Source organism: Oncorhynchus nerka, linkage group LG4 (genome assembly GCF_034236695.1).
Source record: "Oncorhynchus nerka isolate Pitt River linkage group LG4, Oner_Uvic_2.0, whole genome shotgun sequence".
Classification (NCBI taxonomy): Eukaryota; Metazoa; Chordata; class Actinopteri; order Salmoniformes; family Salmonidae; genus Oncorhynchus; species Oncorhynchus nerka.
Window position 1 is genome coordinate 40,604,262 of NC_088399.1, and position 135,889 is coordinate 40,740,150.

A 135,889-nucleotide genomic window follows, 5' to 3' on the forward strand; every position below is an offset into this window, starting at 1 on the left:
AATTGCAAATGGCCACCACTATAGTAAAACAAAAAACATTCTTATGAGAAATAACTCATAAGCATATCATGAAAATAAAACATCTTATCTATGTTACCCAACTAATTCTGATTAATCCCTAACACTACAAACAAGCAAGATTTCTGGCTCTCACAGACCTGTGACTTCTTATTTAAGAGGCTCCTCTGTCCTCCACTCGTTATCTGTATTAATGACACCTGTTTGAACTTGTTATCAGTATAAAAGACACCTGTCCACATCCTCAAACAGTCACACTCCACTATGGCCAAGACCAAAGAGCTGTCAAATGACACCAGAAACAAAATTGTAGACCTGCACCAGGCTGGGAAGACTGAATCTGCAATAGGTAAGCAGCTTGGTTTGAAGAAATCAACTGTGGGAGCAATTATTAGGAAATGGAAGATGTACAAGACCACTGATAATCTCCCTTGATCTGGGGCTCCACGCAAGATCTCACCCGTGGGGTCAAAATGATCACAAGAACAGTGAGAAAAAATCCCAGAACCACACGGGGGGACCTAGTGAATGACCTGCAGAGAGCTGGGACCAAAGTAACAAAGCCTACCATCACTACGCAACACACTACGCCGCCAGGGACTCAAATCCTGCAGTGCCAGACATGTCCCCCTGCTTAAGCCAGTACATGTCCAGGCCTGTCTAAAATCTGCTACAGAGCATTTGGATGATCCAGAAGAAGATTGAGAGAATGTCATATGGTCAGCTGAAACCAAAATATAACTTTTTGGTAAAAACTCAACTCGTCGTGTTTGGAGGACAAAGAATGCTGAGTTTCATCCAAAGAACACCATACCTACTGTGAAGCATGGGGGTGGAAACATCATGCTTTTGAGGCTGTTTGTCTGCAAAGGAACCAGGACGACTGATCCATGCAAAGGAAAGAATGAATGGGGCCATGTATCATGAGATTTTGAGTGAAAATCTCCTTACATCAGCAAGGGCATTGAATATGAAACGTGGCTGGGTCTTTCAGCATGACAATGATCCCAAACACACCGCCCGGGCAACGAAGGAGTGGCTTCGTAAGAAGCATTTCAAGGTCCTGGAATGGCCTAGCCAGTCTCCAGATCTCAACCCCATAGAAAATCTTTGGAGGGAGTTGAAAGTCTGTGTTGCCCAGCAACAGCCCCAAAACATCACTGCTCTAGAGGAGATCTGCATGGAGGAATGGGCCAAAATACCAGCAACAGTGTGTGAAAACCTTGTGAAGACTTACAGAAAACATTTGACCTCTGTCATTGCCAACAAAGGGTATATAACAAAGTATTGAGATAAACTTTTGTTATTGACCAAATACTTATTTTCCACCATAATTTGCAAATAAATTCATTAAAATTCCTACAATGTGATTTCTGGATTCTTTTTCTCATTTTGTCAGTCATGGTTGAAATGTACCTATGATGAAAATTACAGGCCTCTCATATTTTTAAGTGTGAGAACTTGCACAAATTGGTGGCTGACTAAATACTTTTTTGCCCTTTCTGTACCTATAAATAGTAAAACCAGAGAAACTGATCATGTTGAAGTGGTCTCTTTTCCAGAGCTTCATATATTTTATTAAATTAAACTATAGTGGACCAGAGTAGATAAACCAAGCATTGTGAATAAAAGTTTCCTTATGATAAGTAATATAAGGTAGTTCTGCAATCCCATCCCACTGGGAACACACTGGTTGAATCAATGTTGTTTCCACATCATTTCAACAAAAATACATTGAACCAACGTGGAATAGACATTGTATTGTGCCCAGTGAGATTAAGAATTCCATAGAAAATAAAATTAACTAGTTTGAAATTACTTTAATATGGGTTACAAAAACATATGTTTGCTATTTGCAGATACAAAAGCTAGTCAATAATCACACATTTATTGCAATGGCAAAATATGACTTATAAAAGTATTAAAATCACAGCAAAGTAGATGTTAATGGTAAAATTCATTATTTTCAGCATGCTACTTAAGTTCATCCAGCTATTGCAGTTGATAAAGCTGAAAAAGGATCTAGCACAGTCCAGTTTGACTGTCTGTGACACATGATTTTACAACATATTAATATACAACCCCCCTTCCTGACATTTATTTGAATTCAGTCCACTCTAGTCTTTTGGCCCAGCAATTCTGATTATCTCCACTTCCAAGGAAGTGGTTTATGACTATATTCCCCTTATCCAGTCCCCTAAGAAGAAAGGCACCATTGATCCCAGTGTGAGGATGCTGCTCATGGGTCCAGGTCTGGGGCCAGCAGCGTTTCTGTAGCGAGACCAGTCAGACTGGTTGTGAAGCCCTTGACCTTCAGGATAGTGGAATCTCTGGTCCTCTGAAGATAAGTCTGCGTCGTAGCCATACCTACTTCCCCTGTAGCAATTTCTTGGCCTACCGAGTGACCCCAGCCAATGGCAGCCCCACCCAGTGCCCTGGCAGCTGCTGCCCCTGCCATCTTCAGCCCCTGCCTGGAAGAGCCAGGAGGGGGGTGTTACGCACACCTCTATGAAGAGGGAACGCAACACCCTGCTACAACTCAACTCTCCGTGAAGTGAAAGAGGTATGGACTGTATGTGTGAGTAAGGATGACAAAAGGCAGAGAATTTACCGTTGACTAGGAATTTTTTCCTTCACACGGTAATATGTGGAAAAGGGTCTGTACGGAACCAAAGCAAAGAAAGTAAATATCAAAGCCCCCTCTCCTATCTTACCTGCCTAACCACTACTTACCTAATTTAGCATCACCTGGTGCACTACCCAAAATACAGGGGGTGGTCCGCCCAGGTCTTACCTAGTGTGCCTAGACATTGAATAAACTACAGGTATATGTATGCCCGCGAGCCTCTTGCCTACGCACTCCCTAGGCGCCTTCCCCTTCCCAACTGGGAACAAATGAAACAGGAGAACAAACAATTTCTCAAACAAACTAAGAAACAAAGGACATCAAATAAGCTCTATCTGAGCAACAAACTCACACAGAACATACCAACTGCTCCCAGCAACAACTAAGACAGTACATACCAACGACCAACATGCTATAACTCTCAGCCATCAACCTCCTCTCTCAGCAATGATCTATATCACATTCAATCTCTACCCTGAACAACAGAACAATGGCTTTTATAGCTTCAGAAGGCATTGGAAATTGGAGACAGCTGCGTCCTGGCGAGGGGGCGGGGTCAGCTCTCCAATTAATCGTGGAGTCGACCAATCAGCTGCTGGGGGATTTCAGGAAGCCATCTCCTGAAACACACTCAAATACACAATCTACAACACAGAAACTGGGGAACGTAACAGGGGGCCCTTTGCTTCCCACCCCTGTACCCTTTCCCCAGCCCCTGAATCCACCCCCACGTTTACATAGGGCACCTGGGCACAGTGCTGCCACCAGCAACATCCATGCCCACAGGAGGAGAAGCTTCTGATGGTCTATCATGACTGAATATTCCTGTAAAAACAAAATACATTGTAAGATTGAACCGTAGGTGTGTGGAGCTTTACCTGAACTACTCAGAGCACTTCCTGGAGAAGTAGACAGCTGAACACAGCAGCGGCAGCAACAACAACAACAAGTATGAGAACAGTCGCAGTAAACCCCCTCGGTCAGGGGCTGGTATAGCTGATAACCATCCTCCTCATGGTCCTGAGCAGCACTCTTCTGCTGCAGTAAGACAGGAACACATAGCCATGTCCCAGTTGTCTGGAATAGCTTCATTTCCTAGACACCCTCCTCATTATGCCCTTGAGTTCTTGTGAAGATGTAGGTGGAGATATAACCAGTCCTTTAACCAATCTGTGGTCATGAAGGAAAGAAGCCTGTGGAAAAGAACTTCCAGCAAAATGAGAACCATTTCCTCCACATTTTATGGGGACATTTGAGCTTTAATATTGTTTTACCGTTTCTTTAATGGCCAATCTCCTTTGTGTCTCTAACATTTGCAATGATCCCCTGTCAACCTGGATCACCTGCTGTAGTACTTCCACACTTCTTTTTCCATTTCACTTTTTGTTGCAGAGTAGTTCCTGGTAGACTACTCTGTTGAGCTCTGTATTTTGTCCTGTAAAACACTATGGTTAGGTCATGCCAAATGCATGATGCTTTAAAATATCAGTGGTGGAAAAAGTACCCAATTGTCATACTCGACTAAAGGTTAAGATACCTTAATAGAAAATGACTCAAGTAAAAGTGTATGACGCCCAGTACAATCCTACTTGAGTAAAAGTCTAAAAGTATTTGGTTTTAAATCTACTTAAGTATCAAAAGTCAATGTAATTACTAAAATATACTTAAGTATCAAAAGTAGAAGTAAAAGTATAAATCAATTCAAATTCCTTATATTAATCAAACCACACTGCACCATTTTCTTGTTTAAAAAAAAAGTATTTACGTATAGCCAGGGGCACGCTCCAACACTCAAACATCATTTATAAATGAAGCAAGTGTTTAGTGAGTTGCCAGATCAGAGGCAGTTGTAATGACCAGGGATGTTCCCTTGATAAGTGTATGAATTAGACAATTTTCCTGCTAAGCACTCAAAATGTAATGATTACTTTTGGGTGTCAGGGAAAATGTATGGAGTAAAATCATTTTCTTTATGAATGTAGTGAATAAAAGTAAAAGTTGTCAAAAATATAAATAGCAAAGTACAGATACCCCCAAAAAAGACTTAAGTAGTATTTTCAAGTATTTTTACTTAAGTACTTTACACCACTGTTTAATATTGTATGTGTGTATCTATTACGATATATCTATGAATGTAACGCTAACACTACAAGTACATAGAATGCTTAAAATGTTATCCAGTTTTAACCTGTTTTGTGTTATTATGTGATAGGACATGAGGTAAGTGACGAGGAAAATCTAACCAGAAAGGAGAGAGACTGTATATTCTTTAAACAACCTTTATTTAAATTAAGATTTGCAAAACTGAGACTGGTCAAACATCACCTCAATGGTGTATGGTTGAGAGCTCAACAAAGAAGAGTTGTGTCTCAGTTTATATAAAGAAAAAGTATAGCCCCCCTTTGGGTGGTGTGACAAACAAACAGAACAATATTGTGAGGAAGTACTGGTTGGTGACAAAAGATTATGGAACTAAGAAACTGCGGTTGGCCTTTGGTGAGGTCTTGTCGAGAAATGTTGGCCATTTCTCAATGCTAATTTTTTCAACACTGCTTCTAAAAGAAACCGAAACCATTTGTCCTGCTCGTCTCTTAGCTTAGTTCAGTCTACTACTCAATATGGAATAACAGCATGTTGTCTGTCAGTCCAAAACCATGAGTCAGTCACATAGACAAAGGGGAAGTCTAAAATCAAGTCTCATCAGTCCATCATATGACTTTAATTAAATGCAGATACACAAGATAAACATTATTACAGCAATTTCTGACACCATATAAGGTACTATCATCTGATTAGGGGTTCTGTGTCTTTTTGCCAAAGTGCACTCTAAAAATTAGGGGTTCAACAAGGGTTATTCTAAGATCCTCAAAGTTATTTGAATAACCTTAGGGTTCTTGGCACTGAAAATGGCCCCCAAAAGGATCTTCAAAGAACCCCATAGGAGGTGGGGTTCATCGAGGAACCTCTTTAGTTGGTGGGGGTTCTTGCAGGAACCTAACTGCTCAACTGAAACGTTTGAATTTGAAAGGGCGGCAGGTGCAGGCACTTAACTGAAAAATGTTAAGATTTGTCCCTTGTATGATCTAAATTGATATTGCTTTATGATGATACCATCTATCTTTTCATATTTGTGAAAATCTTTCTAGAACAGAAAATGGACACAATTCAATGGAAATCAATCAACAAAGAGGTAAAAATTGCCACGCCCTGATCTAGTTCACCTGTCTTTCTGATTGTCTCCACCCTCCTCCAGGTGTCACCCATCTTCCCCATTATCCCCTGTTTATTTATACTTGTGTTCTCTGTTTGTCTGTTGGCAGTTCTTCTTGTTTGTCAAGCTTACCAGCGTTTGTCCTGTCAGCTCCTGTCTTTTCACAGCCTCTCTTTTTCTCGCCCTCCTGGTTTTTGACCCTTGCCTCTCCTGACCCTGAACCCACTTGCCTGACCACTCTGCCCGACCCAAAGCCTGCCTGTACCTTTGCCCCTTTATGGATTTCCCACGTGTGCCTGACCTGACCGTGAGCCTGCCTGCCGTCCTGTACATTTGCCTCTGTTGCTGTAATAAACAGTGTTACTTCGACACAGACTGCGTCTGGGTCTTACCTTATCCTGATAGTACGAACTGGCCATGACTGACCCAGCAGACCCCGGGCCAGCTGCGCGACGCCATCTCCTCCCAAGGTACCACCATCGGGAGGTGTGAGGAACTGCTTCGTGGCCTTATGGAGGGGTCCAAACGTTGGCTGAACACCATGACCATGCATTGGACGGTTTGCTGGAGCAATTCCACAAGTTGTCTGGGAGGCAGCCTACCCCGGTGGTAACCTCACAGCCCCTCAGTAACCCAGCTGGTAGCAGTGCCGTCTCAGCGGATACTCCACCTTCTCGGGAGCTCCGTTTACCCCCTCCGGAATGTTTCAATGTAGAGTCGAGCACCTGTCAGGCGTTTCTAGCTCAGTGTGCCCTCATTTCAAGCTTCAGCCCTCCTCCTTCCCCTCTGATCACTCCAAGATAGATCTCATCACGCTGATGTCCAGGAGGGCTCTCACTTGGGCTACTGCTGTATGGGAACAGCAGCCGGCCATATGAGTTAGTCTGGAGGGATTCATGACAGAGGCGAAGAGGGTTTTTTACGCCCCGTTCTCCGGGAGAGAAGCTGCCCGGAGGCTAATCCAGCTTCGGCAGGGCTCCTGCAGTGTAGCTGACTATGCGGTGGATTTCCGCACATTGGCAGCGGAGAGTGCTTGGAACCAGGAAGCACTGTTCAATATGTTCCTGCACGGCGTCTTGGAGGAGGTCAAGGTTGCTGCTCGGGAGTTACCTACGGATCTCAATTCGCTCATCGCTTTGACCATCTGAATCGATGGGCGACTACGAGAATGACAGAGGGAGAGGAAATTCGATTTTGCTCGCACGCCCAGGGATCCCACCTTGCCTCTGTGTCAACCCGGAAGCTCCCGATGGTCTCGTTGCCGAGAGGACCCGAGGCTTCCCGACTTGCCGAGTTACTGCTTCCTGAGTCTATGCCACTAAGCAGTGCTGGGCTGTCACCTGAGGAACGGAAGCACAGGATCGACACGAAGAGTTGTCTGTATTGCGGGACTCTTGGTCACTTTGTGTCCTCTTGTCCTCTAAAGAAGCCAGGCTCACCGGTAGGAGCAAGGACTCTGGTGGGCCATATGGAAAACGTTCCTGCTTCCCCTGCTCGCAACCCTTTTCATGCCATTCTGCTGTGGGGAGACTAGTCCAAATCTTTCCGGGTTCTCATTGACTCTGGGGCCGACAAGTTTTGCCCCTCTCTATTCCCATGGATGGACGCTCTATAGTCCGATTCACCCACAACATCACTCCCGTCCACCTACGGGTGTCAGGGAACCACAGCGAGGCTATCCAGTTCCTGCTCATCAAGTCCCCTCTGATTCCCGTGGTATTGGGATTCTCCTGGCTCCAACGACACAATCCCCTCATGAACTGGTCTACTGGTGCCATCATGGGCTGGAGACCGTTCTGCCACGCCCATTGCCTGAAGTCAAAACGACCTACCCGGGATGTTTTCCTGTGGACAGAAGGTGCCCCAGACCTCTCTGCCATTCCCGCAGAGTACCAGGGCCTCCGGGAGGTGTTCAGCAAAGCCTGGGCCATGTCGCTTCCGCGCACCAACCCTAAGACTGTGGGATTGACCTTCTGCCTAGCACCATGCCGCCCCAGGGACGTCTATACTCTCTGTCGGGACTGGAGACCAAGGCTATGGATACCTATATTGGGGACTTAGTAGCTGCTGGATTTATCCGACCCTCTTCCTCTCCCGCTAGCGCAGGCTTCTTCTTCATGGAGAAAAAGGACAAGACCCTGCGCCCATGCATTGACTACCGGGGACTCAACGACATTACTGTTACCCGCAAGAACCGTTACCCGCCACCACTCATCTCCTCAGCCTTCGAGCCGCTCCAGGGGGCCAATGGGTTTTCCAAGCTGGATCTATGGAACGCCTTCCACCTGGCCACTATGAGTATCTGATCATGCCCTTTGGCTTCACCAACTGTGTTCCAGGCTCTGGTGAATGATGTTCTCCGCGACATGTTGAACTGTCCATCTTGTCTACATTGATGACATCCTCGTCTTCTCCTGCTCTCCTCAAGAACACGTGCTCCACGTCTGGCAGGTCTTTCAACGCCTTCTGGAGAATCAGCTGTTTGTGAAGGCGGAGAGATGCGAGTTCCATCGCTCCACCATCCCCTTCCTGGGTTGCATCATCTCTGCTGGGAGTGTCCAGATGGATCCCGGGAAGGTGAGAGCAGTGATGGATTGTCTTCAGCCTACATCCAGGGTGCAGCTGCAACATTTCCTGGGGTTGCCAAATTTCTATCACCGCTTTACCCGTGGTTACAGCACCCTGACTTCCCCCCTGTCAGCACTCACCTCGCCCAAGGTTCCGTTCACGTGGTCCCCAGCTGCTGATCGGGTGTTCCGGGACCTCAAACATCGCTTCACCACAGCCGCCATCCTGTTTCATCAAGACCCATCTCGTCAATTCGTGGTGGAGGCCAATGCTTTGGACGTCGGTGTGGGGGCTGTCCTGTTCCAGCATACTGTCCTTGACTTCAAGCTACATCCCTGTGCCTTCTTCTCCCATCACCTCAATACCATGGAATGGAACTATGATGTGGGGAATTGGGAGCTTCTCGCAGTGAAGATGGCGTTGGAGGAATGGAGGCATTGTTTGGAGGGGGCAGAACATCTGTTCATCGTGTGGACTGACCACAAGAACCTGGAGTATCTCCGCACCATCAAGCACCTCAACACCAGGCAAGCCATATGGGCCCTGCTGTTCACACGGTTCAGCTTCTCCCCCTCGTTCCGGCCGAGATCCAAAAATGTCAAGCCAGATGCACTGTCCCGCAACTATAGCCCCACGACTACTACCCTGGAACCCGATACCATCCTTCCCACCTCATGCCTGGTGATGGCACTCAGCTGGGGAATAGGGAAGCAGGTCCATGAGGCACAGCGTTCCCAGCAAAACCCAAGGGGGGGCCCTGATTATCAAATGTTTGTTCCTGACACCGTCCATTACGCAGTCCTGAAGTGGGCCCACTACTCCAGGCTGGCCTGCCACCTGGGTGCCCGTCGGACCCTGGCCTTTGTGCGACAGCGTTTTTGATGGCCTACCATGGTCCTGGACTTGTCCTCATTCGTCGCCGCATGCACAGTTTGTTCACAGAACAAGACTCCTCTGAAAGCTCTGGCTGATCTCCTCCAACCTCTGCCTGTCCACGACCGTGCCTGGTTTCACATCTCCCTGGACTTTGTCACAGGTCTTCCCCCGTCTGAAGGCAACACGCCCTCCTGACCATGGTGGATCGGTTCTGCAAAGCCATACACTTCATTCCTCTCCCCAAACTACCCTCTGCCAAAGAGACGGCCCAGCTCATGATGCAGCATGTCTTCTGGATCCACGGACTGCCCTTGGACCTGGTCTCCGACCGGGGTCCTCAGTTCTCGTCCAGGTTCTGGAAGGCGTTCTGCACCCTCATTGGGTTGTCGGCCAGCCTACCCTCCAGGTTCCACCCCAGTCCAACGGCCAGTCAGAGTGAGCCCACCAGGACCTCGAGACCTGGTCTCCGCCAACCCCACCACCTGGAGCCAGCAGCTTGTGTGGGTCGAATATTCCCACAACACCCTTCCCTGCTCTGCCACAGGCCTATCTCCCTTTGAGTGTTCCCTGGTGTATCAGCCCCCGCTCTTCCCTGAGCAAGTGGATTGCCATCGGACCCTGGCTCCTTGGTATAGTCTCGGGCAGAAGGTATGGCTCTCCACCCGGGATATTCCCCTCCTGGTGGAGTCTTGCAAACTGTCCCACCGGTTTATCATCCCTTTCTCCATCTCCAAGGTTATTAGCCCCTCTGCTGTTTATCTTCTGTTGCCCCGTACCCTTATACACCCCACCTTTCATGTGTCCCATATCAAGCCCGTGTCTCACAGTCCCTTGTCTTCCATTTCCAGGCCCATCCCTCGGTGAGACCCCTCCTGAGGTGAGACCCCTCCTGAGGATTCGACCATGGGGCAGGGGTTTCCAGTACCTAGTTGACTGGGAGGGTTATGGCCCTGAGGAGAGGTGCTGGGACCCCGCTAGAGACATCCTGGACCCAGCCCTCATTGCCGACTTCCACCACATGCACCCCGGTCAACTAGGTATTGTTGGGGATGAATCAGAATTAGTTGGGTAACATAGATAAGATTTACATAATAATGCTTATGTGAGATATTTGTCATTAGAATGTCTTCTTTTTGGACTATAGTGTTGGCAGTTTGCAGTTATCCTTTCTCTGCTAGGGCTCAGTTACTTGGGCCCCATTGAGGGGAGAGGTCAAGCTTGTCTTCATATGTGTATGTATCTTTTAAACCATGTGAAGGGATGATTGAGGGGGAACCAATTATCTCTTGGCTCCACAAGGGGTTGTATTTGAGATGGAAGTATCTAGAATTGACAATTGATATATACCATTGGATGAGGTAATGTTTTGGTACTATGTTGTACCAAGAATGAGATAAGAACTTCGTTTAGGAGACCAAACTGAACGATAATTTATAGCTAATGCTGTCTGGCTATGGGATACTCCTCTCTCAAGTAAAAATCTTTCTTTGTGAAGTTCCTATTATCTGTGGTTTGTTATGTCGAATTTTATAGCGAAGATCCATATCTCAGTTGCAATTATGTTGACCACTCTCAACTTTTCATTAGAGATACTGAAATGTTGAAAGTCAAATGTTATTGCAAAAGCTTAATTATTATTAAAGGTGAAGTTTAAGTGTGTGATTTGCTCTCTCATTTCTTGGTAACACAGGAAATTTCCACGACAGTATGCGCCCAGGTAGGACGCCAGGTTGCACCCCTAGAGGGGGGGGGTACTGTCACGCCCTGATCTGGTTCACCTGTCTTTGTGATTGTCTCCACCCCCCTCCATGTGTCACCCATCTTCCCCTGTGTATTTATACCTGTGTTCTCTCTTTGTCTGTTGCCACTTTGTCTTGTTTGTCAAGCTTACCAGCGTTTGTCAGCTCCTGTCTTTTCCCAACCTCTCTTTTTCTTGTCCTCCTGGTTTTTGACCCTTGCCTGTCCTGACCCTGAACCCGCCCACCGGACCACTCTGCCTGCCTGCCGTCCTGATGACTATAACAGGAAACATGTTCGATCACCATGCACTGCAAAATCATTTTAGCTATGGATACGGAGAACATCAACACTAACATCAACACGCCAGGGGGTATACCCATTATACTTGGGTCTCTGCTGGGAGTTTAGCTCATATTTGGGGGGGTAGTTCAAAAACTTACCCCAAAAAGTTCTTCAAAAAGGTATTTGTGGAATCATTAAAAGGGGTTCTTTGAAGATCGTATAGGGGTTCCCCCAGAGTTTCAATTTGAAGAACCCCTAAAGGATACTCCAGGAACCTTTTCTTTTTTGGAGTGTACATTATGGACAAAGTGTGTGTATGAAAACCATTGTCAAAACAGTTTTTTTTATCATTCACGTTCACCACAAAAACCCTAGGTATGAATTCTGTTAGGTATGAATTCTGTTATGTGCATGTTTTGTTAATCATTTTCGGTTTTAGAAAGATTTGCACAAATATGAAAAGATGGATGGTATCGGCATAAAACAATATCAATTCGATTATAACAAGGGACAAATCTTCCCATAAATTAAGGAGATCTTTACATTTTTCAGTTACGTGCCTGCACCTGCTGTCCTTTCAAATTAAAATCCAAATGTTTCAGTTGGGAGGTTAGGTTCCTGCAAGAACCACCACCAACTAAGAAGGTTCCTCGATGAACCCCACCTCCTATGGGGTTCTTGGATGAACTTTTGGGGGAAATTTTCAATGCCAAGAACCCCTAGTTGTAGTTCAAAAATGGACCCCGGGAAGGTTCTTCAAAAGGTTCTTCAAAGATCCACTAAAAGGGGTTCCCCCACAGTTTCAATTTGAAGAACCCCTCCAGGAACCTTTTCTTTTTAGTGTGGTTCCACAGAAAGTACAGACAAGCATTATGTTGACCGTCTGTCATATTAAAACCATTTTTTCATGCATTTCCATAGCGCGTTATACTTTACATCAGTGGTTCCCCAGGCACAGCAGGGGTTCCAACTGTAGAACCCAGTTCCTACATTTGAATATAAAAGTGTATTTTGTCAAACAAAACTATGCTACTTTTTTTTATCTCTGGGACCCTCAGGATGACAAATCAGATCAAGATTACATTTACATTTAAGTCATTTAGCAGACGCTCTTATCCAGAGCGACTTACAAATTGGTGCGTTCACCTTAAGACATCCAGTGGAACAGCCACTTTACAATAGTGCATCTAAATCTTTTAAGGGGGGGGGGGGGGGGGGTGAGAAGGATTACTTTATCCTATCCTAGGTATTCCTGAAAGAGGTGGGGTTTCAGGTGTCTCCGGAAGGTGGTGATTGACTCCGCTGTCCTGGCGTCGAAAGTTATACAGTGCCTTCAGAAATTATTCACACCCCTGGACTTTTTCCACATTTGGTTGTGTTACAGCCTGAATTTAAAATGGCTTAGAGATGTTTTTGTCAATACCCATAATGTCAAAGTGGAACTACGTTTTTTTTTAAATGAGTTAAAAATTCAAAGTTAAAATGTCTTGCGTCAATAAGTATTCAACCACTTTGTAGCCTTGCACGAGCCTTGGCATGTGATGTACAAATACACTCCCTGGACAGGACGCTAATCTATTGCAGGGCCTTCATTTTCTTTCAATATCAAACAATCTATCTCCTTAATGCGGAGTATCAAGCAGCAGAGACACATCAGGTCCCATTTATACAGCCTTTGGTATGACTCGGCCGGGGATCGAACTCCCAACCTTCCAATGTCAGGGTGGACACTCGAAGACCGCTGAGATGGTACCCTTTGTTATGACAAGCCTAAAAAAGTTCAGGAGAAGACAGTGAATGCTCCTGAGCGGCCAAGTTATAGTTTTGACATAAATCTACTTGAACATATATGGCAAGACCTGAAAATGGTTGTCTAGCAATGATCTACAACCAATTTGACAGAGCTTGAAGAGTTTTTTAAAATAATAAATGGGCAAATGTTCCCGGTGTGGAAACTCAAAGAGACTTAATAAGAAAAGACTCACAGCTGTAATCGCTGCCAAAGGTGCTGCTACAAAGTATTGACTCAGCGGTGTGAATACTAATGTAAATGAAACATTTCTGCTTTTTATTTTCAATACAACAAAATGAAAAAAAAATCCTTTAAAGTTGTCAATTCTTTCAACTTGCCGCCTACGCATTACATATCAAAGTTACAGTCAGTTCACCGAGGCTGAAGACATACAGGATGCTGTGACTGAAGATAAGAGGAGAATGGGCTGTAGGATGACATGGATGAAGAAAATAATAGATAAGGAGAGAGGAAGCTTCATCACCCCTGGATTGATGGGGAATGGAAGGCCCACTAGTATGTATGGGTGTAAAATATATTCTCTGTTAATGTGTGTGTGTGTGTGTGTGTGTGTGTGTGTGTGTGTGTGTGTGTGTGTGTGTGTGTGTGTGTGTGTGTGTGTGTATGCGTGTGAGTGTGTATGTGTGTGTTTGTGTATGCGTGTGTGTTTGTATGTATGCATGCGCAAAGCGGGACACATGCGTTCTTGTTTTGTTACATTATTTGAGGAGAGAATGGAGCAAAATATCGGGGGAGATTCCCAGCCCCCTCGTAATCTCCTCATCTCCTATTTGAATATGAAAGGAAGCCAAGGCGTACAGAGCACTGAGGAACTCACTCAATAATTCACACTCCTTAAAACAGCATGAATAAAAGATCAGAGTCAGCTGCCATGGTGGGGATGAGTACCAGCCATGTGTTAAACACTGAGTACCAGCCATGTGTTAAACACTGAGTACCGGTCATGTGTTAAACACTGATTACCAGCCATGTGTTAAACACTGAGTACCAGCCATGTGTTAAACACTGAGTACCAGCCATGTGTTAAACACTGATGACCAGCCATGTGTTAAACACTGATTACCAGCCAGGTGTTAAACTCTGAGTACCAGCCATGTGTTAAACACTGAGTACCAGCCATGTGTTAAACTCTGAGTACCAGCCATGTGTTAAACACTGAGTACCAGCCATGTGTTAAACACTGAGTACCAGCCATGTGTTAAACTCTGAGTACCAGCCATGTGTTAAACACTGAGTACCAGCCATGTGTTAAACACTGAGTACCAGCCATGTGTTAAACACTGAGTATCAGCCATGTGTTAAACACTGAGTACCAGCCATGTGTTAAACACTGAGTACCAGCCATGTGTTAAACTCTGAGTACCAGCCATGTGTTAAACACTGATTACCAGCCATGTGTTAAACACTGATTACCAGCCATGTGTTAAACACTGAGTACCAGCCATGTGTTAAACTCTGAGTACCAGCCATGTGTTAAACACTGAGTATCAGCCATGTGTTAAACACTGAGTACCAGCCATGTGTTAAACACAAGGACAAGAGAGACCATCCCCTACCAACCCAAACACACACACACACACATACATACATACATACATACATTTACATACATTTAAGTCATTTAGCAGACACTCTTATCCAGAGCGACTTACAAATTGGTGCTTTCACCTTATGACATCCAGTGGAACAGCCACTTTACAATAGTGCATCTAGGTCTTTTAAGGGGGGGGGGGGTGAGAAGGATTACTTTATCCTATCCTAGGTATTCCTTAAAGAGGTGGGGTTTCAGGTGTCTCCGGAAGGTGGTGATTGACTCCGCTGTCCTGGCGTCGTGAGGGAGTTTGTTCCACCATTGGGGGGCCAGAGCAGCGAACAGTTTTGACTGGGCTGAGCGGGAACTGTACTTCCTCAGTGGTAGGGAGGCGAGCAGGCCAGAGGTGGATGAACGCAGTGCCCTTGTTTGGGTGTAGGGCCTGATCAGAGCCTGGAGGTACTGAGGTGCCATTCCCCTCACAGCTCCGTAGGCAAGCACCATGGTCTTGTAGCGGATGCGAGCTTCAACTGGAAGCCAGTGGAGAGAGCGGAGGAGCGGGGTGACGTGAGAGAACTTGGGAAGGTTGAACACCAGACGGGCTGCGGCGTTCTGGATGAGTTGTAGGGTTTAATGGCACAGGCAGGGAGCCCAGCCAACAGCGAGTTGCAGTAATCCAGAAGGGAGATGACAAGTGCCTGGATTAGGACCTGCGCTGCTTCCTGTGTGAGGCAGGGTCGTACTCTGCGGATGTTGTAGAGCATGAACCTACAAGAACGGGCCACCGCCTTGATGTTAGTTGAGAACGACAGGGTGTTGTCCAGGATCACGCCAAGGTTCTTAGCGCTCTGGGAGGAGGACACAATGGAGTTGTCAACCGTGATGGCGAGATCATGGAACGGGCAGTCCTTCCCCGGGAGGAAGAGCAGCTCCGTCTTGCCGAGGTTCAGCTTGAGGTGGTGATCCGTCATCCACACTGATATGTCTGCCAGACATGCAGAGATGCGATTCGCCACCTGGTCATCAGAAGGGGGAAAGGAGAAGATTAATTGTGTGTCATCTGCATAGCAATGATAGGAGAGACCATGTGAGGTTATGACAGAGCCAAGTGACTTGGTGTATAGCGAGAATAGGAGAGGGCCTAGAACAGAGCCCTGGGGGACGCCAGTGGTGAGAGCGCGTGGTGAGGAGACAGATTCTCGCCACGCCACCTGGTAGGAGCGACCTGTCAGGTAGGACGCAATCCAAGCGTGGGCCGCGCCGGAGATGCCCAACTCGGAGAGGGTGGAGAGGAGGATCTGATGGTTCACAGTATCGAAGGCAGCCGATAGGTCTAGAAGGATGAGAGCAGAGGAGAGAGAGTTAGCTTTAGCAGTGCGGAGGGCCTCCGTGATACAGAGAAGAGCAGTCTCAGTTGAATGACTAGTCTTGAAACCTGACTGATTTGGATCAAGAAGGTCATTCTGAGAGAGATAGCGGGAGAGCTGGCCAAGGACGGCACGTTCAAGAGTTTTGGAGAGAAAAGAAAGAAGGGATACTGGTCTGTAGTTGTTGACATCGGAGGGATCGAGTGTAGGTTTTTTCAGAAGGGGTGCAACTCTCGCTCTCTTGAAGACGGAAGGGACGTAGCCAGCGGTCAGGGATGAGTTGATGAGCGAGGTGAGGTAAGGGAGAAGGTCTCCGGAAATGGTCTGGAGAAGAGAGGAGGGAATAGGGTCAAGCGGGCAGGTTGTTGGGCGGCCGGCCGTCACAAGACGCGAGATTTCATCTGGAGAGAGAGGGGAGAAAGAGGTCAGAGCACAGGGTAGGGCAGTGTGAGCAGAACCAGCGGTGTCATTTGACTTAGCAAACGAGGATCGGATGTCGTCGACCTTCTTTTCAAAATGGTTGACGAAGTCATCTGCAGAGAGGGAGGAGGGGGGAGGATTCAGGAGGGAGGAGAAGGTGGCAAAGAGCTTCCTAGGGTTAGAGGCAGATGCTTGGACTTTAGAGTGGTAGAAAGTGGCTTTAGCAGCAGAGACAGAAGAGGAAAATGTAGAGAGGAGGGAGTGAAAGGATGCCAGGTCCGCAGGGAGGCGAGTTTTCCTCCATTTCCGCTCGGCTGCCCGGAGCCCTGTTCTGTGAGCTCGCAATGAGTCGTTACTAAATGTAAGTACATTATTTACCTTCAGAGGTGAATGTATCAAACCAGTTGCTGTGATAAAAAGTTTGTGTTGTTGTGCACTCTCCTCAAACAATAGCATGGTATTCTTTCACTGTAATAGCTACTGTAAATTGGACAATGCAGTTAGATTAACAAGAATCTAAGCTTTCTACCCATATAAGACATGTCAATGTCCTGGGAAATGTTCTTGTTACTTACAGCGTCATGCTAATCACATTAGTGCATGTTAGCTCAACCATCCCACGGCAGGGGGGACACCGATCCTGTAGAGGTTTTAAAATAACCACTTTGCCATGCTCGAACTTAATGGTGAATTTGACCATTATTGTCACGCCCTGGTCATAGAGAGGCTTTTTATTCTCTATTTTGGTCAGACCAGTGTGTGACTAGGGTGGGCATTCTATGTTATTTTTCTATGTTTTTGTATTACTTTGTTTTTGGCCGGGTATGGTTCTCAATCAGGGACAGCTGTCTGTCGTTGTCTCTGATTGAGAACCATACTTAGGTAGCTCTTGCCCACATGGGTTTTGTGGGTAGTTATTTTCTGTTTTGTGTGTTTCGCACCTGACGGAGCTGTTTCAGTTGTTCCTTTGTTGTTTTGATTATTCAGTGTTCAGTTAAATAAAAATGACGAACACATACCACGCTGCACCTTGGTCCTCACCTTCTTCCACCAACGGCCGTTGGTTTCTTGCTGAAATGACTGTCTTCTTCCATTTCCCAAGTACAAAATGACTAAAACAAAAAAACACAATGACATTTCCTTTTGTGCTCATTGAAAATGTGCGGTCATTCTCGTCTAGGAAAACATTAGGGGGCAGTTACCATGATTATCTCACAGAGCACATATAAGCATTTAAAGACATCTGTTACTAGGAAACTAGTTGCCTCAGGGAAATTGTTACAGAACAGTCATTACTGAGTGAGGAAATCGAACAGACATGGTTTGTGTCTGCTAGTAGGCAGCGTTACCATTCCCATACTGTGAAATGAATAATGATAATTAAGCTATCTTTACAACAGAGCACAAATACCTAAACTCATCTCATTCACTAAAAATATGTATTTGATTATGAACGGAATACTACGCCTATTATTAATTTAAAGCAATTTTTTTGTGTTTCTGTGATAAGAAAAAAAAACTTCCAATATTTTTCCAATATTTGCTGAAGCCTGGCACACAATGCTTATACTTGAAGTACTATACTGTTGAGTGTATTTTCAAGTATTTTAATCCAAATGCAGAGGGAAGGCCTTTTCATCTCTTATTTACTGATCCCCTCCCCTATACTTATCCATGTCACTATATGGTCCTGAACTTAACTACTGCCACATGCATAATAATTAACATTAACATAATAAAGCAACTCACAAAAACATAAATATATATTTTATTAAATTAAACTATAGTGGACCAGAGTAGATTAACCAAGCGTTGTGAATAAAACAAGTTTCCTTATGATAAGTAATATAAGGTAGTTCTGCAATCCCATCCCACTGGGAACACTGGTTGAATCAATGTTGTTTCCACATCATTTCAACAAAATTACTTTGAACCAACGTGGAATAGACATTGAATTGTGCCAAGTGAGATTTTAAGATTTCCATAGACAATAATATTAAATAGTTTGAAATTACTTTAATATGGGTTACAAAAATGTATGTTTGCTATTTGCAGATACAAAGCTAGTGAATAATCACACATTTATTGCAAAGGCAAAATATGACTTATTTGATTAAAATCACAGCAAGTAGATGTTAATGGAAACAGCAGCATCCTACCTAATTTCATCCAGCTATTACAGTTGATAAAGCTGAAAAAGGATCTAGCACAGTCCAGTTTGACAGTCTGTGACACATGATTTTACAACACAATAACATACAAATCCCCTCTCTTACATCTCTTTTTCCAGAGGTAATGAGGTTTGACTGAATATAGCTTTGTAAAGGTGATGGTGGGACTAACCCAAAGGACAACAAGATCAGGGCTTATTCAATGTTTATTTGAATTTAAAAGCGGTCCACTCTAGTCTTTTGGCCCAGAAATTCAGATAAAATCTTCTTCCAAGGAAATGGTTTATGACTAGATTCCCCTTATCCAGTCCCCTAAGAAGAAAGGCACCATTGATCCCAGTGTGAGAAGGATGCTGCTCATGGGTCCAGGTCTGGGGCCAGCAGCGTTTCTGTAGCGACGCCAGTCAGACTGGTTGTGAAACCCTTGACCTTCAGGATAATGGAATCTCTGGTCCTCCGAAGATGAGTCTGCGTCGTAGCCATACCCACTTCCCCTGTAGCCATGTCTTGGCCTACCGAGTGACCCCAGCCCGTAGCCAATGGCAGCCCCACCCAGTGCCCCAGCGGCTGCTACCCCTGCCATCTTCAGCCCCTGCTTGGAGGAGCCATTGCTCTGGGAGGGGGGCCCTTTGCTTCCCACCCCTGTACCCTTTCCCCAGCCCCTGAATCCACCCCCACGTTTGCATAGGGCACCTGGGCACAGTGCTGCCACCAGCAACATCCATGCCCACAGGAGGAGAAGCTTCTGCTGGCCTATCATGACTGGATGTTCCTGCAAAAACAAAACAAACTTAAGCTTGAATAACATTTGGTGAAATGTTATGAAAGCAAACCTAAGTACAACCTATTGAAAAAGTTTTAGAAAGTCATCCCAGGTAACAGGAATTATAATATCTATTTTAGCATTTTGTCAATGGGATGTTCTGAATGAGATGAAGGAACATTAACAGCCATAAAGCACAGTCCAATTCAATGTACCTGTTAGTTGTAGGGAACCAAAACACACCCTGCACCAAACAGACCGTTGGTCAAGAGTCAATTGTAATCTATGTCATTCAGACAGGCATTAAAGCTGATTACACGCCCCAGCACATTTCAAAAACATTGTCTGCACTTTTGCCAACAAACAAACAAGACAAAACAAGTGGCACCTCATCAAATGTGGGGTCTAGAACATGCCCCATGCTCTGCCGACACCAGCACTTCTATACAGTACACGAGTAACCTCTTTTTCCTAGTTCCAATCAACAGGTTATGAAAGACCATTCTACCTAATGAGAATGTAGCATGGGATGGTGCACGTGCACACTAAGTAAGATAGAGAACATCCTTGTTTATACAAGAGAACAACTCTAAATCCTCTTGTATAAACAAGTAATAAGGGTGCTTTGAACCAACAGAAATCCTATAAAACATTAAGAAAGGCCAGCTCTCACTTCAACATGCTTTGCAATCAAATCTTATTCAATAGAAGCTTCATTTGCAAATGATATTCAGTAAAGGCTTCAGTAACACTTTACTTGACACCCAGTGCCAAAACCCACATTTATTCAAATCATTTTTCCCTGCCAAGAAGTTTCCTTTCATTTTGAAAGTTTGTTTCTTAAATCCTTTGTTGTTGTTGTACTGAATTCTTTACAGCCATTTTTTTCATCATATTTGATAGAACTTGTAGAAAATACACTTTATGACACAGTTAGGAAGCATTATGACCATCCTGTGTCACTTTATTTGGACTAAGAAAATACATGATGTCTGACATCAGTGTGTGCACAACAACAGTTTTTGTATTTGTATATATCATAAACATACTGTTGACATGTAAGCTATGGTGTAATGGATTGTTTTGCCTTGTGTTGTAGGTTTTGTGGGTTTTGACACTCTTATGTAGATGTCATAACCAGCCATAAACTAATGCAATATATGTCACAACAGGTCTAAATGTATGTGTCATGACAGTGTTATGATCATATGATAACAGGTTATGACAATTTATTTCGGTTCTTACGACATATTATGACATGGTTATTGCCTTGTCATAACGTGTCATGAGTGTTATGAGTGTCAAGTTAAGCGTTACCAAAGCTTCAATTGAAAATCCTATTCAAGTGAGTGCTGACCTTTTTTCATTTGTAAGTGCACACACTAATCCTATTCACTCTAGCCTTTCCAAACATGTGGTCTGTTTTGTGTTTCCATCAAGAATATTAGGCTACCATGTTGAAGGTCTGACATATCTATATCTATGTACTGGGACATTTTGGGACATTTTGACACAGATTCTGTACTTGGACATACAGTATATTACAAAATCTTTTGAAAAGGTAATGATCTATCCTATTATATTTTCTATCATAGTAACAGCAGTACTATATAACACAGTAATAACAGAGTTATACAAATCAACACAAAATGACACATTTATCCTGTGCATCAGGTATTGTATAATTGTCAAAGCAGTGGGGGAAGAGGTTTTGTATTTTAGAGCCTACCTGGTCGAATGGTCACTGAGAAGACTTTCCTTGGTAATGCTGGAGTGGATCAGTCTGTTTTCACATTGAACTGCTCTGGGTCTCCAATGGTTACCTTACACTGCCATTCACAGTCACAGCATCCAGTCAACAGCCTCATAATGACAACGTTGCTCCTCCCTAGAAAAACATCTATCCCTTACTATTGGCTTATAATTGATAGTTGAATTGCTTATGTTAATTATTCTTTGTTCCTTTCCCCCACTGCCTCTTTCCCCCTCACTGTTTGTTCAACCAATGCAATGTCTGCATTTGATCTCAGTGTACAATTTTAGTCATTATTTCAATGATGCTCCACATATCTATCAGTGCTCTTAGTTGCCTGGGATCTGCCCTTCTCTTCCACACCATAGAAAAATTATGAATTCATTCTACTTCTAAGTTCCACGCCCCCACACATCCAGGCAGTTGTCATGGTGACCGAACAGGGAATAGAGAAGAGGTGACATTTGAAGGTCTCTCAATTAGATGTCTTCATTATCTTTATTGATTACGGTCCATAATTGAAAAGACAATCATGATATAGTAGGAATAGATACATCTCACGGACTTCTGTAAGGTACAGTACCTTAGGTACATAATCTACATAAACATGGGCCTGCGCCCTATATTTATTTGATTTGATTTAACCTTTATTTAACTAGGCATATATCACAGACATAACTACACTGTTAGTCTCATGAGTGTGTGCATATTAATCTCCTACTGCTATCCACATACGGCACAAGCAGTGAAAAGTAAATAGACTTTGGTACTAATAAATATTGAAATCTTACTGCAATAAACCAACATGAAATACTGTAGGGAGATATTATGAATGGTTAGTGATATGGCTTCCTTTATTGAAGTGGAGTGTACTGGACCATGGTCGTGACCAAAATAATCTGCAGGTAAAAGAGGCCGATTCAGATTTTGTCTTATGGCCAAGAATTCAGAAGAAAATAATATTTACTGTTCATAGGCAAAAAAGTTGAAGAAATATGATTTATCAACTTAATTCTAAATAAAATGGTTTTCTATGTGTAGATAGTTAGTGGTTAGGATAGTTAGTGCATGCCTGAAACTCTAGTAGACTCACCAACATGAGCAGTGGGGAGGCCACCAACCAGCAGGCTTTAAAGAAGATGTTTGGAGGCCGTCCCAGAATCCTCGTCATCATGATAGAGAGCCGGTGTAATTCTGAAAATCAAGTATACATAAGCAAACAGAAGAACTGCTTCATCATCATTATCATCATGTCTACGTGAAAACAATGAGAGCTGAGGAAAAGTTTGTCATTGTCAGACATTTCCTTGATTTTCTCTGTTTGAGAGAGAAAATCAGTAATATCATACTGTATACCCTGTATCCACCCAGGCCCACCCATGCCTACGCCCCTGACACACACCTGGGTAATGCAAGGAAGGCCATGCAGAAAAATCAGAAGGCACAGTAATAAGACCACCAGCTCCATACTCTTCAGAAGAACGTTAGGACCAAATTTATCCATGATGCAAGTCACCAGGAGCTCCAAATGAGCAAACAGACATGACAAAACCAAAATCTTTCAGGAAAAACATATTGATTGTGACATTTTCCTTAGCACTGAACTGCGGGTGGATAATAATTGTGAAACGCATAGTACAATACAACATATTACAGATTTTTAAGAAAAGGAAGGCCCACAGCTGGGTGACAGGCATAGTGGAGAAGATCTCTGGGTAAACCACAAACACCAGGCCGGGCCCACCACACTGTTCACGAAAATTGATCGCTCCAACAGACAGTGAGTCAAGTGGCTGAGGCTTGCTATATAAAGCAGGCAGACAGGCATCAAGGCATTCAGTTACTGTTCAATTTCACGATAGAATGGGCAAAATTAGTGACCTAAGCAACTTTGAGCGTGGTATGATCGTCGTTGCCCGGCACGCCGGATCCAGAATCTCAGAAATGGCTGCCCCTATGGGCTTTTCACGCATGACAGTATGATAAATAGTTGAACTAATTCCTGTCTCCAGTCTCATCATTATTGAATTATTATAAGGATGTGGTTATGAAACCCACAAGACATAGCACCCTCTATTAAGGGTTCTTCCTAGAAGTCTCTATAAATTGTTTGACCAATAACTATTTTACCATCTAAAGGTTCTTCCTAGAACCCTACAGGGACGGCTTTACCGAGACCACATTTATCTTTGAAGGGTTCTTCCTATAAACCCTCTATGAACGGTTCTACCATGAACCCTTTTATCGTTGAAGGATTCTTCAGAGATAAAATTAAATGAAACTCTTTATGACACTCTTTATGACAATACATTACATATATCACAAGCCCTTTCTTTGAGGGCCTAGTTATACCATAACACAGTGGTGTTAGGAAACTCCTGGTTTTACAGACCACATTAGGTCTGCAAGTCACATTATAGGCCTTTTCACACTGCTTTGTTCTTAGCCCCGGGCTAGCCCCAGGCTAGACTGTCCCTGGGCTATCTTATCCCCAGGCTAGACTGTCCCTGGGCTAGCTTAGCATGTGCTCGCTCACGCAAGCATTTGTTAACCCTGGGATAAGCTTTAGCCCTGGGCTAAGGATTCACCTTTGTATTCCAAAGCCCTGGGATAACGGACAAACATAAGATGCAACCAACACACAGAAACAATGTTATAAGCAATAAGACATGTATTAACACATTATTTCATCTTGCTTCTAGGTTAGCATTTGATTTCCAACAGTGATGGTTTGTATAAACCTTTCTGTCTGCCTATCTGACCTTGGAAACAATGTTATACTTTTGGAATTCGATCTCGCTCCTGTGCAGAGAATGTTATTGTCACGACTTCCACCGAAGTCGTTTCCTCTTCTTGTTCGGGCGGCGGTCGGCGTCACCGGTCTGCTAGCCATCATCGATCCACTTTTAATTTTCCATTTGTTTTGTCTTGTTTTCCGAAACACCTGGTTTCCATTTACCTCATTAATAGTTGTGTATTTAACCCTCTGTTCCCCCCATGTCTTTGTGTGGAATTGTTTGTTGTAAGTGCTTGTACACATGTTACTGGTGCGCGTCGGGTTTTTGTACACATAGACTGTTGTATTTTTATTGCTGTTGGATTTTGGATTAAACTGCTCCGGCTAATACCTAGTTCTGCTCTCCTGCGTCTGACTTCCCTGTCACCAGTTACGCACCGCACCCCTTTAGCGTTGTAGCTGAACTTTTATGATCCAGGCGAAATCATGCAACAATATTATTATCATTGATATATCAAATTAAAAGTAAATGGAAAAGCTACAATATGACAACAAACTTGAGCGTTTGCTGCCCTTCCAGCTGTAGAGTTTGTTGCTTTAGTTTGCTAAGGGACTGTACATTATTTATAATGAGGGATACCTTGATAAAATGGGATCTCTCCTTCAGTAAAATATATTTTTACCTGAACACTTGAAACAGGTGCATCCTTTTTCCATTGATCATCCTTGAGATGTTTCTACAACTTTGGAGTCCACCTGTGGTAAATTAAATTGCTTGGACGTGATTTGGAAAGGCACACACCTGTATTAATGGCACCTGTTTGAACTTGTTATCAGTATAAAAGACACCTGTCCACAACCTCAAACAGTCACACTCCAAACTCCACTATGGCCAAGACCAAAGAGCTGTCAAAGGACACCAGAAACAAAATTGTAGACCTGCACCAGGCTGGGAAGACTGCATCTGCAATAGGTAAGCAGCTTGGTTTGAAGAAATCAACTGTGGGAGCAATTATTAGGAAATGGAAGACGTACAAGACCACTGATAATCTCCCTCAATCTGGGGCTCCACGCAAGATCTCACCCCGTGGGGTCAAAATGATCACAAGAACGGTGAGCAAAAATCCCAGAACCACACGGGGGGACCTAGTGAATGACCTGCAGAGAGCTGGGACCAAAGTAACAAAGCCTACCATCAGTAACACACTACGCCGCCAAGGACTCAAATCCTGCAGTGCCAGACGTGTCCCCCTGCTTAAGCCAGTACATGTCCAGGCCCGTCTGAAGTTTGCTAGAGAGCATTTGGATGATCCAGAAGAAGATTGGGAGAATGTCATATGGTCAGATGAAACCAAAATATAACTTTTTGGTAAAAACTCAACTTGTCGTGTTTGGAGGACAAAGAATGCTGAGTTGCATCCAAAGAACACCATACCTACTGTGAAGCATGGGGGTGGAAACATTATGCTTTGTGGCTGTTTTTCTGCAAAGGGACATTGAATGGGGCCATGTATTGTGAGATTTTGAGGGAAAATCTCCTTCCATCAGCAAGGGCATTTTCAGCATGACAATGATCCCAAACACACCGCCCGGGCAATGAAGGAGTGGTTTGTGAGAAGCATTTCAAGGTCCTGGAGTGGCCTAGCCAGTCTCCAGATCTCAACCCCATAGAAAATCTTTGGAGTGAGTTGAAAGTCCGTGTTGCCCAGCAACAGCCCCAAAACATCACTGCTCTAGAGATCTGCATGGAGGAATGGGCCAAAATACCAGTAACAGTGGGTGAAAACCTTGTGAAGACTTACAGAAAACATTTGACCTCTGTCATTGCCAACAAAGGGTATATAACAAAGTATAGAGAACTTTTATAGACCAAATACTTATTTTCCACCATAATTTGCAAATAAATTCATTAAAAATCCTACAATGTGATTTTCTGGATTTCTTTTCATCATTTTGTCTGTCATAGTTGAAGTGTACCTATGATGAAAATTACAGGCTTCTCTCATCTTTTTAAGTGGGAGAACTTGCACAATTGGTGGCTGACTAAATACTTTTTTGCCCCACTGTACATATCTCCCTGGCATATTACATAATTTATGCAGCAGCGTACAAAACATTTTTGGACTCAACTTGTTGTGCTGTGCTCACTTGAACAGGAAGGTGGCATGCTGGTCCTTTGTGTGCAAATTTGGTCATCAAAGTCTGTCATTCTCTGGATTTATGATGCTTTCAAAACAACTGGGAACTCTGAAAAAAAACAAGGTTGAATCATGATGACCTCATTGATCTTCAGGTCGTAGCTCTTGAAAGAGGCCGGATTTACAATTCCGAGTTGGATGACCATTCAAAATGTATTTTACCAGTTGGAGTTGATTTATTCCCGACTTACAAGTTTTCACTGTTCCGAGTTAACAGTTGTTTTAGGTGCGGCACAAATCATGTGCAAGCATGGCCAATGTTGAATGTGTATAATTTTGAACTTGGCCCCTTAATCCCAGATTTGCGATCACACAGCCACTGTTACTGATGCCTTCCAAACCACTCATTGTTGAATTTGCGATGTCCAACTTGTTGTGTAATGTTTATGACCGATGAGCACAGATAGTTTTCATCTTTAATTTCTTTTCATTATTTCTCTTCATATGACAAGGATTAAAAAGGATTTGCCAGTAGATTGTTGGCTTGATTCATGATGATGACTGCTAGCTAAGTTTTTGAAAGTATGAGGTTGACATGATCAGTCCAATCAATGCTACGGTTGATATAATGTCATTTGACGTCATTTTATCTGTGGCCAATGACCTTGAGCCTTCTTGGATTGACACTTCTAATGTAACTCTATGACAGCACCAAGGGGCTAGAACTTTCATGGTCTACCCTTAGACTTGGCGATGAAGTAGTGTCCCCATGAGTGACAGAAAAATGAGCCAATCACGGCGCAACGCTCCGTATTTTCTGCTGGCTTGCCTCACCACCATAGAAAGCACTGACCTAGGCTGAAACACCTGCATTTTGGAGCTACCTTACTCAAGAAAACAAAAAAGAGACAATGTTTGTATGCGGCTTTATTAACTCAATGATATATCTTTTTATTTTTTTTACATTGTTTGCAAACTGATATGTGACACTTATTTATGCCAAAATAACATGCAAAACAGGCAAACCTCCCAAAATTGCCACTGATATTCACCATCCCAGCAGCAATTAATTCTCAAATCCTGAGAAATATAACATTTAGTCAATTACAAATTACATAACCCTCCCTTGGATTAAATTTTTTAAATCCCAAACCCTTCCCTTGACTAAAATTGAAACGTGTTCCCATCCATCATGATCGGCCCATCTTCAGTTTTTACAGAGTTTTAAAAAACCGAACAAAATAAGTGAGACTGTAGAATAACAAAATAATAGAGTTGAGTCTTTTCCTTTCTCACCTTCCATGAGTCCTCCTTTTTCAACACCTTGTAGGCTATTGAGTGGCTCACATTTCCTCCTTCACATTTAGCTTGGAGTTAAGACAAACCTCATTGTGCAAGGACGCTATATTGTCTATAATATCTGTTACATACATCTTTACCTTTTACAACTAACAAATAAACACTATCATGTAGTTTTTTTGATACATTAAATACAATCACTTCTATTCTTCATTGTACTCTATGATTGAGTGTGTGCTTCACAACTCTCCAATACAGAGCGACCCTCAGGGTTTGAGTTCTGCTTCCATTGTTACTCCTCCTCGGAAACAAATCATTACTTCAGATGTAAATTCGGTTAACCCAGAACTGAAGTCTCACGTATTTGGTCAGCTTCTTTGTTTACGTAGATATGTACACCAGAGATTACTTCAGATGACTCAGAAAATGTAGTCCAAATATTCATGTTCGTAACCACAAATGTACAGTATTCATCCTGAAATATGTAAATGTAGTTTCACCTTTCACCCTTCTCCATGTGCTGCTTTGTGTATCTTGTCCCTCTGACTGTTTCTGACAGGAATGCTTTCAGATCAGTCTGGCTAAATCATTCTGCTCATGTTAATGTTGGTTTGGTGTTTGTAATTTAAACAGATCAACAGCATTGGGGGATCTATTATTGCCTATGGAGCATTTATACAAATGTAAAATGTATATAGTTCACAAAGTATTAATGAACTAGTAAAAAGCAACAAGAATACAAAAGTTTATGACTTGAAGCAAGACTGGAGTTCCTCTGTCCAGTGTCTGTGTTCTTTTGCCCATCTTAATCTTTTATTTTATTGGCCAGTCTGAGAAATGGCTATTTCTTTGCAAATCTGCCTAGAAGGCCAGCATCCTGGATTCGCCTCTTCACTGTTGACGTTGAGACTGGTGTTTTGCGGGTACTATTTAATGAAGTTGCCAGTTGAGGACTTGTGAGGCGTCTGTTTCTCAAACTAGACAATATTGCTCAGTTGTGCACCGGAGCCTCCCACTCCTCTTCTATTCTGGTTAGGGCCAGTTTGTGCTGTTCTGTGAAGGGAGTAGTACACAGCATTGTACCAGATCTTCAGTTTCTTGGCAATTTCTCGCATGGAATAGCCTTCATTTCTCAGAACAAGAATAGACTGACGAGTTTCAGAAGAAAGGTCATTGTTTCTGGCCATTTTGAGCCTGTAATCGAACCCACAAATGCCGATGTTCCAGATACTTGTCTAGAACTTCCGGGTTGGAGCGAGCGGTCGCATTCGCACTTCGGTCCGCAGGTTGTATAACTTTTCATTACATTTCATTACATTTCACTATAGTACAACGGTTTGATTTGTCTAATCTTAGCAATTTCTTCTTAGCTAGCTACATAGCCGTCTTTGTATCAAAGATAATTGCGTAATTATCGTATTTCGTCGTCCTAACGTAGTCTACACTGCTATCTGCCCAGCAGCTAGCCAGCTAGCCAGCTAGCTAACGTCCACCGTCTATCGAATAGCAGCACTGTAAAAACTATTACACTCAACTGAATGACCTGATAAGTGTAGTGTTACCTAGCTACATAGTTGTCTTTGCTGTCTTCGTATCCAAGATAATTGTGTAGTTTAGAGTGTGTAGTCTTAGAGTGATTATCTTAATTTACCGAGGTTAGCTAGCCAGCTATTTGTCGTCCTTAACGTAGGAGACACTGCTAGCTAGCCAACAGCTAGCCAACGTCCACCGAATAGAACTTCCTCACTCAACAACCCGGTCGCATTCCGCTTCGCTCCACAGGTAGTATCACATTTTCATTTCATTTCATTACAGTACAACGGTTTGATTTGTTTGATCGTAGCTAGCTACATAGCTAGCTACATAGCCGTCTTTGTATCAAAGATAATTGTGTAGTCTAGAGCGATTTTCTAGGTTAGCTAGCCAGCTATTGTCGTTCTTTTAACGCAACGTAACGTAATCAACACTGCTAGCTAGCCAGCTAGCCCCCGAATAGCAGCACTGTAGAAACTATCACACTCAACGGAACGACTTGATTAGTGTAGTGTCAACAACGCAGCCACTGCCAGCTAGCCTACAAAGTCAACAACGCGGCCACTGCCAGCTAGCCTACTTCAGCAGTACTGTATCATTTTAATCATTTTAGTCAATAAGATTCTTGCTACGTAAGCTTAACTTTCTGAACATTCGAGACGTGTAGTCCACTTGTCATTCCAATCTCCTTTGCATTAGCGTAGCCTCTTCTGTAGCCTGTCAACTATGTGTCTGTCTATCCCTGTTCTCTCCTCTCTGCACAGACCATACAAACGCTCCACACCGCGTGGCCGCGGCCACCCTAATCTGGTGGTCCCAGCGCGCACGACCCACGTGGAGTTCCAGGTCTCCGGTAGCCTCTGGAACTGCCGATCTGTGGCCAACAAGGCAGAGTTCATCTCAGCCTATGCCTCCCTCCAGTCCCTCGACTTCTTGGCACTGACGGAAACATGGATCACCACAGATAACACTGCTACTCCTACTGCTCTCTCTTCGTCCGCCCACGTGTTCTCGCACACCCCGAGAGCTTCTGGTCAGCGGGGTGGTGGCACCGGGATCCTCATCTCTCCCAAGTGGTCATTCTCTCTTTCTCCCCTTACCCATCTGTCTATCGCCTCCTTTGAATTCCATGCTGTCACAGTTACCAGCCCTTTCAAGCTTAACATCCTTATCATTTATCGCCCTCCAGGTTCCCTCGGAGAGTTCATCAATGAGCTTGATGCCTTGATAAGCTCCTTTCCTGAGGACGGCTCACCTCTCACAGTTCTGGGCGACTTTAACCTCCCCACGTCTACCTTTGACTCATTCCTCTCTGCCTCCTTCTTTCCACTCCTCTCCTCTTTTGACCTCACCCTCTCACCTTCCCCCAACTCACAAGGCAGGCAATACGCTCGACCTCATCTTTACTAGATGCTGTTCTTCCACTAACCTCATTGCAACTCCCCTCCAAGTCTCCGACCACTACCTTGTATCCTTTTCCCTCTCACTCTCATCCAACACTTCCCACACTGCCCCTACTCGGATGGTATCGCGCCGTCCCAACCTTCGCTCTCTCTCCCCCGCTACTCTCTCCTCTTCCATCCTATCATCTCTTCCCTCTGCTCAAACCTTCTCCAACCTATCTCCTGATTCTGCCTCCTCAACCCTCCTCTCCTCCCTTTCTGCATCCTTTGACTCTCTATGTCCCCTATCCTCCAGGCCGGCTCGGTCCTCCCTCCCGCTCCGTGGCTCGACGACTCATTGCGAGCTCACAGAACAGGGCTCCGGGCAGCCGAGCGGAAATGGAGGAAAACTCGCCTCCCTGCGGACCTGGCATCCTTTCACTCCCTCCTCTCTACATTTTCCTCTTCTGTCTCTGCTGCTAAAGCCACTTTCTACCACTCTAAATTCCAAGCATCTGCCTCTAACCCTAGGAAGCTCTTTGCCACCTTCTCCTCCCTCCTGAATCCTCCTCCCCTCCCCCCTCCTCCCTCTCTGCAGATGACTTCGTCAACCATTTTGAAAAGAAGGTCGACGACATCCGATCCTCGTTTGCTAAGTCAAACGACACCGCTGGTTCTGCTCACACTGCCCTACCCTGTGCTCTGACCTCTTTCTCCCCTCTCTCTCCAGATGAAATCTCGCGTCTTGTGACGGCCGGCCGCCCAACAACCTGCCCGCTTGACCCTATCCCCTCCTCTCTTCTCCAGACCATTTCCGGAGACCTTCTCCCTTACCTCACCTCGCTCATCAACTCATCCCTGACCGCTGGCTACGTCCCTTCCGTCTTCAAGAGAGCGAGAGTTGCACCCCTTCTGAAAAAACCTACACTCGATCCCTCCGATGTCAACAACTACAGACCAGTATCCCTTCTTTCTTTTCTCTCCAAAACTCTTGAACGTGCCGTCCTTGGCCAGCTCTCCCGCTATCTCTCTCAGAATGACCTTCTTCATCCAAACAAACATCTTTCTGGTAAGAAGAGTGGCGGGGGCGTATGCCTCATGACTAACGAGACATGGTGTGATGAAGGAAACATACAGGAACTCAAATCCTTCTGTTCACCTGATTTAGAATTCCTCACAATCAAATGTAGACCGCATTATCTTCCAAGAGAATTCTCCTCGATTATAATCACAGCCGTATATATCCCCCCCCAAGCAGACACATCGATGGCTCTGAACGAACTTTATTTAACTCTTTGCAAACTGGAAACCATTTATCCGGAGGCTGCATTCATTGTAGCTGGGGATTTTAACAAAACTAATCTGAAAACAAGACTCCCTAAATTTTACCAGCATATCGATTGCGCAACCAGGGGTGGTAAAACCTTGGATCATTGTTACTCTAACTTCCGCGACGCATATAAGGCCCTGCCCCGCCCCCCTTTCGGAAAAGCTGACCACGACTCCATTTTGCTGATCCCTGCCTACAGGCAGAAACTTAAACAAGAGGCTCCCACGCTGAGGTCTGTCCAACGCTGGTCAGACCAAGCTGACTCCACACTCCAAGACTGCTTCCATCACGTGGACTGGGACATGTTTCGTATTGCGTCAGATGGAAATATTGACGAATACGCTGATTCGGTGTGCGAGTTCATTAGAACGTGCGTCGAAGATGTCGTTCCCATAGCAACGATAAAAACATTCCCAAACCAGAAACCGTGGATTGATGGCAGCATTCGCGTGAAACTGAAAGCGCGAACCACTGCTTTTAATCAGGGCAAGGTGTCTGGTAATATGTCCGAATATAAACAATGCAGCTATTCCCTCCGCAAGGCTATTAAACAAGCTAAGCGTCAGTACAGAGACAAAGTGGAATCTCAATTCAATGGCTCAGACACAAGAGGCATGTGGCAGGGTCTACAGTCAATCACGGACTACAAGAAGAAACCCAGCCCAGTCACGGACCAGGATGTCTTGCTCCCAGGCAGACTAAATCACTTTTTGCCCGCTTTGAGGACAATACAGTGCCACTGACACTGCCTGCAACGAAAACATGCAGTCTCTCCTTCACTGCAGCCGAGGTGAGTAAGACATTTAAACGTGTTAACCCTCGCAAGGCTGCAGGCCCAGACGGCATCCCCAGCCGCGCCCTCAGAGCATGCGCAGACCAGCTGGCCGGTGTGTTTACGGACATATTCAATCAATCCCTATACCAGTCTGCTGTTCCCACATGCTTCAAGAGGGCCACCATTGTTCCTGTTCCCAAGAAAGCTAAGGTAACTGAGCTAAACGACTACCGCCCGTAGCACTCACTTCCGTCATCATGAAGTGCTTTGAGAGACTAGTCAAGGACCATATCACCTCCACCCTACCTGACACCCTAGACCCACTCCAATTTGCTTACCGCCCAAATAGGTCCACAGACGATGCAATCTCAACCACACTGCACACTGCCCTAACCCACCTGGACAAGAGGAATACCTATGTGAGAATGCTGTTCATCGACTACAGCTCGGCATTCAATACCATAGTACCCTCCAAGCTCGTCATCAAGCTCGAGACCCTGGGTCTCGACCCCGCCCTGTGCAACTGGGTACTGGACTTCCTGACGGGCCGCCCACAGGTGGTGAGGGTAGGCAACAACATCTCCTCCCCGCTGATCCTCAACACGGGGCCCCACAAGGGTGCGTTCTGAGCCCTCTCCTGTACTCCCTGTTCACCCACGACTGCGTGGCCATGCACGCCTCCAACTCAATCATCAAGTTTGCGGACGACACAACAGTGGTAGGCTTGATTACCAACAACGACGAGACGGCCTACAGGGAGGAGGTGAGGGCCTCGGAGTGTGGTGTCAGGAAAATAACCTCACACTCAACGTCAACAAAACTAAGGAGATGATTGTGGACTTCAGGAAACAGCAGAGGGAACACCCCCTATCCACATCGATGGATCAGTAGTGGAGAGGGTAGCAAGTTTTAAGTTCCTCGGCATACACATCACAGACAAACTGAATTGGTCCACTCACACTGACAGCGTCGTGAAGAAGGCGCAGCAGCGCCTCTTCAACCTCAGGAGGCTGAAGAAATTCGGCTTGTCACCAAAAGCACTCACAAACTTCTACAGATGCACAATCGAGAGCATCCTGGCGGGCTGTATCACCGCCTGGTACGGCAACTGCTCCGCCCTCAACCGTAAGGCTCTCCAGAGGGTAGTGAGGTCTGCACAACGCATCACCGGGGGCAAACTACCTGCCCTCCAGGACACCTACACCACCCGATGTTACAGGAAGGCCATAAAGATCATCAAGGACATCAACCACCCGAACCACTGCCTGTTCACCCCGCTATCATCCAGAAGGCGAGGTCAGTACAGGTGCATCAAAGCTGGGACCGAGAGACTGAAAAACAGCTTCTATCTCAAGGCCATCAGACTGTTAAACAGCAATCACTAACATTGAGTGGCTGCTGCCAACACACTGTCATTGACACTGACCCAACTCCAGCCACTTTAATAATGGGAATTGATGGGAAATGATGTAAATATATCACTAGCCACTTTAAACAATGCTACCTTATATAATGTTACTTACCCTACACTATTCATCTCATATGCATATGTATATACTGTACTCTAGATCATCGACTGCATTCTTATGTCACTAGCCACTTTAACTATGCCACTTTGTTTACTTTGTCTACATACTCATCTCATATGTATATACTGTACTCGATACCATCTACTGTATGCTGCTCTGTACCATCACTCATTCATATATCCTTATGTACATATTCCTTATCCCCTTACACTGTGTATAAGACAGTAGTTTTGGAATTGTTAGTTAGATTACTTGTTGGTTATCACTGCATTGTCGGAACTAGAAGCACAAGCATTTCGCTACACTCGCATTAACATCTGCTAACCATGTGTATGTGACAAATAAAATTTGATTTGATTTGATTTGATTTGATTTCATCCAAATCAGTCAGGTTTCAAGACTAGTCATTCAACTGAGACTGCTCTTCTCTGTATCACGGAGGCGCTCCGCACTGCTAAAGCTAACTCTCTCTCCTCTGCTCTCATCCTTCTAGACCTATCGGCTGCCTTCGATACTGTGAACCATCAGATCCTCCTCTCCACCCTCTCCGAGTTGGGCATCTCCGGCGCGGCCCACGCTTGGATTGCGTCCTACCTGACAGGTCGCTCCTACCAGGTGGCGTGGCGAGAATCTGTCTCCTCACCACGCGCTCTCACCACTGGCGTCCCCCAGGGCTCTGTTCTAGGCCCTCTCCTATTCTCGCTATACACCAAGTCACTTGGCTCTGTCATAACCTCACATGGTCTCTCCTATCATTGCTATGCAGACGACACACAATTAATCTTCTCCTTTCCCCCTTCTGATGACCAGGTGGCGAATCGCATCTCTGCATGTCTGGCAGACATATCAGTGTGGATGACGGATCACCACCTCAAGCTGAACCTCGGCAAGACGGAGCTGCTCTTCCTCCCGGGGAAGGACTGCCCGTTCCATGATCTCGCCATCACGGTTGACAACTCCATTGTGTCCTCCTCCCAGAGTGCTAAGATCCTTGGCGTGATCCTGGACAACACCCTGTCGTTCTCAACTAACATCAAGGCGGTGGCCCGTTCCTGTAGGTTCATGCTCTACAACATCCGCAGAGTACGACCCTGCCTCACACAGGAAGCGGCGCAGGTCCTAATCCAGGCACTTGTCATCTCCCGTCTGGATTACTGCAACTCGCTGTTGGCTGGGCTCCCTGCTTGTGCCATTAAACCCCTACAACTCATCCAGAACGCCGCAGCCCGTCTGGTGTTCAACCTTCCCAAGTTCTCTCACGTCACCCCGCTCCTCCGCTCCCTCCACTGGCTTCCAGTTGAAGCTCGCATCCGCTACAAGACCATGGTGCTTGCCTACGGAGCTGTGAGGGGAACGGCACCTCAGTACCTCCAGGCTCTGATCAGGTCCTACACCCAAACAAGGGCACTGCGTTCATCCACCTCTGGCCTGCTCGCCTCCCTACCACTGAGGAAGTACAGTTCCCGCTCAGCCCAGTCAAAACTGTTCGCTGCTCTGGCCCCCCAATGGTGGAACAAACTCCCTCACGACGCCAGGACAGCGGAGTCAATCACCACCTTCCGGAGACACCTGAAACCCCACCTCTTTAAGGAATACCTAGGATAGGATAAAGTAATCCTTCTCACCCCCCCCCCTTAAAAGATTTAGATGCACTATTGTAAAGTGGCTGTTCCACTGGATGTCATAAGGTGAACGCACCAATTTGTAAGTCGCTCTGGATAAGAGCGTCTGCTAAATGACTTAAATGTAAATGTAAATGTAAAGAAGGACAGTTTTATTGATTCTTTAATCAGGACAAGAAAATTCAGCTGTGCTAACATAATTGCAAAAGGGTTTTCTAATGATCAATTAGATTTTTTAAATTATAAACTTGGATTAGCTAACACAACCTGCCATTGGAACACAGGAGTGATGGTTGCTGATAATTGGCATCTGTACGCCTATGTAGATATTCCATAAAAAATCTACAGTTTCCAGCTATAATAGTCATTTACAACATTAGCAATGTCTACACTGTATTTCTGATCAATTTGATGTTATTTAATGGACAACAAAATTGATTTTCTTTCAAAAACAAGGACATTTCTAAGTGACCCCAAACTTTTGAATGGTAGTGTGTATGACACCCGGGGGTCATTCATAAACATTGACTGCCACAGGAAAATAACTACTTTTTGGGAAGATTACATAAAATGCCATTGAAAAATGTCATGCAATGTACAGGTCATTTTATATTAAAAGTGCAAATTCATTCAAGAATGAAAGTGATATTCAACAACATTTTAAAATACATTCTCTCTCCGGGTATGCAATGAGTGATGATGTAGGCTGTAGGTGCCGGGACGGCTGGGACGTATGGCGGCATGATATATGATATGGCAACATCAATAAATCCCACCTTCCTATCATGATGCTGATGAGCTATACCCGGGTGGGTGGGGGGTGCAATGTAAAAAGCTTTTACATTCCCAAGCTATTGTGTGAATATCAACTTATCCTAGTTATCCAGTTTTGTGACCCCAAACACACACACACGCGCACACACACACACACACACACACACACACACACACACACACACACACACACACACACACACACACACACACACACACACACACACACACTATCAGGTTTCAGCCTACTCAATAACAATTTTCATATTTGCATTCCACTGTGTTATCAAGAACTTACACTAGTCTCAGGCAAACATGCAAAGGATCATAATCTGTTCAGGCATGGGCAGTACTGTACAATGTACTAACATTTCCATTTTTATGTTGTCATTCCCTGGGTGTCCATGGTAAGGAAAGTAGAACTGTCAATTAGAGGTCGACCGATTAATCGGAATGGCCGATTAATTAGAGCCGATTTCAAGTTTTCATAACAATCGGAAATCGGTATTTTTGGACACCGATCTGGCCGATTTATTTATTTACAACTTTATTTAACTAGGGAAGTCAGTTAAGAACACATTCTTATTTTCAATGACGGCCTAGGAATGGTGGATTAACTGTTTATTCACTGCTTTAGCACACTCTGCCAACCCGGATGTTCTAGCCGTGTCTGAATCCTGGTTTAGGAAGACCACCAAAAACTCTGAAATCTCCATCCCTGACCACAACATTTTCAGACAAGATAGAACGGCCAAAGGGGGTGGTGTTGCAATCTACTGCAGAGAGAGCCTGTAGAGTTCTGTCCTACTATCCAGGTCTGTAGCCAAACAATTTGATCTTCTACTTTTAAAAATCCAACTCTCTAGAAACAAGTCTCTCACCGTTGCCGCCTGCTATAGACCACATCCTAGATATCATCCTAACCAACTTGCCCTCTAAATACACCTCTGCTGTTTTCAACCAAGATCTCAGCGATCACTGCCTCATTGCCTGCATCCGTAATGGGTCAGCGGTAAAGCGACCTCCACTCATCACTGTCAAACGCTCCCTGAAACACTTCAGCGAGCAGGCCTATCTAATCGACCTGGCCCGGGTATCCTGGAAGGATATTGACCTCAACCCGTCAGTAGAGGGTGCCTGGTTACCAAAAAAAATGCCTTCCTCACCATCTTAAATAAGCATGCCCCATTCAAGAAATTTAGAAACAGGAACAGATATAGCGCTTGGTTCTCTCCAGACCTGACTGCACTTAACCAACACAAAAACATCCTATGGCGTTCTGCATTAGCATTGAATAGCCCCCGTGATATGCAACTTTTCAGGGAAGTTAGAAACCAATACACACAGGCAGTTAGAAAAGCCAAGGCTAGCTTTATCAAGCAGAAATTTGCTTCCTGCAACAAAAAGTCAAAAAAGTTCTGGGACACTGTAAAGTCCACGGAGAACAAGAACACCTCCTCCCAGCTGCCCACGGCACTGAGGATTTGGAAACTCTGTCACCACCGATAAATCCACGATAATTGAACATTTCAATAAGCATTTTTCAACGCCTGGCCATACTTTCCACCTGGCTACCCCTACCCCGGTCAACTGCACTGTACCCCCCACAGCAACTCGCCCAAGCCTTCCCCATTTCTCGTTCTCCCAAATCCAGTCAGCTGATGCTCTGAAAGAGTTGCAAAATCTGGACCCCTACAAATCAGCCGGGCTAGACAATCTGGACCCTCTCTTTCTAAAATGATCTGCCAAAATTGTTGCAAGCCCTAGTACTAGCCTGTTCAACCTCTCTTTCGTGTCGTCTGAGATTCCCAAAGATTGGAAAGCAGCTGCGGTCATCCCTCTCTTCAAAGGGGGGGGACACTCTAGACCCAAACTGCTACAGACCTATATCTATCCTACCCTGCCTTTCTAAGGTCTTCAAAAGTCAAGTCAACAAACAGATTACTGACCATTTCGAATCCCACTGCACCTTCTCCACTATGCAATCTGGTTTCAGAGCTGGTCATGGGTGCACCTCAGCCACGCTCAAGGTCCTAAACGATATCTTAACCGCCATCGATAAGAAACAATACTGTGCAGCCGCATTCATTGACCTGGCCAAGGCTTTTGACTCTGTCAATCACCACATCCTCATCGGCAGACTTGATAGCCTTGGTTTCTCAAATTATTGCCTCGCCTGGTTCACCAACTACTTCTCTGATAGAGTTCAGTGTGTCAAATCGGAGGGCCTGTTGTCCGCGCCTCTGGCAGTCTCTATGGGGGTGCCACAGGGTTCAATTCTTGGGACGACTCTCTTCTCATCAATGATGTAGCTCTTGCTGGTGGTGAGTCTCTGATCCACCTCTACGCAGACGACACCATTCTGTATACTTCTGGCCCTTCTTTGGATACTGTGTTAACAACCCTCCAGACGAGCTTCAATGCCATACAACTCTCCTTCCATGGCCTCTAACTGCTCTTAAATACAAGTACAACTAAATGCATGCTCTTCAACCGATCGCTGCCTGCACCTGCCCGACCGTCCAGCATCACTACTCTGGACGGTTCTGACTTAGAATATGTGGACAACTACAAATACCTAGGTGTCTGGTTAGACTGTAAACTCTCCCTCCAGACTCACATCACACATCTCCAATCCAAAGTTAAATCTAGAATTGGCTTCCTATTTCGCAACAAAGCATCCTTCACTCATGCTGCCAAACATACCCTCGTAAAACCGACCATCCTACCGATCCTCGACTTCGGCGATGTCATTTACAAAATAGCCTCCAATACCCTACTCAATAAATTGGATGCAGTCTATCACAGTGCCATCTGTTTTGTCACCAAAGCCCCATATACTACCCACCACTGCGACCTGTATGCTGTCGTTGGCTGGCCCTCGCTTCATACTCGTCGCCAAACCCACTGGCTCCAGGCCATCTAAAAAGAACCTGCTAGGTAAAGTCCCCCCTTATCTCAGCTCGCTGGTCACCATAGCAGCACCCACCTGTAGCACACGCTACAGCAGGTATATCTCTCTGGTCATCCCCAAAACCAATTCTTCCTTTGGGTGCCTCTCCTTCCAGTTCTCTGCTGCCAATGACTGGAACGAACTACAAAAATCTCTGAAACTGGAAACACTTCTCCCTCACTCTATTTATTTATTTTGCTCCTTTGCACCCCATTATTTTTATTTCTACTTTGCACATTCTTTCACAGCAAATCTACCATTCCAGTGTTTTACTTGCTATATTGTATTTACTTTGCCACCATGGCCTTTTTTTTGCCTTTACCTCCCTTATCTCACCTCATTTGCTCACATCGTATATAGACATATTTTTCTACTGTATTATTGACTGTATGTTTGTTTTACTCCATGTGTAACTCTGTTGTTGTATGTGTCGAACTGCTTTGCTTTTTCTTGGCCAGGTCGCAATTATAAATGAGAAATTGTTCTCAACTAGCCTACCTGGTTAAATAAAGGTGAAATAAATCAAATAAAAATACAAATAAAGAATGACAGATTTTTACCTTGTCAGCTCAGGGATTCAATCTTGCAACCCTACAGTTAACTAGTCCAATTCTCTAACCACCAGCCTCACATTGCACTCCATGAGGAGCCTGCCTGTTACGCGAATGCAGTAAGAAGCCAAGGTAAGTTGCTAGCTAGCATTAAACTTATTTGATAAAAAACAGTCAATCAATCAATCATAATCACTAGTTTACTACATGGTTGATGATAGTACTAGTTTATCTAGTGTGTCCTGTGTTGCATATAATCGATGCGGTGCGCATTTGCGAAAAAGGACTGTCGTTGCTCCAATGTGTACCTAACCATAAACATCAATGCCTTTCTTAAAATCAATACACAAGTATATATTTTTAAACCTGCATATTTAGTTAATATTGCCTGCTAACATTAATTTATTTTAACTAGGGAAAATGTGTCACTTCTCTTGCAACAGAGTCAGGGTATATGCAGCAGTTTTGGCCGCCTGGCTCGTTGCGAACTGTGTGAAGACTATTTCTTCCTAACAAAGACAGCCAACTTCGCCAAACAAGGGATGTTTTAACAAAAGCGCATTTGCGAAAAAAGCACAATCGTTGCACGACTGTACCTAACCATAAACATCAATGCCTTTCTTAAAATCAATACTCAGAAGTATATATTTTTAAACCTTTATGTTTAGCTAAAAGAAATCCAGGTTAGCAGGCAATATTATACAGGTGAAATTGTGTCACTTCTCTTGCGTTCATTGCACGCAGAGTCAGGGTATATGCAACAGTTTGGGCTGCCTGGCTCGTTGCGAACTAATTTGCCAGAATTTTACGTAATTATGACATAACATTGAAGGTTGTGCAATGTAACAGGAATATTTAGACTTATGGATGCCACCCATTAGATAAAATACGGAACAGGTCCGTATTTCACTGAAAGAATAAACGTCTTGTTTTCGAGATGATAGTTTCCGGATTTGACCATATTAATGACCGAAGTCTCGTATTTCTGTGTTATCATGTTAAAACTAAGTCTATGATTTGATAGAGCAGTCTGACTGAGCGATGGTAGGCACCAGCAGGCTCATAAGCATTCATTCAAACAGCACTTTCGTGCGTTTGCCAGCAGCTGTTTATGACTTCAAGCCTATCAACTCCCAAGATTAGGCTGGTGTAACCGATGTGAAATGGCTAGCTAGTTAGCAGGTTGCGCGCTAATAGCGTTTCAAACATCACTCGCTCTGAGATTTGGAGTAGTTGTTCCCCTTGCTCTGCTTGGGTAATATTAAGTTAAAATAAGTGTTCATTCAGTATTGTTGTAATTGTCATTATTACAAATAAGTTTTAAAAAATCGTCCGATTAATCAGTATCAGCTTTTTTGGTCCTCCAATAATCGGCATCGGCGTTGAAAAATCATAATCGGTCGACCTCTACTGTCAATAGAACCATTGAAGGGATTATTTTCCCATATACAGTACGTAGTGGAATCAAACGTTTAAAAGGTCATTTCCCTATGCCCCCTGCCAAATGTTTACTGTCCTCATCTCGATGTGTGTGAATATTTTTCTATTATCAAACGGTGAGGGGTTAAAGTGTAGAGGGGCTTGTAAGGGTCTGGTATCGGAAGCAATAAAAGGTCATCAGGACTTATACTTCTATCCATGTTCTCCTTCCGTTCCTAGACCTAGATGACGTTCTCAAAGAGCTGCATGGAGGCCATGATATTTTCATCCTGGTGAGAGAAATGAAAAGTTGAGGAATCAGTTGCTAAGGACACAATGTCAATTGAACACTACTTATGGCAGAACTGTTCTTAGCTCTTCATATGCTTTGTGTTCCTCTGACATGAACAGGTTCTGTAAGACAAACCTGTCAGTTAACCTGCTGTCTGCCAGCTACAGGAATACCTGGAATGTTAGCCAGGCGAGTTAAAGCCATGTAATAGCATGTGGCTTGTCTGGGCTTTCTAACATGATGTACAGTACATCTTTTCATCAGTAAAGATTGTGGAGGATGTGTTTACCTTCTGACAAGTCTCTATGAACTCATCAATGGTCACCACCCCGTCTCTGTTCCGATCCATTTTCTGAAAAAGCTAGCCATTAAATATCTCATACGATTACATACAGAACTACAATTTTTGTATTTTATTTAACCTTTATTTAACTAGGCAAGTCAGTTAAGAACAAATTCTTATTTACAATGACGGCCTACCCGGCCAAACCCTAACCCGGACGACGCTGGGCCGGTTTTGCGCTTCCACAGTAACAAAATGTGAAGCTTTTAGGTTGGGAAAACTCAAACAGACGAGAGTTCTTATTACACAATAGCCAAAAAAATACATCTTTAGGACAGAAACAACACAAACATAAGGACAGAAGGTGTTAATCAAGGTAAAATGTTAGACATGGGGGTGAGATGGGAGGGTCATACACTGGGGGCTTATGTACCTGAAAGAACTTGTCCACATGCTCCGATGGATCAATATCTCGTACACTGGGAGAGGTATACCTGCCCATCATGTCATAAATGGACGTCATTATGGCCAACATCTCCTGTACACACACACACACACACACACACACACACACACACACGCACACACACACACAAACACACACACATACAGTCATGAGTCAGCGCCAGGTCTTGGAGTGTTATGTCTAGCAGAAGAGCATCTCTATGCAACAAACAGGAAATGCACAACCTTACACTGTACCTCCTTGGTGATGTAGCCATCCTTGTTGATATCATACAGATTGAAGGCCCACCGGAGTTTCTCTGTTTCTGAACCTCTGAGCAGTACAGATAGTCCAATCACAAAGTCCTGCAAAAAACATAGAAAACCTTACTGACTGTCGAAGTATTTCATCTACTGAAGGCAATTTGTTTTTTAGATTGAGCAGGTTATCGGGATGGCTAACGTTGATTGTTCTAGAAGATTTTATACGAGAGGACAACTGACCTAACTTAAGAGGAGCTTTGCTTACCTCGAAACGGATAGAGCCATTTCTGTCCATGTCAAATGCGTTGAACAGGAAATGTGCATATGTGGTGGCATCTGAGAAGGGATACCGATAATGTAGTTAACATTAGGCAGGTATACAGTGGGTGACAGCTGGTTATTTATTCTCTTTCCACTTTTATCCACTTTGACGGTCGCTCTGGGTGAAATGGGTCAGTCTTTATAGCATATATAAATCAATAGGTGAGGTTCTGAGTTGTCAGAATCTTCAATTTCTTATCAAATGTTGATTACAAAACAGTATGATAATTCTCTCTATTAAATCACAGCCCATTGAAAGAGCTGACAACGTAGCAGCAGTTGAAAGGGAGTCTCCCACCTATCTGCAGTACTACCTATCTGCAGTACTATTCCATTGTGCCTCCCTTACATCACTTGAGGGCAGACTCCTACCTCCCTGGGGGAAGAACTGTGAGTAGATGTTCTTGAAAGTCTCCTCATCCACCAGCCCGCTGGGACACTCCTGTTCAGAGGGAAATTAAAATACATTTAATAAGTACTAAGTGCTTAACTTGTATGCGCTGTATGTATTTATAAATGTAGTTAAAATTCTATGAAAATAGATATATCTAACGGTTTGTTATCGGCTAATATATGTGTAACAGCTCGTAGTGAGTGAGTGTAAATATCTGTGTAAATAAATGTGTGTAGCTATGCAAGTGTATCAAACATATTGTAAGATGATATCTTTGCAGTCCTTCAAGTCCCTGACAGTGTGCGTTTAACCTCTACCCCACTCCCACTCGGTGCGCTACGCCCAGCCAAGTCCCAGTCGCACGTTTTTAAAGCCTCTGTAGAGTGACTGCAACTCCTTCTTGGTGAACTGGGTCTGGACCTGGAGCTGTTCCAAGCCTTCAGGCTGGTGACGAACAGTAGAAAGCTCCAATTCACAGTCGCTACTCTCTGTTTGAGAGAGGAGAGGGAAAGAGAGAGAGGAGGAGAACCCAGGGAAATGAAGGAGAGTCGGGAGAAGGGGAGAGGTGAAAGGTGAAAGGGAGGGAAGAATGTGGATCAGGTGAGAGGCAAGAATAGGACGGGAGCAGATGAGAAAGGTTGAAATCAGGAGAGGAAGACGGGACCATCAGAACAAATTGGGAGGGAGAGGCATTTGTGTGGTGGGTAACAGAGAAATTGGATTTGATGAAAATGGTGTACAATATTTTGGCAAAAAGAAGGTGGACATGTGAACAATAAAGTGGGAGAGGATGATGAATGAATGACAAAAGGAAATGACGAATACAGGGAGTTACTACTGTGTGTGTGCTCACCATCTATGAAATACAAACAAACAGCGCGAGGAATGGGGAGAGGAAGACAGGGGAGAAATTGAAGTGTAGGGAAGTGAGAAGGGGGGAACACATACAATCAGATTAAGCCAGACAGTCACAGTATTTTGGTTTAAGTCATTTCTTTCTCTATAAACCAGTAATAAGACATGAAACCTTCGTTGTCTTGAGGCAGTTTGTCTAGAGTTGCAGTGGAAGCCCATCTTCTCTCATAAAGTGACAACAATGAAATCCATGTATATCTTCAACTATCACCAACACAGTACAAGAAGCTTCTGTCTATCTGTGAGGAATATGATGGCCTTGAAAAGAACAGGGCACTGTAGAGTCTCTCCTTGTTACTTACCATCTAATGTCAAGGGCTCCCAGACACCAAACTGCTTGAACACTACAAAAAACAGGCCAATGACTACAGTAATTGCAATCAGTTCCATGCCTTCCAGCACCATGGCTGTATACTTGGTGTAGACTTTTGCATATATATATAAATATATATATAAAACTTTGTAGTTTTATGACTTGTTTGAATAAGAACCTTTATCAGCTTGCTATTGGCCAGCTCTGAACATATTGGATGCGTTTTCCACAACTTAACAAATGTTTGCTGCTGGATGTGTGTGTCTAAGAAAACATCAAAACAAACAATTGAACAAGATGTCTGAAAAATAGCTGCGAACCCTGAAATCTATTGGTCACACTTTACTCTCCCCATTTTCCCACCCACACACAGTGTTAAAGGAAGTGAACTCTCAGGTGACGATGCTCCTCGTGATGAAGACGGTAAAGATCCAGTGAAGGTAGAGATCCATTAACAGTCACTCTGTTCCAGGTGCCCTTCATTTAACCCCTTGATATCCAGCAAAAGCAAAAAGGTGAGTTTGATGATAATATCTTCTTGTCTTCAAAAAAGTCCCTCTAAATCCAAGTCCAGTGCATGGTATTGAGTTGAAAACAAACATATACCACTTGATTCCTCATCTCCCAAATATCTCCATCCTCTGTGAAGTATCTTCCTTAGTACACACTCTGCACCAGTTAAGGGCTGAACCCCCTGTGTCTCCCTTTTTGGGTAAGTCTGTCCTACAGGTCCATCAAGAAAGGAATGATCCCTCTAGTGCATTCTCCAGTTGGAGCGAGTGAGGAAGATGAGAGAGGGCAGTAGGGCGAGACCGGAGAGATTATGTGTCGTTTTTTTACTAATAGTTTCTAATTGACGGTCTGAGCGTTTCCTTGTTTTCCCAGGCATTTCAAGGATGATGTAAAGCTGTAAACCAGGCATTGATCCACATCCACTGATGGCTGGAATATGACCAGCAGCACTTAGAGTGAAGGAGTCTGCCCTGCCCTGTGTGGCGCTGCCTGTGTCTATCTCCCCATTCACACAGCCAACATAACACTGGATTCAAAAAGAAACCTCACATTGTGGTTCTAATTCAACAAACTGATATTACAATTGAGTTTATTAAGGGACTTTAAACAAGATGAATAGTGGAGGTAGACATAGTGCCCTAATAATTTTTCCTATCCCAAAACACCTTACAAAGAGGTAGAGTTCATAACTGGTGAGTGTGCACATCTTATTGGAGAGAGTTTAAGCAGGAGCTGAGAGAGGGAGCAGGGGAGGATAAATCAATGAGATGCAAAATACTGGTCTTAGGACTGGAATGAGAACAGGCCAGAAATGCATTTTTACCAGAGAGAGATTTAGATGGAGTTAGCCACTGGACTCAATCTTCTTTATGCTGCACATCAAGGTGCTGCACCTTGTGGACACTGTAGGGAAACCACTGAAGCACAGCTGCACCACTGCACCGGGAACACAGTCCCACAAATGAGCCCCTGTTCATAATTTCCGAGTACTACTTTGCAAACACATAAATGTCAAACATTTGTGTTTTAAAGATAACAGTATCCTCACTTTCAACTCCATTCCTACAAAGAGCAAGCACAGGTGACCAAACCACTACCATCAGAATGATCACAGAGCGTTTTTAATCCACTGATGTCTCTATAACCGTATGAACTGCCACAACAGTGTCAGGCAGAGCCTTGTGTTCATGCATACAGTACAAGGTTAGCTCATGTAATAAACCATTGAAAACGAAGACAGCAACAAAATGTCCATGCTCCCTATAAATGCTGATCTATCCCTTTCATTAAAGACGGACAAGGCTTAATGCTGGCATATCGGCATTTCTGCACTCTTCAGAGCAAACATTAATAACAACAGTAATGAGAACGTCATGAAGGCCCATAGCCCCAGAATATCAATCATACGACAGCAACTCACAAAAACACAACCATCTGCTTACAGTACAACCCAGCCCCCTCACTCCCTCCCTCCCTCCCTCCCTCATCACACACACATCTCCAATCCAAAGTTAAATCTAGAATTGGCTTCCTATTTCGCAACAAAGCATCCTTCACTCATGCTGCCAAACATACCCTCGTAAAACCGACCATCCTACCGATCCTCGACTTCGGCGATGTCATTTACAAAATAGCCTCCAATACCCTACTCAATAAATTGGATGCAGTCTATCACAGTGCCATCTGTTTTGTCACCAAAGCCCCATATACTACCCACCACTGCGACCTGTATGCTGTCGTTGGCTGGCCCTCGCTTCATACTCGTCGCCAAACCCACTGGCTCCAGGCCATCTAAAAAGAACCTGCTAGGTAAAGTCCCCCCTTATCTCAGCTCGCTGGTCACCATAGCAGCACCCACCTGTAGCACACGCTACAGCAGGTATATCTCTCTGGTCATCCCCAAAACCAATTCTTCCTTTGGGTGCCTCTCCTTCCAGTTCTCTGCTGCCAATGACTGGAACGAACTACAAAAATCTCTGAAACTGGAAACACTTCTCCCTCACTCTATTTATTTATTTTGCTCCTTTGCACCCCATTATTTTTATTTCTACTTTGCACATTCTTTCACAGCAAATCTACCATTCCAGTGTTTTACTTGCTATATTGTATTTACTTTGCCACCATGGCCTTTTTTTTGCCTTTACCTCCCTTATCTCACCTCATTTGCTCACATCGTATATAGACATATTTTTCTACTGTATTATTGACTGTATGTTTGTTTTACTCCATGTGTAACTCTGTTGTTGTATGTGTCGAACTGCTTTGCTTTTTCTTGGCCAGGTCGCAATTATAAATGAGAAATTGTTCTCAACTAGCCTACCTGGTTAAATAAAGGTGAAATAAATCAAATAAAAATACAAATAAAGAATGACAGATTTTTACCTTGTCAGCTCAGGGATTCAATCTTGCAACCCTACAGTTAACTAGTCCAATTCTCTAACCACCAGCCTCACATTGCACTCCATGAGGAGCCTGCCTGTTACGCGAATGCAGTAAGAAGCCAAGGTAAGTTGCTAGCTAGCATTAAACTTATTTGATAAAAAACAGTCAATCAATCAATCATAATCACTAGTTTACTACATGGTTGATGATAGTACTAGTTTATCTAGTGTGTCCTGTGTTGCATATAATCGATGCGGTGCGCATTTGCGAAAAAGGACTGTCGTTGCTCCAATGTGTACCTAACCATAAACATCAATGCCTTTCTTAAAATCAATACACAAGTATATATTTTTAAACCTGCATATTTAGTTAATATTGCCTGCTAACATTAATTTATTTTAACTAGGGAAAATGTGTCACTTCTCTTGCAACAGAGTCAGGGTATATGCAGCAGTTTTGGCCGCCTGGCTCGTTGCGAACTGTGTGAAGACTATTTCTTCCTAACAAAGACAGCCAACTTCGCCAAACAAGGGATGTTTTAACAAAAGCGCATTTGCGAAAAAAGCACAATCGTTGCACGACTGTACCTAACCATAAACATCAATGCCTTTCTTAAAATCAATACTCAGAAGTATATATTTTTAAACCTTTATGTTTAGCTAAAAGAAATCCAGGTTAGCAGGCAATATTATACAGGTGAAATTGTGTCACTTCTCTTGCGTTCATTGCACGCAGAGTCAGGGTATATGCAACAGTTTGGGCTGCCTGGCTCGTTGCGAACTAATTTGCCAGAATTTTACGTAATTATGACATAACATTGAAGGTTGTGCAATGTAACAGGAATATTTAGACTTATGGATGCCACCCATTAGATAAAATACGGAACAGGTCCGTATTTCACTGAAAGAATAAACGTCTTGTTTTCGAGATGATAGTTTCCGGATTTGACCATATTAATGACCGAAGTCTCGTATTTCTGTGTTATCATGTTAAAACTAAGTCTATGATTTGATAGAGCAGTCTGACTGAGCGATGGTAGGCACCAGCAGGCTCATAAGCATTCATTCAAACAGCACTTTCGTGCGTTTGCCAGCAGCTGTTTATGACTTCAAGCCTATCAACTCCCAAGATTAGGCTGGTGTAACCGATGTGAAATGGCTAGCTAGTTAGCAGGTTGCGCGCTAATAGCGTTTCAAACATCACTCGCTCTGAGATTTGGAGTAGTTGTTCCCCTTGCTCTGCTTGGGTAATATTAAGTTAAAATAAGTGTTCATTCAGTATTGTTGTAATTGTCATTATTACAAATAAGTTTTAAAAAATCGTCCGATTAATCAGTATCAGCTTTTTGGTCCTCCAATAATCGGCATCGGCGTTGAAAAATCATAATCGGTCGACCTCTACTGTCAATAGAACCATTGAAGGGATTATTTTCCCATATACAGTACGTAGTGGAATCAAACGTTTAAAAGGTCATTTCCCTATGCCCCCTGCCAAATGTTTACTGTCCTCATCTCGATGTGTGTGAATATTTTTCTATTATCAAACGGTGAGGGGTTAAAGTGTAGAGGGGCTTGTAAGGGTCTGGTATCGGAAGCAATAAAAGGTCATCAGGACTTATACTTCTATCCATGTTCTCCTTCCGTTCCTAGACCTAGATGACGTTCTCAAAGAGCTGCATGGAGGCCATGATATTTTCATCCTGGTGAGAGAAATGAAAAGTTGAGGAATCAGTTGCTAAGGACACAATGTCAATTGAACACTACTTATGGCAGAACTGTTCTTAGCTCTTCATATGCTTTGTGTTCCTCTGACATGAACAGGTTCTGTAAGACAAACCTGTCAGTTAACCTGCTGTCTGCCAGCTACAGGAATACCTGGAATGTTAGCCAGGCGAGTTAAAGCCATGTAATAGCATGTGGCTTGTCTGGGCTTTCTAACATGATGTACAGTACATCTTTTCATCAGTAAAGATTGTGGAGGATGTGTTTACCTTCTGACAAGTCTCTATGAACTCATCAATGGTCACCACCCCGTCTCTGTTCCGATCCATTTTCTGAAAAAGCTAGCCATTAAATATCTCATACGATTACATACAGAACTACAATTTTTGTATTTTATTTAACCTTTATTTAACTAGGCAAGTCAGTTAAGAACAAATTCTTATTTACAATGACGGCCTACCCCGGCCAAACCCTAACCCGGACGACGCTGGGCCGGTTTTGCGCTTCCACAGTAACAAAATGTGAAGCTTTTAGGTTGGGAAAACTCAAACAGACGAGAGTTCTTATTACACAATAGCCAAAAAAATACATCTTTAGGACAGAAACAACACAAACATAAGGACAGAAGGTGTTAATCAAGGTAAAATGTTAGACATGGGGGTGAGATGGGAGGGGGTCATACACTGGGGGCTTATGTACCTGAAAGAACTTGTCCACATGCTCCGATGGATCAATATCTCGTACACTGGGAGAGGTATACCTGCCCATCATGTCATAAATGGACGTCATTATGGCCAACATCTCCTGTACACACACACACACACACACACACACACACACACACACGCACACACACACACAAACACACACACATACAGTCATGAGTCAGCGCCAGGTCTTGGAGTGTTATGTCTAGCAGAAGAGCATCTCTATGCAACAAACAGGAAATGCACAACCTTACACTGTACCTCCTTGGTGATGTAGCCATCCTTGTTGATATCATACAGATTGAAGGCCCACCGGAGTTTCTCTGTTTCTGAACCTCTGAGCAGTACAGATAGTCCAATCACAAAGTCCTGCAAAAAAACATAGAAAACCTTACTGACTGTCGAAGTATTTCATCTACTGAAGGCAATTTGTTTTTTAGATTGAGCAGGTTATCGGGATGGCTAACGTTGATTGTTCTAGAAGATTTTATACGAGAGGACAACTGACCTAACTTAAGAGGAGCTTTGCTTACCTCGAAACGGATAGAGCCATTTCTGTCCATGTCAAATGCGTTGAACAGGAAATGTGCATATGTGGTGGCATCTGAGAAGGGATACCGATAATGTAGTTAACATTAGGCAGGTATACAGTGGGTGACAGCTGGTTATTTATTCTCTTTCCACTTTTATCCACTTTGACGGTCGCTCTGGGTGAAATGGGTCAGTCTTTATAGCATATATAAATCAATAGGTGAGGTTCTGAGTTGTCAGAATCTTCAATTTCTTATCAAATGTTGATTACAAAACAGTATGATAATTCTCTCTATTAAATCACAGCCCATTGAAAGAGCTGACAACGTAGCAGCAGTTGAAAGGAGTCTCCCACCTATCTGCAGTACTACCTATCTGCAGTACTATTCCATTGTGCCTCCCTTACATCACTTGAGGGCAGACTCCTACCTCCCTGGGGGAAGAACTGTGAGTAGATGTTCTTGAAAGTCTCCTCATCCACCAGCCCGCTGGGACACTCCTGTTCAGAGGGAAATTAAAATACATTTAATAAGTACTAAGTGCTTAACTTGTATGCGCTGTATGTATTTATAAATGTAGTTAAAATTCTATGAAAATAGATATATCTAACGGTTTGTTATCGGCTAATATATGTGTAACAGCTCGTAGTGAGTGAGTGTAAATATCTGTGTAAATAAATGTGTGTAGCTATGCAAGTGTATCAAACATATTGTAAGATGATATCTTTGCAGTCCTTCAAGTCCCTGACAGTGTGCGTTTAACCTCTACCCCACTCCCACTCGGTGCGCTACGCCCAGCCAAGTCCCAGTCGCACGTTTTTAAAGCCTCTGTAGAGTGACTGCAACTCCTTCTTGGTGAACTGGGTCTGGACCTGGAGCTGTTCCAAGCCTTCAGGCTGGTGACGAACAGTAGAAAGCTCCAATTCACAGTCGCTACTCTCTGTTTGAGAGAGGAGAGGGAAAGAGAGAGAGGAGGAGAACCCAGGGAAATGAAGGAGAGTCGGGAGAAGGGGAGAGGTGAAAGGTGAAAGGGAGGGAAGAATGTGGATCAGGTGAGAGGCAAGAATAGGACGGGAGCAGATGAGAAAGGTTGAAATCAGGAGAGGAAGACGGGACCATCAGAACAAATTGGGAGGGAGAGGCATTTGTGTGGTGGGTAACAGAGAAATTGGATTTGATGAAAATGGTGTACAATATTTTGGCAAAAGAAGGTGGACATGTGAACAATAAAGTGGGAGAGGATGATGAATGAATGACAAAAGGAAATGACGAATACAGGGAGTTACTACTGTGTGTGTGCTCACCATCTATGAAATACAAACAAACAGCGAGGAATGGGGAGAGGAAGACAGGGGAGAAATTGAAGTGTAGGGAAGTGAGAAGGGGGGAACACATACAATCAGATTAAGCCAGACAGTCACAGTATTTTGGTTTAAGTCATTTCTTTCTCTATAAACCAGTAATAAGACATGAAACCTTCGTTGTCTTGAGGCAGTTTGTCTAGAGTTGCAGTGGAAGCCCATCTTCTCTCATAAAGTGACAACAATGAAATCCATGTATATCTTCAACTATCACCAACACAGTACAAGAAGCTTCTGTCTATCTGTGAGGAATATGATGGCCTTGAAAAGAACAGGGCACTGTAGAGTCTCTCCTTGTTACTTACCATCTAATGTCAAGGGCTCCCAGACACCAAACTGCTTGAACACTACAAAAAACAGGCCAATGACTACAGTAATTGCAATCAGTTCCATGCCTTCCAGCACCATGGCTGTATACTTGGTGTAGACTTTTGCATATATATATAAATATATATATAAAACTTTGTAGTTTTATGACTTGTTTGAATAAGAACCTTTATCAGCTTGCTATTGGCCAGCTCTGAACATATTGGATGCGTTTTCCACAACTTAACAAATGTTTGCTGCTGGATGTGTGTGTCTAAGAAAACATCAAAACAAACAATTGAACAAGATGTCTGAAAAATAGCTGCGAACCCTGAAATCTATTGGTCACACTTTACTCTCCCCATTTTCCCACCCACACACAGTGTTAAAGGAAGTGAACTCTCAGGTGACGATGCTCCTCGTGATGAAGACGGTAAAGATCCAGTGAAGGTAGAGATCCATTAACAGTCACTCTGTTCCAGGTGCCCTTCATTTAACCCCTTGATATCCAGCAAAAGCAAAAAGGTGAGTTTGATGATAATATCTTCTTGTCTTCAAAAAGTCCCTCTAAATCCAAGTCCAGTGCATGGTATTGAGTTGAAAACAAACATATACCACTTGATTCCTCATCTCCCAAATATCTCCATCCTCTGTGAAGTATCTTCCTTAGTACACACTCTGCACCAGTTAAGGGCTGAACCCCCTGTGTCTCCCTTTTTGGGTAAGTCTGTCCTACAGGTCCATCAAGAAAGGAATGATCCCTCTAGTGCATTCTCCAGTTGGAGCGAGTGAGGAAGATGAGAGAGGGCAGTAGGGCGAGACCGGAGAGATTATGTGTCGTTTTTTTTACTAATAGTTTCTAATTGACGGTCTGAGCGTTTCCTTGTTTTCCCAGGCATTTCAAGGATGATGTAAAGCTGTAAACCAGGCATTGATCCACATCCACTGATGGCTGGAATATGACCAGCAGCACTTAGAGTGAAGGAGTCTGCCCTGCCCTGTGTGGCGCTGCCTGTGTCTATCTCCCCATTCACACAGCCAACATAACACTGGATTCAAAAAGAAACCTCACATTGTGGTTCTAATTCAACAAACTGATATTACAATTGAGTTTATTAAGGGACTTTAAACAAGATGAATAGTGGAGGTAGACATAGTGCCCTAATAATTTTTCCTATCCCAAAACACCTTACAAAGAGGTAGAGTTCATAACTGGTGAGTGTGCACATCTTATTGGAGAGAGTTTAAGCAGGAGCTGAGAGAGGGAGCAGGGGAGGATAAATCAATGAGATGCAAAATACTGGTCTTAGGACTGGAATGAGAACAGGCCAGAAATGCATTTTTACCAGAGAGAGATTTAGATGGAGTTAGCCACTGGACTCAATCTTCTTTATGCTGCACATCAAGGTGCTGCACCTTGTGGACACTGTAGGGAAACCACTGAAGCACAGCTGCACCACTGCACCGGGAACACAGTCCCACAAATGAGCCCCTGTTCATAATTTCCGAGTACTACTTTGCAAACACATAAATGTCAAACATTTGTGTTTTAAAGATAACAGTATCCTCACTTTCAACTCCATTCCTACAAAGAGCAAGCACAGGTGACCAAACCACTACCATCAGAATGATCACAGAGCGTTTTTAATCCACTGATGTCTCTATAACCGTATGAACTGCCACAACAGTGTCAGGCAGAGCCTTGTGTTCATGCATACAGTACAAGGTTAGCTCATGTAATAAACCATTGAAAACGAAGACAGCAACAAAATGTCCATGCTCCCTATAAATGCTGATCTATCCCTTTCATTAAAGACGGACAAGGCTTAATGCTGGCATATCGGCATTTCTGCACTCTTCAGAGCAAACATTAATAACAACAGTAATGAGAACGTCATGAAGGCCCATAGCCCCAGAATATCAATCATACGACAGCAACTCACAAAAACACAACCATCTGCTTACAGTACAACCCAGCCCCCTCACTCCCTCCCTCCCTCCCTCCCTCCATCCCTCCCTCCCTCTGAAAGGTTCTAAGACTGCCAGAGTGTGTGACTACCATCTGGTGTACATAGAGAGTACTTATATTGTGTCATGTAATGATTAATACTATCCAGCAGATGGAAATGCCTAGACATGGTTGTATTGGTGGTTCCTTACTGGAAAGGGCTTAGAGTTGACGCAGGGCAGGGCGGTGGAGGGGTTAATATGGGGGGGGATGGTGGTTGGGGGTCTCTTCGCTCTGGTGAGTGCACATGTACATGTTAGCCCCAGTCTGCATGCACAGAAGGGCAATGTCAATAATTTAGATAGATAGAGAAAACGAGGGCATACCGGGGGTACAAGCAGTAACAGACACTCTGCTACTCCCTCCATATTCAGCTCATACTTCCACCCATAAAGAATTACAAATATCAAACTAGTTCAGGTGCTGGATAGAAAAAACAAATAATGTACTCTTTCAACAACACCCTTATTTACTTAACAATATATTTTTGCATGTGTTGTACGTGTTCCTGAAAAAAGGGTATAGCAAGTCATCCACAAAGGCTTTGAAACAAAAGTCATTGATCATTACCAATTTGACAAAAGTAATGGCCATAGTTTCTTTCTGGAGGCAGCTTCCCTCCACTAAGAGATGACTGGTACATTACTGTCAACACTGGGACTTTTTTATTTCAATAATCATTTTAAGCTTTCTAAATCCCTACTAAAATAACTGAAGGAAAAGGAAAGAAGAGAAAAAGGAGAGAGTGGGAGAGTTTACAGGAGAGTTAACAGGAGAGTTTACAGGGGAGTTTACAGGAGAGTTTACAGGAGAGTTAACAGGAGAGTTTACAGGAGAGTTTAAAGGAGAGTTTACACGAGGAGAGTTTACAGGAGAGTTTACAGGGGAGTTTAAAGGAGAGTTTACAGGGGAGTTTAAAGGAGAGTTTACAGGGGAGTTTACAGGAGAGTTTACACGAGGAGAGTTTACAGGAGAGTTTACAGGGGAGTTTACAGGAGAGTTTACACGAGGAGAGTTTACAGGAGAGTTTACAGGGGAGTTTACAGGAGAGTTTAAAGGAGAGTTTACAGGGGAGTTTACAGGAGAGTTTAAAGGAGAGTTTACAGGGGAGTTTAAAGGAGAGTTTACAGGAGAGTTTACACGAGGAGAGCAGTAAGCCTACGGCAATCAGTTTGCTGGGATTGTGGAGAACGAATAGAGATTTATTGATAGTATATTGAAGTGACACAAAAAGATGAGTGGCTAGCACAGTAGAAGTCCACTGAGAGACAGCAAGAGAGATGATAGAGTTAAAATATAGTCCTATAAAATGGGGGTAGACGCATTCAAATGAATTTGACCTGCATCCCCTCCCCCTCTCCTCTGCCTTCGTCTTCACTCCACCCCAGCTATCTCACACAGGAAAGAACACATACAACTCTGTAGCTGGGATGACTGAGCCTCATGTAAGTTTGGCACTGTCCCTGACCTACCTGGCCCCTGAGTGTTTGTGGTGCTGTCAATGATCCATTTGACGAGGCAGCACTTCATCAGAGATTTACGAGTGATTCGGGGCTTCTGCCATTTCCCTCTGTCCTCCCTCTGTCCTCCTGGGCTGGGCTCCTTCCCGTTGGCATCAGGCAGCAAGCCACCGTCCACTCCTTTTCCATCAGCCTGGGGGACACAGAACTAACTTGGTTAACAGATGACAGAGAGAGGGGTAAGGACACTACAGAGAAGACTGCTGGTACAGAAGGTTTAGAGGATGCACAGAGAAGAATGTATAGGCTGGACAGAGAGGGGGAGGAAGAGAAAGAACATGATATTACGGAAAATGTGTACAAAAAGCCATCCATAAGCCATCCCTATTCCACTTTTTGTTTCATTAATCTATTTTTGTCCATGCATTTTGCATCATACTGTATGATTGTGCGTTTTTGCAAAATGCATCATAGCGGCTGTATTTCGAAAGTTATACAGTGCCTTCAGAAATTATTCACACCCCTGGACTTTTTCCACATTTGGTTGTGTTACAGCCTGAATTTAAAATGGCTTAGAGATGTTTTTGTCAATACCCATAATGTCAAAGTGGAACTACGTTTTTTTTTAAATGAGTTGAAAATTCAAAGTTAAAATGTCTTGCGTCAATAAGTATTCAACCACTTTGTAGCCTTGCACGAGCCTTGGCATGTGATGTACAAATACACTCCCTGGACAGGACGCTAATCTATTGCAGGGCCTTCATTTTCTTTCAATATCAAACAATCTATCTCCTTAATGCGGAGTATCAAGCAGCAGAGACACATCAGGTCCCATTTATACAGCCTTTGGTATGACTCGGCCGGGGATCGAACTCCCAACCTTCCAATGTCAGGGTGGACACTCGAAGACCGCTGAGATGGTACCCTTTTGTTATGACAAGCCTAAAAAAGTTCAGGAGAAGACAGTGAATGCTCCTGAGCGGCCAAGTTATAGTTTTGACATAAATCTACTTGAACATATATGGCAAGACCTGAAAATGGTTGTCTAGCAATGATCTACAACCAATTTGACAGAGCTTGAAGAGTTTTTTAAAATAATAAATGGGCAAATGTTCCCGGTGTGGAAACTCAAAGAGACTTAATAAGAAAAGACTCACAGCTGTAATCGCTGCCAAAGGTGCTGCTACAAAGTATTGACTCAGCGGTGTGAATACTAATGTAAATGAAACATTTCTGCTTTTTATTTTCAATACAACAAAATGAAAAAAAAATCCTTTAAAGTTGTCAATTCTTTCAACTTGCCGCCTACGCATTACATATCAAAGTTACAGTCAGTTCACCGAGGCTGAAGACATACAGGATGCTGTGACTGAAGATAAGAGGAGAATGGGCTGTAGGATGACATGGATGAAGAAAATAATAGATAAGGAGAGAGGAAGCTTCATCACCCCTGGATTGATGGGGAATGGAAGGCCCACTAGTATGTATGGGTGTAAAATATATTCTCTGTTAATGTGTGTGTGTGTGTGTGTGTGTGTGTGTGTGTGTGTGTGTGTGTGTATGCGTGTGAGTGTGTATGTGTGTGTTTGTGTATGCGTGTGTGTTTGTATGTATGCATGCGCAAAGCGGGACACATGCGTTCTTGTTTTGTTACATTATTTGAGGAGAGAATGGAGCAAAATATCGGGGGAGATTCCCAGCCCCCTCGTAATCTCCTCATCTCCTATTTGAATATGAAAGGAAGCCAAGGCGTACAGAGCACTGAGGAACTCACTCAATAATTCACACTCCTTAAAACAGCATGAATAAAAGATCAGAGTCAGCTGCCATGGTGGGGATGAGTACCAGCCATGTGTTAAACACTGAGTACCAGCCATGTGTTAAACACTGAGTACCGGTCATGTGTTAAACACTGATTACCAGCCATGTGTTAAACACTGAGTACCAGCCATGTGTTAAACACTGAGTACCAGCCATGTGTTAAACACTGATGACCAGCCATGTGTTAAACACTGATTACCAGCCAGGTGTTAAACTCTGAGTACCAGCCATGTGTTAAACACTGAGTACCAGCCATGTGTTAAACTCTGAGTACCAGCCATGTGTTAAACACTGAGTACCAGCCATGTGTTAAACACTGAGTACCAGCCATGTGTTAAACACTGATGACCAGCCATGTGTTAAACACTGATTACCAGCCAGGTGTTAAACTCTGAGTACCAGCCATGTGTTAAACACTGATTACCAGCCATGTGTTAAACTCTGAGTACCAGCCATGTGTTAAACACTGATTACCAGCCATGTGTTAAACTCTGAGTACCAGCCATGTGTTAAATACTGAGTACCAGCCATGTGTTAAACACTGAGTACCAGCCATGTGTTAAACACTGAGTACCAGCCATGTGTTAAACACTGAGTACCAGCCATGTGTTAAACACTGAGTACCAGCCATGTGTTAAACACTGAGTATCAGCCATGTGTTAAACACTGAGTACCAGCCATGTGTTAAACACTGAGTACCAGCCATGTGTTAAACTCTGAGTACCAGCCATGTGTTAAACACTGATTACCAGCCATGTGTTAAACACTGATTACCAGCCATGTGTTAAACACTGAGTACCAGCCATGTGTTAAACACTGAGTACCAGCCATGTGTTAAACTCTGAGTACCAGCCATGTGTTAAACACTGAGTATCAGCCATGTGTTAAACACTGAGTACCAGCCATGTGTTAAACACAAGGACAAGAGAGACCATCCCCTACCAACCCAAACACACACACACACACATACATACATACATACATACATACATACATTTACATACATTTAAGTCATTTAGCAGACACTCTTATCCAGAGCGACTTACAAATTGGTGCTTTCACCTTATGACATCCAGTGGAACAGCCACTTTACAATAGTGCATCTAGGTCTTTTAAGGGGGGTGAGAAGGATTACTTTATCCTATCCTAGGTATTCCTTAAAGAGGTGGGGTTTCAGGTGTCTCCGGAAGGTGGTGATTGACTCCGCTGTCCTGGCGTCGTGAGGGAGTTTGTTCCACCATTGGGGGGCCAGAGCAGCGAACAGTTTTGACTGGGCTGAGCGGGAACTGTACTTCCTCAGTGGTAGGGAGGCGAGCAGGCCAGAGGTGGATGAACGCAGTGCCCTTGTTTGGGTGTAGGGCCTGATCAGAGCCTGGAGGTACTGAGGTGCCGTTCCCCTCACAGCTCCGTAGGCAAGCACCATGGTCTTGTAGCGGATGCGAGCTTCAACTGGAAGCCAGTGGAGAGAGCGGAGGAGCGGGGTGACGTGAGAGAACTTGGGAAGGTTGAACACCAGATGGGCTGCGGCGTTCTGGATGAGTTGTAGGGGTTTAATGGCACAGGCAGGGAGCCCAGCCAACAGCGAGTTGCAGTAATCCAGACGGGAGATGACAAGTGCCTGGATTAGGACCTGCGCCGCTTCCTGTGTGAGGCAGGGTCGTACATACATGTAGGCCCTGGCATCCGCAGTACTACATTATTAACGTTTAGCTTGACATGTGGGAGATGCAGCAGGGTATAACTATCCTCCCTTAATAATCCAACTCATCATGCACACTGCGGGAGACTGCACCATCCGCTGATCACCACACGTCACCAACACATGCCCTCTTCATTGTCAGCCCCTCTTTCTCCCCGTGTGTGTGGAGTTTGTAGCATCTCCCTTGGTCCTGACAGAGTAGGAGAACACAGTGTACACAGAGCTCATTGACATGCAACACAGATACAGCATCCTTCCCCTTCTTCTCTTGCCATGGATCACAGTGAGGTGGTACACTCACCACTCCAGTAGAACTGGCCCATAACAGGACTGCTAAATACAGATTGTCTGTATACAATCCCTAAAGATGAACTTTCCCTGCCCTGACCTGGATCACTACAGTACAGTTTAAGGTAACTGTTTGGCCTTTAGCTAAAGACAATGCACAAGGGACATTTTCTTGTGGGAGAAATATTCCAAAGAGAAATGTTTATATACTACATAATACATACTTGGACAAGCAAATACATTTTCGCTTTTTTACAGAAATACTTGAAATAGTCTCCATAGTCCCCATATACTCCTCCAAGATGTCTCTTCCTCTCTCAATCAATCCTGCTTCCTTTCTCCTATTGGCGAGCTAAAGCAGATTTCGCGACAAATACATTTTATTTGGGGCGGCAGGGTAGCCTAGTGGTTAGAGCGTTGGACTAGTAACCGGAAGGTTGCAAGTTCAAACCCCCGAGCTGACAAGGTACAAATCTGTCGTTCTGCCACTGTTCCTAGACCGTCATTGAAAATAAGAATTTGTTCTTAACTGACTTGCCTGGTAAAATAAAATATTTTTTTTTGCCTGTATCAATTGTTCAATGAACAATCCAATAGAAGCAACAGTGTGGTTACTTTTGACCACTGAGTCTGAAATCGCAATGTATGAAATTCTTTCTGTTTAGATCTACAGGCCTGAGGGGTTCCTCAACTACTGTGACCTTTTGGGAAAGAGCTCATTTTTACATATTTCCTAAGCAATTGTAACTATTTATTCCGGTTTTGTATAGTTTGGTTAGAAAGGGGCCAGCAGTTGAGAAGCTTCAGGGTACAGTGCTACTGGCTGGTAAATCGCAGACCCTTTAGGGCAGGGCGTTGCAAAACCTTTTTTCACAAGTGCCCCCTTTTTCACATTTTCACATGCCAAAGCCCCACCCCTTTTGTATTATTATTGTCTATTGAGATAGCCTATATTAAATACACCACCAGCTTGATGTTGTTTAATTTGAGGGTTTTTAAGCTCATTTCCTACAATTCTACTTAGTTTAAAAAGACTCCTGACATATTTTAGATAGTATATTTAATAATAATAATAATGATAATGGATAAGGAAACTGTCTGGACCAGATTTCCCCAAATGTTATTCCACTACTACATATGTTTTTATAATGATAATTAATATGAACCCTCCATTTAATTCTACATATTTTCTTTTACAGAAAGTGAACAGATCAAATGAGTCCCACATAATGACACAATGACTCCTCGACTGTAGATGATAGAAGCCCATGTGCATCAGAGTAGCATTTTCCTCATACATACATACATACATACATACATACATTTACATTACATTTAAGTCATTTAGCAGACGCTCTTATCCAGAGCGACTTACAAATTGGACCACCTGGTTCTGGCCTAAAGCGTCACGAACTCATGTGTTGTTTTAGATCGGTCTAAACAATCGCGAACGGAAAAAGTACAAATAAAAAAATCCAATCAAGTCAGGTCCCGCGTACCCCACACAAGACCTTGGCGCACTGTGCCTCCTATGGTGAGAACATCTGCTCTAGGCTTCCGTTGTACTCATAATGCCTGGCTGCATGGAACAGCTGGGATCAGCTGATTATTGTCACAGAGGGATGCACTGTAACTCAGAACACTGTTATTATGTTGTATTTAATATCATCTCTGTGCACTGTGTCTCTCTCTCACAGTCAAAATACAGTAGAGTGGGACAACTACAGTGGAAATGGTTATATCATTTACATAACGCTCCCTCGTTGCTTTTGTGGACGGTCCCAAGATAGTGCCTTCAGAAAGTGTTCACACCCCTTAACTTTTCCCACGTTTTGATGCGTTACAGCCTAAATTTAAAATGGATTACGTTTAGATGTTGTGTCACTGGCCTACACACAATACCCTATAATGTAAAAGTGGAATTATGTATTTACCAATTAATTAAAAACGAAAAGCTGAAATGTGTTGAGTCAATAAGTATTCAACCCATTTGTTAGCCTAAATAAATTCAGGAGTAAGAATGTGCTTAACAAGTCACATAATAAGTTGTGCAATAATAGTGTTTAACATGATTTTTTAATGACTACCTCATCTCTGTACCCCAGACTTACAATTATCTGCAATGTCCCTCAGACGAGCAGTGAATTTCAAACACAGATTCAACCACATAGACCAAGGAGGTTTTCCAACGCCTCGTAAAGAAGGGCACCTATTGGTAGATGGGTAAAAAAAGGGCATTGAATATCCCTTTGAGCAAGGTGACGTTATTCATTACACTTTGGATGGCGTATCAATTCGCCCAGTCACTACAAAGATACAGGCCTCCTTCCTAACTCAGTTGCCAGAGAAGAAGGAAACCACTTAGGGATTTCACCATGAGGCCAATGGTGACTTTAAAACAGTTACATAGTTTAATGGCTGTGATATGAAAAAATGTAGGAAGAATCAACAACATTGTAGTTACACCACAATACTAACCTAATTGACAGAGTGAAAAGAACGAAGCCTGTCCAGAATACAAATATAAAAATAAAGAAAAGCATCCTGTTTGCAACCAAACACTAAAGTAATATTGCAAAACATGTGGCATAGCAATTTACTTTTTGTCCTGAATACAAAGTGTTATGCCTGGGGCAAATCCAATGGAACACATTACTGAGTACCACTCTCCATATTTTCAAGCATAGTGGTGGCTGCATCATGTTATGGGTATGCTTGTAATCGTTAAGGACTGGGGAGTTTTTCAGGATAAAAAAGAAATGGAATGGAGCTAAGCACAAGCAAAATCCTAGAGGAAAACCAGGTTCAGTCTTTCCACCAGACACTGGGAGATGAATTCACCTTTCAGCAGAACATTAACCTAAAACACAAGGCCAAATCTACACTGGAGTTGCTTTCCAAGAAGACAGTTCCTGAGTGTTTTTGAAAAAGTTGTGACTTAAATCTGCTTGAAAATCTACGGCAATACATGAAAATAGTTGTCTAGCAATGGTCAACAACCAATGACAGAGGTTGAAGAATTTTGAAAAGAATAACGGGCAAATGTTGCACAATCCAGGTGTGGAAATCTTTTAGAGACTTACCCAGAAAGACTCACAGCTGTAATCGCTGCCAAAGGGGATTCTAACATGTATTGACTCAGGGGATTGAATACTTATTTAATCAAGATCTTTATATATAAATATATATTTTTTTTTACAAATGTTAGAATTGTTCTTCCACTTTGACATTAGATTGTTTTGTGTATATTGTTGACAAAAAAAAATAAAACTCAATCCATTGTAATCTCTCTTTGTAACACAACAAAATATGGAAAAAGTCAAGGGGTGTGAATACTGTCTGAAGGCAGTGTAAAAGTGTATGACATTTCTTTGGGGTGGACTGCAAGTCTTGAAGCCATGCTGTACATACAAAAGGGAGGCTGTACAGAGGCTTGCATTGCAGTTCTATACGTCATTGTGCAGAAGACATTGCTTAGAGTAATGGAGTGTGTCTTTATGTTCATTATGCAACTACTTTTCTTCAGCTCACATTTAGGTGTGTGAACCCTCCCCCTCACAAATACGCTATTATTAACTTGAGCATTGGATACTTTCCTGACTATCAACCAAATTCATGTAATGTAAATTCAAACGGACTAATGGACCCTGAATCCATCGCAGAGCTAGTTCCACAAGCTCTGTACAAAAGTAGACGCCTCTCACCATAGGCTCTATTTAAAGTGCCACAAAGTGCCAGTGGAAAGAAACAACCTGAGAGAGTGAGAGAAAGAGAGAGACAGAGAGGAAACAAAAAGAACACAGTGCTCCTAATCCCTGGGCTGATGATAATGTCCTCCCTCCTTGTTTCCCCTTCATCAATTTTTTTCTCTGTTGTTACCTCCACTCCGGTCACAAAGATCAAGGGCTCCTCTCTGTTTCCCAATGTGAATCTAGCAAGGAACACAGTTTAATTACAATTGGGGAGTTAGTGAAACTGCCAGTCAAACTTGTTGAGTGGATTCTTAAGGTCTTATTCAACAACCACTTTCTGTGGAGCTTTCTGTCCTTTTCACTCCCTAAAGAATGGCTGATTTGTAACACAGTCAACATTTTGTCCAAGAGAGGAAGTGATATTGTTCAGTAAGTGCAGTAATGCATTAGTAGACACACCGCATGGGACAGCTGCTGAAAGATGAGTGATGGAAAAGGACATCACATGAGGTCACTGTTACATAAGCCAAGGGGATAACGCTTTTAGTTGTGGTTCAACATCACACTGTTCTTGTGTGTCACACTATGCATATCTGTCCCCTCACACATCTGGAAGATGCATGCCTGACTTACGGAATCTTGTCTAAATTAACATGTGTGCATTTGCTTTGAAGACAACAACCAAAATGTGTTCAATTATCAAAAATCACAGTTAAACATCCCACTGTGTGTGTGTGTGTGTGTGTGTGTGTGTGTGTGTGCGTGCGTGCGTGCGGGTGTGTGTGTGCGTGCGGGTGTGTGTGTGTGTGTGTGCGTGCGTGTGTGTGTGTGTGTTGTATAATGCAGGGGGGTTGTGTATTATACATTATTTACAGTGTATTAACTGGAGGGCACTTGCAACTACTTCTTGACCTGTTTTTCCCTCAAAGCAAGATGACATTTCAGCTCCATATTTTTCAGTTTGTTTTCCCAATTAGCCTTTCGCACATTAACAAGTAAACACATTGAGCTTCTACAGGGAGTTGTCATAACCAAAATAGTTTTCATGTCAAATCTCAACATATGGCTCCAAACAGCAAGGCAACTGCTGAAAACAGAATGAAACTCCAGCTGCAGCTGCAATGAGTGATGTCTACATACTGTATCTGACCGAATGCTGAGCACCTTCAAGAGAGAAAGAATCCCCCCATATACCTTACAACTTCAGCAACAAGCTCAACTATTGTATTATTAAATAGCTTGTTGCAGCTACTAGACTTCTGTCTAGCACAATTGCTACAATGGTTTGAACTACAGTTAGTCACTCTATATATCAATATGCACACCATTAGTTGATTAAATACATTAAGTGATATCTGAATGCCTGCCTTTGGACAATGTCTTAACTTGAAAAATGAAATAGTAATCGCCTGCTTGAATTTGATACTCATAATTAATTTAGTACATGGTTACAACACAATTAAGCTACTGACACACAATACTACAGATGGTAAGAATCAATATAATTAAGTTGACCCTAGCCATTTTCACAACACGGCATAGAATAAAGTCATTATCAGAGCAGGTACAATATCAGTGACACATTTGACATTTATATTTAGGTAATTTAGCGGACGTTCTTATCCAGAGTGCATACATTTTCATACACCAAGCAGCTTACATGAAAACTTTTCCATGGCATCAACAAGCAGTTTGGTTACTGTTGCATTTAATTGATTCAACAACACTCACGTGCTTCCACTTTATGAGACATGCAATATCTCAATTATGATTTTTTTTTCTGCGGTAACTTATTGCACGAATGACGTGCGCATGGATTTGGCAGATATGCCTCGTACTGAACTCAAACTTGAGAGTGAATGTGCCTGAGAGTGAATGTGCCTGAGCAGTTTGTTTAGGTTATTCCAACAATTAAAACAACACATCAAAATATACATGTAATATTTTTTTTATTTACCTGCATGATGTTGGTGTTATGTTGATTTCTTGCTTTTTGCAGTAAACCGCTCTGAGGCGTTCGTCTAGTCGCGCGCACTTTCTGTTCTGAGAATCCTGAGGTAAACCGTAACCTGTGAGGCATAAACTCGCTCATTTCAAAGCACCGCACGAGAGAGAGAGAGAAACAGGGAGAGCACCACCAGTATGCCTTCTTCCACGTGCTGTCCGTGGTTCTGAACATGCTGTGTGTGGTGTTTTCCTGGTCGGGATTCTGACCGCTGGCAGAATGTCTTTCCCAATCTAGCACAAGACAGTCACGAACCTGGCCAACTATCGGATCCCCAATTAAACTGATCCCACAGGGAGCTACATTTGTATTGAGCCCATTGGGGATATCTTACTTTGATGTTCTTTCTGTAGACTTTTGCGCATTTTGCTGGTCATTGTGATAAGCAAGTAGGACAGTTAAATGTAAATTGTAGACTGTTATGGCTAAACAACGGAATACAGAGCCTGTAGCAGATTAAACAATTATTTATTTGAGCAAGATACATTTTAGCTTGAGATCCCTAAATCTGTGGATGAGTTAAACTATGTGCAATTGGGCACATGTTCAGTTTACACATCACCAGGATTTAAATGTCCAATGCAGCCATTTTATATCAATATCAAGTCATTTCTGGGTAACAATTAAGTAACTTACTGTGATTGTTTACAATTAAAATGGTCAAAAAGAAACAAAAATAGCTTCTTAGCAAAGAGCAATTTCTCAAGCGATTCTGCTAGGACTGTCTGGGAGTGGTCTGAGTTGGGAGAAAAAAACGGAAAACTAGCTGTTATTGGCAGAGAGGTTTGGAACTCTCTTTCTTATTGGCCTATTAACCAAATTCCTGCTATCACCAGGCAGACCAAAACACCATCCCACCAAAACAGGCTGCAATTTCAGGCAGCCTTTTCAAACAGCTCTAACATGAAAAGGGAATTATAATACTTTTCACAATTTCACAGTATTATTCCAAACGCATAGTGTTGAAATATATATAAAAATATATCCAAAGAAAACCAGCAGTTTTAAAGACAGCAGTGCTGCACTGAAAAGAGTGGCTTGGCTTGGAAGTATTGCACAAGCCAAGCAGAAGAAGAGAGGATGAGGAGATGAATGACTTCTCACTGTTTTGGCTTGTATTCAGAGGCTACTCAGGCTAGCTATTAGCAGTTCAGGATGTTTTTCTATCAGTTACGATAGAGTGAACACAGGATGAATGTGTGGCAAGGTCAAGGTACAAATATCCCTTAGGAACCTGTGATTGTATATTATACTGGACATTAATAGATGTTATAAAAGCATATAAAGTACCCATTTGAAATTAATACAAAGCTGATGGTATTGCCATATATTTTATGGGAATTGCCATGTCACCAATGTTTACACAATCCTGCCTCTAAAATTAGCTTGCACTGTTGTATTTTCACTATTTAAACAGTGATCTGAGTCCTTTCTCTTTTCTTTTCTATAGACAGATGATTGACTAGAGATTGGTCCTCTTTGACCTCTCATGTCGTTTCTCCCAACAGTCAATTAGGAGGCTAATTTCCTATTGAACTCAATCAAGATAACAGAACAGACAATGCTAATCACAGAGGTCTCTCCTGAAGAGTGCTTAAGATTTCCTCCCCAAAACCTTGTTTCTAGTTACCTTCCGAAATCATTCGATTAATGACAGAGCATTATTGTCTGCACTGATCTCCCTGCTGCATAGGCAGACTTAATGAGGTGTTCAAAGCCTCTCCTGCTCCTTTCCTACAGAAAGTAGGGTTTCATTCAGAATGTGAACTGGAAAGCAAAGCCCCATTTGATCACATTGCTTGTCAAATATCTGAATGTCATTCCATTCACTGCTTTGATTATCTTATCACCGCAAACCAATGGTGTCACTTGCAATTTTATAAGAAGCAGTTCTTGTTACTTTGTAAAAACGGAGTCTACTGTATGTGCTACCATATATCAATCCATTAAATCACTTTCAAATTACAGTCAGATCAATAGACTCTAGCAGGAATAGCCGGTTCCCCCCCCCCCCCCCCCCCCTTCTTCTCTTCACCTGGGGATGCTATTATTGTCGAGAACTGTCAACTTGTTTTACTTCTGTGGAACTGTGTGACTTTATAATGAGCAAGGTATAGGCAAGGGAAAGAAGATATATATATATATATATATATATATATATATATATATATATATATAGACAGACAGACAGACAGACAGACAGACAGACAGACAGACAGACAGACAGACAGACAGACAGACAGACAGGCGGTGAAGTTTTTCAGTTTGTTGCTGTGGGAACTGTTGCTAAGCAGTGTTTAGGAGGCTTAGAACATAAGGAGAGAATAAAGTTAAACAGACATGAGGTGGACAAAGTGATGAGAAGAACATTTTGAATGAAGAAAAAGAAGTAGAAAGCAAGCAGATAGCAGCATAAAGGGAAGACTCGAACTCAATGATCCCAAGGGTTGAAATCGACATACTGTAGGTAGAAATTAAAATGACCAATGCAAACATGTTCTCTCAGCCATCTCAGCTATCCAAAAACGCATCTTCCCTGAGAGAAAGGGAAGGTATAAGCAGGTGCGGATGTCTCTTTAATTCATTAAATAATAATAGAGTAATAAGTAATTATGTTTTAAGAGCCAATCAATTAGTGTCACACAACGATCTACCAAGTAAGGCTTATACTCTTTAATGTGATTCATTTCTTTGCTATTTCGTTACACTACATGTATTAAATTCAACTGTAATTTCTGTTACAGGGACCAAGCTAAAAAAGATTCCATATTTCCATGAGTCTGTCCCTGTGTGCCTCTGGGTGCTTTATCTCCCTACAGGTCAATCTCATTCCTGCAGACACGATGGCTATTTTTAGCCTAGTGACTAGTACGCTCCAGCTAGCGCTTGGTGTCCCTGGTGATTACACACCAATGGTGAGTCTATTTGAGAATGCGAGTGTGTGTGTTTACTTTTTCATCATATCTTCTCCAACAATGGATGCTGTTGGACCATGCAAACGTGCATGCACTCACACACACACACACAATAACCCCTCGGTCTTTGCCACGTTATTTCATCTACTCTATCCGTCCCTTTCTCCTCTCTCTATACTTTCATCCCTCAGCCTGTTTCTTGCACTCCTTCTCTGTCATCTCTCTTTTTCCCTCTCTGCAATCTCACTCCTACTCTCTGTCATCTTTTCTCTGCTTGCTTTACTTGCCACACACCTCCTCTCTGTCATCCCATCCGTAACAGTCCCCCCCCTTCCTGCCAGCCTGCAGATTCAATCCAGTATCGCCTTTTTTTTGCTTACATACTGACTATCGTGATGTTAAGCAGATTCAAAAAATCTATTAGGCATTGATAATATGCATGAAGTATAATAGCAGACGTCAAAATATAAGTATTGGAGATTTTGAGAAAATGAAAATGTATTCCTCACTAATTTAGGGTGATACTGTATTGAAACTCCCAATGCTAGGATTCAGAGTGCTTGGGAAAAGGGAGACGAATGGGAAAACAAGTCAACGTCACCATATAGGTACCATATACAGTAGGTACGTAACAGAGGCACATGTTGTGTACCCATGTACAAATCATGTCAGAAGTTCACATCATGCATTATTTGGGACACACTATGTTAGACAAAAAAAAGGATCTGACAATCTCAAGGGAACACACAAAAAGCTGAAATGTCTTGAGTCAATAAGTATTCAACCCCTTTGTTATGGCAAGTCTAAATACGTTCAGGAGTGAGAATTTGCATAACAAGTCACCTAATAAGTTGCATGGACTCACTCTTTGAGCAATAATAGTGTTTAACATGATTTTTTAATGACTACCTCATGTCTATACCTCACAGTTCCCTCAGTCGAGCAGTGAATTTATAGCCAAAGATCAGGGAGGTTTCCATGTCCACAAAGAAGGGCACCTATTGGTTGACGGATATTTTTTTAATTTTTAAAGCAGACATTGAATATCCCTATGAGCATGGTGAAGTTATAAATTGCACTTTGGATGGTGTATCAATACACCCAGTCACTACAAAAATACAGGCGTCCTTCCTAACTCAATTGCCGGAAAGGAAGGAAACTGCTCAGGGATTTCCCCATGAGGCCAATGTTGACTTTAAAACAGTTACAGAGTTGAATGGCTGTGATAGAAAACTGATGATGGATCAACAACATTGTAGTTAGTGTGCCTTCAGAAGGTATTCATAACCTTTGACTTATTACACATTTTGTTGTGGTACAGCCTGAATTCCAAATTAAACATATAGATTTTTCTAACCCATCTACACACAATACCCCATAATGACAAAGTGAAAGTATGTTATTAAAAATGAAATACAGAAATATCTCATTTACATAAGTATTCACACCAATGAGCCAATACTTTGTAGAAGCTATTTTGGCAACAATTACAGCTGTGAGTATTTCTTGGCAAGTCTCTAAGAGCTTTCTACACCTGGATTGTGCAACATTTGCCAATTATTCTTTTGAAAATTCTTCAAACTCTGTCAAATTGGTTATTGATCATTGCTAGACAGCCATTTTCAGGTCTTGCCATAGGTTTTCCAGTAGATTTAAATCAAAACTGTACCTTGACCACTCAGGAACATTCACTGTCTTCTTGATAAGCAACTCCAGTGTAGATTTGGCAGAAATGACAGTGAAAAGAAGGAAGTTTGCACAGTCTATAAGTCTATAAATATTCCACAGGCAGTAAAGTAAAACTGCAAACGTTAACGTTATGTTAATACAAAACGCTATGTTTGGGGCAAATCCAACACATCCCTGAATAACACTCATATTTTCAAGCATGGTGGTGGCTGCATCATGTTATGGGTATGCTTGTCATCGGCAAGGACTAGGGATTTTGGGGGGGGGGGGGGGTAAAACAGGCAAAATCCTAGAGGAAATGTCACGACTTCCTTCGAAGTCGGTCCCTCTCCTTGTTCAGGCGATGTTCGGCGGTCGACGTCACCGGTCTTCTAGCCAACGCCGATCCACTTTTAATTTTCCATTTGTTTTGTCTTGTCTTCCCACAAACCTGGTTTCAATTCCATCAATTACATGTTGTGTATTTAACCCTCTGTTCCCCCCATGTCCTTGTCTGGAATTGTTTATTGTAAGTGCTTGTGCACATTATGTCTGGTGTGCGTCGGGTTATGTACCCATTCATTGATTGTTCTGTTTTCCGGTGGGTTTTTATTATTAAACTGCGCCGTTGGAAACACAGTTTTTTCTCTCCTGCGTCTGACTTCTCTGCCGCCAGTACGAACCCCTTACAGGAAAAGCAGGTTCAGTCCGTTTTAAAACAGACACTAGGAGACAAATTCACCTTTCATCAGGACAATAACCTAAAACACAAGGCCAAATATACACCGGAGTTGCTTTTGCTTACCAAGACAACACTGAATGTTTGTGAGTGGCCTAGTTACAGTTTTGACTTACGGTTTGAATATCTATGGCAAGACTTGAAAATGGCTGTCTAGCAATGATCAGCTACCAACTTGACAAAGCTTGAAGAATTAAAAAATAATAATAACGTGCAAATACTGTACAATCTAGGTGTGCAAAGCTCTTGGACCTGGCCAGAAAGACTCACAGCTGTAACCAATGCCTAAGGAGATTCTGACATGTATTGACTCAGGGGGTTGAATACTTATGTAATCAAGATATATATATTTTTCTTCCACTTTGACATTACAGAGCATTTTGTGTCGATCATTGACAAACAAATGACAGTTAAATCCATTTGAATCCCAATTTGATAACACAACAAAATGTTGAAAAAGTTAAGCTGTGTGAATACTTTCTGAAGGCATTGTATGAGTATGTCAAAACAATATAGCCTATTTGTATGTATTTGCAAAATTTATACAGCCAAAAATGAGCAACCAATATTGAGCAACTGATTTCAGGTTTTCATCAGAAAGTAAAGGACCAGGTAGGAATCAATTGTGCTGGAGTTCCTCTTTAAAACATTTGACCCATAGAGTAGACAGAGTAATACTGAAAAGCCATTTCACTCTTTAATGAACTCCATCCTAAGTAGTTAAATACTTTAGGGCTGAGCACTGAGCAGTTAAGCAGCAGGCTATGTTGTGGTTTTTAATCAGACATTAACGAAGCTTACAGCTGAATTACTCTTAATACCAAGAGTGTGACTGTACTCACTTCAATTTACCAGATAACCTCAGAGGATAGAAAGCAGAGAAAAGTTGGACTGGAGTCAATTTTACATGTATTAGACAATTTTTGCTTGGTCTTGACTGCCATCAAGTGGCCATACGTGGCAATAGCACAGTGTCTCTAGTTCAATACTTGGATGAACAACATGAGGGATATAACACTGTTCCATAATGAATTAAGCTTCTATAGAACTTTATTTGTGTGTAACAAAACATCATATTTACAAAGTATGTGGGTAAAATAGGAATAAACAGTTAGCCTAGAGTACATTATTGAGAGGAGCAGTATGATGAGGATAAACAATCCGTGGCAAACATACTGTATCCACCAGACAACTTCAATGTTTCTTACATAACACATAAAACCTCACTCTAGTTATATTGTCATTAACCATGATATAGTACACACCATTCCTACAGGATTTAACTGACATCTGTAACATATTGGGAAGTGCAGAACCGCCAAACGTCTTTAAAGGTAACCTTCCACTAGCACCAGACAGTCTTCTTAAAAGGGTTCAGTCCAGGTGTTGTCAGACGTGCTTTAGGTCAGGTTGACGATTAGGATGCATCCTCGCCAATTTTTAGGTGCCAGGTAGTACTTGATGTGGGCGATGTCTGCAATCCTGTCCTCCATCACTGGAGGTAAAGAGCAAACATGTTGAGACGGTCTTACACACGTTACCCTTGAACAGAAACTCCACAGACCTGAGTTTTCAGGGCCAACAGTGATCATGGAAGTTATCAACAGCTAACTTGTTACCATACTATTACCACTTCAATCCGTTCTGTACCGCTACTTACTAATAGGCAGCGTGAGTAAAGGACGGCCTTGGTTGGCTTTGAGAGTTGCAATTAAAAAGGAATAAGTAAGTGGTGTGACTCTCTGTGAAGTCTTCCCTCTGTAGTCTCTGGGCATGTAGTGTACCTAGAGGGACGCCAGCTGACATGCAGAGGGTGACCGTGTTGGAGAGAGAGGAGTAGCGCTGGAGAAGAAGTTCAGGTAGTTGAGGGTAAAGATCAGCCGTACTGGTTCTTTGATCTCAATGTTCACCTGTAGGAGATAGAATCAAAAATGGGTCACTTTGGAATTATGGCTCTCGCTTTCTTCAGCTTGACCCATTTAAATGTAATCAGCCTCAAATAACCCAGAGGGTGGAGCAAAATGAGGAATTAGGCATTTTTCTGCAAAATGGTTTTATTATGCAAAGTTCTCTGTTAAAATAGTACTTGTGCTGAGCCTTTTGACAGATTGATTTGAAAGGTCATGTAAGTCGGGGTAGCAGGTAGCCTCGCAATTAAGAGTCTTAGGCCAGTAACCGAAAAGTCGCTGGTTCGAATTCCCGAGTCAACTAGGTGAAAAATATGTTGATGTGATCTTGAGCAAGGCACTTATCCTTAATTGCTTCAGGGTCACTGGATAATAATGGATGATCCCTGGCCCCGATCCCGCTTTCAAGGGGAGAGGGATATGCAAAAAACACATTTCCAGTGTTCACACATGTGTATAATACACACTTGTACATGTGAAATAAATGTAAGCACCCATCTAATTATTAAGTGTGCAGTGCACTTGGCTCAAGTCAACAATCCAAACAACTACATTAATTGCTATTGAAGTGGTCGGCCTAGTGGTTAGTTGCCTGACTACAAATGATGTCCTGTGTCTGTTGATTTGACTGTCAGGGCGTGTGAGTATGTGTGTGGAGGCAGTCAGGCCTCTCTCACTGACTCATCCTCATTGTCCACAATGTTGGTCTGGGACAGCTTGATGTTGCCAGTGCCCAACTCCCCACTGGCTGAGAACTGGACCCCGCCTTCCGCACAAGTGATCATGACAGCATCCCCGATTTGGGACAGGTCTCTACAAATCCGTGAGAATTCGCCAGACTGCATTTTCACCACACAATTGTGCTCTTGTTCCTAAAGAGAGAACAGGATATGGTGCGAGCTAAACATTTTGCCAGCTCCTCCACTTTCACTGTACATCAATGGACATTGAAAATCTCACATCTAACTTGCACTGAACCGATTGTGAATAAGGAATAAAGATTGCTTACTGGAATACGGAGCTGTTCCACATCCAAGTCCATCAACTTAGTCTCATAGTCAGAGACTTTCTCCTGATCTAACAACACAGAGACAAGGTTATCCATTAGGACATGCCCAGAAAATGTATGACCTTCATACTTAGAACAGGTCACTCAGCAGGTGTTTACAAAGAGTGTGTGTGTGGCCAGCCTGGTCTCATAGACTAGACATAACATAGTAAATGTAAATCCGGGACAAATTAGTTTGTTAAGTTTGGTATGGTTACATAAGACAGTTACTTAATATCATTTTTACTGCAGTGGGCTAAATCAGGGTCACACAGAGTGATTCTTGGTAGTCTTGAACAAATCTACTTTGAAACAAGTATTATGAAAAATATGAATAACATTTCACCCAAGAGGCCAAAGACGATGCTTTTTGTCATTGACTGCAGCAAAGGGCTAAGGCAAAAACTAAAGTAGAGTGGTTGGTCGGGGTGGGTGGGTAGACATATAACACGAACATCTAGCAACCCGAATGTCATCACGGACAACTTTAGTATTTGAAATAATTAGCAACTTTTCAACTACTTACTACTTTTTAGCAATTTGTAATGTTAGCTAACCCTTCCTCTAACCCAGGTTCTGGGCACTCTCTCACACCCGGGTGCACGTTTTGGCTTTTGCCCAAGCAATACACAGCTGATTCAAATAACCAAGTCATCCTCAAGCTTTGATTATTTGAATCTGCTGTGTAGTGCTAGGGCAAAAAACAAAATCTGCACCCGGGGGGCCCTGGACCAAGTTTGATAACCTACCCTTCCCCTAACCCTTTTAGCTAACCCTTCCCCTAACCATAACCCTTTTAGCTAACCCTTCCCCTAACCATAACCCTTTTAGCTAACCCTTCCCCTAACCATAACCCTTTTAGCTAACCCTTCCCCTAACCCTTTTAGCTAACCCTTCCCCTAACCCTTTTAGCTAACCCTTCCCCTAACCATAACCCTTTTAGCTAACCCTTCCCCTAACCCTAACCCTTTTAGCTAACCCTTCCCCTAACCCTAACCCTTTTAGCTAACCCTTCCCCTAACCCTTTTAGCTAACCCTTCCCCAACCATAACCCTGTTAGCTAATCCTTCCCCTAACCATAACCCTTTGAGCTAACCCTTCCCCTAACCATAACCCTTTTAGCAAACCCTTCCCCCACACCTATTCATTTAACCTTACTCCTAAACTTAACCCTAACCCCTAGCCTAGCTAACATTAACCACCTAGCTAGAATTCATAACATATCATAAGTTTAGCAGATTTGTAACATTGTATGTTTTGCTAATTCATAACATACTGTACGTTTAGCAAATTCGTAACATGTAATACCAATTGTAATTTGTAACATATCATACGAAATGGGTGATGGACATCCACAATATATACCATACGAAACATGACATATCATACTACACTGAACAAAAATACAAACACAAGATGTAAAGTGCTGGTCCCATGTTTCATGAGCTGAAATTACATTTCCCAGAAATTGTCCATATGTACACAAAATAATATTTCTCTCAAATGTTGTGCACAAATTTGTTTACATCCCTGTTAGTGAGCCTTTCTCCTTTGCCAAAATAATCCATCCACCTGACAGGTGTGGCATATTAAGAAGCTTATTAAACAGCATGATCATAACACAGGTGCACCTTGTGCTGGGGACAATAAAAGGCCATTCTAAAAATGTGCAGTTTTGTCACACAACACAATGCCACAAATGTCATGCAATTAGCATGCTGACTGCAGGAATGTTGACCAGAGCTGTTGCCAGACAATTGAAATTTAATTTCTCTACCATAAGCCGCCTCCAAAGTCGTGTTAGAGATTTTGACAGCATGTTCAACCGGCCTCACAACCACTTGTATGGCGTCGTGTGGGTGAGCGGTTTGCTGTTGACTGTTGTTAACAGTGTTCCCCATGGTGGCGGTGGGGTTACAGTATGGGCAGGCTTAAGCTACGGACAACTAACACAATTGTATTTTATCGATGACAATTTGAATTCATAGATATAGAGTGTCAAAGGAATTTGATTCCTATATGTTTATGAACCACAACACTCTGCCCATTTCTAAGGATTTGTAAGATACTTATTTGGATAAAATAGACAGAGACCAGTCTCAAAATCAATCACTAGCGTTTATTCTCGAGAGTACTGATCATGGTACAATTCACAACAGGTTATAAACTAAAAATGACGTCATAGGTTTTAAACTGTCTCTCCTCCACTCCGAATCAATGGCAGTATAGTTCACAAGCCTTCCCACATCGTCCACCACCTGTTAAATAATTTACTACTAGCCCAATGTCTCTGCTCTCCCTGTGTAGAGATAAGATGTCCCGTAAGGAACACAGCATTCTAGCCAGTCTGACGATAACTCCATTCGTTTCTGACAGTCCAAAAACTACACACATTACATTCAGTATTATGATTATAATAAGATTCATACATCCATACAGTAACATAGTAGTATTATGTTTAGTCATAGTTCTGACTGAAATAGTTCTGACTGTATACATAATTTAGTCATTATTCATAAAAATCCCTTAACATAGAGTGACGAGATCCTGAGGCCCATTGTCGTGCCATTCATCACCTCATGGTTCAGCACTATAATGCACGGCCCCATGTTGTAAGGATCTGTACACAATTCCTGGAAGCTGAAAATGTCCCAGTTCTTCCATGGCCTGCATACTCACTTGACATGTCCCGTTGAGCATGTGTGGGATGCTCTGGATCGACGTGTATGACAGGATGTATCCAGCAACTTCACACAGCCATTGAAGTGGAGTGGGATAACATTCCACAGGCCACAATAAACAGCCTGATCAACTCTATGTGAAGGAGATGTGTTGCGCTGCATGAGGCAAATGGTGGTTACACCAGATACAGACTGGTTTTTTGAGCCATGCCCCTAGCTTTTTTAATGGTATTTGTGACCAACAGATGCATATCTGTATTCCCAGTCATGTTAAATCCATAGATTAGGGCCTAATGAATTTATTTCAATTGACTGATTTCCTTATATGAACTGTAACTCAGTAGAAAAAATGAAATTGTTGCCTGTTCCATTTATATATTTTTTTGTCCAGTATAAATGGAGTGTCTTGGATTTACATACAGAATAATATGAAATGCTCTGAGACCTACTTACTGGCCTACTTACTTTCAGTCTCAAACATCAGAAGAGTCTCTGCAGTGTCATTTGCACGTAGGGTGATGATGTCCTCATTCCCTGCACACCTCAAAATCTTGGACATGCTGCCTGTAAGCCAGCAAGTGTTCATTTTAGGTCAACTCAACAGAGTTGTCAATGAATGCCAACTCATGAAAATGAATGCACACTTTGTTCACGCACCTGGTTAGGTTGACTCCCATAGCGAGTGTGCGATCACAGCGATACCAGTCGAATCCATCGCTTCGCAAATTGAGGTGCACGAGGGAAACATGTGATGAGTCCATACTCTGGAGGGAGATACCCGAGGAGCTCACATCCCAGCAAGCTTCAGTGATAAGGTCTTTCAGAGCGTCCAAAACCTTCTTTAGTATTAAACCTGGGGTCAATCGTGCCTCAAACATTTAGCTTTTGTTTGTGTTTTCTTTGCTGATTTGGAAAGCAGTATTTAGGATCAGCTGATGGTAGCTGCTGCTACAGGTCGAAATATGCGCAAGGAGCCCTCCTAATGTTATTCCCACAATTAAATGTAGGCCGCGTTCCAGACCGTCTACAAAGCAGTCCTGTTGCACAAGTAAAACCACACGAATATTCTGGCATGATGTGAGGTACTTGGTGTAAGAATTGTTTTTAATTTAATTTATTTATCCTTTATTTAATCATAGAAGTCACAATGAGATTTAAATATATTTTTCAAGTGAGCCCTAGCCAAGAAAGCAGCATATATTAAGTTACACATGAGACAACACAACAATGAATGCAGTGCATAAAAAAACAGTGCATAAAATCATTTAAAAGGTTTAAAAACATGTGCAATCTGTGGTCAACAGCCATCCAATCTGGGATTTCAAATCATCATGCAGAATAAAATGATCTAGTTTTATGTCCTTTTGCGAAGTGTTCCAAGATGATGGGGCAGCAAAGCTAAAGGCTTTTACCAAACTAAGGTCTTGTGTTGGGAACATGATATAAAATACAGTTCTGTGATCTTAGATGGTAATGTCAATTACTCTGTAGGGTGAGTAAAGTGCTTCAAGTTATTGGCAGCTGCCATTAGATGGCTTTATAGACAACCATGTACCAGCGAGTCTGTCGACTTACAGTTAAGGATGGCCATCCTGCCAACTGATAGAAGGTACAGTGATGTGTGAGAGGTCTTGTGTTGATTACAATTCATAATTGTATGGTACTGGTTAATTTTGTTTTCAGCAATAAATCAGGTATTTTGTTTAAAACTAACATTTTGTTTGATGGGTTGTTCCTGAAATTATGAATTGAATCAAACATAAACACGTTCTGGATTTAAATTAATTCTGGATTTATTTATTTTCTTATTCTCTCCACCCCAGTTCAGTATTTCCATGTGTAGTAAATGTCCATCACTTTCCATTCCTGGGTCCTGTGTGTGCACTACATGATAACAGGCACTTTGACCACTAGATGTCGGTATTCTGCTTCTGATTCAGTGGTAGGCTATTTCAGTGGTAGGCAACGCGGAACAAAAGGGATGGAGGGTGTGTTGTAAATTCACTCTGGGAAGCCAGAGTGTGCTCAGAGTGCACTCTGGGTGTTAAAAAGTTAGAGTCTTGTCAGATTGTCTGTTCCTAAATTCAGAGAGTTTCGCTCTCGGAGCGTTCAGAGCGCAAACTGGATGTTCTGGCCAAGGAGTAGGGTTGATCCGAGCCTTCGGACCTCACAACGTCAGTCAAGCACCCAAGCTAACTGGCTAAAGTTGGCTAGCTTGCTAGCTACATTCAGACACAAATAAGAGAACACCTCACTCTGACCATTTTGCTGCAATAGTCTATGTGCCGGGGGGCTAGGGTCAGTCTGTTTTACCATGTACTCTTAAAAATCTCCACAGGCACAGCCAGAAGAGAAGTGGCCACCCTCCCGAGCCTGGTTCCTCTCTAGGTTTCTTCTTAGGTTCCTGCCATTCTAGGGAGTTTTTCCTAGCCACCGTGCTTCTACATCTGTATTGCTTGCTGTTTGGGGTTTTAGGCTGGGTTCCTGTATAGCACTTTCCCAATATGAACCCATAATTGGTAGATAATCAATTATCTCCATACTTTATCACCATTCTGCAGTCCCTACTTTCATCTCAGGCTAAAATAACAATTTATTTTCAAGGACACATCCCACAACCCCCTCTCCAGAATGGCATTGCTGCGCTTGCAGCACTATGTGGACAGAGTGATGTTCGAGGGCCAGTGTGCAGGCTATGGGTTGATGAACGTCTGTACCCGCAAGGTGATGGCGGCCACCACAGGGGATCACTGGAACATCTGACCCAGTGTGAGATTAGGAGGCTGCTATACAGGGAGAGAGAGAGGCCATCCAGACCCTGGGGGTAAGCCAGAGGGGCTGCACTGTGCTCTGGTGAGGAACAACATGGTCACCCCAGGGGAGAGGTCCATGGAGCTACGCACCAAACAGAGGCCCAGCCGGGGTGTGGCCGTGCGCCGGACACGCTATCTCCTTCTGGTTCTCCTCGGCAACAGAGGCATCAGCAGTGGAGTCCTCAACCATAAAGCCTATCAGATGGCTGCATGCCTCTGCAATGTAGGACAATAACTTGCATGAATGCACTGCTTACCTGAACTCTTGCGTTTCTCTAGTGTCATCGACAGTAAAGGATCTATAACAGAGTAAAACTGAGTTGAAACTGTCCAAAACTGTTTACACTGTCTCCTAAGGTTACTGACATATTTGTTCTTCTTTATCTGCAGTGACCTGGTATGCAAGACCAGTACACACTATAGTCTATCATTTTCATCACGTCAGCCACAGAGAGTGAACTAGTATGCAGTGAGTGACCTAGTATGTAAGTACACAGTAGTCTGTATGGTCAGGTCCCGCATTGTTATTACGTTATTATGTCAGCCACAGAGAGACCAGTATAAACACGCAATGTAACACTAACTGACAGTTTAAGGGTTAAGAGTCAGACACTCAGTTTAACCTCTACAGGATGTAGAGTGTCCCCCCGCAGGACGTCCCCCCCAGTTGTCATAGGCTAATGTGATTAGCATGAGGTTGTAAGTAACAAGAGCATTTCCCAGGACATAAACAGATCTGATATGGGCAGAAAGGGTTTGATCCTTAATTAACAAGTAGTAGGCTAATTATTATTGATGTTTGGAACACCAATAGCAGAGTAAATATGTACCCTGTCAAGTGTCTTAGAGAAATGGTTGCATGTTGTGTTCATAACCTGAGTCTAAGGTAGATACACCTTCAGAACAGAATGTATCAGAGCCATGAACAATTTTGGAAGCATGACTCATGCATGCTGTGTTTAAGGTAGTAGAAATAAAAAAAGAGCATATGCTCAAAGTATGAAATCAACCCATAGTGTTTGACAAGGTGTTTGTCTACAGTGGAGTGAACGTAAAGGCCCATTGCAGTCAAAAGTATGTTTTTCCTGTGTTTTATATCATATTGTACAACAGCTGATGAAACTAACACTGAAAATGTGTGAAAAAATTTGATCAGTGTTATTCCTGGTTGTATTTTCAACAAGCAACTATCTACACAGGACCTTCTAATCTGCAGGTTTGCATGGGCAGGAGTTCCGGCTTTCCATCGTGACATCACCAAATGTCCAAATGTAAATTGATTAAGAGTTTCAGACCTCTGTCAATAACAGCTAGTTTTCTGTTTCCCCTCCCCACTCAGACCACTCCCAACAAACAGTCCTAGCTAAATTCTCGCTTGAGAAATAAGTTACTTACAGTATAAACGGCTGCATTGGGCCTTTAATAGAAAGTAGCTGGCGCAGGCTGACACTGTACTGGTATACATAATTGCTTAAACTAGACTAATAATGTCATACACTTCTATTGGAAACGTACATCACGGAAACCTGTTTGCTAGAGGGCAATCCAGACTTAAAACTTATTCATATTTTTCCTGGAACAGTGATGGCTGTTTTCTCTACCATCTCATTGTGCAGGAGTTGGCTGTAGCTGCATTCTCCAGGAAGTTACCCAGCCCTGTTATCTTGCCATTGTCCGAGCCCTGTCAATAACCATTTGCAGTAATTGGTGTATTGCTAGTTTCTTTTTCAACCATTTTGTTTTTCCAGCCAGCTAAAGAGAAAATAGGGCACATCTGTTTTGACTCACAATTTGCACAATGTAGGCCTAAACACACACACAACACCAGACACACACCCACACCACCCTAACTTCTGACGTCAGAGTGGGAGTTTAGAAGGGGGCACAAAAATCACCCCTGCCTTTTTGGGATTGAACAAGAGACAGAGGCCGCCTCCTCACCAGCCCCTTCCTTTCCCACAGTAAACAGGAAGACTGAGCCAAGTCAGACCGGAGACCAGAGAGAGGAGCCAAACACTCAGGAGAAGGAGGACGTCTAAATAGCTGCAAATCCAGCATAAACAAAAGAGAAGTCTGACAAAAGGAATGAACATAAGGAGTAAGAATCACAGAGAGGTGGAGAAACTCCAGTTAACGTCTCAATACACCGTTGAGGTGGAGAAATCCGCTAAGAAAAGTTTTAAATATAGAGAGGGGGAGCTTTCAAAGCAAACGACAAAGGAAAAGCCTAGGCAGTCTACTATGGCTGGGCAAGTATCCAAGAGCTCAGCACAGCGACTCAGCCGAGACCTGACCTGTTCTATCTGCCTGGACCTCTTCAAGCAGCCTGTCTTTCTGCCCTGCGACCATACCTTCTGCCAGGCATGCATCGCTGGCTACTGGGGGGGCCCCAGAGGCCAGGTCCAGGGGGGGTCTGGATCCTGTCCACAGTGCAGGAAGGTATTCCCTGGCCAGAGCTACCGGCCCAACCGCATCGTGGCCAACATAGTGGAGAGCTACTGCCAGGGCCTGGAGGAGAGCGGGGGGCTGCTGGGGGACATGGGGGTACCAGAGAGGAGCTCTGGCCCTGCTCCTGCCCCACGCTGTGGCCGGCACCGAGAGGAGCTGAAGCTCTACTGTGAGGAGGACCAGGAGTTGGTGTGTCTGGTGTGTGGACTCTCTCAGGAGCACAGGAACCACACCATGGTGTGTGTCCAGGAGGCACAGCAGAGATACAGGGTAAATCCAAATTCAAATGGATTTCTGTTGCCTTTTTACACTGCTAAATTTCACAAAGAATGCTTGTAAAAGGCTTAGTACAGGGCAAAATATGTACAATAAGCCAAAGGGTCACAGATGCAGGGGAAATTGAGGACAGGAAAAATCTATTTTTGGGCCATGGATATAGTAGCAGTATTATGCATGGGAGGAATTGAAGCAAAACCTTTTTTGAGATCAAATATAGCACAGAAAAAGTGCCTTGGCATCAACAACTAAAATGTCAATGATTTGTCATACCACTTCAGGTGCCCCTTTATTTTTGTAAACCGCTCATTATCCTCCGCTGTTCGTCTGTTTTCAAGTTGCATCCGGCTCTTTTCCCGTAACATTGTTTGTGCCAGCCTCACTCCCAGGGCAGATTACTGTATTTACCGTGGATGAGCTCTGGTGAACTGTATAGAACACAAGGCTGGTGACTACTTACAGTAATGCTGCTGCTTTGTTCTGGCTATGCAGGCTTCTCTCAACAGCTCCATGGACTCTCTGAAAGGGGAACTGAACATGGCCCTGCAGTGTGAGAGAGAGACTGAGGAGGAGGTCAAGAAGCTCAAAGTAAGAAAAACTATAGTATCTCATACCTACACCTGATAACAATCTATATATTGCGCTTAAACCTTGATCTTCTCAAACTAGGAGCACACGGCGGACCTGAAGCAGCGCATCGAGGCCCAGTTCAGCGACCTGCACCAGTTCCTTTACCAGGAGGAGAAGCTGCTGCAGGTGAAGCTAAAGACAGTGGAGCGCATGGAGCTGATCAGACTGGACGAACACAAGGCCCTGCTCTGTGTGGAGGTCTGCCGTCTGCAGAGGGCCCTGAACGAGATCGAGGACAATCTGAGGGTGCAGGACCCCTTTACACTGCTGCGGGTGAGACAGGACAGGGCTACTGTTTACCTACTGGAGTTATTCCTGAATGACTACACTGAACAATGTTTAGGTTAGATTTAGATTATTTGCATGTGCTGTTTGAACAAAAATATGGATGTGAGGACAAACCTAGCTTGCACACTTCTAGACATTTATATCTGCTATAATAATGTAGTAAGTATCTATTCTAGACATTCTAAAGAAGGACCCCAGAGTGAGGGAGGAACACTTTAGGGTGGAACACAGGCAGAATGTGAGCCCATGACCTCATTCCTGGTCGATGGTGAGGATAAGGAGATTATAGGGACAGGCTCAGACCCAGGGACTTTCCCCCAACTACGGGGAGATCCCAGAGGGTGGGACAGCATTAGCTCAGACTCATATGATGTCATATGGAACACTGCTTTTCCACTTGTTAACCACTGCCAAAGCTGATTATCACTCTCTCCCCTCTGTTTTTCCTGTCTCGTCCCAGAATATCAAGACCCTGCTCCAGAGGTGAGAACATGGCGTGACGTGGGCCGTTTTAGCTTTCACCATGTTATTCCATAATGGGGTTTTCCTGTTTCTGATATGTATTGTCTAAAGCTTGTGTTGTCTTTGGCAGGCCTTCTCCGAAGTTTGAGAAGCCTACCCTCACGCCTCCCAGTCTGTGTGAGGGGCGGTTCGCAGGGCCCCTGCAGTACCGAGTGTGGAAATCACTGAAAGGAAGCATCTACCCAGGTACTGTAATTTAAATAACTCATCTTGAATAGAGTGAATGTCAATTACAGCACGCAGGAGTTGCAATTCAGGAGCTTTCAGCTACTATTCTTGCTCTGCAATGTAGGTGATTTGCAGTGTTGTAGTGCGGTCTCCAGACGTGGTCTAGGTCTTGTCTCTGTGTCTGATACATTTGTACTAGGTCTTGACTCGGTCTCGGACAGCGAGGACTCACAATTTCTTCTAGAGACCAATGGAGTAAAAAAATCTCAATTATCAGCTTCCATTCAGTCAGCGCATAAAACCGTTTTTCCATGCCAAATATATACACTCCTTTTTTGAAACAATATCTTAGCAGCCCTTATATCTATTATAGACATGTTTGCGCAGTGGCGAACCTATAGGCCTTCAGTGTGTGACAGGTTCATGATTCTGAAAGGACAGCAACCATAATACCAGCCTACTCATGTAGGAGAGAAGAATTTTGGTAAAACACAAAGGGCCAGTGTTGTAGTGGAGAATATGTGCCGTTTTGTTTCAGTTGGCATTGCTTATACTCACTTTTTAAACCCTACTGATGCATATCAAAGTAGTGTAGTGGAGGTATACGACTTCGATTATGTAGTATAATAGAGAAACCATGCACAAAGTAGCCTACACAATCGCAAGGCACATGAAATACATTCACATGCTCGCAGCACACACAGCCCGGTTTCAGAGGAATATCATCTGCAGGCAGCAAGATTGTCGCAGCTGTCATCTGGTTTTGGAATGGAGCAGCTCACAGAAGAACGACATCGGTACCCTGTAGGGTAGGAAAGACATTTCAAATCATGATATCTACCAGTAAATGCTTAACTAAAGCATCAATGGGTATGCAAACCAGGTATTGAAAATGTTTAGTCCGAAGTTTTGGTTAGTAGGCTATTTGTGATGGCAATTGTCATCATGCACTATTTGCATCAGGGGTGTAGACATGGCTAAGCCTGGGTGGGTGGGACCCACTGGGGAGGCTGACCCTGACAGATTGATGTGGTCAAATAAAATAAATAAAAAATGTGGTCAGAGCCTGGCGGCCCTATACGCTCACAACGCAAGTTGCGTAGGGCCCTGCAAATTACGCAAGGGCCCCGCCTCCCCCTCGTGTCAAAGCAGGTGTCAATGTTTACAACTTGTATGAGAGGATGAAGTGGAACTATCCTTCTGGTTACGAAATCAGGTAAACTTGTGTTCTCTCCAAGTTTGATGCCAGCAAATAACAGTAAAGTTGATGTGCTAGCTCGCAGTGTATCTCTCTCTAGTCTGTCTGTCTTGCTAACCTAGCTGTGCAGTGCATCTCTCTCTAGTCTGTCTGTCTTGCTAACCTAGCTGTGCAGTGCATCTCTCTCTAGTCTGTCTGTCTTGCTAACCTAGCTGGGCAGTGCATCTCTCTCTAGTCTGTGTCTTGCTAACCTAGCTGGGCAGTGCATCTCTCTCTAGTATGTCTGTCTTGCTAACCTAGCTGGGCAGTGCATCTCTCTCTAGTCTGTCTGTCTTGCTAACCTAGCTGTGCAGTGCATCTCTCTCTAGTCTGTCTGTCTTGCTAACCTAGCTGTGCAGTGCATCTCTCTCTAGTCTGTCTGTCTTGCTAACCTAGCTGGGCAGTGCATCTCTCTCTAGTCTGTCTGTCTTGCTAACCTAGCTGTGCAGTGCATCTCTCTCTAGTCTGTCTGTCTTGCTAACCTAGCTGGGCAGTGCATTTCTTGGTCTGTTTGTGTCTTGCTTTCTTGCCAGCCACTTCCAGGGCTGTGTTCTGTGACTTTGTGCCTGACAAAAGTGAGACTGATATAAAACAATTTATTACGTTTGATAACAGCCAACAGTGTTTATAAACTGCAGCTCAGAAAAGATAACTAACACAGACCCCAGTACTGGCATCTTCAGCAAGTACTAACACAGACCCAATACAGCTGGCTTCAACAAGTACTAACACAGACCCAGGTGAAGGATAGGCAGCCTCAGCCAGTACTAGTACAACCAGAGGTGTACAGCCAGCATCAGATACATTGGCAAACAAGGTGAACAAGCTCCTCCAATCCGCCTCAATGCAGTTGGATATCGCAGTGAATTTAATCTCAAAGGCCTCCCTCACTACATACCGGGAAACTGGATTCTCTGAGGCCCAGAAAACATCCAAAAGCATTTGTGAAGAAATGAATGTGGAGGCTGTTCTGAAAGAGAAGAGACTGAGAAACAGCAAAAGGCATTTCAGCTAGGAGGCTCGTGATGAACCAGTGACTGATGCAATGAAAAACCTTGAAGTCAACTGCTTCAACATTGTGGTCGACTCTGCTGTGATATCCATGGATGAAAGATTTGAAACACTCATCCAGGTGTCCAGTGAATCTTTAAAGGCTCACTGCATGAAAATTGAAAACACTAACCTTCAGAAATGACTGTGACATCAGTGGAATGCATCTGGCACACGAGATTTAGAATTTACCTGATCTGCCGTCAGATAAAATGACTGCCTTTGAGCTGCTTTCATTTCTCTGTGAGAAAAACCTGAAGGAATTATATCCTAACCTTTGGACAGCCCTAGGAATTACAGTCATCCTACCAGTAACATCGGCAGAGAGGAGCTTTTCAAAATGAAAGCTCATCAAAAGCTACCTGTTACGAATCCCTTTTGGCCCGACAGTCTAGGGGGGATGGTAATGAGACCCGTAACATAACTCATGCAAATTATTATTGTGACAAAGGAAAAGTGTGAACGAAATAACCACGACAACAGAAATCTACCGTCAAACTCCAGATTTATTTATAAACACACGGTAATGGGGGGAGCAGGAAAAGGGGCTGAGCTGGACCCAAGGAAAGAAACAATAAGTATTCAAAAACACCCCTAAGCTAGACTAGCCTACTTTAACAACAGCTAACTAACTAACCAAAAATACAGTGGGTGGTCCGCCCAGTTCTAACTAGTGTATTTAACAAAGTTCACCTACAGGTAGTGTATGCCCATGGGCGACTTGTCTTTGTTTCCCCCTTTTCCCACCAGCAACAAACAAACACCATAACCAAAAACAATACTCACAGGGGATGACAAAGTGCTATGGAGGTGCTCAAACAAAAGAGAGGTTAAGACACAAAGCGAGCGTGAAACACAGAGACCTACAGACATGGCATTTACAGAGAGATTGAGCGAGAGATTGCTATAGAGCAAACAAATGATGGGGTTTTTAAACCATGGGGAAGGAACTGTGATAGGATAGGAAGTAGGAGGAGGTGTGTCTTCTGATTGATGATTGATTGTTGACTGATTGGGGAGTGATGATTTTCACCTGTGAGGGGAGAAGGAGAGAAAAGAAACACACACACAGGATACACACACACACAGGATAACTGTATCCGTAACACTACCTGAGGTCTTCCATGTCACAGGAAGGTTTGAGTGGTCTGTCCATCATGAGCATAAATCATGACGTGGAGAAACACATGTCCTATGATGACATCATTGATGATTTTGCCTCATGAAAGTGCAGAGGAGGAATATTTTGACGGTAAGACGTCAATTCAAACATTCAAATGTTTACACACTTAGTAACATTTAAGATTGTGTGGCAGAAGTGCATTTGTGTCTCAATTTCTTCCAGACAGTCCAGATAGACTGGTGCCCAGATAGACTGGTGTCCATGCTGATGCTGAAAATGCCCAGGCTGTAGAGGGAGCCAAAGCTAATTACACAGCTGTATAGGTTTTATTTGACTATTTTGAGACATATAGCTGCAGCCATAGCCTATAGGCTTATGTTTACATTGTATAGACGAAGCTAATTGTATAATATTGTGAGGACTGGACTCATTACCAGGCAGCAGAGCCAAAGCTCAATGTTAAATTTGATTATTTTTTACATTTTATATTTTCTATAATTTCTTATTAATTTCTTAGTCAGAGCATCTTACAGATTACTGCACCTGTACATAGCCCACCTATAATTTAGCCCAAACAACTACCTCTTTCCCAACTGTATTTAATTAATTTATTTATTTTGCTCCTTTGCACCCCATTATTTTTATTTCTACTTTGCACATTCTTCCATTGCAAAACTACCATTCCAGTGTTTTACTTGCTATATTGTATTTACTTTGCCACCATGGCCTTTTTTGCCTTTACCTCCCTTCTCACCTGATTTGCTCACATTGTACATAGACTTGTTTTTTTTTACTGTATTATTGACTGTATGTTTGTTTTACTCCATGTGTAACTCTGTGTCGTTGTATGTGTCGAACTGCTTTGCTTTATCTTGGCCAGGTCGCAATTGTAAATGAGAACTTGTTCTCAACTTGCTTACCTGGTTAAATAAAGGTGAAATAAAAAAAATTTTTATTTTTATTTTTTTATGTTAATGTTAATATTCACTTATCTTAAGATTCTATAGAAAATATTATATTCAATGAATATTGTTTGTTTATACCTCATCCTGTTCTGTATAAGTCTACTTATTCTTAGGCTGACTGATGGAGCAAACATTTTTAAAGGAGGGAGGATTGTAGTGGGAATTTATTTTTTAAATATTTTTTAAATATTTTTTTCTGTGATTTTGAGTGTAAAAATCAGACAAATCTATTTGAAAACTCATTGAAAAAACGAAGGAAAACAGGATTTTTCAAACAGGGTGCCTTTCCTTCTCTGGGCGGGCCATTTAGGAACTTTTTGGCAAAATTAGAGTATACCCACTTCTCAAGGCACAACTACACCACTGCATAGGGCCGATGGAAAGACAGCAGTCACACACAGAATGATATTAAAGGATAAGCTGTCTATAAACTAGGACACAGTAAGCCAGTAGGTCCCAATCATAAAAATACAAAAACACAACCATTAGGCATTTCCCAATCGAAATGTACAACTATTACTTCCCATCGCATTTTTAACACACCAAGTAACCGGTGACTTAAAGTTTAAATTGGAACTGAGTGTTTTAACTACTTTGGAGATATGAAATCAATCATAATATCTGTCAAAAATATATATATAAAAAATAGGTTATATTTGATCATAACAATCATATATCTGTCAAAAATTTTTTTATATATATATATATATATATATAAAATATTTATATTTGACTCAACATTCCATGATGTACATTAAGGCATTGTTGGCAGAATAGACGGATGCAGTTAAAAGAATGATTAATATAACACCAATACATTTCTTGATAGTCCAAAAAATATTGCTATCAGGTTGTAAATCACAGCTGGCGATGTACCTTGTTTGCTCCATTCTGGATGCACTGTTTCAGTTTCGATTACTCAATATTCTGGACAAAAACTGACAAATGTAACTAAGGCTGGGAATGTCAATACAATCAAACTAGCAAGGGCAAGCATCACAAGTCAGTCATAAGTGGGTGAGTGACTGACTTTTCCCCCTCATATCGTTTTTCAGTGGTTATACAGTGCATTCCGAAAGGATTCAGGCTCCTTGACTTTTTCCACATTTGTTACGTTACAGAGTTATTCTAAAATTGATTAAATAAAAACGTCAATCTACACACAACACGCCATAATGACAAAGCACATTTTTTGTTGTTGACATTTTTGCTCATTTATTAAAAATAAAAAGATAAATATCTTATTCACATAAGTATTCAGACCCTTTGCTATGAGACTCTAAATTGAGCTCAGGTGCATCCTGTTTCCATTGATCATCCTTGAGATGTTTCTGCAGTATTGAAGGTCCCCAAGAACACAGTGGCCTCCATCATTCTAAAATGGAAGAAGTTTGCAACCACCAAGACTCTTTCTAGAGCTGGCCACCCAGCCAAATTGAGCAATCGGGGGAGAAGGGCTTTGGTCAGGGAGGTGAGCAAGAATCCGATGGTCACTCTAACAGAGCTCCAGAGTTCCTCTGTAGAGATGGGAGAACTTTCTAGAAGGGCAACCATCTCTGCAGCACTCCACCAATCAGGCCTTTATGGTAGAGTGGCCAGACAGAAGCCACTCCTCAGTAAAAGGCACATGACAGCCCGCTTGGAGTTTGTCAAAAGGCACCTAAAGACTCTCAGACCATTAGAAACACGATTCTCTGGTCTGATGAAACCAAGATTGAACTCTTTGGCCTGAAGGCCATGCGTCATGTCTGGAGTAAACCATATTGATTTCATTTTTTTTTTATACATTTGCAAACATGTCTGAAACCTGTTTTGTGTGTAGATTGATGAAGGAAAAAATATATTTAATCAATTTTAGAATAAGGCTGTAACATAACAAAATGGGGAAAAAGTCAAGGGGTCTGAATACTTTCCGTATGCACCGTACACAGCTAGAGATGCAGGTGTCATTTTGTTAGCTCGCAAGAACTTGAGCGACTGTTATAAAATGAACATATCCCTGGCGTTCACAAATTCAAAACCACTGATGAATTTACAAACGCGCAACACCTGCTGAATAAACATAGGCAAAACAAGTAATATTTAGTGAAGAATGCTCTAGATAACATGTAAACAGCCTAACCAGCTCTGCTACGGTGAGTAAAATGGTCAGAGTGAGATACATTTATGTCTGGAAGTAGTTAGCTAGAAAGCTAGTCAACAAGCATGAATTGGCAGGCAAGCTGCAGAAGGACGAGGAGGCTAGACATTCCCCATTGTTTATGAGTGCAATTTTGACAGCCAACTTGCTGAAAAAGTATGAGCTAATTTTGCTCTGGCTAGCAATAGTGGTTGATCTTGTTGTTGTTGTTGTTGTTCATGCACATAACTGAGGGAGAGAGAGCCTACATTTTCATGGTTGTTTGATCAACAGTTCCCAAATCCAGAAACCCATTCGGGTGTATTTTGTGGCTTTTGGCGAATGCGTTCTAATGATCTGAAGTCGGGCTGTTGCAACTGCCTGTAAACGCACAGTCCAGTTCAACGTGAATGATGGCAGGCCCTACTGCCTGTAAACACACAGTCCAGTTCAACGTGAATGATGGCAGGCCCTACTGCCTGTAAACACACAGTCCAGTTCAACGTGAATGATGGCAGGCCCTACTGCCTGTAAACACACAGTCCAGTTCAACGTGAATGATGGCAGCCGGTGTGGCAAATGGCTTGTTTGTATAAAGGTCAACCTCAGCTCTGATCGGCTATGTCGCACCGGTCTGTGTAGACACTGTATGGACAAAACAGATGTTTTTATATACTGCAGTGTCTATGCTTTTTTAAATGTTAGTACCTTCATTTAACTTGGCAAGCCAGTTAAGAAGAAATTCTTATTTACAATGACGACCAACCCCAGACAAACCCGGACGACGCTGGGCCAATTGTGTGCCGTCCCTATGGGACTCCCAATCACAGCCAGATGTGCTGCAGCTGTGATCTTAGACCACTGCGCCACTCGGGAACCCAAATTACCCAATCGCACGTATACTTTCCCGCTCTATATTTCCCCAAACATTCTAAGAATTGATGAAAACATGAACATATCTAAGTGGTCGCTTGTCAGAATGTTTATTTTTTATTATTCCTGGGGGTTAATTTTAATAAGATTTCATGTTTCTAAAATGCTGTCTGTTCCACTTTAAGTACAACAATGTTTCACACACATAAATTATTTTCAAAGAGGTGTCTAACAACAGTTCCACTCACAAGATGATGATAATTTAAAACTGAACTTCTTGTTAAAAGTTATTTTTGAAAAGGGAGGAGCTAACGAATGATCAACAACATCCTCTTTGATAACACCTGCTGCAACCGCCGCAAACTAGCCGACAGCAAAACCTAGTGAGCTAGACTGTGGGGAAACTACTGCTCGCTATTGCGCAGTGACCTGTTGGACTTTAATGAGTGGGACTGTTGTAAAACGGTCCCACTCATTAAGTCAAAATGTGATTGGTTTATTCCACTGTCACTCCAAAATGTTGCCCTAATACAGTTAAATGGCAGATGCCTTTATCCAGCTTCTGATGTCCTAGCCAACGGCTGACTTAGCTATCTAGATTTATCTCCCCCAGAGACCAGCAAAAACATCTGGAATTCTCTTCAGTGTTAACTCTTTCCTTTACAAAAACTGAAGAGATTAAATCAGAACTGTCTTTAAAAATAATAATATCATTATTATTATTATTATAATCATTATTTTATAAATCCTTAAACCTTCTCTGAAGGCGTAGAAGGCCAATTGTTCCCCACTGTGTTTGGGTTAGTAATCATTGGTGGAGTGTCTCTATTTTCCCTCAGCATGAATTATTTACTATTCTGAATGTCTAAAGAATCCATATGTTGTCCTGTAATATGAACACAGAAATTACTGGACATTTTCAACTCTTATTGTTGTGGTGATATGACAAAATTACAATCATGGTCTTTAATTGGACTCGCATTATGCTAGTCTCGGTCTTGACTCCGTCTCGGACCCCTTCTCCCCTTCCCGGTCTCGGTCTTGACTCGGTCTCACCCTCCCCCCTCTGGTCTCGGTCTTGACTCGGTCTCACCCTCCCCCCTCTGGTCTTGGTCTTTACTCGGATTCGATTTACTCCGATCTTGTGCTTGAATCGGTCTCGCTTTAGCTGGTCTCCAACACAACACTGGTGATTTTCACAGAATTCACTACTTTACTACACAGAATTGACAATTTAATCGTTGTTTACTTATTTTAGACAGAAGGTTAAAATGTTTCATTGAGAATGACACTGCTGTACCACTTTTATCTGTATTATGGAATGTTATACTTGGTTTCCTTGCTCTCAGTTCCAGCTGCCATCACCTTAAACTCAAGCACGGCCAACCCGTGGCTCAGCCTGACCTCATCCCTCACCTGTGTCCGCTACCAGACCTTCAACCACTCTGTCCAGGACAACCCTCACCGCTTCAACGCTGCCCTGTCTCTACTGGGCAGTCAGGGCTTCACCCATGGCCGACACTACTGGGAGATAGAGGTCTACAGCAGCACTGTGTGGACCGTGGGGGTAGCCAGAGAGTCTGTATCCAGAAAGGGGGTCATCAAAGCCCTGCCAGCCAATGGCTTCTGGACCCTGTCCTTGTCCTATGGAATACAGTACATGGCCTGTACATCGCCCCCTACTGTCCTGTCACTTGAGGAGCCTCTGGCTAGGATAGGGGTGTATCTGGATTATAAGAGGGGTCTGGTGTCTTTCTACAATGCAGAGAGCATGACTCATCTCTATACCTTCCGTGAAACCTTCACAGAGACGTTGTACCCCTACTTCAATCTGGGATTCCTGGATAAAGTGCATGAGAACGAGCCCCTCAAAGTTTTCCTTCCCAAAATCTGACAGCCGCGGCACGCATCTACACATCGCAAAGCCCGAGGCCTTATACTGGTGCTAAACCTCCCTCAGAGTATAACCGTCAGATAATATGCAACATAAAAAAACGGACACAAAACACTACCATATTGTTTTGAGATGTTAACGAGTAAGTAGGCCAACTGTTCAAAGAAATGTCTCAATATCTTACTGAAGTCATCTTGATGGGGGTCAGTGAGCTTCAGCATCAAGGTTTGTTTAATGTTTTTGTCATCATTATTATTAATCCACAATAACCTTTTGCAATATTACAGCGTTCATTTGTACGGGCCTGGTGTTAACTGAATGATGAATACAAAATTGCCTTATTGTCTACAATGTACGGCAGTTCAGTATTTTGAGACAAAGGTGCACCAATTATTTGGATAAGTAATTTTCAATGCATGATTATACTTTTCATGTAAATGTTGGATATCGTCAGTACACTGCAAGATATCGTTCAAAATAAACACTAACTTGTTTTGTGTCTCAGTGTTAAAATATAACCATTTTTTGATATGAACAGTCTTAGCTAAAAACAGCAACAGGCATGAACACACTTCTGTTAGTGAATATCAGAGCACAGGAAAGGAAAAACTCATTAAGATGTCATTTCAATAGTTTTCTGTGTGATTGTGTCCTTTTCTTACTGAGCTGAGTAATGGTCAAAGTTATGAAGATCCTTTGAAGTTACATGTCTGTACAATCTCCACAAGAGTACATTTCATACGCTTTTTCTTCCCTCCCATTTCCTTTGCCTTTACCTAATAATAAAAAAAATGGTATTATTCAAAAGTTATTTTCGGAAGGTAACTGCACTCAACGTAATGGCATAGGCCTAAGCTATTATCAGTGGAGCGAGAGAGAGAGAGCGAGCAGTTCAAACAAGCACATGGAAATGTTGTATACCATTAGTAGCACTTTAAGGAAAGTATTGTCATTCCAACATGCAGGCTGACACAAAAACATAAATCAGTAATTGTTTCATGGATTTAATGGATTAATAAAGATAGAGCGTAAGCGAGGGAGAGAGAGAGAGGGAGAGAGAGAGAGAGAAGAACACCGGGTTAAAAACTGAACTGTGAAACAAACATTAGGAACCGTTATTGAGGACAGCATGGGACTTATGAATATGTTGGTCCTTCTGTGAAGTATATATTTGGGGCAAATCATCGAAACAAATGGAAAAGAACAGACCACCACCTTACACTATGTTTATTAACGTAGCCCTTGAAAAGAATGACAACAAATGTTTGTTTTTCTTGTCGGGCTAACATTAGGGGGGGTCATCCCGGTCATCCCTGCAAATTACAACTGTGTGCTCAAAACACATTTCCCTGATTCTCTCTGTCTTTCCTTATCATTCACGTGCACCCGAAATGATATACAGTAGTTTCAGTGCCAAGAATTAAAGTCAAGAGTCAATTGTCATATTTAGGAATCAACCTTTTATCAAAGCCACACCAAGGCAAGGTTAGCTACCCAAGAAGATCACACTCAGCTGAGAACCCAAATTACCCAAACGCCACCCAAAGTTAGGAGGTGGCCGGGGAACTGGGGATTAGTCCCTATAACATGTTACATTTTAGTCACTTAGCAGACAGTCTTATCCAGAGTGACTTACAGTATTGAGCGGATCGATTTTATTTTTACCGATACTGGTCCCCTGTGGGAGACAAACCCACAACCCTGGTGTTTAACATGCTTTCCATGCTCTACCAACTGAGTCAGATATGTACCCTGACCATTGTGTATCCTGTACAGTAATACCACCACCCCACTGTTCCTTACAGGCCTATGGGATCTTTTTAGTTGAGAAAATGAAAATCTTTGGGGGGAATTAAATTAAAGTCTCCCCCACATATCCACCCTGTCATCCACCCTCCCTAATCTAAACGATACAAACTTGAAAACACTGTCTATTGCTGCATGGCTTCACTCCTTACAGTTGTGATTGGAGGGTAAGGCTTTGGGCCGTGGGTGGCGGGTGGAGTGTGGGGGGACAGCTATCCAAGCCCCTTCTGCTCGTAGGGAACTGGGAGTATCAAAACATTGGGGTGCACATTCTCCTCTTAAGTCTGGGGAAGAGGGGTTCATGTGCAAAGGGTCTTTGAACCTTGCGCTGGTGTACCGTACCTGGAATCCCTTCTTATTGCTGGTGACATCAGAACTATATAACGATGGCATCCCCAGCAGAGTAGGATCTCCTCAGGGGGATGAAAGAAAGTGAGTGAGAAAGAGAGAGTCAGAGAGAGAGAGAGAGAGGAGAGAGAGTCAGAGAGAGAGAAAGAAGAAAGAGAGTCAAAGAGAGAGGAGAAAGAGAGAGAAGAAAGAGAGTCAAAGAGAGGAGAAAGAGAGTCAGAGAGAGAGAGGAGAAAGAGAGTCAGAGAGGGAGAGGAGAGAGAGTCAGAGAGAGAGGAGAGAGAGTCAGAGAGAGAGAGAGAAGAAAGAGAGTCAAAGAGAGAGGAGAAAGAGAGTCAGAGAGAGGAGAGAGAGAGTCGGGGAGAGTCAGAGAGGGAGAGGAGAGAGAGTCAGAGAGAGAGAAATAATCTTACACTTCTACATTTTAAAAGTATCAAACACCCCTGGCATTTTGTGAAACGCTACATACAGTAAAAATATGTACAGTAGCTGTTACAGTCTAGTAGGTGTACTGAAACCTTTGGTCGTCCTTACCCCAGATCCACAGTAACAGTAGCCAAGCCTTGGGGCCTTGATATCAGCACCGTCAAATAGCTCCACGTAGTCGTAGACGCAGCCTGCCTTTTCCTCAATCTCAAAGGTTTGGAATATGAGCTCTACTCTGTAGCCCTTCTCAGCAGAGACCACCCATTGACAGTCAGACACCCTTGGGTAGTTGTTATCCCCAAACTGGGCGTGGGAGTAAAGATCTTTGGTCTTGACCTCAGCTTTAATGCTTCCTCCACACTCTGAGAACGCACAGCCACAAAATGAGAGACCGAGGCTTAGAGAAGGAACTCATTCAGATATGGAATGTGCAATTTAGCAACACATAATTCTCTGAGAGCCAGTTATCTTCCCCAAAAAAATTCCACTACATTCCCTGTGGTATTGTGTAACTTTATACGCGTGAGTTGAAAGAGACCACTAATCACAGAACCAGATGGCAACATGGACATTGTAACCCTCAATTTATGCAGGATTAATTCCTTGAGATGAATCCTCTCATTATTCAGGGGTCCTGACAAAACCACATATGTTGTTCATGCATTACTAACATAATGTACTGTACTTTAGTGATAATATAATACAAACAAAACAAAAAACAGAAATATTGCCATCAGCATACAAGAAGAAATTTGCATCAGTGGACACAAAGCCGATCATTAATGATGGAGGAGGTTAAAAATGGTCCCAGGATCAAATCCTTGTGGCCCATCCTTTTCAACCACCTGTAATTGGAGTTGTCTTTGGGATAACGCCTTTTTGATTGATTTGAGAGACGAAATGAGCCCACCTGGATCAAAGGCCTTGCTAAGATCAATGAATACCTCTTAACTGGTCGGCTGAATTTGATGGATTATTTATTATTATTATCAATATTTTAAATAGGCTATGGCAGTGGATTGACCAGACCTAAATGAAAAAGGTTGAATAATTGATTATACAATCAATATTAGTTGATTATTCAAATTTTTCTGAAATAAAAAAAAACATGATAGAAGTTCGCACATCTCCCCGTGCACAAATAAGAAGGATCCATTTCAGTCCTTTCCTTTCTGGTGTCACAAAATCCAAATGCCAGTGTACGTGTCACCCACCTGCACTGTCTCAAAGCCTCTCTTTTGGACTAAGTTGTCAGAGAAGAAGCTCAGGAACATCTTGTTGCCGCTGGAGATGACTGGTGAGGGTTTCTTGGTGCCACGGAAGCATCATAGACTGGGGGCCCAACCGTCACGCCCATTGTAGATCGCCAGGTGGTTGTAGGCACACTCCGAATGAGCCTCCATGTCGATCTCTTTGAAAACCTGAAAATTGTATGAAGATTCAGCGAGGTAGGTGGTAAGAATCTACATGAACCTTATTCTGATCATGTCTATGTACTGTTACAATGTAAATTACAAGCATGACATAACAGGTGCTATTAAAACAATGCCAATCTTGTCATGATACTAGCAGTAAACATAGAAGTTTGATGATGTGGCCTGGGGTGGTAGAGAGGGCCCAGGTACAGGCCTTCTTGCTGGGGTACTTTTCAGGCCAGTTGGGGCTGGCGGAGAGGCCTGGACACACTGCTTACCACATGATCACAGCCGGCTGGAAAAGAAACATCGCCGAACAGCTCAATAATCCAAGAGGACAGATCATATCCCCAGCTCTTTGATTTCATGAGCCATGTAAAGTAGGATGTCAAGGGCTTTATGTAATTCCTGGATGGATGGATACGGCCTTTCTGGGTGATACAGCCTTTCAATATCAAGCCTGATATTGGGCGTTGTGAGCAGCACTGTGTGAATACCCTGGACAGCTACCAATGTGCCTCTGACCCTAGTTCTCCTAAAACACCATCAATGTGGTATGAATCACAACTTCACCATCCCACTCACAGGACAGTCTCAAGGTTTTTAATTGAATAATGAGCTTCTCAGGAAATAAGTATCCCAATATTGAGACCATTGTATTTAAAAAGCTGTCATCAATCATTGTCTTCTAACTAAATGTTGATATTCTTTACTACTCTGAGAGAGCTCACTAGGTTGCAAACTGCTACAGTAAGTGAAGTTAATGAGAACGTCAGGTCCCACCTATAGTACCAGTCAAAAGTGGTACTTATTAATTCAAGTTTTTTTTTTCTTGTTTTTTTTCTTCTATGTTGTAGAATAATAGTGAAGACATCAAAACTATGAAATAACACATGGAGTAAGTAACACAAATTTTTGATTTTAGATTCTTCAAAGTAGCCACCCTTTGCCTTGATAACAACTTTGCACACTCTAGACATTCTCTCAACCAGCTTCACCTGGAATGCTTTTCCAACAGTCTTGAAGGAGTTCTCACATATGCTGAGCACTTGTTGGCTGCTTTTCCTTCACTCTGCGGTCCAACTCATCCCAAACCATCTCAATTGGGTTGAGGCCGGGTGATTGTGGATGCCAGGTCATCTGATGCAGCACTCCATCACACTCCTTGTTGGTAAAATAGCCCTTACACAACCGAGAGCTGTGTTGGGTCATTGCCCCGTTGAAAAACAAATGATAGTCCCACTAAGCGCAAACCAGATAGGATGGCGTATCTCTGAAGAATGCTGTGGTAGCCATTCTGGTTAGACAGACAGTGTCACCAGCAAAGCACACCCACATCATCACACCTCCTCCTCCTCCTCCTCCATGCTTCACGGTGGGAATCAGACATGTGGAGATCATCCGTTTACCTACTCTGCGTCTCACAAAGACAAGGTGGTTGGAACCAAACATCTCAAATTTGGACACGTCAAACCAAAGGACAGATTTCCACCAGTCTAATGTCCATTGCTCGTGTTTCTTGGCCCAGGCAAGTCTTCTTATTATTGGTGTCCTTTAGTAGTGACTGACCTTCATGTCTTAAAAGTAATGATGGACTGTCATTTCTCTTTATTTATTTGAGCTGTTCTTGCCATAATATGGACTTGGTCTTTTACCAAATAGGGCTATCTTCTGTATACCACCTCTACCTTGACACAACACAACTGATTGGCTCAAACACATTTAAGAAGGAAAGAAATTCCACAAATTAACTTATAACAAGGCTCACCTGTTAATGGAAATGCATTCCAGGTGACTACATCATGAAGCCGGTTGAGAGAATGCCAAGAGTGTGCAAAGCTGTCATCAAGGCAAAGGGTAGCTACTTTGAAGAATCTCAAATATAAAATGTATTTTGATTTGTTTAACACTTTTTGGGTTACTACATGATTACAAATGTGTTATTTTATAGTTTTGATGTCTTCACTATTATTCTACAATGTAGAAAATAGCAACAATAAAGAAAAACCCTTGAATGAGTAGGTGTCTCCAAACTTTTGACTGGAACTGTATGTTGTTCAGTTATTCAATATGCACTAGGGTGTAGACTACAGCTCTACAAAATGAAATAAGCATCCATTATCGTTAAGTAGAGTCATTTTGAATACCATATTTTGAGTGGCATTAGGAAAGAAAAATAACTTTAGCGCTAGCAATGGAAAATGTATACTACGCAAAGTGCAATCATGTCCTCTTGATGCAAAATAAAGTTTAAAAAATTAAAAACGAATGTATCCTCAGATGCCAATCAAAGCTTGATGGAATAATTTTCATAATCGACTTTGAATCAGGTCTTGTTGCTCTGGAATATGTGAAAAGGCTCTTTGCATGTATCCTAGCTTTTTCAAAATCCATTTAGTGCATCGTTGATAATACAACTGTGATGAAGTGCTATGACTGTTCTAAAAACACACTGTTTCCTCTGATAAAGGAGGATCGTTGAGGTGGCAGACACTGAGTTCATAAATAAGTTTGTGTCTAATTGATGTCCAAGTGATGAAGAATATCAACATTTAGTTAGAAGACAGGGACTGATTAGTGTTTTTTAACTACAATGATGTCACTATTGGGATATTTATCTCCTGAGAAGCTCATTATTTCATTAGGATTGCTCAGATGGTTATTTGGTGATGTTAGACTGTGGCTTGAGTTGTTTAACACCATGAAACTGTCCAGTGATGATGAAGTTGTGTGATTCATACTACGTTGGCGGTGTTTTTAGGAGATGGATAAGTAAGCACCCCTTGCACTCACCCTCACAGCTGTGCCTGTCTGAGGCGAGCTCAAAGCCAGGGCCAGAGGCACATCGGTAGCTGCCCAGGGTATTCACACAGCGCTGCTCACAGAGCCCAATTTCAGACTTGGAACACTCGTCCATCTCTACCACCCACAGAAGCTGTCAGGATATACCATTAAGAAGAAAGGAACCAGAGGAAGCCATCACTTCTGCTACACATTGTATTAATACTTTCACTTCCTTCACATAGTATTTCCAGTCGACAGAAATAAAGAGTTCATAATATACTCCATCTCTTTCATCCAGAAAGGCCGTTGTGAAATCACATGACGGAAAAAGAGAAAATGGAGTTAACATTTCTAAGAAACCCTCAGACTTCCCTCCCATTGAAGGAGCGTACACTAACCACAAAATCATAATGCAAATGCCCAAAGTAAAATTATTGAAACTTTTATTGTGTACACACAGGTGGACATCCTGCCTTCCATCTAAAGCCCACAAATACTAAGTATTTCAAATGAACTGATATGCGGAGGAAGACGTAACGTAACTCTTTTATTCGATAAGTCAGCCATGTTAGAAGATGGTTCCACAGATATTCATGTCAACTAATATAATATTACAAATCCTTCACTGGTAGTAAATGTTGTAAAGGATTTTGGTGCAAAATTACCCAATCCTGTGGCATCTCATCATGATCACTAACACTAGTCACAGATGGACACTATTCTTGATCTCTGATATTTGAAGTAGTTTGCAGCAAATCCAGCCTTGTTCACTGACCCATCAGACACAAACTTCATCCAGAGCTGGTTGGAGCTGGTCTTGATGTCATCTGGTTTGTCTTAGTCACAGAAGCAGCCCAGCAGTGGAATGCTCTCTGACTTCCCGTTTCTCACCTCCAGGTAGTCATAGGCACAGCGGTCATGCCTCTCAATCTGTGGTAGAGACAGGCAAGGCACATTGGAGAATGTTGACACAGGATGCTCAACTGTCCAACAAATTCACATCTACTCTGCTCTGTCGGTTATAAATATGATTATTTCAAACTGACATAGAAGTCTCCATCACAAGTCAAATCAAATTGTATTTGTCACATGCGGCTGTCACGTTCTGACCTTTATTTCCTTTGTTTTGTATTTATTTTAGTATGGTCAGGGCGTGAGTTGGGTGGGCAGTCTATGTTTGTTTTTCTATGTTTTGGGGTATTTCTATGTTTCGGCCTAGTATGGTTCTCAATCAGAGGCAGGTGTCATTAGTTGTCTCTGATTGAGTATCATACTTAGGTAGCCTGGGTTTCACTGTGTGTTTGTGGGTGATTGTTCCTGTCTTTGTGTTTGCACCAGATGGGACTGTTTTAGGTTTTCTCACGTTTGTTGTTTTTGTTAGTTATCTCATGTGTAGTTTCTTTATAAATTAAAGAACATGAATAACCACCACGCTGCATTTTGGTCCGCTTCTCCTTCACCACAGGAAAACCCTTACAGCGGCGAATACACCATGTGTACACATTCTCGGGAAATGCTTACTTAAAAGCCCTTAACCAACAATGCAGTTCAATAAATAGAGTTAAGAAAATATTTACTAATATAAACTAATGTAACAAAAAAATCAAAAATTATAATAATAAAAAAGCAACACAAGAAAATGACATAATAACGAGACTATATACAGGGGGTACCGGTACCAATGCGGAGTCAATGAGCGTGGGTACAGTTTAGTCGACGTAATTTGTAAAGTTAATATGCATAGGTAATAAACCGTGAGTAGCAGTGAGTAGCAGCAGGGAAAAGTACACTGTGCATTCAGCACCACGGACAGAACTCTTGTTAACGGGTATGCACAAAAACACAAGAAAGAGAGAGAGCTCAACATTACATTTAAACGACTCAATCAGTTTGAGAAGTGAAGTCTCTGATGGGCATTGACTAGAGCAGCGAAGTCAGGTATGGTTTCTGACGTCGCTATGCGTCGGATTGCTGAGAGGTGAGAGTCAGAAAGAGATGATCTGTGCCTTGACTTGTTATATTTCATCACTGAAAATGTCTGTTCACATACATTGGTTGACCCAAAAATGTACAAACATCTTTTGAGCATGACTCCTAATCTTTGGAAATGTTGTTAATCGAGAGATGCATAGAACCTCGTCAGTGACATTGTTTTGAATAGTTCTCCAATCACTGCATCAGACTGTACATCAATATGCACAAGTTGCAGGTCAGTGGGAGCATTATCCACATTGAAGGTGAAAGGAGAGGAAACCAACAGCATGTCATTTTCCAACACTTTGAAATCCTCAAAACAACGAGAAAACTCACAGTTCAAAGCACACAGCAGCGATGTGTACTTGCTGGTCATCTGATAGTGAACAGACTAGTATGGGAAGGTGGGTGATATTTGTTGGCTTCTACTTGACGGGTCAGGAGGAGTAATTTACCCTTGAAAGCTTTGACAAGGCTGTACATCTGATGTGCAAAAAGGCCCTTCCCTTGTAGTTTGGAATTCAGTTCATTCATGAGGGCCATGATGTACATGGTGAAGGCAAAGTCAGCCAACCATTCTTTGTCTTGCAGTTGAGGGAAATCCACATATTTTCCTTTCATTTGCAAAAACTCAGCAATCTCTGACTTCAGGTCCCACACCCTTTTAAGCACCTTTCCCAAATGCAGCCATCTCACGTTTGTGTGGTAGGGGAGATCTGCATGACCTGTGGTTTAACTGCCTGTGGTTTAAAGATTTTGCTCTTATGAAGTTTACCACTTTTGTGACTGTATCCACAACATGACTCATTTTCAGAACACATTTACAGAGCACCTCCTGATGAATAATGTAATGCAGGAAAAAAACAATTCTGATCTGGATTCAGCTCAGCTACTTGATCTTGTATCCTTTTCAAGAGGCCAACGGTTTTTCCTGTCAAGTTTGGGCACTCTTCATTGACTGCACTGAAGCAAACTCCTCTGTAAGTTCAAAGTCTGGGGTTATGCCTCGTAAGAATATCAACAAGTGCACCGTGTCATGTGCATCATTGCTCTCATCCAGGGCCAAGGAGAAATAGGTGAAATCTTTTACCTTGTCTTTCAACTGTTGTTCTATATTCTCTGCAATGTACTCAACACACCATGTCACTGTTTGTCTTGACATGGAAACATTTTCAAACAGCTCTTTCTTGTTGGTGCAAAGTATTGCTGCAGAGTCAATTAAACATTCTTTAATGAATTCGCCCTCAGCGAATGGCTTGCTATGTTTAGCAATTTTGTGGGGCAGTACATAGCTAGCTCTCACAATTTTGTCGTTATTGTATTGTGAAAAGTCATTGCTGCTTTTTCAACTGAGAAAGCAACTATTTCGATGTACTTGCACTCTGCTCAGAAGACATATTTCTATATTTCTCTGCATGCTTCGCCTGGAAGTGTTGGGACAAGTTGTAGTCTTTCAAGACAGTGATGCTCTCTTTGCACACTAAGCACACAGCTTTCCCTGATACCTCAATAAATACATATTTTGATGTCCACTATTGCTGGAACACCCAATATTCAATTGTCTACTTTTCTTTTCTTTTGTTGGCACAATTTCTAGCTAGCTACTATTTGTAACTGTGATGTGTATATCAAGCTGTCAGTCACTGCCTGTCCTCGTGCAGTTATTTATACGTGCCTTGAAAATAAATGTCCCACAAGCGGTAGGAGTTAAATCATTACACATAGGCGAGTATTCATTGGGCTTTTAATTTGAATAACAAATATGTTTTTCAAAACTTTACTATCACAAAATCTTTACGTGATCTGAGCATGATTCCGCGGGCCATATTGAATCAGGTCGCGGGTCGCATACGGCCCCCGGGTCAGCATTTGCACAGTCCTGGCCTAGTAAATACACTACCATTCAAAAGTTTGAGGTCACCAAGAAATGTCCTTGTTTTTGAATGAAAAGCAAAACATTTTGTCCATTAAAATAGCATCAAATTGACCAGAAATGCTGTGTAGACATTGTTAATGTTGTAAATGACTATTGTAGCTGGAAACGGCTGCTTTTTTATGGAATATCTACATAGGCGTAGCAGCAGTGCCAGTGAAGGAGTGACAGAAGAGATTGAACAAGCAAGTAATAACGGAAAGGAAGAGTATGGACAGATTCGAAGTGAGGAAGATGAGCTTTTAGATGATCCAGCATTGTGGCCAGAGAAAGTACACGACCATGAAAGAGAAGCAAGTGTTCGCAGACTAGCCAACAGGTGTGGCGAGGAGACAAAACTGTATAAAATCATGCCCCCAGACTCAGAAGGCAAGCCATTCCCCAACTATTAACAGTACAGTAAGTCAGCAAACAGAAGAGAAAAGGTGCAGAGAGACTGGCTTATTTATAGTAAGAGTGTAAAGGCATTATATTGCATTCCGTGTGTTCTTTTTTCTCATGAGCAAAGTAAACCATCACCCAGTTCTGAATAGTAAAGATGACTATAAGATATCATCAGTGTAATGGCAGAGGCATGTATGACAAACTACCAGAGGATGAGGAGGGTGTGTTTCACAAGAGCTGTTACTGGAAATGGAAAGATCTGCCGCATACCGTAACAACAGCTACAGGTATAGACAGTCAGCTGCAGAAACAAATCCAGGCAGAAAAAAAACTGAGCACTTCTAGAAAGGATTGTGGATGTGACACTGTACTTAGCATCTAGGAATCTGCCATTCCAGGGGAAATCACTCCATCTTGATGTGCGTAATGAACTTTGCCTAGGCTTACTCGAACTGTTGTCAAATTATGACCTGCTATTACGTGAGCACTTACAGAAAGTCAGGGACAAAAAGAAAGGAGCACGGCTGACTCATTACCTCAGCCCTGAGAGCCAAAACGAGTTCTCATGAATATGTGGTCAAAGGGTTTTGTAAACAATACTTTATGAAAGAGAAGATGCAATCTATTACTTGGTTATATGTGACATTTCTCGTACTGAGCAAAATTTATCATTGGTGAGATATGTACAGAAAGATAAAGTTCAGGGAACAGGTGACTGGGAAATAATTGAACGTTTTCTTGAATTTAAAGATTTAGCTAGAAAGACAGGCAGTGAAATATTGGAAGGGCATGGTATTGACATAGCAGATTGCTGTGGTAAAGGCTATGATAATGGTGCAAATATGTCAGGGAAAGTGAAGGGAATTCAAGCAAACACACTGCAAAATATTCCACTGTCCACATACTCACCTTGTGCCTCCCACTCTCTCAACTCTTAATCTTGCGGGATTACATGCAGCTCAGTCGTGCCCAGAAGTATCAGTCTTTTTTGGCTGTGTGAATCGTCTTTACAATCTGTCAAGTCCTAGCCCAGAACGTTGGGCCATTCTCAAGGAAAAGACTGGCTCCTGTCTTAAACGCCTTTCAGACACGTGATGGAGTGAGCATACTGCTGTGGTCCAACCAGTGGTAACTCATTTACCGTCTATCATCAAGGCCCTAGACATGCCTCTTGCTACCTGCAGCCTGACAAAACAAGCCAAATCTGGGTAAAGTTTTTGCAGTGCATTCAAATCAAATCAAATGTATTTATATAGCCCTTCGTACATCAGCTGATATCTCAAAGTGCTGTACAGAAACCCAGCCTAAAACCCCAAACAGCAAGCAATGCAGGTGTAGAAGCACGGTGGCTAGGAAAAACTCCCTAGAAAGGTCAAAACCTAGGAAGAAACCTAGAGAGGAACCAGGCTATGTGGGGTGGCCAGTCCTCTTCTGGCTGTGCCGGGTGGAGATTATAACAGAACAAGGCCAAGATGTTCAAATGTTCATAAATGACCAGCATGGTCGAATAATAATAAGGCAGAACAGTTGAAACTGGAGCAGCAGCATGGCCAGGTGGACTGGGGACAGCAAGGAGTCATCATGTCAGGTAGTCCTGGGGCATGGTCCTAGGGCTCAGGTCCTCCGAGAGAGAGAAAGAAAGAGAGAAGGAGAGAATTAGAGAAAGCACACTTAGATTCACACAGGACACTGAATAGGACAGGAGAAGTACTCCAGATATAACAAACTGACCCCAGCCCCCCGACACATAAACTACTGCAGCATAAATACTGGAGGCTGAGACAGGAGGGGTCAGGAGACACTGTGGCCCCATCCGAGGACACCCCCGGACAGGGCCAAACAGGAAGGATATAACCCCACCCACTTTGCCAAAGCACAGCCCCCACACCACTAGAGGGATATCTTCAACCACCAACTTACCATCCTGAGACAAGGCTGAGTATAGCCTACAAAGATCTCTGCCACGGCACAACCCAAGGGGGGGGCGCCAACCCAGACAGGATGGCCACAACAGTAAATCAACCCACTCAGGTGATGCACCCCCTCCAGGGACGGCATGAGAGAGCCCCAGTAAGCCAGTGACTCAGCCCCTGTAATAGGGTTAGAGGCAGAGAATACCAGTGGAAAGAGGGGAACCGGCCAGGCAGAGACAGCAAGGGCGGTTCGTTGCTCCAGAGCCTTTCCGTTCACCTTCCCACTCCTGGGCCAGACTACACTCAATCATATGACCCACTGAAGAGATGAGTCTTCAGTAAAGACTTAAAGGTTGAGACCGAGTTTGCGTCTCTGACATGGGTAGGCAGACCGTTCCATAAAAATGGAGCTCTATAGGAGAAAGCCCTGCCTCCAGCTGTTTGCTTAGAAATTCTAGGGACAATTAGGAGGCCTGCGTCTTGTGACCGTAGCGTACGTGTAGGTATGTACGGCAGGACCAAATCAGAGAGATAGGTAGGAGCAAGCCCATGTAATGCTTTGTAGGTTAGCAGTAAAACCTTGAAATCAGCCCTTGCTTTGAAAGGAAGCCAGTGTAGAGAGGCTAGCACTGGAGTAATATGATCAAATTTTTTGGTTCTAGTCAGGATTCTAGCAGCCGTATTTAGCACTAACTGAAGTTTATTTAGTGCTTTATCCGGGTAGCCGGAAAATAGAGCATTGCAGTAGTCTAACCTAGAAGTGACAAAAGCATGGATTAATTTTTCTGCATCATTTTTGGACAGAAAGTTTCTGATTTTTGCAATGTTACGTAGATGGAAAAAAGCTGTCCTCAAAATGGTATTGATATGTTCTTCAAAGGAGAGATCAGGGTCCAGAGTAACGCCGAGGTGCTTCACAGTTTTATTTGAGACGACTGTACAACCATTAAGATTAATTGTCAGATTCAACAGAAGATCTCTTTGTTTCTTGGGACCTAGAACAAGCATCTCTGTTTTGTCCGAGTTTAATAGTAGAAAGTTTGCAGCCATCCACTTCCTTATGTCTGAAACACATGCTTCTAGCGAGGGCAATTTTGGGGCTTCACCATGTTTCATTGAAATGTACAGCTGTGTGTCATCCGCATATCAGTGAAAGTTTACATTATGTTTTCGAATAACATCCCCAAGAGGTAAAATATATAGTGAAAACAATAGTGGTCCTAAAACGGAACCTTGAGGAACACCGAAATTTACAGTTGATTTGTCAGAGGACAAACCATTCACAGAGACAAACTGATATCTTTCCGACAGATAAGATCTAAACCAGGCTAGAACATGTCCGTGTAGACCAATTTGGGTTTCCAATCTCTCCAAAAGAATGTGGTGATCGATGGTATCAAAAGCAGCACTAAGGTCTAGGAGCACGAGGACAGATGCAGAGCCTCGGTCCGATGCCATTAAAATGTCATTTACCACCTTCACAAGTGCCGTCTCAGTGCTATGATGGGGTCTAAAACCAGACTGAAGCATTTCGTATACATTGTTTGTCTTCAGGAAGGCAGTGAGTTGCTGCGCAACAGCCTTCTCTAAAATTTTTGAGAGGAATGGAAGATTCGATATAGGCCGATAGTTTTTTATATTTTCTGGGTCAAGGTTTGGCTTTTTCAGGAGAGGCTTTATTACTGCCACTTTTAGTGAGTTTGGTACACATCCAGTGGATAGAGAGCCGTTTATTATGTTCAACATAGGAGGGCCAAGCACAAGAAGCAGCTCTTTCAGTAGTTTAGTTGGAATAGGGTCCAGTATGCAGCTTGAAGGTTTAGAGGCCATGATTATTTTCATCATTGTGTCAAGAGATATAGTACTAAAACACTTGAGCGTCTCTCTTGATCCTAGGTCCTGGCAGAGTTGTGCAGACTCAGGACAACTGAGGTTTGGAGGAATACGCAGGTTTAAAGAGGAGTCCGTAATTTGCTTTCTAATAATCATAATCTTTTCCTCAAAGAAGTTCATGAATTTATCACTGCTAAAGTGAAAGTCATCCTCTCTTGGGGAATGCTGCTTTTTAGTTAGCTTTGCGACAGTATCAAAAAGGAATTTCGGATTGTTCTTATTTTCCTCAATTAAGTTAGAAAAATAGGATGATCGAGCAGCAGTAAGGGCTCTTCGGTACTGCACGGTACCGTCCTTCCAAGCTAGTCGGAAGACTTCCAGTTTGGTGTGGCGCCATTTCCGTTCCAATTTTCTGGAAGCTTGCTTCAGAGCTCGGGTATTTTCTGTGTATCAGGGAGCTAGTTTCTTATGAGATTTTCTTTTAGTTTTTAGGGGTGCAACTGCATCTAGGGTATTGCGCAAGGTTAAATTGAGATCCTCAGTTAGGTGGTTAACTGATTTTTGTCCTCTGGCGTCCTTGGGTAGGCAGAGGGAGTCTGGAAGGGCATCAAGGAATCTTTGTGTTGTCTGTGAATTTATAGCACGACTTTTGATGTTCCTTGGTTGGGGTCTGAGCAGATTATTTGTTGCAATTGCAAACGTAATAAAATGGTGGTCCGATAGTCCAGGATTATGAGGAAAAACATTAAGATCCACAACATTTATTCCATGGGACAAAACTAGGTCCAGCGTATGACTGTGACAGTGAGTGGGTCCAGAGACATGTTGGACAAAACCCACTGAGTCGATGATGGCTCCGAAAGCCTTTTGGAGTGGGTCTGTGGACTTTTCCATGTGAATATTAAAGTCACCAAAGATTAGAATATTATCTGCCATGACTACAAGGTCCGATAGGAATTCAGGGAACTCAGTGAGAAACGCTGTATATGGCCCAGGAGGCCTGTAAACAGTAGCTATAAAAAGTGATTGAGTAGGCTGCATAGATTTCATGACTAGAAGCTCAAAAGACGAAAACGTCTTTTTTTTTTGTTTTGTAAATTGAAATTTGCTATCATAAATGTTAGCAACACCTCCGCCTTTGCGGGATGCACGGGGGATATGGTCACTAGTGTAGCCAGGAGGTGAGACCTCATTTAAAACAGTAAATTCATCAGGCTTAAGCCATGTTTCAGTCAGGCCAATCACATCAAGATTATGATCAGTGATTAGTTCATTGACTATAATTGCCTTTGAAGTAAGGGATCTAACATTAAGTAGCCCTATTTTGAGATGTGAGGTATCATGATCTCTTTCAGTAATGACAGGAATGGAGGTGGTCTTTATCCTAGTGAGATTGCTAAGGCGAACACCGCCATGTTTAGTTTTGCCCAACCTAGGTCGAGGCACAGACACGGTCTCAATGGTGATAGCTGAGCTGACTACACTGACTGTGCTAGTGGCAGACTCCACTATGCTGGCAGGCTGGCTAACAGCCTGCTGCCTGGCCTGCACCCTATTTCATTGTGGAGCTAGAGGAGTTAGAGCCCTGTCTATGTTGGTAGATAAGATGAGAGCACCCGTCCAGCTAGGATGGAGTCCGTCACTCCTCAGCAGGTCAGGCTTGGTCCTGTTTGTGGGTGAGTCCCAGAAAGAGGGCCAATTATCTACAAATTCTATCTTTTGGGAGGGGCAGAAAACAGTTTTCAACCAGCGATTGAGTTGTGAGACTCTGCTGTAGAGGTCATCACTCCCCCTAACTGGGAGGGGGCCAGAGACAATTACTCGATGCCGACACATCTTTCTAGCTGATATGCACGCAGAAGCTATGTTGCGCTTGGTGATCTCTGACTGTTTCATCCTAACATCGTTGGTGCCGACGTGGATAACAATATCTCTATACTCTCTACACTCGCCAGTTTTAGCTTTAGCCAGCACCATCTTCAGATTAGCCTTAACGTCGGTAGCCCTGCCCCCGGGTAAACAGTGTATGATCGCTGGATGATTCGCTTTAAGTCTAATACTGCGGGTAATGGAGTCGCCAATGACTAGAGTTTTCAATTTGTCAGAGCTAATGCTGGGAAGCTTCGGCGTCTCAGACCCCGTAACGAGAGGAGTAGAGACCAGAGAAGACTCGGCCTCTGACACCGACCCACTCGCTGCTTAATAGTTGCTCCTACCCTCTACTTTTTTGAACATTTTGTTAAAAATCGCGCAACATTTCAGCGCCCTGCTACTCATGCCAGGAATATAGTACGTTCATATGGTTAGAATGTGTGGATAGGAAACCCTCGGACGTTTTTAAAACTGGTTAAATCACGACTGTGGCTATAACATAACGTGCGTTACATCGGAAAGCGCAGGAAAACCTGATCACAGAAAATGGAAATAAATATCCTTGCGCCACTTCCAGCAATTGTTAACAGTGAGCCGAATTAGATAAGACCGAGCATTCAACTCCCACAGCATCCCCATGTTGTCTAGAGTCTTGTGAATTGAATCATCTTTGATTCTTGGTTGAACCGAAACAGGGGCACCACTTACCTCCGGTCTCCGCCCAGATCATTCCGGAAGAGCTCTCTCGTGAAATTTTTTCCAAGACGACAGCTAATGATTTTTACATCGCCTACGGATGATTTTTATCGCTTATTAACGTTTACTAATACCTAAAGTAGCATTACAAACGTATTTCGAAGTGTTTTGTGAAAGTTTATCGTCTACTTTTTGAATTTTAAAAATGACGTTACGTTGTGAAATCGCTGTTTTTTCGTTTATCACACAGTCTACATATAACGATATCTTGGCTTTATATGGCCCGATTTAATCGAAATAAAGACCCAATAGTGTTTATGGGACATCTAGGAGTGCCAACAAAGAAGATGGTGAAAGGTAATGACTGTTTTCTATTTTATTGTGCGGTTTGTGTAACGCCGAAATGCTAATTATTTTGTTTACGTCCCCTGCTGTGCTTTTGTGTTGTAGTGTATTGGTGCATGCTATCAGATAATAGCTTCTCATGCTGTCGCCGAAAAGCATTTTAAAAATCTGACTTGTTGCCTGGATTCACAACGAGTGTAGCTTTAATTTGATACCCTGCATGTGTATTTTAATGAACTTTTGAGTTTTAACTAATAATATTAGCATTTAGCGTAGCGCATTTGCATTTCCAGAGCTCTAGTTGGGACGCAAGCGCCGTAAGGCGAGTACAGCGGCTGCAATTAGAAGGCATCATGTTAATGTTACTACTTAGCTTCGGCTGTTGGAGGTCCTGACGAATCGTGTCCAGATAAAGCGTCCGGAGTGAAAAAGTTGAGGAAAAAATAAATATATGAACGGTAATTAAAAAGTGAAAACCGTAAAGTTGTCAGGTAGCAAAATAGGTTGGTAACAAAACGCACAGCAATTCGAAAACAATTGAGAATGAAGCCTAATTCTTCCGTCAGGAAATATTTCTCTGGACACTGAAGCAGCTCACATTAAGGCACTACAGGAAGAAATACAGGCTCTGTGTAATCAATGGGACGCTCTTCTGGCAGAAGCCTCCAAGCCTCCAAGGTGGCAAATGAAATGGGTGTAACTACTCAGCTTCACAGTGAACAGAGGAGCCGCCAGAAAAAAAGAAAACGTTTCCCTGATGAGACTGAAGATGACATAGCAGATGAACAGAAGTCAGACACTGGATTTCGCAACACAGTGTTTTATGTGGCTCTGGATAGTATGAACAATCATTTGGACATGCGGTTCCACACGATTGCAACTATATGCGAGGAGTTTTCACCAACACTTACATTTAGGAAAATGACTGAAAACAAAATGTGTGTATCTTGCCACAAATTGAGAAACAAGTACTCCAAAGATCTCACAGATGGATTTGAAAATGAAGTGTGACATCTTAAGGCGATATATGGTGGCACTTTTTCAGATGGTCTTTCTCCTGTAGAGATCCTAAATGACATCCACAAGATGCAGCTGCAGAGCATTTTTGGAGAGGTGTGCATTGCACTGTGAATCTTCTGTACAATGCCTGTAACAGTTGCTGGAGGTGAACGTGCCTTCAGTAAGCTGAAACTTATAATGAACCATCGGAGATCTACAATGTGCCAAGACAGGTTGAACAGCCTGCCATCCTTCAATTGAAAACCAGTTAGCTAGAAAATTCAACTTTAAAGACATTATAAATGGGTTTGCTCACAAGAAGGCTCGACACTGGGCTCTTGGGGCAGTGTAATATGAGTTTTGTTTACAGGGAACAAACACAAGGACATATGCCTTAACCTGTTCTACCCAAGCCTGCCCGGGGATGGGCAAAATACTGTTTCAGAGTATTTTCTGCCATGGTTTATCTCCTGTTGAACTTACTCAGGAATGCCCACATAATGTCTTGACACTACAGTTGCAGTTTCACATATGCTTGTTCTCTGTCGGTACCACATTGATGCCGCAGTCCATATAGTTCAGGATAAATACATAAAAATTGGGTATGTTATTTAGGCACATATTTAGGAATTATGCATAGGGCAGAAGAGGGTTAGCCTTGTTTATAAGAATTGGCAATAAATGATTTAATCTGAAACATATATTAATGATTTAATCCAATACCATATATTAAAAAACAAGTCACCAATTGTGTAGTTATTTATAATAAAGCATCATAAAAATCTCATATGTTAAGTTTGCTGAAAATAAACGCAGTTGACAGTGAGAGAACATTTATTTTTTTGCTGAGTTTAAAATATTAGCTCAAAAGTACCTAAATATAAACCGGAAACCTAAATATAAACAGTACAGTCACCCAAAATCATTTCCGGCATCTATTTCAGTCCAAGTCAAGCACTGCATACAAGTACATGATTGAGTGAAAATGACATTCCACCTCCCTTTCTGCATCATAATCTTTACCTCAAATGACTGGAAGGAGAGAGGCCCACATGGAAATCCTGTGCTACTGTGATCTTCCACACACACTCTTTGCTGGGCCGGTAGTCATCCGGATGGTTAGGTGACTGGATCTGGCCATTGTTCCTCTTCACCTCTCCCCCACAGATGGCTGGTGAGAGAGGAAGGGGGGGTACACCTTCCATGAATTCTTCTAACAACAATATCAACTTCCCTCTTTTTTTAAATCAAGGGAATATAGTGGCAAAACATGAGTTTTGTGTTTAGTGTTTATAGCCCTTACGTCATTTGAATATTGCAGAAAACTAAGGCTTTTCAGACACTAAAAGAAGGACATTTAGACAATATATAGACAATATGGTCAATGGTGAAATGGCTGATGTTACCTTCATACATGGCTGAGAAACGCTTGCCTACCCAGTTGCTGCTGCTCCTGGAATCTATCCATAGCCGGCAGTCCGTGGAAACAATGAGGCCAGGTAGACTGTCCCCACAGTAACGTCCTGATATGAAAGATAAACAAATAAAAACACAACAACAACAACTCCAGGGTAATGACTAATAACAACACTGAGGCGGGCAGGTCTTAGTTAATCTCAGTTACACAGACAGCTGGCGAAGTCTGATCTTTATGCATCAGTGTATTATTCTGAACATATTGTACATTCTATTGAAATTCTCTACATTTTCATAAACTGTTCTGCTCTAGGAATTCAAAATCTCAGGTGAACATTAAATTAGGCACAGATGTTTTCTAAATTACTTATTGGCAGATGTAGACAGCAGGCCTCTCTGAAGAGTTCCCTGTGGATGGGTTCCACTCTAAATCTTCGTCCATGTAAAGACCTTTCAGAGGGGTTTTTCTCCAGAACTCATTTCCGTCCTCCACATGGTCATACCAATACAAGTGAGTCCTGTAGAGGTCCATGGAGGTAAGGTTCAAAATGATCTGTGAGAGACAGACAGACAGACAGACAGACAGACAGACAGACAGACAGACAGACAGACAGACAGACAGACAGACAGACAGACAGACAGACAGACAGACAGACAGACAGAGACAGAGGGATTGGCGGGTGGTGGGTGGCGGGACACAATGCAGATAGCCCGGTTAGCCAATGTGCAGGAGCACTGGTTGGTCAGCCCAATTGAGGTTGTATGTACATGAATGTATAGTTAAAGTAACTATGCATATATAATAAACAGAGAGTAGCAGCAGTGTAAAAGGAGGGGTTGGGGGGGCACACAATGCAAATAGTCCGGGTAGCCATTTGATTACCTGTTCAGGAGTCTTATGGCTTGGGGGTAAAAACTGTTGAGAAGCCTTTTTGTCCTAGACTTGGCACTCCGGTACCGCTTGCCATGCGGTTGTAGAGAGAACAGTCTATAACTGGGGTTGCTGGGGTCTTCGACAATTTTTAGGGCCTTCCTCTGACACTGCCTGGTGTAGAGGTCCTGGATGGCAGGCAGCTTAGACCCAGTGATGTGCTGGGCCGTACGCACTACCCTCTGTAGTTCCTTGCGGTCAGAGGTCGAGCAATTGCCGTACCAGGTAGTGATGCAACAAGTCAGGATGCTCTTATCCAGAGCGACTTACAGGAGCAATTAGGGTTAAGTGCCTTGCTGAAGGGCACATTGACAGATTTCTCACCAATTCAGCAAGTCGGGAATCAAACAAGCGACCTTTCGGTTACTGGCCCAATGCTCTTAAAACTTCTTATGGCCTTTGGGGCAGTATTGAGTAGCTTGGATGAATAAGGTGCCCAGACGTGCCCAGTGTAAACTCCCAGTTGCTAATATATGCATATTATTAGTATATTTTGATAGAAAACACTCTGAAGTTTCTAAAACTGTTTGAATGATGTATGTGAGTATTACAGAACTCACATGGCAGGCAAAAACCTGAGAGAAAATCAAACCAGGAAGTGGGAAATCTGAGGTTGGTTGATTTTCAACTCAGACCCTGATGAAGTTACAGTGGGATATTGGTCATCTTGCACTTCCTAAGGCTTCCACTAGAAATAAAATAAATCACTGAGGGAAGGCCAATTAGATTTTTGTTTTCTGCACAAGGAAACCGTCTTTAGAAACTTGTTTGAGGCTTCTACTGTGAAGTGGGGCCGAATGAGAGTAGAATGAGTCAGAGGTCTGGCAGCAGTCACGCCATGGTAACGCTCATTTCACATGAGAGGTATCTCCCGTTCCTTTGCTTTTCTGAAGACAAAGGAATTCTCCGGTTGGAATATTATTAAAGATTTTATCGAACAAATCAAACATATATTGTGGACCTGGGATTCCTGGGAGTGCATTCTGATAAAGATCATCAAAGGTAAGTTAATATTTATAATGTTATTTCTGACTTCTCCTGACTCCAACATGGCGGATACATGTATTTGTTCTCTGAGCGCTGTTCTCAGATTATAGCATGGTTTTCTTTTTCCGTAAAGCTTTTTTGAAATCTGACACAGCGGTTGCATTAAGGAGAAGTATATCTTTAATTCCATGTATAACACTTGTATTTTCATCAACATTTATGATAAGTCTTTCTGTAAATTGATGTGGCTCTCTGCAAAATCACTGGATGTTTTTGGAACTACTGAACATAACGCTCCCAATGTATACTGAGATTTTTTTTATATAAATATTAACTTTACCGAACAAAACATACATGTATTGTGTAGCATGAAGTCCTATGAGTGTCATCTGATGAAGATCATCAAAGGTTAGGGATTCATTTTATCTCTATTTGTGCTTTTTGTGACTCCTCTCTTTGGCTGTGTTTTCTGTGGCTTGGCTCTGACCTAACATAATCGTTTGTGGTGCTTTCGCTGTAAAGCCTATTTGAAATCGGACACTGTGATGGGATTAACAACAAGATTACCTTTAAAATGGTATAAGATACTTGTATGCTTGAGGATTTTTAATTATGAGATTTATGTTGTTTTGAATTTGGCGCCCTGCACTTTCACTGGCTGTTGTCATATCGATCCCGGTAACGGGATTTCAGCCCTAAGAGGTTTTAACCGCTAGGAAACCTGCTGCTCCCAAGAAATCCACCACAAAATGGTGATTTAAACCTACAACCCATTGGCTGCAAGGCAGGGATTCAACTCCAGAGCCACAGACTCCTGAGGCTATTAAGAGGCTATTTCTGAACAATTCTAAACAGGAAAGACTGAAGCCAATGTACTTCAATAAAATTCAACCAGAACTATCATCTCCTTTGGTTGTATGATACGATTTGTTTGTTGTCAAGTGAACTGACAGAACTCACTGAGAAACTCACTGCACAGATATGAACTGAGTTTGACGGCTAGCCCGTGGCTGTTTCAACCTACTTTCTCTTCAGGTGTGACAGAGATCCTCCAGATACAGTGGACGTAGGCTGCATATCCATTGGGATAACCAGGAGAGGAGAAGTTTCCACTACTGTCCTGTAGGCGGTCCCCACACCCCACACCCTGCCCACGAAACACAACACAGCACACAGTGAAAAAGAAACACACTCTAAACACACCACAGAAATGGATACAGTAAGCTACAATAGAGAAACTTTGCTGGGATACAAAAGACAAGCTTTCGTTTCAGCTGTCTCAACTAAGATTTCCCTTAGCCTTAAAAAGGAGGCACAATACCAAGCACTTGATGGTTGCTGATTGATTGGTTGTTGAATTGTAACAACTGTGGCCCGTTCCTGGGGCTTGAGTTCTCCAGATTACAACAATAAACTGAATTCCAATTTTTGGAAACTAAAGAATCAATCCATCTCCTTTGAATGGGTAGTAGTCAGATCTTGTGCAGGGTTTATTCTCATGTTCTCTCTGACATTTCAAGGGGTGAAAAGCCTACATGAGTCAGGGGGTCTGTGAAGTTGGATATGTCTTGTACACTTGTAGAGTTTGCGAGCTTGTGCGATGTCCCCTTTGCTCAGCCTTGTCCTTTGCCCAATGGGTGGCCTGACTCCATTGACATCCGCATAAAGGGAAACAGAGCCACTCGTCGCCCCAGTGCATTTGTTCTGGTTTTTGTTTATTTGATGAAAGGTAGAGGAGCATCCAGCATCGTGGTAAAAAAAAAAAGCAAATTAGAGTACTCCGCTGTTCTATCACATAAAAAGTGTATGTTGTTTGAAGTAACTTCTTTGTTGTTGTAATATCGCAAATGGATGTGGTAGTTTCGCCATTACGGATCCAGCTTTAAGAGAGACCTCTCCCTATTCTCTCTTTGCAAAACAAAATGTTTCATTTGTATTCAGCTGATTTTTAAGCCTTTTTTGTACTGTCAAAACTCAACCATTCATCCTATAGACATCACCATCATTAACAACCGTTCCATCACTAGAAAATAACCATTCATCCTAGATCATTAACAACAGTTCCATCACTAGAAAATAACCATTCATCCTAGATATCACCATCATTAACAACAGTTCCAGCACTGGAAAATAACCATTCATCCTAGACATCACCATCATTAACAACAGTTCCAATACTGGAAAATAACCATTCATCCTAGACATCACCATCATTAACAACAGTTCCAGCACTGGAAAATAACCATTCATCCTAGACATCACCATCATTAACAACAGTTCCAATACTGGAAAATAACCATTCATCCTAGACATCACCATCATTAACAGTTCCAATACTGGAAAATAAGACATTTTCACACGGGGTTCCGGTTTGACACTTTTCTATTTTATCGACCTCCTTTCTGTCCCCCCAGCAGCCAGTTGTCACCCAGTTCCCATGGTAATGCACCCTTGAATGGCAGGCTTTATGCTGTGCCAACGGGCTCAGTGGAGCCCAGCACTGAAAGCCTAGATTGTCCCAAACAAAGACCCAACTGACAGCCCTATATTTACCCTGGCCTGCCACCATGACCTTGGCCTGCAAAGTGTTGGTGGAGGTAAAAAATCGTAACATCAACAGGGTAACAACATGCATGAGACAGAAATCAAAAGGTATCAGTCTTCTGTGAAATCATTCTAATCACAATCAGGACCCAATCCCCGTGGCATCCCAGGGTTCTTTGAAGTCAGATCGAGGTGCAAAGTGTTTGTTTTGAAGGAAGATAACCAGTTCCTGACAATGACATTGCTATTATAATATGTATACTAATTAGAAGATGTAATGCTTTCATGCACAAGCAACCTGACTAGAACATGTCAGGTGAAAAACAACGTACTTGAGTGAATAATACTCAACTGAAGGTTAGACTAAATCAAATGTACAATGAATAACAATATAAGCGCAACATGCAACATTTTTTTTTACTGAGTTACAGTTCATATAAGGATATCAGTCCATTGAAATAAATTTAAAAGGCCATAATCTATGGATTTCACAGGACAGGGCAGGGGCGCAGGCAGCCATGGGTGGCCTGGGAGGGCACACACTTGGAAGCCAGGCCCACTGTCACACCCTGACCTTAGTTATCTATGTTTTCTTTATTATTTTGGTTAGGTCAGGGTGTGACTAGGGTGGGTATGCTAGTTTTTGTCTTGTCTAGGGTTTTTGTATATCTCAGGTTTTTTTTAGGTCTAGGTATATGAACAGTATGTCTATGGTGGCCTGATATGGTTCCCAATCAGAGGCAGCTGTTTATCGTTGTCTCTGATTGGGGACCATATTTATGTAGCCATTTTCCCTTGGGTATTTGTGGGTTCTTGATCTATGTTTAGTTGCCTGTTTGCACTATCCATATTAGCTTCACGGTTCGTTTTGTTGTTTTGTTAGTTTGTTCAGTGTTCTTTCTTTATTAAAAGAAGAATGTATGCATACCACGCTGCGCCCTGGTCTCCTCCTTACAACGGATGTGACACCCACCTATTAGGGAGCCAGGCCCAGCCAATCAGACTTGAGTTTTTTCCCACAAAAGGGCTTTATTACAGACAGAAATGCTAATCAGTTTTATCAGCTGTCCAGGTGGCTGGTCCCTGTCTCTGACAATCCCGTAGGTGAAGAAGCCAGATGTGGAGGTCCTGGGGTGGCGTGGTTACACGTGGTCTGCAGTTGTGAGGCTGGTTGGACGTACTTACAAATTCTCTAAAATGACATTGGAGGCAGCTTATGGTAGAGCAATGAACATTCAAGTCTCATGCCAATTGCACACTCCTTCAAAACATGAGACATCTATGGCATTGTGTTGTGTGACAAAACTGCACATTTCAGAGTGCCTTTTATTGTCCACAGCACAAGGTGCACCTGTGTAATGAACATGCTGTTTAATCAGCTTCTTGATATGCCACACCTGTCAGGTCAATGGATTATCTTGGCAAAGGAGAAATGCACACATTTGTGCACAGAATTTAGCAAAGTCAGGTGCAGTAGAGCAGAGATTTGTGAACAAACCCCCCCCCCCCCCCGACGCACGGCTCCAGCGGTGTGTCGACGCGATGGTGGAACTCACGCAGCAGTTCAGGGTCCAATACATCATCCACCGGAACCCAGCACCTCCCCTCCCACTCCACGAGGTACTGAAGGCCCCTCGCCCGACGCCTCAAATCCAGGATGGAAAGGACTTAGTACGCCGGGGCCCCCTCGATGTCCAGAGGGGGAGGAGGAACCTCCCCTATCTCAGACTCCTGGAGCGGACCAGCCACATGGAACGAGGGGTTAATATGGTAATCGGAGGGAAGCTGTAACCTGTAACATACCTTGTTCACTCTCCTCAGGACTTTGAATGGCCCCACAAACCGCAGACCCAGCTTCCGGCAGGGCAGGCGGAGGGGCAGGTTTCAGGTCGAGAGCGCGGCGCGGCCTGCTGGAGGTGACCATGGGCGGCTTTCCAGGTCTCCTCCGCGCATCTGAACCAATCGTCCACCGCAGGAGCCTCGGTCTGACTCTGATGCCACGGTGCCAGAACCGGCTGGGGACATCGATCAGACACTATATCCTCAGGCACCCCGGAGTGCCAGAAGATGTGTGTAAACAGGGCCTCCGCAGTTTGTAGGGCCGTAGGGAGACCGGGCAGAGGGAGGAGACGACAGGACTTAGAGAAATGATCCACAATGACCAGGATCGTGGTGTTTCCCTGTGAGGGAGGAAGATCCGTTAGAAAATCCACCGACAGATGTGACCAAGGCCGTTGTGGAATGGGTAAGGGATGTAGGTTACCTCTGGGCAGAAGTCTCCATGCCTTCAAAGTCTTAACCACAGCCAACAACTCCCGGTCTCCCACATCATAGTTCTGCTCGGCCGGGCTGAGCTTCTTCGAGAAGAAAGCACAGAGGCGGAGCTTCGGTGGCGTGCCCGAGCGCTGAGAGAGCATGGCTCCGATCCCAACCTCGGATCGGATTCGAGATGGTCAGTGACCTGTTTGTTGACTTGGCTTTCGAAGACCTTAGATAGGCAGGGCAGGATGGATATAGGTCTGTAACAGTTTGGGTCCAGGGTGTCTCCTCCTTTGAAGAGGGGCAAACTGCGGCAGCTTTCCAATCCTTGGGGATCTCAGACAATATGAAAGAGAGGTTGAACAGGCTGGTAATAGGGGTTGCGACAATGGCGGCAGATAGTTTCAGAAATAGAGGGTCCAGATTGTCAAGCCCAGCTGATTTGTACGGGTCCAGGTTTTGCAGCTCTTTCAGAACATCTGCTATCTGGATTTGGGTAAAGGAGAACATGGAGTGGCTTGGGCGAGTAGCTGCGGGGGGGGCGGAGCTGTTGGTCGAGGTTGGAGTAGCCAGGAGGAAGGCATGGCCAGCCGTTGAGAAATGCTTGTTGAAGTTTTCGATAATCATGGATTTATCGGTGGTGACTGTGTTACCTAGGCTCAGTGCAGTGGGCAGCTGGGAGGAGGAGCTCTTGTTCTCCATGGACTTCACAGTGTCCCAGAACTTTTTGGAGTTAGAGCTACAGGATGCAAATTTCTGCCTGAAGAAGCTGGCCTTGGCTTTCCTGACTGACTGCGTGTATTGGTTCCTGACTTCCCTGAACAGTTGCATATCGCGGGGACTATTCGATGCTATTGCAGTCCGCCACAGGATGTTTTTGTGCTGGTCGAGAGTAGTCAGGTCTGTAGTGAACCAAGGGCTATATCTGTTCTTAGTTCTGCATTTTTTTAACGGAACATGCTTATCTAAAATGGTGAGGAAGGTACTTTTAAAGAATGACCAGGCATCCTCAACTGACAGGATGAGGTCAATATCCTTCCAGGATACCCGGGCCGAGTCGATTAGAAAGGCCTGCCCGCAGAAGTGTTTTAGGGACCGTTTGACAGTGATGAGGGTTGGTTGTTTGACTGCGGATCCGTAGCGGATACAGGCAATGAGGCAGTGATCGCTGAGATCCTGGTTGAAGACAGCGGAGGTGTATTTGGAGGGCCAGTTGGTCAGGATGACGTCTATGAGGGTGCCCTTGTTGACAGATTTAGGGTTGTACCTGGTGGGTTCCTTGATGATTTGTGTGAGATTGAGGGCATCTAGCTTAGATTGTAGGACTGCCGGGGTGTTAAGCATATCCCAGTTTAGGTCACCTAACAGAACAAACTCTGAAGCTAGATGGGGGGCGATCAATTCACAAATGGTGTCCAGGGCACAGCTGGGAGCTGAGGGGGGTCGGTAGCAGGCGGCAACAGTGAGAGACTTATTTCGGGAGAGAGTAATTTTTTAAATTAGTAGTTCGAACTCTTTGGGTATGGACCTGGAAAGTATGACATTACTTTGCAGGCTATCTCTGCAGTAGACTGCAACTCCTCCCCCTTTGGCAGTTCTATCTTGACGGAAAATGTTGTAGTTGGGTATGGAAATCTCAGAATTTTTGGTGGCCTTCCTAAGCCAGGATTCAGACACGGCAAGGACATCAGGGTTAGCAGAGTGTGCTAAAGCAGTGAGTAAAACAAACTTAGGGAGGAGGATTCCGATGTTGACATGCATGAAACCAAATCAAATCAAATCAAATGTATTTATATTGCCCTTCGTACATCAGCTGATATCTCAAAGTGCTGTATAGAAATCCAGCCTAAAACCCCAAACAGCAAGCAATGCAGGTGTAGAAGCACTAGAAAGGCCAAAACCTAGGAAGAAACCTAGAGAGGAACCAGGCTATGGGGGGTGGCCAGTCCTCTTCTGGCTGTGCCGGGTGGAGATTATAACAGAACATGGCCAAGATGTTCAAATGTTAATAAATGACCAGCATGGTCCAATAATAATAAGGCAGAACAGTTGAAACTGGAGCAGCAGCACGGCCAGGTGGACTGGGGACAGCAAAGAGTCATCATGTCAAGTAGTCCTGAGGCATGGTCCTAGGGCTCAGGTCCTCCGAGATAGAGAAAGAAAGAGAGAAAGAGAGAATTAGAGAGAGCACACTTAAATTCACACAGGACACCGAATAGGACAGGAGAAGTACTCCAGATATAACAAACTGACCCTAGCCCCCCAACACATAAACTACTGCAGTATAAATACTGGAGGCTGAGACAGGAGGGGTCAGGAGACACTGTGGCCCCATCCGAGGACACCCCCGGACAGGGCCAAACAGGAAGGATATAACCCCACCCACTTTGCCAAAGCACAGCCCCCACACCACTGGGGCCGACAGATAAAAACATAAACAAACAGAATGGAGTACTGTGATTAATGAACAGTCCAGCAGGCATCAGCTATGTAGCCAAGTTTACAGCAAGGATCCGGTGGAGTATTGGGCTCTAGCCGTGTATGAGTGTGGTTTGGGTGAACAGCTAAGTAGGCCGGGAAGTGGGCCTCAGGGATAGCTTCGGTACTGCGTGCAAGCTAGCTGTGAAGATCAGAAGTAGTGGTCCAGGGATTACTGCACGAATCCGGCATTGTTGTGGAGAGACAGTTATCCAGGCAAAAAAAACTGGCTGGCTGTGCAGAAGGTAAAGCCGCTAGCAGTGGCTAACAATGACTAAATATCTTGTAGCTAGTTAGCTGGTTAGCTTCTGGTGGTTCTTGAATGTGTTCTAAAAATTAAAAATAATAGCGATTCCATATCACATTGGGTGAGGCAGGTTACCGGAAGGTATAATCGAATTAAAAATCGAAAAGAGATTGAAAATAAATATGGGTCCGGTGAGTGGTTGGGCTAGCTGGGGACACAGCGATTCAGACAGTTAGCAGGCCTGTGCTAACAAGCTAACAGTTAGTAGGCCGGGGCTAAACAAGCTAGCAGTTAGCAGACCGGGGCTAAACAAGCTAGCGGTTAGTAGACCGGGGCAGGCTAGCAGTTAGCAGGCCGAATTAGCAAGCAAGCAGATAGCAAGGGCTAGAAAGTTAGCCTTTGGGGGACGTCGCGATAGGGTTAAGTCTGTTTATGCCTCTTCATGCGGTGACATCGATAGACCGGTCGTGGGTCCGGATATTGTAGCCCAGGAGTATGCTTCGGTGGTAGCACAGGAGCTCTGGCCGGGCTAGCTTCAAGCTAAGTGGATGGAAACGCTAGCCAGGAGTAGTCATCCGGGGTTGCGATTCCGGTTCCGTTTGCGGTGGGAATCCGGGGATAAAAATAATAGGTCCGTTATGCTCTGGTTAAAGTCGCGTTGTTCGACTGGCGAGAGCTTTCCGAGCTAAAGGTTAGCTGATGACCGCTAGCAATGGTTTGCTGACTGATAGCTGGTAGTTAGCTGGCTAGCTTCAGTTGAGGGGTTCCAGATCTGAAGTAAATATAAATACTTTAGAAGAAAAAAAGCAGATCCACGCTACATTGGGTGAGGCGGGTTGCAGGAGAGTATTTAGATGTTGAGGTTTATCAAAATATTTGAAAAGATATGCGAAGAAAAATATGTAAAAACGATATATACAAGGGACACGACACGACAAGACGTCTGACTGCTACACCATCTTGGACAGAAAAAAGCATGACCGGTTTGGCGGTGGGTCAGTCATGGTGTGGGGTGGAATTTCTTTGGGGGGCCGCACAGCCCTCCATGTGCTCGCCAGAGGTAGCCTGACTGCCATTAGGTACCGAGATGAGATCCTCAGACCTCTTGTGAGACCATATGCTGGTGCGGTTGGCCCTGGGTTTCTCCTAATGCAAGACAATGCTAGACCTCATGTGGCTGGACTGTGTCAGCAGTTCCTGCAAGAGGAAGGCATTGATGCTATGGACTGGCCCGCCCGTTCCCCAGACCTGAATCCAATTGAGCACATCTGGGACATCATGTCTCGCTCCATCCACCAACGCCACGTTGCACCACAGACTGTCCAGGAGTTGGCGGATGCTTTAGTCCAGGTCTGGGAGGAGATCCCTCAGGAGAACATCCGCCACCTCATCAGGAGCATGCCCAGGCATTGTAGGGAGGTCATACAGGCACGTGGAGGCCACACACACTACTGAGCCTCATTTTGACTTGTTTTAAGGACATTACATCAAAGTTGGATCAGCCTGTAGTGTGGTTTTCCACTTTAATTTTGAGTGTGACTCCAAATCCAGACCTCCGTGTGTTGATAAATTTGATTTCCATTGATCATTTTTGTGTGATTTTGTTGTCAGCACATTCAACTATGTAAAGAAAAAAGTATTTAATAAGAATATTTAATTCATTCAGATCTAGGATGTGTTATTTTAGTGTTCCCTTTATTTTTTTGAGCAGTGTATTTATCATTTTTACAGTAGTTATATAGGAACAAGTTGAAGTAGACAGTAGACACTGTACACTTGAAGTAGACAGAAGTGTGATATTTAATGTGTAAATACACTATATATACAAAACCCCTTCAAATGAGTGGATTTGGCTATTTCAGCCACACCCGTTGGTGACAGGTGTGTAAAATCGAGCACACATCTGAACCAATCAGAGACGTCTATGTTTCACAAGTTTGGACAGCACAGTATAGTACAGTAGAGCTCAGTACAGTACAACAGAGCATACTAGATTAGAGTACAGTATGATGTACTGTACTGTACTGTATTGTATTGTACTGAACATAATACTTTACTGTTCTGAACTCTACTGTGCTGTACTCTACTGAACTCTACTGTTCCCTGCTGTGTGACCTGTAATGTCAAAACTTGTGAAACATACATGTCTATGACTGGTTCAGATTTGGTTTGGTACAGACCAACCAAATGTGGTTTTGTTTGGGGGCAGAGCACATTAGAATAATAGCCAGTTTGTATAATAATATCTAAATATTCAATGGTATATATTGCTTATTTCTGCCTTTGTTTACCTATTCAGGATACACCATGAAGAGAATTATATTCATATCCATAATTATGCGTTTCTGTATGGTACAGATCATGTACCCATGATGTAATTCCGTTACAGTAATTCTGTTTTCGGATGTAAACCCATTTAACTTACTATAGTTCAATAACCAAAATCAATTTTTTTCAAAGTCAAGATGTCAAGTCATAGCTGATGGCACATTCTTTCGGCAGACGTCTATGAATCTTAATTCAGAACAGATATTTAACAGAGTTTTTGGAAAATGTGGTCACATAAAAAAATGTAGACGTCTGCCGTGTGTGGTCACATATGTGGTCACATAAAAAAAAAAAGTTTTTACCTAAATTCTGTTACCAAACCTTGCATCTGCATAGTTCTTCCAGTAAATGTGTTTTTTTGTCAAATGTTCAGTGGAAATTGTTAAAATTAGTCACTAGGTTTGTTTGGTAACATTTTGAAATCTCAGCATAATTACGTTTTCGTGGAATTTCCCTTAAAGACCAAAAAAAATTACAGCTGTGCTATATAGATTGCAAAATAGTTTTCCGATGTACCAATTCCATGGCACATAGTTTATTAACTGATAAGCAAAACAACATCAGATTCAAAACTTAGAATTTTTCAATTTAAATTATTATACAAAATTCTTGCAACAAATATGATGTTATATATACTGTATGGGGGGATACAACCATCCCAGCTCTGCAGATTTTGCTGTGAAGAAATCCAATCATGAGATAATATATTTTGTACTGTCCAGCTGAGAAGGCGTGTCCAAACTTTTGACTGGTACTGTATATATTAGCCAAAGTGCAAGTAATCTTCCACTGTCCCTCAGGGAATCAATTGACATTGTAATTACACACTTAGGAGTCATTCATAAACATTTACTGCCACAGAAAAATACATTTTTGGGGGCAAAAATTATATCAAATCCTATTGAATAATATCATGCAATTTACAGACGAACGGGGAAAAGTACAGATAGATCCCTGATGAAAACCTGCTCCAGAGCACTCAGGACCTCGGACTGGGGCGAAGGTTCACCTGAAAATAACTATGCAGCGACGTTCCCCCTCCAACCTGACAGAGCTTGAGATGATCTGCAGAGAAGAATGGAAGAAACAACCCAAATACATGTGTGCCACGCTTGTAGCGTCGTACCCAAGAAGATTTGAGGTTGTAATTCCTGCCAAAGATGCTTCAACAAAGTACTGACCAAAGGGTCTGAATACTTATGTAAATGTGATATTTCCTTTTTTAAAATTTTTAATACATTTGCAAAAATGTCTAAAAACCTTCTTTGCTTTGTCATTATGTGGTATTATGTGTAGATTAATGAGGGAACTTTTAAAAAATCCATTTTAGAATAAGGCTGTAACGTACAAAATATGGAAAAAGAGGTCTGAAAACTATCCGAATGCACTGTAGATTCATGCAAAAAAATAGAAAATAGACTCGCTTTGTCCTATAGGAAATGATTTGAGACTACAATGGTTTTTATTTTAGAACCATATAAGATTAAGCATTGATTTGGGTATTTTAGCAGCTATTCAGTTAGATAGTGTTGAATTCGATTCCATATTTATACTCTGTAAAAATAAGTAAATGCTAATACAAAAATCTATTTTCCATATTTCTAACCATGAGGAAAAACTAGTTTGGTTCTCAGTTTTAAGGCATATACGTAGAGTTAGATGGAGGACTAATATTTGTATTAGTTTCATTATAGCATCTGTGACAACATGGGAAGTGCCGTTGAGGCTATCTCCACCTGAAACTAGGACATTTTCTTCTTATTTTGTGTTTTATTAGTATCAAGCTAATATTGCTGATTTACCGCCCCCTGAGGTGCTTGAGTCCTGAACCAAATCTTTTGTCATTCATATATTGTGGCCATTAGATAGCAGTGATATAGCTTAAGGACATTAATGAACCTTTGGCAACCCAATATGAAGAAGAAGACAATGCTCTGATCATTGGCTGATCGATCCCAACCCTTAGGAATCCACCCAGTTGATTAATTGAAAAAGTTGGAAGCCCTCAATGTCAATGTCCATGCCTGCTAACACAGGTTGTATCCATCTAGATTCTTCTATCTATCTCTATGTGCATACACCATCTCTAGACACGTGTTCCGGCAAATTGATTGGAGTATATCATTCAGAGAACACATTCATTGATGAACATGCTTTTAGGTTTAATTGCAGCTGTTCGGATCTTATGCTATTCTAGATAGACATGGATTTTGACTGCACTGGGTATTCAATTGAGACAGGTCTCTTTTTCAAGGGAGCCCTGCATGAAAAGATTGTTTCATTTGTTTTCATTTTATTACGATCCCCATTAGCCATGATATGCCATGATGACAGCTAATCTTCCTTGGGGCTGACACATAATGATCAATACATTACAAACAAAAACAATTTACAATTTACATTTACAATTACAAAACAATGAACAAGGAGACATTACAGACAGTTAATGTTGCAACTGCACATGGGGACAAAGGTCGTACTTTTTGGAGAAATGTCCTCTCGTCTGATGAAACAAAAATAGAACTGTGGCCATATTGACCATCGTTATGTTTGGAGGAATAAGGGGGGGCTTGCAAGCCGAAGAACACCATCCCAAATGTGAAGCACGGGGGTGGCAGCATCATGTTGTGGGGGTTCTTTGCTGCAGGAGGGACTGGTGCACTTCACAAAATACATGGCATCATGAGGTAGGACAATTATGTGGATATATTGAAGCAACATCTCAAGACATCTGTAAGGAAGTTATAGCTTGGTTGCAAATGGGTCTTCCAAATGGACCAAATGGACAATGAAGTTGCAGCAAAATGGCTTATGGACAACAACGGTATTGGAGTGGCCATCACAACGCCCTGACCTCAATCCTATGGAACATTTGTGGGCAGAACTGAAAAAGTGTGTGTGAGCAAGGAGGACTAAAAGCCTGACTCAGTTACACCAGCTCGGTCAGGAGGAATGGGTCAAAATTCACCCAACTTATTGTGGGATGTTTGTAGAAGTCTACCCGAAACTTTTGACCCAAGTTAAACAATTTAAAGGCAATGCTACCAAATACTAATTGAGTGTATGAAAACTTCTGACCCACTGGGAATGTGATGAATGAAATAAAAGCTGAAATAAATCATTCTCTCTACTATAATTCTGACATTTCAAATTCTTAAAATAAAGCAGTGATCTTAACTGACCTAAGAGAGGGAATTTTTTCCTAGGATTAAATGTCAGGAATTGTGAAAAACTGAGTTTAGCTGTATTTGGTTAAGGTGTATGTAAACTTCCGACTTCAACTGTATGTGTTCGTGAGATACATGTACGTGCTGGTGAGAGTCTCCCTATTCTAAAGACGGGTCATATTAGTGTGTAGCCCAAACTGTTCAGACTCATGATCTGACAAACATCACTGTAGCTTGGCCACCTTCCATTGGATTGAATATAAATAAATATATCTCTACCTTAAACAGATGGATTTTGATGGGGATTGTTTTTATTATGGTAATAATATTTCCGCTAATTTGATTTCTGCGGGTGCGGGGACATTAACCCAAGGGGGTTAATGGATAGTGTGAAATTTTGACAACTACGCCCTTTTTTCTACTTACTCAGAGTTAGATGCCAGCTGCAAGACTTCAAGTCATTGCGCAAGTTGGCAATGTCTCCAGGAACTACCTTAAATGTCTTTAAAACTGCAAGGAGTGACATCAAAATGGTATCCATTAGTTCATCTGGCTCTGGGTAAGTAGAAAAAGGGGCTTAATGGCCACAACGTCGAAACAGCCCTATTAAAAGGAGGTTTTATTTAGCTTTTTTAGTCAATTACAGTACAGTTGCCTAAAATATTGCCAATCACCTTGTTTGCCTTGCTTTGGACCAGGCCTGATTTCTAAGCTGAATAAATTCAGATTGCTTTGGTGTGTATCAAGGATTTTATCTTGACTATGAGTCCTTTAAAAAGAGCAAGTTTATCTGCCAGATAAAATAAATGACAAAATATATTTTTTTTTTAAATAAAAAAAAATAAGACATGTTCCAGAGCTAACTCCGGGTCAGGCGTACAGGAAACACTGCATAAATAAACAACATTTTAAAATATCAGACGAGGATAACATTTTTGTAGTTGAGTATCTCTAATGCACACTATCAAGAAATGATCATTAAGATCATAGGTAAAGACTCCACTAGACATGTTTTTATGTTGGTTGGTTAGAATTACAAATTAGAGAAGATTTTGTCAGAGTTTTCACATTAAGACGACTAGGTTTGGAATCTGTCTTGAGTTAAATTCAGCTTTGATTTAACTTTATTAAACGAGTACCATTCGCCAGAGTAGCCTGTTGTCTGGGCAGCCGAATGAACGACTAGGTTTGGAATCTGTCTTGAGTTAAATTCAGCTTTGATTTAACTTTATTAAACGAGTACCATTCGCCAGAGTAGCCTGTTGTCTGGGCAGCCGAATGAGTAGAGCAGAGACTGTCCGTAAAGTAGAGAGTTCTGCACATTCTGAACTTTAGCTGTCGGGAAGAAGGGTTCAGAAAAGTCGGGTCCGCAGCGACTCCTGAGTTAAAATCAATACAGATACTCTTTAAATTATCAAAGTCTGGGGATAGCCAGTCAAGATTTTAATTCCCCAAACTGTCTATGAGGACAGAAAAAGGGTTATCAACTCAGATAAAGCACTAACTGCACCCAAATGGGAACCATTCAAAGACTGACGTCTCATCATGTGTCTTCCTGTAAACCAGAAATACTCTCATCTGTTGTAATGTCATTTCACTGGCCCAGAGGACCAACTCACACAACCACATTTACATATAATGGCTTTGGGGGCTGTTTGATGTGTGTGTGTGTGTGTGTGTGTGTGTGTGTGTGTGCGTGCGTGCGTGCGTGCGTGCGTGCGTGCGTGCGTGTGTGTGTGTGCATGTGAGAATGAGTGTATGCATGCGTGCATGTGTTTGTGTGATCCTATTGATATTGATGGTATAAGGTTTCGATTGTATCTTATCGTCCTAAAGTCAATCAACAGGAGGTGTTACTCCAAAAGGGAAACCTCTAACCCTAACCCTAAACCTCTAACCCTAACCCTAACCCTAACCCTGATATAAATGCAAACTGAGTGTGATGGAATCTGATGGTGTGCATTTGTCCATGGTGCATCTCCAGGGTAATCAGGACATGCTGGGAATGAATCTGATATCCAGCATGGACATCTCATCAGCACACCAATTCCTCTGTGTAACCAGGGCAAAACTAATAGATTTGGCGCCCTCTAGCAGCCATTTTCTGTACACTGTCAAATGAAAACTTCCCCCTTTCCCATATTTTCACTAGATGGCCATGGCATGCTGCACAGTCTTGTGAATAAGGAATTAGCTATTTGGTCTTGAATGAGGGTTAGCGTTTGGCTTATGTTAAGGGTGAGGTTAAGGTTATGGTAAAGATGTTGTTATGAATACATCCCAAAAGTGTTGTTTTAGATTTAGGGCTGGGACAATGATAATTTAATCGTGTAACCAACAGTTTATCCAATAGCATTGTTTTTTTTACATGAAGTGGGTAATGTTGGTAATCATTTTACAAGCAGAATGGTGCATGTCAAGAGATTTCATAATTATTTTTGTTCCTGATGCTTTTTGTTTCTCTCAGATGTATTTCAGACACATCAAATCATACTTCTGTTTGAATTATTTTTGGAACATGTTTTGCCATGTATGAATGTGGTATTCAATGTGTTTCTATAGGCTATTAACAGTAAAGCCAAATTCAATGTTTTATTTTAAAAAATGTCATATATTTTTTATACATACAGGAGTCCTACAATTCAAAATCAAATAGCTAAATGATCTATGGTATGACATCTTAAAACAATTATATGCATTAGCTTAGTAGAACCCCGCCTATAACTGTTATGACAAAAAAAAAACATGACAATTTGCATGACAATCGTTGCCCAAAATTCCATAATCGTCATAGCCCTAATTACAGTCACTCCACCCAGGCACCAATTACCCTGTTGGGTGCAACATTCCTGTCATCCAGGACGATTCCATGGGTTCCATGTGGGATAATCTTGGGAGTGCCCTTGGAGCAGTGGCCTTTCTTCCCACCAGATGACTCAGGGTTATCATTGAATACTCTGTTAGGGGGCGGGAAGTTGAAGCGTGTATTAACCACAACTGTTGTTATTGATTGTGAACAGGGCCTGCAGGCCACTGCAGCCTGGAACCCCCTGCGGAAGTTCTCATTGAAGAAGCCATAGATGATGGGGTTAATCCCACTGTTAAAGAAGGCCAGCCAGTGGGCCACAGGGAATAGGTAGCTGCTGAGGAAGTCAATCTGCTGCGTGTCCAGATCCCTATAGTCAGTCAGCAGCATTAACGTCCACAGAGGTAGCCATGACACCATGAAGAGCACAGCCACCATGGTCAGCATCTTGATCACTTTAACACGGCGTTGGGAGCGGGCCCTTCGCACTTTTGCCAGCCTCACCTGCCTCAGGTTGATAGAGAGCTTGGCAGCGATGCAGCCATACATGATGCTGATGATGCCCAGGGGGGCCAGGTACACGTGCACAAAGATGACCATGGTGTAGACCCGACGCATCTCGGGTCGGGGCCAGTTCTCGAAGCAGACAAAGACAGGGTAGGTCTGGTTGTCCTGGAGCATGTAGGTGTCCTCCAGCTGGATGACAGTCAGGTTGGCGGCCGAGGGGCAGATGACAGCAAACGCCAGCACCCAGATGAAGAGGATGGTGAGGAGAGCAGTCACGGGCCTTATCCGATGTCTAAAGGGGTACACAATACCTGTGAACCTGAGAAAGGAGGGAGAGGTAGAGAAAGAAAGAGAGACATCACCCTTCAGATGGCACCAGCGGCATTGTGAATATTACTCACTGATTATTTGTGCAAAATTATTATCACAAAATGCAATATAGTCCCTGTATTAGTAAAGCAATTAAACATTTCTCTGTTAGCCATCACTAGATTCCCTCTTCTCTTCCAGTCCTTTACCATCATTGAGATGGTAATATACCATTATTTTGGTCATCCATTCTTTACCATCATTAAGGCTACCCAATAACAAAATGCTGAATATGATGAAAGAGGACCCTTTACAAATGTGTGGCTTGACATTTAAAGCAATGAAATTCACAAGAGCACAACCAGATGTGGGACAGGGCTAGTGTGGTTGTCTATCAGACTAGCCCACTGGGGTATTACCTGTCAACAGCTATGGCCACCAGAGTGAAGACTGATGCTGACACTGACATCCCCTGGACCAGGTTGCTCATGGTGCATGTAATCTGGCCAAATGGCCATCCTGAAAAGACAAACTTCATTACAGAAGCAGTAGCCTGGTTGCCAGTCTGTTTCTGCTCTCCCTCGCTGACTCATTAAAGAATTGTCATGCCAAACATGTTTGGCTTAAGACAGCAATGGAGTCAGCACGAGCAGATCTGGGACCAGGCTACATATACATAGCTGGCAGGGATTAAGAAGGACACTATTGACTTGTTGTTTCACTGTGTATTTTTAGGCTTTCTTAATGTTTTTATACTCAGTTTAAATATATGTGAAGGGAGCAAAGGGGTGAAAAGGTGGGAAAACGCATACATGTAATAGATATTCACTTTTTAAATCATATCAACACCAAGTTGATTGAAATTCAGCGTTTTCACTCCACTCCACAGGGAAACCTTTAATAAATACAAAGAAAGTCCCATTTGAATCAAAATAACAAGCACTATTCCAATATTATGCTCAATTCCCAAGAGGTTAAGAAAATGTTAAATCAAAGCAGACTGGGGATTTAGCTGGCTGGATTTAATGATGCAGACAAAAGGACTGCAGAACAGTTCTGAACACTCATTCCCAAAGCAACAAATGTATGCACCAGTAGTAACTATAATTTGTCACGACAAGTGTCCCAATAATGAGTCCAGGCTATAACAAGCAAAACTCCCCACCTGATATCAGGCTGTCAATCAAAGTCGTTGGAACACAGAACACTCCAATGAGCAGGTCACTGATGGCCAAGTTGAGGATGAAGAGGTTAGTGACAGAGCGCATGTTGCGGTTCCGGAGGACCACCAGGGAGACCAGCACGTTCCCCCCGACACAGAGCAGGAGAACCACCACATAGCATAGGATGTAGCTGATGGCCATGCCGGTGGAATGCAGGTAATAAGGCATATAGGTGCGGTTGGCGCTGTCCATAGCGACACTGTGCATTGTGCCGCTGTCCATAGCGACGCCGTGCGTGTTGCTGTTCACAGCAGTTTCATTCAGTGACGCAATCTCCATTTTCACAAGTCCCCTTCCAAGTGGAATCACATTAGAGAAATGAGGTATAGTGTACATTTTGCCATTAAAAACTTTGCAGATACAGACAGATTTTTTAAAAGAAAAGGAAGGAATAGAAAAGGAAAACGATCAGATTGGTGTTCAAATACTATTGAAGGTATTGGAAAGACATTTGGGAGTAAGTATTTAGATATTTTTTATTTGTAAAGACAAATAGTTGAATATTGGAATGTATTTAGAAATACTCAAATACACTGACTCAAATACACTCCCAATGCATTTAACCCAGGTATTTGAAAATAGTATTTGAAATAAGTATTTGGTAGTTGGCTATTGATAGGAAATTATTTGAAAATCCTCAAAATCCTAACAAATAATCAAATGCAGATGTATTTGAACACAGTTCGAAAATGATAAAGCCATACACAACAACATTCCCTCAAAACAAAATGTCATCATAACCATACTCATTCAGGAAAGGTTGACATTTGGACAAATCCCCTCCATCATGATTTATTGTTATTATATTTTACTATAACTTTATCAAATGGCACTTATGTTCTTACTGAAACAATTGCTTTACTGTATAAGCTCAGTGAGAATGGTGAGTGAAATTCATATGACTGAGAAGACCAAAGTTCCCATTTCATAGAAATCTGCAGGATGACTATTGTCAGAGAAGGACTTACCTTTGGAAGAGCTCCACAATAGTTATTTTGTCCGGTCTTGTCTGTGCAGCAGGTACGCTCTACTGTGCCTCGTAATGACTCTAGTCTGTCTCTAGACCCGCATCAGCATCCCTCATACTTTACAATGATTAGGCTACTGTACCACATGATAGTGCAGCCAATAAATGCAGCCTATACTACAGGATGAAAAAATGATATTTATGTAAATTCATGCTTTCCATTTGGATTTATAGTAAGCCTACAGAACAATTTAAATGAAATTTGATGATCAGACTATAGTTCCTTGAAATAGCCTAATCTATTTTCCCCACCACTATAAGACTGTTGCCTATTCATTATCCTGAATAATGACATTTTACATTTAAGTCATTTAGCAGACGCTCTTATCCAGAGCGACTTACAAATGACACAACAACAAGTGAATTAGACACTTCCAGATCTGTCTAGAAACATGTAAATGGAGTGTAAGCCACTGTATGTATGATCATCTACAGGGAGAGTTATAAGGAAAGTCCCAAGAGACTTGAAATCAACAAGTAACAAAGTAGTTAGCAGATGTGACTGTACAGTATAGATACCAGCAGTGGTGTAAAGTACTTAATTAAGTTTTTTTTAAACGTTTAAGTACTACTTAAGTCGTTTTTTGGGGGTATCTGTACTTCACTATTTATATTTTTGACTACTTTTACTTTTACTGTCTACCAGTGGACATCTAAGAGGGTGGCGAAATCCTGTTCTATTTCAATTACTTGTTTGGTCTCTCACTTATGGGTAGTGTCTCCTTTTATGGGCAGAGTCAAGGAAGGTCCAATCACAAAACGTCTGTCGTAGAGAGACAGGAGCAACGGACAATAGTGGACCACTCCACTTTCTATATGGGCCCGCAGTTCACTCCTATCTTCGCTTTACGGATTTGATCAACTTGGACATCTGCTTTCCTGCTAAACTGTTCACATGTGGACCGTCAAGGACCCCACCGAACATAAGAAAGCAACTTCTCATTGAGCTCACAACGAAGAAAACTTTTCAGTCTGTAGTTCATGGCTAGCTCTTGCCCACTTAGCTACCTACTTTGTGGCGCTTATTCCCACCTAGGTGGAAAAATAACATTTTTGACAGCTATGAAAAACGCACATTCTCTTCCACTAACAACATGCTTGCTATAGCTTGGCTACCAAAGTGAACACTAGCTAGCTAACAACATGTTTGCTATAGCTAGGCTACCAAAGAGAACACTAGCTAGCTAACAACATGTTTGCTATAACTAGGCTAACAAAGTGAACACTAGCTGGCTAACAACAGTCTACTAGCTACACGGTTACAGTGTCGAAAAGTGTCAATGCTCGAGCTTAGGCAAATTCTAGCCTCAAACGTCGGGTACGATAGGCTACCGCTCCACGCTCATCGTCCTCCCAGCTTTCGGGTGAACAGACAACTGAACAACCCATACTTGCCCATACTGAGCACAACTGGGCTGAGGTTATGGACATTCTCCCCCCGTATATGCGGTTTGACAGCCTAGCATTAGGGGAAGATGACTTGATCATAGACGAGAATGAAGACGATATACTGTGTCTCTTCCATAGAGAAGAGGAGGTGGAGGAGGAACTCAAAATTGACTGGCCTTCTCTGTTGGGAGGACAGAATGCTGAGAGGGACAGGTTCGAAGGAAAGAGGCTTCTGTCCTGTACCACCTCGGGATAGCAACGTATCCCAGCCATACCAGCCTGCTTGTTGTAGGCCAAATGCAACTGGGACAAGCCCATATCTGGCAAAGCCCTAGCCAGGGACACCACTGCCATGGTATTGCACGATATGGAGGATCTGGGGTTCTTCCAGCCTCCAGTCTGGACAGCCACCTCAACCCAGAATGGCGTGCCTCTGCTCTCTCTGTCCTGACTTTCCCTGAGAAGTTGGAACGGTTTTCTGCCTCCATCCACCACAAGGTGGCATATCAGAGCGAGCTACTGGAAGAGATGTGCAACCTCCTTGACAAGAGTGAGCCAAACTCACTACTCTTCGAAGAGATCTGTGTAGTCTCAAACCTCAACCTCTGCGCCTCCAGGGGAGCTAACCAAGGCTGTGGGTGCGTCACGAGTGGGTGAGAGAGCTCTGTGGCTGAACCTGTCCAGCCTCACAGAGAAGGAGAAGGCAGACTTCCTAGATGCTCCCATCGAGCCAAAGGAACTGTTTGGCCCCACTGTCGCTACTATGCGGCAGAGTGTGGAACTGCGCAGAGCAAAAGGAGAGGCTTTCGACCCGGATCCTGTCCCGACACAATTTCCACAATCCAAATCCAACTTCCACAATCCAAGAGTCCAAGTCAAACTAAGATTATTTATTTTCTGAGCTCAGAGAGAATAACAGAGTTACACAGTGCAGTGTAGACACTGAATTCCGAAGCATTGGGTGATAAGCACATATCTTTATAGTTTCCTGTTCTTGGGCGGGACTTTCAGTTCTCCTTTTATCCATACAAGGACACAGGAGCAAGCTGGTTTGCAACACAGGATGATACTCCCAAGAACAGGAGATTATAATAGGATAGTTTCACAAGGTTAGTCACATACTCAGTTATATGGACACATACAATACAAATTTCCCCATTACACGAGCCAGTGTGCCATTTCGGCAGGAAGCGGTCAGTACCAGCGGCCCAGCATACTGCTAATCCACAAGTAGGCGCTCAAAACAGAAACTGGGGCAGACAGTCCTACACCACAGCCA

General features: G+C 42.9%; 5 protein-coding genes and 1 pseudogene across 5 annotated transcripts; 1 reads left to right on the forward strand and 5 right to left on the reverse strand.

Moving 5' to 3' along the window:
• Positions 1-35,629: 35,629 nt before the first annotated feature.
• Positions 35,630-44,499, reverse strand: LOC135571402 (calsenilin-like). The gene is made up of 8 exons (XM_065017521.1): positions 44,397-44,499; positions 43,543-43,667; positions 43,158-43,227; positions 42,730-42,800; positions 42,459-42,566; positions 42,190-42,294; positions 41,763-41,825; positions 35,630-41,471 (listed from the first exon to the last, which is right to left on the reverse strand). Exons 1-8 carry the CDS (start codon positions 44,497-44,499, stop codon positions 41,424-41,426), a joined length of 693 nt encoding a protein of 230 aa, XP_064873593.1. The 3' UTR covers positions 35,630-41,423.
• A 4,160-nt stretch (positions 44,500-48,659) lies between these two features.
• Positions 48,660-65,075, reverse strand: LOC115128919 (calsenilin-like). Its single transcript, XM_065017019.1, has 9 exons — positions 64,853-65,075; positions 55,408-55,588; positions 51,076-51,200; positions 50,691-50,760; positions 50,264-50,334; positions 49,992-50,099; positions 49,723-49,827; positions 49,293-49,355; positions 48,660-49,001 (listed from the first exon to the last, which is right to left on the reverse strand). Exons 1-9 carry the CDS (start codon positions 65,072-65,074, stop codon positions 48,954-48,956), a joined length of 993 nt encoding a protein of 330 aa, XP_064873091.1. The 5' UTR covers position 65,075; the 3' UTR covers positions 48,660-48,953.
• Positions 65,076-71,934: 6,859 nt separating this feature from the next.
• On the reverse strand, positions 71,935-76,771 carry LOC115128920 (proliferating cell nuclear antigen-like). The gene is made up of 5 exons (XM_065017023.1): positions 76,516-76,771; positions 76,324-76,418; positions 73,139-73,206; positions 72,807-73,001; positions 71,935-72,132 (listed from the first exon to the last, which is right to left on the reverse strand). Exons 1-5 carry the CDS (start codon positions 76,734-76,736, stop codon positions 72,007-72,009), a joined length of 705 nt encoding a protein of 234 aa, XP_064873095.1. The 5' UTR covers positions 76,737-76,771; the 3' UTR covers positions 71,935-72,006.
• Positions 76,772-80,613: 3,842 nt separating this feature from the next.
• LOC115124452 (zinc-binding protein A33-like) lies at positions 80,614-92,763 on the forward strand. The gene is made up of 6 exons (XM_029653889.2): positions 80,614-81,389; positions 81,888-81,983; positions 82,065-82,298; positions 82,774-82,796; positions 82,906-83,021; positions 91,720-92,763. Exons 1-6 carry the CDS (start codon positions 80,757-80,759, stop codon positions 92,262-92,264), a joined length of 1,647 nt encoding a protein of 548 aa, XP_029509749.1. The 5' UTR covers positions 80,614-80,756; the 3' UTR covers positions 92,265-92,763.
• Positions 92,764-93,070: 307 nt separating this feature from the next.
• On the reverse strand, positions 93,071-119,287 carry LOC115117590 (bone morphogenetic protein 1-like; annotated as a pseudogene).
• A 10,783-nt stretch (positions 119,288-130,070) lies between these two features.
• On the reverse strand, positions 130,071-132,479 carry LOC115128921 (neuropeptide FF receptor 1-like). Its single transcript, XM_029659060.2, has 3 exons — positions 132,137-132,479; positions 131,391-131,490; positions 130,071-130,981 (listed from the first exon to the last, which is right to left on the reverse strand). Exons 1-3 carry the CDS (start codon positions 132,471-132,473, stop codon positions 130,156-130,158), a joined length of 1,263 nt encoding a protein of 420 aa, XP_029514920.1. The 5' UTR covers positions 132,474-132,479; the 3' UTR covers positions 130,071-130,155.
• Positions 132,480-135,889: the final 3,410 nt, after the last annotated feature.

Coding starts and splice junctions, on each gene's coding strand:
- LOC115128920 (XM_065017023.1), bottom strand. CDS start 76,736: ATGTTTGAGGCACGATTGACCCCAGGTTTAATACTAAAGAAGGTTTTG. Junction 76,419..76,515: donor ATGGGAGTCAACCTAACCAG/GTGCGTGAACAA, acceptor GCTTACAGGCAG/CATGTCCAAGATTTTGAGGT. Junction 72,133..72,806: donor TGGACAATGAGGATGAGTCA/GTGAGAGAGGCC, acceptor TATCTCCTACAG/GTGAACATTGAGATCAAAGA.
- LOC115128921 (XM_029659060.2), bottom strand. CDS start 132,473: ATGGAGATTGCGTCACTGAATGAAACTGCTGTGAACAGCAACACGCAC. Junction 131,491..132,136: donor GATTGACAGCCTGATATCAG/GTGGGGAGTTTT, acceptor TTGTCTTTTCAG/GATGGCCATTTGGCCAGATT. Junction 130,982..131,390: donor GTGGCCATAGCTGTTGACAG/GTAATACCCCAG, acceptor CTCCTTTCTCAG/GTTCACAGGTATTGTGTACC.
- LOC115128919 (XM_065017019.1), bottom strand. CDS start 65,074: ATGTTCAGAACCACGGACAGCACGTGGAAGAAGGCATACTGGTGGTGC. Junction 50,761..51,075: donor TCTACAGAGGCTTTAAAAAC/GTGCGACTGGGA, acceptor CCCTCTGAACAG/GAGTGTCCCAGCGGGCTGGT. Junction 49,356..49,722: donor ATGTGGACAAGTTCTTTCAG/GTACATAAGCCC, acceptor TAGCTTTTTCAG/AAAATGGATCGGAACAGAGA.
- LOC115124452 (XM_029653889.2), top strand. CDS start 80,757: ATGAACATAAGGAGTAAGAATCACAGAGAGGTGGAGAAACTCCAGTTA. Junction 82,299..82,773: donor ACCCCTTTACACTGCTGCGG/GTGAGACAGGAC, acceptor GTCTCGTCCCAG/AATATCAAGACCCTGCTCCA. Junction 82,797..82,905: donor ATCAAGACCCTGCTCCAGAG/GTGAGAACATGG, acceptor TGTCTTTGGCAG/GCCTTCTCCGAAGTTTGAGA.
- LOC135571402 (XM_065017521.1), bottom strand. CDS start 44,499: ATGGTGCTGGAAGGCATGGAACTGATTGCAATTACTGTAGTCATTGGC. Junction 42,801..43,157: donor ACAGTTCTTCCCCCAGGGAG/GTAGGAGTCTGC, acceptor ATCCCTTCTCAG/ATGCCACCACATATGCACAT. Junction 41,472..41,762: donor TCATAGAGACTTGTCAGAAG/GTAAACACATCC, acceptor TTCTCTCACCAG/GATGAAAATATCATGGCCTC.